This window comes from Dendrobates tinctorius, unplaced genomic scaffold, assembly GCF_039654945.1.
Source record: "Dendrobates tinctorius isolate UK_male_01 unplaced genomic scaffold, ASM3965494v1 ptg000116l, whole genome shotgun sequence".
Classification (NCBI taxonomy): Eukaryota; Metazoa; Chordata; class Amphibia; order Anura; family Dendrobatidae; genus Dendrobates; species Dendrobates tinctorius.
In genome coordinates, this window is record NW_027361784.1 from 9140594 (window position 1) to 9284772 (window position 144179).

Here is a 144179-nt window from a genome sequence, read left to right on the forward strand (position 1 = left end):
GGGCGAGAAACCATTTTGCTTTTCCAGAGCCATCTACTATAATGATGCAGCAGAGTTACTCTGGACTCCGTCTTCCTTCTTTTCAGAAGTGCACAACACTACACTGTACCACGCTTTTATGCACGCCTAAAAAGATGGACAACACCAGATGACAGGTCAGACGACGTCCACAGTGCCTCCATATGCCTTTTTATAGGGAATCTTCTACCAGAGGTTCCGTCTGAATCACGTATTTCAGAGATTTACATGGAAACCCAGGTGTAAGCGCTCAGCGCAGAGCGCAGGATAAATGGGAGCCTTACTGCGATCTTTGGGAGGCAAAATGAAAAAATCAACTGCAGGTGAATAATTGGTTGTATTTATTTCTTACACCGTTGCTAGTGTGGTATAAGTGATTAGACAACTTTATTCTTCGGGTCGGTGCGATTACAGCGATACCAGATTTATATCAGGTTTAATGTTTGGCTGCTATCACTCACTAAAAAACTATTTTTATTGTGCATCACTATATTTTGAGAGCTATAATTTTTCCACATTTCAGCAGACAGAGTCATGTGATGGCTTGTTTTTTGCATGACGAGTTCATGTTTTTATTGGTATCATTTTTCAGAGCAACAACCTTTATTTTTCCGCTGATGGAGCTGTATGACCGCTTTATTTCTTGTGGGACAAGATGACGTTTTGAGCTAAAGGGGTTAAATAGCGTGACAGTTTTTGGGGGCAGGACATTCTGGACGTGACAATACCAAATATATACTTTTTTGGGGATGGGGAGGTTTTACATAAAAATATAAATTCATGGGTACAATATATATTTTTCAAACCCTTTACATCATGTTCTGTGCATGATCTAAGGGGCTTGTCGTATCCTGGTGACTCGGATGTCATCATGACGACCTCGGGTCACCACACCGATGATCGGCCCCAGCGATGACATTACAGGGGCACCGATCAAAGGGGAGAGGGAGCCCCCTCCCTCTTCCTGACTTCAAAATGCTTAAAAACGCCAGGATGTACACAGTATGTCCAAGGTCGGGAAGTCATTTCCAACCAGGACATACTGGGTATGATCAAGGTCGTGAAGGGTTAAAGGGGTTGTCCATGATTACAAAAACTTCCTTATTCTATTTATAGCGCCACCTGTTTACAGTTTGTGCATGGTATTGCAGCTCAGCTCCATTTAAGTGAATGTTGCAGATCGGCAATGCCATACATGACTTGTAGACAAGATTTTGGAGGAAGGCAGCCATGTTTTTCTAACCTTGGGCAATCCCTTTAAGTAATAGCAGCCACTAGCATAACAGTCTAATTTCTATCAATTTCATTAAACAAGTTTATCTATGCATGTTTTAGGGTGTAAGAGAAGCATGTAAAATCAATGGAAACCAGTTAAAAAACAAGGTGATGGTACAAAATTTTTTCAGATGTTGTTGAGTCCAATACATTCCAGCCGAACAAGAACCCCTCTCGAATCACGAATTTAAAGAGGAATTCTGACAAGGTGAAATGTAGCCAGTTTATTACTCTTATTTTATTTCTGGGTATTCTCATGTTTGTTTTTGTAAATCGGCCATACGGTTCCAGAGATATGGACCTATTTATTTAGTGCTAACTTTACCGCTTAAAAAGGGGTGGAGATCACTGGATTCTCTGGGGGGGTGTCCTTAGAATACTTTGCGTAATTAAAAAGCTATAAAAATAGGCACTGGCTAAAAAGGCCCATATCTCAGAAACCATATGATTAAAAACATAATAAAACAAATGGAATATTCAGGGGAGAAGCAAGCAAAACTTTTGACCTGGTAACAGGACTTCTTTAAAGCCCATAGAGAAACTTTACCACTTTCCACTTCTTGGATTGACATAGGTCTCGCATTGTTTTTTTAAAGCTCCTTACTACACTCTTTATGGGAAGTGGGAGCCTTGCTCTTATCGTGGGGCTAGAGTCCAATACTGGTTGGTCTTCTACCATCCCTGTCTTATATGAGATAACAGTGCCTAGCCCATGATAAGAGAAGCTCTGTATGAAGTCAATCTACTCAAAGTATAATAAAGGGCATGTCACACTAAGAGATATCGCTAGCAATATCGCTATAACTAGTGACGTTATAGCGATATTGCTAGCGATATCTCTGTGTCTGATACTTACCTACGACCCGCTCCCCCGCTGGTTATCGCTGATCGCGCAAGAACGTTCAGGACTGTTTCTCGTCGTCAGCTTCCTGTGGCGCTTCCTGCTGTGACGATGAGCGACGCGTGGAGCCGGGCGGGAGGACGCAGGATCGCCTGGTGTGACAGGTAAGTAGCGATCCCCGTCCCCAGCGATGTCGCTAGTGAGATCTGCCTATGTGGCAGCTCACTAGCGACCACTTAGCGATGTACCAGCGATCCTGACCGCGTCATATCCCTGGTCGGGATTGCTGGTACATCGCTAAGTGTGACAGTACCTTTAGGGCTCAATTTTAGCTGAACTGTATTCCTACAGTAGTAGTAGATGATGTCTATCATGGTGGGGATGCATCACAAAAGCTTTGCTGCATCATCATCATCAGTTGGGACCCTTAAGTATCACAAGGCATTCCTTGCGAAATGCCATCATTTTCATTGATGAGATAAACTAAGCTTGGCCAATGGCAACCCCTTATTATTGAAGGACTGAGTAAGCCGCTTAGGCTGGGGTCACACTTGCGTGAAACTCGCACGAGTCTCGCGTCTCAATACCCGGCACTGCCACCGGCACTCGGGACCGGAGTGTGCGGCTGCATGTATTTCAATGCAGCTGAGCATTCTGGTCCCGAGTGCTGGCGGCAGTGCCGGGTATTGAGATGCGAGACTCGTGAGAGTTTCTCGCAAGTGTGACCCCGGCCTAAGGTGGGCACTCAGAATCCCAAGAAAGAGGTTATCTCAAGAATAAGCCCAAAGTACTCCCAGCATGATACCATTTTGTGCACAAGGGATAGATTTAAAAGGGTGTTCTCACCTCCAAGAACCTATCCCAATATGTAGTAGATATAATAACAATATTAGTAAAAATATCTCCAATTAGAAATGCAGTATAATTTTTCTGATTCTCTATGTCCATTTCCTCATGTGCTGGCATTGCAGGACCTTAAGTATCCAAGGTTACGACCACTAGCAACTAGCTAACTTTCACTTTATCAGTCGACGTAACCATGGATACCTAAGGTCCTGCAATGCCTGCACATGAGCAAAGCGACAAAGCAAATCAAAAAACTATAAAACAATTCTAATAGGAGGTATTTGCTAATATTATTACTATTTTAGCTTTACTAAATTAAAAGTTATATTTCATGGGTCCTTGTTTTGTAAGCTTTCTTGTCTAATATTATTATTACACCTACTCCATAGGGATAGGATATTGGAGATGGGAATACCCCTTCATGAATTCTCTTAGGGCAGAGACACACAGCCGTATTTCTCCTGTGAGAATCGCATTGTAAAACTCGTACTGGCTGTCGGCTCTCCTGACCTGAGCTTGACAGCTGCATAGTAATCCATCATGCTGTCTTGTTCAGGTCAGGAGAGGTCCAGGCCAGTCCGTTCAGTGCGATGCGATTCTCGCACGAGTTCTATGGCCGTCTGACTCTGCCCTTAGGCTGGATATACACAGCATTTTAACTTGCTTTCATTGAGTTTTCCATGTGTCTTTTTTCCCCTTTAAATCATAAATGTAGCTTTAAATTCTAAAGTAAAATCTCCATGCACAATGCTTTGGGTATTTGGTGTGTTTAGAGTCCATTTGTTACTCACCTCTCCCTGCTCCTGTCAGATGTTGTTTCCTCAACCAGCTTCTTTTCTTCTAAGCTATGAATTGCTATATCAAAACACTTATGTGATATCACTCGCTCAGGTCTGATATGCTGGCTCAGGTGGCTGGATGCCGCCTGAGTATTTTGGCATCACGGACTGCTTTTTTTTGCCATAGAATCTCGGCTTTATCAGCTCAACTCTGCCAAACCACAGTTCCCGCTCTGCACTGGAGTATGTTACAAAGTTAGCACTGCTATGTTACTGAGCTAACGCTGCCATACTTCTGTGTCAGTGCTACATTGGACTCTGCAACAAACTCAGCTTTATTGCCAAGTTACTGTGCTGCTTTGCTTGGCTAGTTCTGCCTCTGAATATCTTGTGCAACTCTGACCTGCTTAATCAATTCCTTATCGCTGAGTCTTCTCTTCCTTTTGGATTACAACTCTGCTACACCAGTTACTGTGGCCTCATTGGATCCTGTATTTCTAGTTTGCTCCTCATTTTTTCCGCCTCAAGTGCCTCTCTTGTTCCATCTGGATCTTTCTGCTGCACATCATTATCGATCAGTGCTGCATAACAACTGTTGATCTGAACCAAGGGTTTCGATCATCCACCAGGAACGCTGCTTGCTTTGGGTATTGCATTTTTCTTATAGGCTTTTCTAAAGCACTTCAAAAAGACAATAAAAGAACATGAATAAAATGTAATAAAATAAAAACAAAAAAAAGCCACCAAAAGTGAAATTCATTCATTTAAAAATCCCAAGAAAATACTATGAAGGAGGCCTAAAATTATGTGCACATTGCGTCTTTGTCGAGTGGATTCCACCCAGATTTTGCTTTAAGAAGAACAGCAAAGGCACCCCATAAAATGAAGATGTATCTGAGGACCCCAACAGTGTGTGGTCCGACAACAAATCGGTGCAGTTGTGCAACGCTTAGGTTTGCTGTCTTCGCAGGCGGTTTTGAAGTTTTACCTGTGCAAAGAGTAGGACGTACCAAAAACCCCACGGATTTGAAGACACAGCCTGACAAAACTGTGAGCGCTGCTTGTGCAGACATTTAAAGCACTTGTACCGTAATAAACAACTGATGATCGTTATAAAATGTATTTTTTATAGTTGTTTTCTACCAAAGGGAGATTATAACCTTTATTTGCTGTTAATGTCATTCATATTTAAACGTATACCCTTTAAATCATAAATCATTCTGATCGTATTCAGTCTCTCCCCATATGTCTTCCCATTTCCTGAAATAAATCATCTACACTTGTGCTCTCTAAGGCCTAGTCAAGAATCCAGGAAGTCTGAAGTCTGCAATACGCGGCATCAATAATTTGACAGATGTTCACGCATAGGTTCCTCCCGCCCCACCCACAGTTCACAGTTCACCAGCATCATGCATAGGGAAAGTGACAAACATGACTGCTCATCTACAATTTACACTATCCTAAGGGAAGACAATCTGAAACAATCTTTTTTTCGTGTCACATACCTTATCTGGAGTCTTCCCTTCAGGGGCAGGGTGACCGCTCTGGTTAACTGCACTAATTCTGGAGGGATGTATTCAGTTAAAATAAAAATAAGCACTTCTCAAAACAATTAAGGGAAAAATGCAATGACACATCGGATCTCGATGGACGAAAGATTCAAGTTGAAAACAAAAATTTTGTATTAAAGGGAATCTGTCACCCTATTTTTCGCCTATCAGCTGCCGGCACCGCCATTAGTGGCTTATCTACAGCATTCTGTATTGCTGTAGATAAGCCCCCGATGTAACCTGAAAGATAAGAAAAATGAGTTAAGGTCCCGTTTCACATAGCGACGAACCAGCGATCCCAACAACGATATGACCTGGTAAGGATCGCTGGTGAGTCGCTACATGGTCGCTAGTAAGCTGTCAAACAGGCAGATCTACTCAACGACGCAGCAACGATCCGGCGATCCGTATAACGACCTCGGCGGTCGTTGGTACCTTGTCACACAGCAGCTATTCTGAACGACTCACGCCTGTGTCCATGAGTTCTGCGTAGCCAATGAGGTCGCTCGTTGGCGTCAAACACAGCGATGCATGCTGGCCAGCGGGACTCCAACGATCAAAAAATGGCCCAGGACATAAGAGCACGATCAGCGATATCCAGCGGGGGGGCGGCGGTTGCCGCTATGTGTCACACATAGCGAGATCGCTGGTGAAATCGCTGTTGCGTCACAAAATCGGTGACATTTCAGTGATCTCGCTAGCGATCTCGTTATGTGAGATGGGACCTTTAGATTATACTCACCGGGGGCCGTCCGGTCTTGGTCTGATGGGTGTTGCGGTCAGGCGCCTCCCTTCTTCTACCGGTGACATCTTCTTCTTTGCTGCCTGTCGTGGCTCCTGCGCAGGCGCACTGCTCTGCCCTGTCGAGGGCAGAGCAGAATACTGCAGTGCGCAGGTGCCGGACCTCTCTTGGCGCCTGCGCACTGCAGGACTCTGCTCTGCCCTCAACAGGGCAGAGCAGTACGCCTGCACAGGAGCCACGACAGACAGCAAAGAAGACGTCACCGTTAGAAGATGTGAGGCGCCGGAAGGGACAGCGACAGCCATCGGACCACACCGAACCCCAGGGTGACTATAATCTTAAGGCCCCGTCACATATAGCAAGATCGTTAGCGAGATTGCTGAAATGTCACAGGTTTTGTGACGCAACAGCGACCTTGCCAGTGATCTCGCTATGTGTGACATATAGCGGCGATAGCGGCGAGAGGGCCCCCGCTGCGATGTCGCTGATCGTGCTTGAATGTGGGTCGCCCTCCCAGGGCTGTGGGGTACTCGGTACCGGGCCCGATGAGCCTGAATGGGAGATGTCACAGCAGCTGGGATCCGGCCCATGGCCCTGGGCACCCATTGTAAAAGGGGGAAATGTTCAGTGTGCTTATGATGATTAGAATGAATGAGTCGTGACGCCACCTGTGGTGTTCCGCAATGAAGATGTTAAGCTGACGCTGCAGACAGATCCTCTGGGACAGATGGTGGGGTGCAGCTGTGATGTTATAGCCCTCCACAGGCAGGGCTGTAGTCCAAGGGCAGAGTAGGTGAAGTGACACTTAGATGGTGTAGTGTCGGGCGCTGGGGATGTAGCAGTGCCGGGCAGGTTGACGCAGGAATAAGTGGAGGACACCAGGGCATGTAGTTCCAAAGCTTTACTCACAGTCTGTTGTGGCACAAAAGCCCGCATCCGTGCCGTGTCCTCCGGGTCAGGAGCTCAGCCAACTTTCAGGCAAGATGAAGTATTCCTTTCCAACACTCCGCCAACATATGTGCCTTTTCTGAACGTCTCCCTCTTAGCGCCTTTAGTGAAGTACTCACAGTACTGAGTTACACTGGAGTTCCTCCTGTCAGATGTTCCTATGAACTCTACTTGTACGGCAGACAGCTGTAGCCTGCTTCTGGGACTCCTTGCTACCAAGTCCCGGCTCACTATCGTTGCTGTTGTGCCCCCAAGTCTTGTGTGGGAATAAAGTGGTGATAACTTCTATTCCTCCGGTGTCTGTCGCAGGACCATTAGTATCCAAACAACCTCGGGGACTGGACCACGGCCTTGCGCTTAGAACTTGGGAAGGGTTCTCTAACCCTAATCCTTAGCTCTCTTCTTCTCCTCAGGTTCCATACTAATCCTTTCCTTCTTATGGAGAGTCAGGATTTCTATCGAAGTTCCTTTCCTGTGCCAGCGGACCCAGATCACTGAGGTCGGCTGCAGCACTCCCTTCATCCATCCCACTCCTGGGATCTCCTCTCACAGACTGACCTCATCAGACTCCTGTGACAAACTGACTGAATCCTAAACTCTTCCCGCTCTTTTGGTGCAAAACTAAACTCCACCTGCCTCCCAGCATGCTTCGTGTTCCAAGCAGGGATCCACCAAAGGGTGCTTTGCTACATTACTATGTTGTGTGGGATGCAGGTGTTGGAGTGTGGTCAGGCTTCTCCACCTTACCTGGATGGTCGGGTACCACACCTCAGGAGGAGGTGCAGTACCTCTGTGGCGACTGAACCCTCAGGGGCGCCACAAATGTCCTAGGCCATTTTTTGATCGCTGGTGTCCCGTTGGCCAGCATGCATCGATGTGTTTGACGCTGACGAGCGACCTTGTTGGCTACTCAGAACTCAGGGACGCAGGCGTGAGTCAGAATAGCTGCTGTGTGACAAGATCCCAACGACCGCCCAGGTCGTTATACGGATCACCGCATCGTTGCTGCGTCGTTGAGTAGATCTGCCTGTTTGACAGCTTACTAGCGACCATGTAGCGACGTACCAGCGATCCTTACCAGGTCGTATCGTTGTCGGGATCGCTGGAGTGTCGCTATGTGTAACGGTACCTTAACTCTTTTTTCTTATCTACAGCATTGCAGAATGCTGTAGATTAGGCCCTGATGGCGGTGCCTGCAGCTGATAGGCGAAAAATAGGGTGACAGATTCTCTTTAACCATCAGTAAAAACCAAAATCATCAACCAATTGAGGGATGGACTCTAAATCACCCCAAAAATCTAAGTAAGCAATGTAAAATAAAGGAGGATCCAAGTTACCTGAATTTCATCAAGGCAATATACCTAACTTTACTATAATAAGAGAAAGTTTTCGGCTCGCCAGTGTTCGTACAACCACCGCCACATATGGTTCCGGCACTTGCAAAGTAGCCCAAAAAATGTTTCTTTAGCACCATATTTTTCATTTTCACAAGGCTAACAGGAGAAAATGGACTATACAATTTGTTGTGCAATTTCTACTGAGTACACCATTACCCCATATGTGGTGAAAAACAACTAAGTGGGCACACGGCAGGGCCCAGAAAGTAAGGAGCAACATTTGACTTTTTGTAAACAAAATTGGCTGAAATAAATCACAAATGCCATGCCGTGTTTGCCGAGCCCTTGATGTGCCTAAACAGTGGAAACCTCCAAGTGACCCCATTTTGAAAGCTACACCCCTCGAGGAATTTAACTAGAGTTCTGGTGAGCATCTTAAACCCACAGGTGCTTCATGGAATTTTAAAACATTGGACCCTAAAAATTAACAATGATGTATTTTCCCCAAAAATATTTTCAGCCCCAAATTTTTCACTTTCACAAAAGGTAACAGGAAAAAAATGAACCATATAATTTGTTGTGCAATTTCTCCTGAGTACCAGTATAGTTTATATGTGGTCAGAAACGAGTGTTTGGACACACAGCAGGGATTAGTAGGGAAGGAGAGCTATTTGAATTTTGTAAAGCAAAATTGTCTGAAATAGATTGTGGATGCCATGTCGCATCTAGAGAGCCCCCAATGTTCTAAAACAGCAGAAATTCCTACAAGTGACCCTATTTTGGAAACTACACCTGTCAAAGAATTTCTCTAAGGATGTTTTGAGCATTTTAAACCCACAGGTATTTCACAGGTTTGTAAAACATTGGGCTGTGAAATTGAAAAGTTATATTCTTTTCCACTAAAAATGTTGTTTAAGCCCCAAGTTATTAATTTTTGGAAAGGCTAATAGGAAATACTGGACCACAAAATTTGTTACACAATGTCTCCTGAGTAAAGCAATGCCCCATATGTGGTTGGAAACTACTTTTGAGGTACAGTGCAAAGGTCAGAAGGGAAGGAGCACCATATCAGATTTGCCTGAATTTGGGAGCACATATTTCACTGAATTTCTTTTGGTGGGAGCCACGTCACTTTTCCAGTGCCTTTGTGCTACCAGTAATGTGGAAGCCCCCTATATTTCTGTTAGCAGATGACAGACCTGAGTGGGGACTTGTTTTTTGTGGGTTAAGTAGAAGCTTTTATTGGTGGCATTTAAGGGTACAATATATTTTGAATCAGCTCAGATTCATCCTGCGCTCTACGCTGCGCACTTATTGCGTGGTTTCCATCTAAATCTCCGTGTGACATGATTCGCATGAAACCCCCGAGGGATCCATTCACTATGAGGCAGATTTACTCTGGACTCTATCTGGCCTGTGTTTGGTGGTATTCGGCTTTTAAGAGGTGCACAAAACTGTGGCGGATCGCACTTTTATGCTCGCCTAAAAAGAACCTGCCTGATCACAGGTCCTATGGCATCCACAGTGCCTCCATCTGCCTCAATATAGGGAATCTTCCACTGGAGGTTCTGTCTGAACCACGTATTTCAGAGATAAACACGGAAACCCCAGTGTAAGCGAACGGTGTATAATGCAGGATAAATGTGAGCCGAGCATTACCGCGATCTTTGGGAGGCAGAATAAACAAATCAACAGCAGATGAAGAATTGGTTTTATTGTTCTACGCTGTTCCTCGTGTGGTATTAGTGATTAGATGACTTTATTCTTCGGGTCGGTGCGATTACAGAGATACCAGATTCATATAGGGTTTTCATGTTTTGCGGCTGTTACATATTAAAAGATTTTTTTTTTTTTTACAGAAAAGTTTTCGTATAGACATATATGAGAGCTACAATTATTCAATATTTTTGCCGACAGTCATGTGATGTCTTGTTTTTTGCTGGATGAGTTGATGTTTTTATTGTTACCAATTTTGTGCACAAATTTATTGATCGCTTTCTATCCTAATTTTTAGGAGACTAAATGAACAAAAACCAGCAACTCAAGGATTATTTTTTGTAATGCTGTGCACCATATGGTAAAATTTCTAAGGCAGCTTTATTCTTTGCATCAGTACAATTACAGCGACACCACATTTATATATTTTTTTGGGATCGTGTTTTATTGCACTTTTTTCCAAGCGTTTCAATGAAAAAACATTTCTATTTTTTTATGGCACTCACTAGAGGGGTTAACTAGTTTGATAGTTTTATAGATTGGGTCAATCTCAGTGTGGTGATACCAAATGTGTACTTTTTATGTTTTTACAAAAAAGGGAGCATTTATTTGTGTAATATTTTTTGCTCTTTATTGTTTTATAAATAATTTTTCCAATCTTAACTTTTCTTTTTTTACTTAGTCACTCTATGTGAATTTAACTTATTACTCTAATCACTGGTCTCAGGCTTTGCAATACACCAGTACCGCAATGCATGAGACCTGTGATATTAGATAGGCAGAATGCCTGTTAGACCATGCCTATGGCTAGGTCTCACAAGCCACCGTACATAGCATGCTTGGTCATGGTTTGACCTCCTGGGTGCCACGAGAACCATTGGCTCCATGTGATTTTGTCGTGGAGGAGTCGATGGGGGTAAGAAAGGGAGCCCACTCCCTCTCACAACCTTCTAAATGTCGTGATCGCTATCGATTGCAGCATCTGGAGGGTTAATCAGACAGGGGCGGGTCCGGCTGTTACCGCAGGTCGGCTACCAGAGGTGATCGTGTGTGGAAATGCTGATATCTCAGCACTTACCGTCGGTAAGACTGACTGACGAAGCAAAGTAATCAGAGAGCGGGGAACGCTGAAATGGGTCACCACCTCTCTAGCTGTGCCGGTCATGTGTCAGTTCGTATAAGGACAGCAATGCTCAGACTGACTGCAAGTCTCCCAAACCGAACTTACAGAATGTGTGTCTACTGAATAATACAGATAGACCGCTGAGAGTGCAATTGCCGATACCATTGTTGGTTTTTAGATCTTTGGTATTTAATTTCCCAGGACCAAGAAAGTGACTAAGAAGTTTCACGTCTATGGCACTGACGGAAAAAAAGCAACCACCTAAATTTCAGCAAGATATAGACACAGCGGGGGCATAAATAATTAACATACTTCTGTAGCGTGCATAGAGCTACTGGGTAGATTTACAAAAGGTCCTGAATTGCTGTGACACGATGCCCAAGACATTGAATCTCCACATTGTCTCCCTGTAGTAAGTTTTGTCCATTTTAGGATAGGATAAGATTATCTCGTGACAAGCAAGCTGCTGTTTACCGATTCACAGACGTAATAGAATGACCATCATCCATCTCCTAAGGAGAGTTTCTCAAGTTATTAAGAAATCTTGGTAATATTCTGGTACATCAGTCGTCACATTTGCCTTACACGGTGATGGAAACTGTCTAGATAAAGGCAAGGCAGGGAATGAACGTCACACCTTTGAAGTGGTTGTTGCCCAACTGAAGAATTCATAACCTGGTTGGTATGTAGTATTGGCTCAGATCAAGATTATCAAACCAACCTGAAGTGGAAATTCCTGAGAAGTGTTTTATTATTAAATATATATTGTGTGCATGAGTTATTTTTCTCCCTTCTTACCACCCATCGTAAATCTATAGGTGGGCCCTTTGCCGCTAATACATCTGCTGTTTTGGGAATCGTTTCTACAAAATTGTGGAGGGGTCTGTGGGAATATTTGCCCATTAATCCAGAAAAACGTTTGTGACGTCGGACACTGATGTAGGAAGAGAGGACTGGACTCATACAGTGGGTATGATCAGACCCCTTTACATTTTTCACTCTTTGTTTCATTGCATCCATTTGGTAAATTCCAAAAAGTTCATTTTTTGCCATTAATGTACACGCTGCACCCCATCTTGACTGAAAAAAAAAACAAATGTAGAAATTTTTGCAAATTTATTAAAAAAGAAATACTGAAATATCACATGGTCATAAGTATTCAGACCCTTTGCTCAGGCACTCATATTTAAGTCACATGCTGTCCATTTCCTTGTGATCCTCCTTTAGATGGTTCTACTCCTTTATTGGAGTCCTGCTGTGTTTAATTAAACTGATAGGACTTGATTTGTAAAGGCGCACACCTGTCTATATAAGACCTCACAGCTCACAGTGCATGTCAGACCAAATGAGAATCATGAGGTCAAAGGAATTGGCCAAGGAGCTCAGAGACAGAATTGTGGCAAGACACAGATCTGGCCAAGGTTACAAAATAATTTCTGCTGTACTCAAGGTTCCGAAGGCACTGGCGTAGCGCGGGGGGGGCGGTTCGCCCCAGGCGGCATGTGTGTGGGGGCAGCGCGGCAGCAGCAATTCCACCCTGCAGTGCAGTGCAGCGGCGGGCAGGGAGCGATGCGATCACGGCAGCTCCGCTGCCTGCAAGAGTGAATAGCAGGAGCGGTGCGGCAAGGGTCCGTCCTGCTTCCTGCCCGGAGGCCGCGCTTCCTGTTTCACACAGAGGAGCGCCGCTGAATGACGTCATCATTCAGCGGCCGCTGCTGTGTGAGGGAGGAAGCGCGGGCGATGCTGCGGACAGGTGAGAGGAGAGAGGTGGTGTCTTGTGTGTATATATGTGTGTATGTATGTCTGTGTGTGTGTATGTCTGTGTGTATGATGGAGCAGGCAATGATGGGAGTGATGGTCTAGAAGGCAATGATGGGGTGATGGAGCAGACAATGATGGGGTGATGGAGCAGGCAATGATGGGGTGATGGAGCAGGCAGTGATGGGGTGATGGAGATGGCAATGATGGGGTGATGGAGCAGACAATGATAGGGTGATGGAGCAGGCAATGATGGGGTGATGGAGCAGGCAATGATGGGGGTGATGGAGCAGGCAATGATAGGGTGATGGAGCAGGCAATGATAGGGTGATGGAGCAGGCAATGATGGGGGTGATGGAGCAGGCAATGATGGGGGTGATGGAGCAGGCAATGATGGGGGTGATGGAGCAGGCAGTGATGGGGTGATGGAGAAGGCAATGATGGGGTGATGGAGCAGACAATGATGGGGTGATGGAGCAGGCAATGATGGGGTGATGGAGCAGGCAATGATGGGGTGATGGAGCAGGCAATGATGGGGTGATGGAGCAGGCAATGATGGGGGTGATGGAGCAGGCAGTGATGGGGTGATGGAGAAGGCAATGATGGGGTGATGGAGCAGACAATGATAGGGTGATGGAGCAGGCAATGATGGGGGTGATGGAGCAGGCAATGATGGGGTGATGGAGCAGGCAATGATGGGGTGATGGAGCAGGCAATGATGGGGTGATGGAGCAGGCAATGATGGGGTGATGGAGCAGGCAATGATGGGGTGATGGAGCAGGCAGTGATGGAGCAGGCAATGATAGGGTGATGGAGCAGGCAATGATGGGGGTGATGGAGCAGGCAATGATGGGGGTGATGGAGCAGGCAATGATGGGGGTGATGGAGCAGGCAGTGATGGGGTGATGGAGCAGGCAATGATGGGGTGATGGAGCAGGCAATGATGGGGTGATGGAGCAGGCATTGATGGGGTGATGGAGCAGGCAATGATGGGGTGATGGAGCAGGCAATGAGGGGAGTGATGGAGCAGACAATGATGGGGTGATGGAGCAGGCAATTATGGGGTGATGGAGCAGACAATGATGGGGGTGATGGAGCAGGCAGTGATGGGGTGATGGAGCAGGCAATGAGGGGAGTGATGGGGGTGATGGAGCAGGCAGTGATGGGGTGATGGAGAAGGCAGTGATAGGGTGATGGAGCAGGCAATGATGGGGTGATGAAGCAGGCAATGAGGGGAGTGATGGGGGTGATGGAGCAGGCAATGATGGGGTGATGGAGCAGGCAATGAGGGGAGTGATGGGGTGATGGAGCAGGCAGTGATGGGGTGATGGAGAAGGCAGTGATAGGGTGATGGAGCAGGCAATGATGGGGGTGATGGAGCAGGCAATGATGGGGTGATGGAGCAGGCAATGATGGGGTGATGGGGGTGATGGAGCAGGCAATGATGGGGGTGATGGAGCAGACAATTATGGGAGTGATGGAGCAGGCAGTGATGGGGTGATGGAGCAGACAATGATGGGGTGATGAAGCAGGCAATGATGGGGTGATGGAGCAGGCAATGATGGGGTGATGGAGCAGGCAATGATGGGGTGATGGAGCAGGCAATGATGGGGTGATGGAGCAGGCAATGAGGGGAGTGATGGAGCAGACAATGATGGGGTGATGGAGCAGGCAATTATGGGGTGATGGAGCAGACAATGATGGGGGTAATGGAGCAGGCAGTGATGGGGTGATGGAGCAGGCAATGAGGGGAGTGATGGGGGTGATGGAGCAGGCAGTGATGGGGTGATGGAGAAGGCAGTGATAGGGTGATGGAGCAGGCAATGATGGGGTGATGAAGCAGGCAATGAGGGGAGTGATGGGGGTGATGGAGCAGGCAATGATGGGGGTGATGGAGCAGGAAATGATGGGGTGATGGAGCAGGTAATGAGGGGAGTGATGGGGGTGATGGAGCAGGCAGTGATGGGGTGATGGAGAAGGCAGTGATAGGGTGATGGAGCAGGCAATGATGGGGGTGATGGAGCAGGCAATGATGGGGTGATGGAGCAGGCAATGAGGGGAGTGATGGGGGTGATGGAGCAGGCAATGATGAGGGTGATGGAGCAGACAATTATGGGAGTGATGGAGCAGGCAGTGATGGGGTGATGGAGCAGACAATGATGGGAGTGATGGGGTGATGGAGCAGGCAATGATGGGGGTGATGGAGCAGGCAATGATGGGGGTGATGGAGCAGGCAATGATGGGGGTGATGGAGCAGGCAATGATGGGGTGATGGAGCAGGCAGTGATGGGGTGATGGAGAAGGCAGTGATGGGGTGATGGAGAAGGCAATGATGGGGGTGATGGAGCAGGCAGTGATGGGGTGATGGAGAAGGCAGTGATGGGGTGATGGAGAAGGCAATGATGGGGGTGATGGAGCAGGCAATGATGGGGTGATGGAGCAGACAATGATGGGAGTGATGGGGTGATGGAGCAGGCAATGATGGGAGTGATGGGGAGAAGGCACAGTGATGGGGTGATGGAGAAGGCAGTGATGGGGAGAAGACAATGATGGGGTGATGGTCGAGAGGGCAATGATGGGGTGGTGGGTGAGAATGCAATGATGGTGGTGGTGGAAAGGGCAATAAATGGGGGTGGTGGAGGAGGAGGAAATGATGGAGGTGGTGGAATGGGCAATGATGGGAGTGGTGGGGGAGAAAGCAAAGATAGTGGTGAAGAAGAAAATGATGGAGGTGGGGGAGAGGACAATAATGGGATGCGAGGGGAGGAGGACAATGAGGGGTGTGGGGGATTGGGATGGGAGGAAGGGGGACTTATAATGGCCTTAGGAACAGGGGGAGGTGGAGGAAGACATTATCGTTTATTATGTCTAACACAGTCCCTTAGTATATAGTGTACTCACTAATTCTGTATAACACCATCCTTAGTTACATAGTTTCCTCTTTTATTATGTATAACACCGCCCCTTATTACCTACCATCCTCTCTAGTTATATATGGTGCCGTCCCTTATTATATAGCTTCCTCTGCTGTTATGTACAGTGCTGTCTCTTACATAGTGTATTCTTGTTATTTTTGTTATTCACAGCGTCCTCTTTTATTACATGGTCCCCTCTCTTGTTAGATATAAAATGACTGCTGATCGAGGAGCCGGTGACCAGACGACCAGTCCATCAGCTCCTCCATTAGAAAGGAAGCTTTCCCATGCTCCATCAGCCATCATTGCATTATACAGCTAACAAGACAGGACGGTATGTAATAAAAAACAGGGCTCTATATAATCCAATATGTAAGGGACGGAACTGTACATAACAAGAGAAGGCACTGTGTAAGGGACAGCAATATACATAATAAAGGAGACTATGTAATATATACCTGTATGTGTGTGTGTGGCTATATAATATCAATAATCTATCTATCTATCTATCTATCTATCTATATATATACACACACACGTAGCTTTGACGCCATAAAAGGAGGGGGGCCCGGACACATTTCTTGCACAGGGACCCCAAGCTGTCAGTGTCCGCCCCCTGTCCGCCAAAATAATTTGTACTGTTTTTTTTTCTGTCACATTATTAAAAATTATTATTAAAAAAAGCCATTAGGTCTTCATCCAGCATCATCAAGCTAATACATACATATATATATATAGAGACCTGCAAGAAGTTGAAAGTCTAGAAATTTAGAAATAATAGCAGAGTTAGTAGCAGACTAAAAATTAGATCTTTGAGTGTAGTGTGGGCTCTTCGGATGCTTCCGAATTATCAACGACCAAAGGGGCGGCAAATTTTTCGACCGCCCCGGGCGCCACAAACAGTTGCTACGCCACTGTCCGAAGGGCACAGTGGCCTCCATAATCCTTAAATGGAAGAAGTTTGGGACCTCCAAAATAATTGCTAGACCTAGCCGTCCAGCCAAACTGAGCAATCATAAGAGAGCCTTGGTGAGAGAGATAAAGAAGAACCCCAAGATCACTGTGCCTGAGCTCCACTGATGCAATAGGGAGATGGGAGAAAGTTCCAAAGTCAACTATCACTGCAGCCCTCCACCAGTCGGGCCTTCTATGGCAGAGTGGCCCGAAGGAAGCCTCTCCTCAGTGCCAGACATATGAAAGCCCGCATAGAGTTTGCTAAAAAACACATGAATGACACCCAGACAGAGAAATAAGATTCTCTCTTCTGATGAGACAAAGATAGAACTTTTTATTGATAATTCTAAGCACTATTGTTGGAGAAAACCAGGCACTGCTCATTACCTGCCCAATACAATCCCAACAGTGAAACATGGTGGTGGCAGCATCAGGCTATGGGGGTGTTTTTCAGATGCAGGGACAGGACGACCAGTTGCAATTGAACGAAACATGAACGTGGCCAAGTACAGTGATATCCTGTATGAAAACCCCTTCCAGAGTGCTCTGGATCTCAGACTTGGCCAAAGGTTCACCTTCCAACAAGACAATGACCCTAAGCACACAGCTAAAATAACAAAGGCGTGGCTTTAGAACAACTCTGTGACCATTCTTGACTGGCCCAGCCAGAGCCCTGACCTAAACCCAATTGAGCATTTCTAGAGAGACTTGCAAATTGCTGTCCAACGTTCACCATCCAACCTGACGGAACTGGAGAGGATCTGCAAGGAAGAATGGCAGAGGATCCCGAAATCCATGTGTGAAAATCTTGTATCATTCCCAAGAAGACTCATGGCTGTACTAGGTCAAAAGGGTGCTTCTACTCAATACTGAGCAAAGGGTCTGAATACTTATGACCAAGTGATATTTAAGTTTTTTTTTTAAGTAACAATCTTTAATTAGACAAATTTGACAAGTCAAACAATTTATGTTCACAAGTTTTTCAAGACATGCACTAATGCAACCAGTACATCAATCCACATCATTATACATAAATGTCAAAAATCTCCCATCATTTTCTTTTTTTTTTGTCATAACAATTAAGTTTAACCTTTCAAACTTTCCAATCTTTCACTCATCACAACTTAGGAGGTGAGAGACTGAACTTGCAAAAATCTCTACATTTGTTTTTTTTCAGTCAAGATGGGGTGCAGAGTGTACATTGAGAAAAAAAATGAACTTTTTAGAGTTTACCAAATGGCTGCAATGAAATAAAGAGTGAAAAATTTAAAGGGGTCTGAATACTTTCCATAACCACTGTATGCAGCTACTGGAAACATCAATGGGATAGAGCATAACTTACCGAACTAGGAGTCTGACCGCTAGAAATCCCAGCGATCCCAAGAATGGGAATCCAAAGAGCAGCATTTAAAGGAGTTGAGGTTGAGCATGAGCACCTCAAGTTAGTCCAAAGCTGTATTCTCCAGCAGCGCCATAGAGAATGAATGCTGCAGAGGAACGGATGCTATACCTTCACTCCATTCATATGAGGCTCTTCAGAGTTCTTGGGAACACTGAAGCTCTCCACAGTCAGACACTCAAATCAAAATTGATTAGGGATAATTAACTTGGTAAAGACCCTTTAAGGTCTATTCTGGCAAAGGAGCACACAGCTTATAATCTGAAATTTGTCTCTATCATGTCATGGTATGATGCGTGCAATGACAATCATTGGGATGTGATGTCCCAAACTGAGCAAAGTTGCTGTTGTAGCTAGTGATGAGTGAATGTGTTCGGATAAAGTCTTATCCATGCAAGCTCGTGTGCTAAGCGAGTGACTTTGGCTTGCTTGACATATGTTCTGGTTATCTAACAGCAGACATGCAGTCGCAGGAACTCGAACATATTTTTCGAGCAGACCGAAGACAATCCACACACGGGCATGGCAGATAACACCTTATCTGAGCACGTTCGCTCATCACTGCTTATACTGTAGTCTCTACAGCTGACGAGAGGCTTCAGATGGCAGAAAACACCTTGATAGTTCCTACACATTAGCTAAATACATCTCAGTGCTATCCCCCAATTATAAGGAACTAGACCAGTCGGTGGGACCTACTGAATCATTTCGTTTAGAGGAAAAATCTTTCCATAATACGAAGCTGCATAAGTGTCTAAACTCCAGGTAGGTGGTCTACTGCAAGCTGATTGGGGATACACAGATAAGACAGAATGGATTGTTCTAGTCTAAAGGTACTGTCACACTAAGCGATATCGCTATAACTTGTGACGTTATAGTGATATCGCTAGCGACATCGCTGTGTCTGATACTTACCTACAACCCGCTCCCCCGCTGGTTATCGCTGATCGCGCAAGAACCTCCAGGATTGTTTCTTGTCGTCAGCTTCCTGCGGCGCTTCCTGTGGAGATGAGCGACGAGCGTGGAGCCGGGCGGGAGGACGCAGGATTGCCTAGCGTGACAGGTAAGTAGCAACCCCCGTCCCCAGCGATGTCGCTGGTGAGATCTGCCTGTGTGGCAGCTCACTAGCGACCACTTAGCGATGCACCAGCGATCCTGACCGCGTCTTATCGCTGGTCGGGATCGCTGGTACATCGCTAAGTGTGACAGTACCTTAAAAGGCGCAATTAGGCGCCCCCCTCCCCCCATAAACAAAGGCCAATTGAATAACACTGTTACGGAGGTTTTGTCCCTCGGACAATTTTGAGTGTTCCTGATAGATTTTTTTTCATGCCAATTTCAGAAATGACTTCAGAATTTTCCTATCACGTAAGGGTTTTGAGAAATGATACGAAACATTACAATATTATAATTCTAAAAGCTCATATGAACTTTTTCTGAAACAGTATACTCTGAATTTTCCACTGAAATAAATCGCTGATCTACACATATGCAAGCACTTATTATGCGAATTCCGTGCAGTGAATCATTTGGCTGATCGTGTACGGAGCATACCACATCTACTGGGCAGGGGAGGAATCAAAAGACAATACTGACATACTTAGATCATGGCTGAATGGATCACGACCTGCTATGCCGTTTGCTATCCCAATGATGTGGAGAGAGCAGAGAGATCATGTAACAGATTGCTACTTCTGCCTTACAAATGCAACAGGATATTCAGCAAAGAACAAGAAATCCATAGAATATCCTAATCTTCCTTCAGCCATAAGACCAGTGCCACACGATGAAAGTCTTCATCTTCCAAAGCCACCTAAAGTATGGACAATGGAGGACGATGAAGATGAACCAACAATGTCAGTGGAAAATGATACTGCTGCAGACCCAGACTTTGAGCCTTCTACATCTAATCCACATCTATTCTGTCAAGCTGATCTGAGTGACTTGGTGAGAGATTTGAATTAGTCAAAGAGACAAGCAGAATTATTGGGATCAAGGCTACAAGAACGGAATTTCTTATTACCAGGAACAAAAGTTTCTGTTTTTCGCAGTCGTCAAGAAGACTGTAATCAATTTTTCAACCATGTCGACAGTTTAATCTTTTGCAATGACGTCTTGTGGTTGTTTGGTGCTCTTGAATGGGAACATGACCCGAAGGAATGGCGACTGTTCATTGACTCGTCAGTTTTAAGTCTGAAGGCTGTTTTACTACACAATGGAAATATCTATCCTTCTATACCTATTGGACATGCCGTACACATGAAAGAAATGTATGAGAATATGGAGTTACTGTTGACCCACATTAATTATAGAAATTATAACTGGAACATGTGATCTAAAAGTTGTTGCCCTTCTTCTTGGACTGCAGCTTGGATATACCAAGTATTGTTTTATTTGTGAGTGGGACAGTCGTTCACGAGATATGCACTATTTCAGAAAGGACTGGCCACTCCGCGAAAACCTGGTTGCTGGACAGAAGAATGTTAAACATAATCCTCTCGTTGATCCAGCAAAGATATTTCTCCCTCCTTTGCATATTAAACTTGGGCTTATGAAGAATTTTGTCAAAGCAATGAACAAAGAATCGGAAGCCTTTTCTTACTTGCGACAAATTTCCAAGAATAAGTGATGTAAAGATTAAATAAGGCATCTTTATTGGCCCACAGATCAGAGATATAATGAATGACTGTAGCTTTGATGGTCTTTCGCAAGGTGATAAACAAGTGGCAGGGAGAGCCTTTAAAGATGTGACCTTCAACTTCCTTGGCAACAGCAGGGCACCAAACTTTGAACAACTCGTGGACAACATGCTCACAGCATATCATTTGATGAAATGCAATATGTCACTAAAAATGCATTTTCTACATTCTCGCTTGGACTTTTTACCAGCCAATCTTGGTGCTGCTAGCAATGAACACTGTGAAAGATTTCACCAAGACATTGCGCTGATGGAGAAAAGTTACCAAGGAAAGTGGAGTACGTCAATGCTGGCTGACTAATGCTGGAATTTTATTCGAGAATCATCTGACACGGATTATAAATGAAAGTAGTCTGCAAAACACTTTTGAACAATTGCTTTTGCTACTGACATTGATGCACATGTATGTAGTGTCTCAGACGACATAATGTAGACAATAAAGGTTTTTAAGGAACTACAGTTACGTGATACAGACTTTTGGAGCACATATTCATGTTAAGCATATCACAATCTATAAGATACAATAAAATTTTCTCAGGGGACAAGAACTTCCCTGAAATTTATTGCGCAGTGTAATCAGTGTGTAATGCAATTGTTCCTTCTCAATTATCGGTTCATGTAACGATGCCAGCAATCACCCGAATAACAGGAGCGACTGGGTGATAAGGCTAGTTTCACATTAGCTTCGGAGGTGCAGCGGATGCTCTCCATGAAGCTCCGCCTCCTGCCGCGCCTCCTCCAGTCAGGTACGCCAATGGGCGCATGCGGCCTGCGTACCCCATCTTTAGCATTGGGTAGGCAGGCCATGCGCAGGTAGGCTTTTGACGCAGCCTGTGTTCTTTTGACAGTGCGACGACCTGCGCCAAACGCAACGTGTTGCATTTTGGTGCGCTCACCGCACCGTCAAAAGGGACACATGCGGTGGCAAAAGCATACCTGCGCACGGCCTGCATACCCAATGCTAAAGATAGGTTACGCAAGCCCCATGCAGCGGCATGCGCTCATAGGCGGAGCTAACCGGAGGCACGGCAGGGGGCGGGGCTTGACAGCGAGCGCCCGCTGTACCTCCAAACACTAATGTGAAACTAGCCTTAACGATCTTTATGCTGGCACAATCAGCAGTGTAAATGGAAAATGTGCTGCCGACATCATGAATGCTGTATGAGGACCGAACGGCCGCATTAATTTGTGTCCGCCCCTACAAATACGCCATTTACCAAGCAGCTATTGACTTGTATATAATTGATCTGTGCTCGTTAACATCTCGAAATCTGAAAGTACCTTTACACGGGGTGATGTGTTGCCTCAAAAATTATTTAACAACTCGCAAACCATCGGATGCGATGTGAATAAATCCAGACATTTAACAAATCCAGCAGTTTACTTTTTGGCAGTGATGTGGACAGTCACTCTGCTGGTTGAGGCACCCAGCCATTGTGGGGCCCCTTCTTTATGGACAAAATATTCAAACCCTCTTATATCTAATTATATAACTCCCCTGATGAATCTCCGTTATTGGAGAGGAAATGTATAGGGAGCTAATACCCCTTCTGAGGACTGGGAGTGACACTATAGGGTCCATTAGGGGCCTGTCCCTGTAGGGGCGGGAGTAATACCTGGGCACGACAGGGAGGATAGGGAAAACTGCATACCTGTAACCCTATTAACCTCCTTTTTCATACACTGTCTTGTGCTGCTATATGGACCCGAATACCCGGCAAGGGACCTCTGAAAAATACGCCGGGGCGCTTATGTCCAGGATTAATGGTGAGACCGAACCATTTTTTTAAATGAGCACTGATACGCACAAGCACTATTATGTTTGTTTATGTGATGTCTTCGATTTTAATGGATTATTAAAGGTTATATCTTATTTTGAATGGGAATCCTCCAAGCTATTGACACTGTCTGCAATGAGGGATCAAATCACACCTCCTGGCTCTCTGTGGAGTGGAGAGGAAGCAGAAAGGCATAAGGCTGAGTTCACACGTGGCTTTTTTTTGAGTTTCCGCGGCGGTTTTAACCACGCGATTTTGCCGCCAAAAATAAGCATCCCACGCATTCCTATGGTATTCCGCAATGCTGTGCTAATGCTGCGGTTTTTACCGCGGCGGAATCGCTTTGCGGTAAAAAACGCAGCATGCTCATTAATTTTGCGAAATCGCGGCGATCCCGCACCCATAGGAATGCATTGTTCTGCTTACTTTCCGCATGTGGCTGTGCACACCATGCGAAAAGTAAGCAGAACACTTGCGGATGGTACCCACTGTCCGGAGGAGAGGAGACTGTCCTCTGGGCTTTGGGTACCATATCCCTGTAAAAAATAGAATTTAAAATAAAAAATATTGTCACCTTCCGACATCCCGCGCAGCCTTCCCGCCTATCTCCACGCTCCCAGTCCCAGTAAGCCTTTGCGAGAGATGACGTCCGTTCTCGCCGGATCGCGCGACATCATCGCGAATGACCGTGAGACGTCACGATCCAGCCAGAACAGACGTCATCGCGGTAATTGTCGCAAAGGATTACTGGGACCGGGAGCGTGGAGAGAGGCAGGAAGGCTGCGCGGGACGTCGGAAGGAGAGAATAACAATATATATATTTTTTTATTTTTTACATTTTATCTTTTACTATTGATGCTGCATAGGCGGCCTCAATAGTAAAAAGTTGGTCACACTTGTCAAACACTATGTTTGACGAGTGTGACCAACCTGTCAATCAGTTCTCCAAGCGATGCTACAGATCGCTTGGAAAACGTTAGCAATTCTGCAAGCTAATTACGCTTGCAAAATGCTAGTTTTTCCGCGGGAATTTAAAATGCGATTTTCCCGCGGAATGGAATTCCGGAATTCTTGCGGTAATTTCCGCGAGAGTTCCTCTACGTGTGAACCCAGCCTTAAAGTGAAACTGACATTTCAAGTGCAAAACTGCTAAAAATGCAGGATACAACTAATGTAACGGCAAGAAATAAGTTATTCTTCATATACACACACACACACATCAGCTGGAGAAATTTACATTGGAACCTTTGAGTTAAGCAGATGGAGGATAGAGCTTTATGATGATGCATAAATGCATAGGGAAGATTCGTTTGGTGCCGTTACCGGGTACACAGAGTGAAGATGCCATGAATTTCAGCTGTTCTGTGCTCCGTGTAGCTGGAGACGTTTCTAATGAGACCACGTCAGACTGCAGCTAATTCACTTGTGACAGTAAGTACTGGAATACCTAATACAACCACTATATATTCGTTATGGATGACACATAAAACGAATTGCTGTCTGAAGGGCATGCAAAATAAGAGAAACTTTGTATCAAAGTTTACATCATCACATTGGAGAATGGCATCCAAAATTAGGCCGCTTGCCTTAGGTATAAAGGTCCAGCAAACTTTGCAGTGAAATATTTTGCTTACTAGTTTGTTAAATGAAAAAAAATTATTAAAAAAAAGTAAGACAATTGCACATTTTTTATAATTTCAGAGGCAGCTGGGATAAACACAAAGGTGGCTGCGCATTTTATACAATCCATTTGGTGCAAGGATCCCCTGGTTGTTCTAATGAAGAGATCCCCAGCGATCAGCTGTTATCTGTGGAGGAATCCTGCAGTGCCCCCACAGGCGATACAAAGCATTACACAGTTCACAGAAACATCAGTAGGTTGTCCATGTAGTGAGTGATTGAATGTATTGGTTCTTCCAGTACAACAACTCCTTTGTGCGGCGTCTAACGGATAAGGCTACTAAGCAGTCCTGTTAGGGCCATGTGACATGAAGCACCCGGCGTGTCTCCACACAGGATTGTCACTAATATATCTGCCTTGTAAGCGACGTCCTAGACTGGCGGTGACATGCCAACATACAGAAGGGAGTGCAGACAGTGGGAGTCCAGCCGATCCATCGTGGACACATGAGAAAACTTCCAAAGGAAAGGGGAGTGCGCATGTACCACCTATGGGTAATTTGGCAGGGGGCCTACATTACAACACTGCCACTGTGTCACATCTTTGTAGGAGGGTGGTGCCTTTTATACCAGAGAGGGCAGAAAAAAAACGATGTTTGTCAGTAACAAAAGGAATATTGAAAAAATAAATGTTTTCATATCAACCAAAATAGGAAAGATGAGGACTGACTTGTGTAATAAACGAACTCTTTAAGACACTGGTAAAAGGAAACGTAGCCAATTTTATTCTAAACATACTGTAACCACCTTACACTGAGTCGGGAAAGAGTAAGACGCAATATAATATATATTACAGGATTGTGGTCAGTAGAAGCCGGAGTCCTGAGCCGCCCAGTTTGGTGCCTGAAATAGAAAAACAAAAAAGATGAAACCTTTGCTGGTAGAACATCCCCAAGCCATCTTTGACGTTATCGTGCATGTAATGACCGAACCGCCCGACCGACCGGGTGCAATGACCGAACCGACCGCCTAGGTGCAATGACCGGACCGACCGACCGCCTAGGTGCAATGACCGAACCGACCGCCTAGGTGCAATGACCGAACCGACCGACCGTCAAGGTGCAATGACCGAACCGACCGACCGCCCGCCTAGGTGCAATGACCGAACTGACCGACCTCCTGGGTGCAATGACCGAACCGACTGCCTTTCTGTAACAGGACCAGTTTTAGAATGTAGAAATCGGTCCTGTTTAGTCAGATTTATGGCTGTCCCTCAGACTTTGGCACGGAGCTGCAGTGACGGATAAGGCCCTTAATGCTACGCTCATTCTTCTTACCTCGGTTCTGGTGTTCTGGTTCATCTTCTTTTCTATATTCATGGCTAGCATCTGACTGCGGAAGGCCAGACTCTTCGTCTTCTCGATGACTTGCTGGTAGGGCGATACGGCATTGTTTCCCATTACAACATGACCCTAAAATAAAAGCAAGAGGCACATTATGCAGTGACCAGCAGTATTTATGAGCCGTCTAGGAGAACAGGCTGTTCGGGCCATATGTAAATCAAAGGACGGTGCACGGAGAGGGGCGGCTTTGCATTTCTGAATGATGCAAGGTGCGAAGCTTCACAATAAGTGGTATATGGCTGCATAAGAGAGGGAGGCATGACGCTATGGGTTTAAAATAGAACATCTGAACTACCACTATATCTAAAATAATGACTTGCCTGACAGAGAAAAAAGCTGAAAGTTAAAAGGATGATATGCCTCCTCCCCACCCTTGCCTAGGCAGGATGCGGCACGGTCAGGTTGTCCTGTGATGTAATGGGAAGTGTAGACGTGCCTCTCAAAATCAATGTCAAATGTGTACTCCCTCTATAGAGGTGAGAAATACACTAGTGAAAGTATCGCACTGTGCAAGCCTTGTCACGATCAGTGCACCTTATATTATTTCCGGCCAATATGAGATAATTTCAAGGACAGCAGAACTTAGGGTTGTCCTGATAATGGCAGATGTCCAGAGACTAATGCAGGTAAAGTGCACAGTAGACATCCCTGTATATAGGGGCTGCGTAAGGACACGTGTGTGTATACAGCAGATCTGCAGCCACCGGCTAACACCTAAGCTGCAATAGCGACTGGACATGATGTGTATTACACACCAGATGCACAAGTACATTAAACCGGTTGTCCTACTGTGATCCAAAGGAGCGAGGGTAAATGTATACTCGATGAGGGGAAACTGCTGGGACTCTCTATGTGAATGGAGTGGTGGTGCCCCGGCTTGACCTGAGCTCCATTCACTTCTACAGGCTCACACAGAACCGAGACACCCTGGTTCTTATATTCCCATATTCAACTGTATTCATGAAATTCAGGTGAACACTTTGGTGCCAGGACAAGAGCAGAGGAGCGCTCGTCAGACCCCGTTCAGACTTGCAGCGGCGTGATAAGGATCAGTGGGCTACAAAAGATTAGTCCGCAGTGTTTATACATATCTATAAGTGGTGAAACCATTTTAAACAATATTAACAAACGACAGGAGTCATTCACTGTTACTCAGCAAGGCAAAACATAAGATTGCGGTGGCTGTAGAGCATGCACTATACCACTCAGGGGTGAAAAATAACTAAGGTTTGGGGAGATTTTGTGTTACGTGTTTTAGGCCCTTCAATTCTGAGCAGATCGATGAGGACAGCACACTTTCACAGCTGCGTCTCCATCATTGGAGGAACTTTGAAATCCTCAGAGCATCCAGGTAAAATCTTACCAATTTGGAGTCTATCTTGGCATCCAGTCTGGCATTTCGAATTAAATTGACAATCCACCGCTCCGCCTCTTCCGGGCTCATATTCAGCTTATCGGCCAACATGCTGCAAATGGGAAATGCAAGGGGTCATTACAGGAGGTAAAGGTGCTCCGGTACCAGCCTAACCTTTATGACTTACAGACTGTGCATCACCTGATGGTAAAAAGCAGTCACAACGGCCGGTACAAGCAGCTCCGAGATCTCAGAAGATCTCTCATCACATCTATTACAGCCAAATGTCTAAAGTGCAACCACCAAGATCCCAGAGCAGCAGAAGGCCAGGACCTCAAAGTTATAGCTGTGTGTACTTCTATAGGACAAGCACCTCAAGGAGGGGAGATGACTGGGGCCGGGTTTGCAGCCACAGGACTCCTTTGTATATAAAAGTATTAGTATTATAGAGTGATATGTGAGGACATCTATCCAAAACCAGATCATGCCGCAGGCACTTGATGCCAAGCACACCAGCTTTGGAGGAATTATTGGGAATACTTAGCTTGCGAAAGTGAAGACTGAGAGGAGACTTAATAGCTGTCTACAAATATCTCAAACGATGTCACAGTGTAGGGGGATCATTATTCTCATTTGCACAAGGAAACACGAGAAGCAATGGGAAGAAACTGAATGGGAGGAGACACAGATTAGATATTAGAAAAAAACTTTTTGACAGTTAGAGTGATCAATGAGTGGAACAGGCTGCCACGAGAAGTGGTGAGTTCTCCTTCAATGGAAGTCTTCAAACAGAGGCTGGACAGACATCTGTCTGGGAAGGTTTAGTGAATCCTGCTTAGAGCAGGGGGTTGGACCAGATGGCCCAGGAGGTCACTTCCAACTCTACCATTCTATTATCTAAGTCAGAATGCTACTAAAGGTGCCATTGATTCATGGGGCGTACTTAATTTTTCCTCACTCTATTTCTACATTATGCAGGAAGGAATAGAGTGGTCTCCAGCGATAAAAAGCTCAGTTCCGACAATGAGGTTAAAAAAAAAAATCGTGCTTTTTGGATTTTAAGATGCACTTTCCCCCCCCCAAATTAGGGGGAAAATGAAGGTGTGTCTTATAATGTGGAAATACATTACTGGCCGCGGTGGAGCAGGGTCCCTGCTGGAGGAGGCAAGAGTGGCATGTTGCTGCAGGCTGGGATGAGAGGGTGTTTCAGATGTGCGCCGCTGCGGGTGAAAAAGGCTGCAGTGCTCTGTGCTGCGGAGGAGCCCCGCCGACATTTTGTGAAAGCCCAGAGGCCCCTGCATATCCATTACTGCGAAGCGGTGGCATCTGGGAAAATGGCCGCTGGGGATCTCGTCCCGAGATCTCAGAAAATTAGATCTCGGCACCTGAGATCTTGTTGCCGAGATCTCAACCCGAGCATGGGCCGGCCGCGGTGGCCATTTTCCTGGAGCCCCCCCGCACATCCATTACTGCGATGCGGTGGCCTCTGCGAAAATGGCCACCGGGGTGGCACATGCTCAGATTGTGAACTTGGCAATGAGATCTCGTCACGAGATCTTGCTGCAGAGATCTCAATCTAAGCATGCGCTGCCCCCGGTGTCCATTTTCCCAGAGGCCACCGCATCGCAGTAATGGATGTGCAGGGGGGCTCCGGGCTTTCACAAAATGCCGGGTGGAGCCACCCCCCCAGCAAAGTGCCACTGCTGCCTCCCCCAGCAGCGACCCTGGGACCCCGCATCACCACAGCCACCATCCCCAGTAAGCAATAAGACATAGATTGTAAGAGGCACCACCATTTTTTATTTTTTTTTTTTTAAATAAAGTTTTTTCCCTATTTTTCTACTCAAAATTTGAGGTGTGTCTTATAATCCGCAAAATGCGGTAATCCATTTAAAAATCTTGCAACCAGTGTGGGTCACTGTACAGATAGTTCACACCGATGAAACCGACGTGTTTCAGCAACAGGTCTTATATATAAAGAGCCCTTGACTCGAGAAAACAGGTGAATGAAATTAAGTGGTTAATCAGAATTTTAACCCACAGGTTACCTAGACACAGAACATATAGAAAAAGTCCCTGATCACAAAAAAAAATAAAAATAAATTAATTGAATGATACAAATTGAAAATCCCTAAAAAATAAAAAAAATAAAGATACAAATACAATACAAGGAATTATACTGTAAAATCAGATCCTGCCGTGCAATCTATAAATCCAGAACGATCCCCTATTTAGAATTTTCATTTTAAGATCCCTTCCTCTCTTAGGCTTGAATACCCTTAAATTTCAAAGCATTGATATAGCGAGAGAACAAAAGGTGCGTTTATTATAATCTGCAGGATCACATGCTTTACAAACGTATGCGTGCGCTTAAAGCCTTTATATATAAGAAAGCCAATTGTTTAAATTATTTTCTGATATTTAAAATAAAGTCACTTGTGGGGGTAAAGAGCGTGATGTCGAAGACCCACTATCCTAGCAGGGCTGTGGAGTCTGTAAGCCAAACCTGTGACTCCGACTCCTCAATTTCCCTTACACCAACTCCCACATATATTGCTTATATTCAAGTGAAAAATGTATTGTAGTACGATGTGAACATCAGACATTTAATCATTTTTTTGATACAATAATCAAGATATTTAGATAGAACAGAATATATATTTAAAAAATATTTAAAAACTGTAAAATTGTAAATATGTAATACACTATGTAATATCGATTACATATATTGTGTGTAGAGATATATATATATATATATATATATATATATATATATATATATATATATATATATATCACTGTAGTAAAACTATGTAAGAGGTAAAAATCAGTTTTCAACAAAAACATACTAAATAACATTTGTGCAGTCTATGAATTGCCTCCATCAGATCCTCCTTCATAGATGACCTCACATCTGACCTAATAATTTTAAGGCTAGAGAACAACCTCTCTACACTAACTTGGGTTGGAGGCAAAGCCGCAACCACACGGGCAACATCTCTAAATTTCCAGGTATAAATTAATTGCCTCATGCACAGTCAGTTTTGATGAACGGTTGAATTTTTCTTTTTCTTTGAGAGCAAGTGAAACATTTTGCTGAAATATGGTCAATCTGCTTGCTATAGGAGACGGAGTGAAATCTTTTTCCTTGCAGCAACGCTTTGCCTGCTCCATGTCATCCAAATACTTGTCAAAGTCAAACTCCTCATCTGATGAGGATGAAGATATGGCAGCAGTAGCACTGGCAGGACCCGAGTCCTCTTGCGCCTGGCAGTTCTCCTGTAGGCCACTCATCCTAACTTATCTCAGTCAGAGCTTCTTTTCCTTTAGTAAGCTGTTGATCATCAAGCAATATACGATGACTTGGGTCCACATAAACAGCTGCCAGAAAAATTTTATTTTCCAATAGCAGTGTCTCTCTCCATTTCATTGAAGCAGAAATGCCATCTGCGATTAAACCTCCTCTTTGGGACAGGCAAAATAGCAAGTTCTTCCACTCCCTTATGAAAATGCCAGGAGTTAAATCCTCAGCGTGTAATTTTTTAGTCACTGTAAATGGGTGATTAAGCAATTCCTTCAATTCAGCCACCTGTGTCCATTGACCTTCATTTAGGGTTACCTGAGGGTTCCTCATATCTATAAGAAACGGCTTTAGTTCAAGCAATCGCTCAATCATCAAATAAGTGCTGCCCCACCGAGTGGCTTGAACGACAATTGCCCCTTTCCCAGCACGTCTCTTCAAGATGGAATCAATGTTAGGGGTTCTGGCGGCAATAACCAATTTCCTCACTTCTACAATCAGATTTCCAGCAGGTCCCTCTTGCAGACTATAGGCTCCGTCACACACAGCGATATCGCCAGCGAGATCACTGATTTTGTAACGCCACAGCGATCTCGCCAGCGACATCGCTGTGTGTGACATGGATCAGCGACCGCCACCCCCCCCCCCCCCGGCCGAGTATTGCTGATCGTGCTCAAAAGCCCTGGGCCGTTTTTTGATAGTTGGTCTCCTGCTGGCCAGAACGCATCACCGAGCGGCTCTTAGATACCCGCTGTTTACATTGGAAACCAGCTTGCTCGCTGGTCCTGATTGCTGGAGGGGCTGTCTATGTGACAGCTCACCAGCGATCAGCTAATGATGTCCCAGCGATCCCATCCACGTCGGATCATTGGTAGGATCGCTGGGACATGGATACCTGTAACGGAGCTTTATCTCTTATTGGCAGCTGTAGCGTGTGCACAACACAGCGCATGTGATGAATATGAAAGTGTTTTGAAGCAGCTTCAACAAGATCATCTATTTCTACAGTATAATTTTGCTGTTCTTCTGTTGTAATATCTGTTTGTTCCTCAGTTGCATGAACAGCACTGTGGCCTTCCATCTCAAACATACTCAATCCTAAATTTTCTTCTAGCTGTTGTTCATTACACTCATTCATCAATTTAATTGTATTTATGTTTGAAGCATTGTCCGTTACAATAGCAAGAACCTGTTCTTGTGTGAATGTAGCCTTAGATCAGGAACAGAACAGCCATTTACAGGACATTTCATAACTTTCCCAAATTCCTATGAAAAAATATTCCGCACATTCTGCATTGAACTACTGTACCCAATTTATTATATATTTTAGGAGTCGGTCCATTTTATACCGACTCCACCTACACGACTCCGACTCCACGACTCCGACTCCACGGTCCTGTATCCTAGAATAATAATTGTATTTCTATAGCGCCAACATATTCTGCAGCACTTCACATTTTAGAGGGAACTTGTACAGACAATAAAGACATGCGCCGATGCACTATGTCCCGGAACACAGCGAAATGCTTCCGGGACATAGTGTGCTAGCACATGTGCAGTAATGATTTTCGGCTTTGCCCACAGTTGGGCAACGCATACTGCGCGTGCGCGAAGGCAAGACTGCTTTGCGCACGCACAGACTATGGAGGAGAGCAACTCTTAATTCCGGAAAAGATTGCGGACGGGGGCCGTGGATGGGGTGGAGAAAAAAAAAAAAAAAAAAAAGAAGAAACACCACCCATCGGAACGGACACAGGTCATTTGAATAGCCCGCCAACTTCTGGTGACAGATTCCCTTTAATGAAAATGTCTAGGCTGAATGTCCTCCCCTCGTAATAAGATGACATGTGCCCCTTCCCATCTACTATTTTTATCAATTATCACCTGCAAAGTCAGAGCTGTCAATCACGCTAAAGGGGTGGTATATCAAGAAGCCCAGCCCCCAATGAGAGCCAACCGAATTGCAATATCAAGGTAGGTGGGAAATCCAAAGGCCGGACATGCTGTCACTTAAGAAAATAGAACTACAGGTTCTTAAAAAGTCATCTAACAAATAGCAAAAGGTATTGATTGCAGGAGAAAACTATGAGACAGAAGTTTCATCTCGCAGTCGTGTAACCCGCCAGGCATCTCAGGGTTAACCCCCTCAAGTCATCGCTACCACCAGCCGTTTATTGCCATCCAATGTCGCATTCTGCTCCCGATTCTCCAAATTCTGTCCAGACTTGTGAGATAATAGGTCTGGAGAAGTGTTTCTTATTAAGTTAATTAGTAAGATGGTAGCGGCAGCTGGATGTCGGCTTTGATGTTCTTTGTCACGACACTTGTTCCCAAAACATCACAGGCCACCCCCCCCCTCCTCCTCCCTAAACCAACATCCATTCCATACCAGTGGGGGTCACGCTCCTGAATTCTTACAGACGCGTCATAGGACCTAAAAATACACCGGGGATACACACACAAGCGTTTCCTGACAGCTAATACAAGGGCAACTCCCGACCTTGTGCAACTGCTTAATTAGTGGTGGACACGAATATGCAAACGAGGGAGCGAGCGACCAGTCACCCAGCGAGCGACCAGTCACCGCTTTCTCCCACAATTACTGCTTCTTGCACAAACAGTGAGTAATTCCCGGCCGGAGCAGACAATGCACTCTCACGCCAGACATGTAAGCACAGAAACCATAAAGCGGCCGCACGGCCCTGACTCAGGAGCTCCAGCCTTGGATCGAGTTTCCTAAATAGACCTTTTTTTTCTCCTTGTTTCACTCTCATGAGTATGATATCATGACCAGCAGACAGAAAACACTGGAGCAAAAGCTCGGTGGTTCAAGGGTTAATAAAGGGGGGTGGAAACTAAAGGGAAAGTCGAGAGTGTGGAGAAGGATCAATGGACTCGCACAACTAATATTATCTATTCTATTTTCTTCTAATCAAATATTTAAAAAAAAAAAAAGAAAAAAAAAAAAAGGAAAACAGGACAAAGCCATGATTAAAAAAAAAAGAAAAATAAAGCCAAAAAGATGATATGAAATACAACGTTAAAGGGGTGTTCACAATTCAGAAGAACAATGACCTCTCCGGATACCGATAATTGCATTTTTCCATATATATTCTCCTGCATTGAGGTTGTTCTGTTCCTCCCTTACTCCCAATAGACACTGGGAGTTACCAGTTAATGCCGACACAATCTGGTATGGCCAAAAATGAATGGACATGGACTGTTCTGGACGCACCCTATCAAGGATAGTACCGCCTATTTGTCAATTTATGCAGAGAAAGTGGATTTCAAGCTCCTCAGTCTTGTGGGATAATCCTCCTACAGGAGCAGGGGCACGTGAGCTTCTCAGACGATGAAAAGATATCTGGGACTCAGAGAGAGGTCTAAAGTCTTCACATTCATTCTAAGAACACAAATATAGACTGGACGGCTCAGTCAGCAAAACCAACACGTTTCGCCCTTAAGGTCTTACTCAGGGTTCACGATTTGTCCACTCCCAGACATCTTTTCTCCTTTGTCAATTTAGTTGTACACTTCCAAGAGATAGAACAGAGGGACGACTGCGTGAAAAACGGTCTAATAAAATAAGAGACATCCTATCCATACATCAGGAGAGCCACTGATCCCCTTTTCTCTGCTGAAGTGTCAGAATGACCGCAGCAATGTACAGGTGTCAGGGCTCCGCTGTTACATTGCTTCACTGTTATTGGATCATTTTCACTTATTTTATGCGGTTTCTCAGAAGATTTAACTAGATGTAAAAAGTAGGAAAGGCAGAGCGATTCACCAATAAAAGGCTTAGTTCAGATAAATACTCCAGCTACATCAGGTCCGAGTTCTATTTAATCCGGTATACTATATGTATGATGAAGGGGTTGCTCCATAAAAGAAAACCCCCTTAACCCCTTCATGACCCAGCCTATTTTGACCTTAATGACCTGGCCATTTTTTGCCATTCTGACCAGTGTCCCTTTATGAGGTAATAACTCTGGAACGCTTCAACGGATCCTAGCGATTCTGAGATCGTTTTTTCGTGACATACTGGGCTTCATGTTAGTGGTAAATTTAGGTCGATAATTTTTGCGTTTATTTGTGAAAAAAACGGAAATTTGGCGAAAATTTCGCAATTTTCAAATTTTGAATTTTTATTCTGTTAAACCAGAGAGGTATGTAACACAAAATAGTTACTAAATAACATTTCCCACATGTCTACTTTACATCAGCACAATTTTGGAAACAAAATATTTTTTTGTTAGGAAGTTATAAGGGTTAAAAGTTGACAAGCGATTTCTCATTTTTACAACAAAATTTACAAGACCATTTTTTTTTAGGGACCACCTCACATTTGAAGTCACTGAGGGATCTATATGGCAGAAAATACCCAAAAGTGACAATTCTAAAAACTGCACCCCACAAGCTACTCAAAACTACATTCAAGATTATTAACCCTTCAGGTGCTTCACAGGGACTAAAGCAACGTGGAAGGAAAAAATGGACATTTTAATTTTTCCAACAAAAATTTTCTTTTAGCATCAATTTTTTCATTTTCACATGGGCAACAGGATAATATGGATCCAAAAATTTGTTGGGCAATTTCTCCTGAGTGCACCGATACCTTATATGTGGTCATAAACCACTGTTTGTGCGCACGGCAGGGCCCGGAAGGGAAGGAGCGCCATTTGACTTTTTGAATGGCAAATATGCTGGAATATTTAGCGTTTGCCATGTCGTTTTTGGAGAGCCCGTGTGCCTAAACATTGGAGCTCCCCCACAAGTGACCCCATTTTGGACACTTGACCCTCCAAGGAACTTAATTACATGCATAATGAGCAATTTGAACCCCCAGGTGCTTCACAAATTGATCCGTAAAAAATTTCCTTTTAGCCTCAGTTTTTTCATTTTCTCATGGGCAACAGGATAAAATGAACCCTAAAATTTGTTGGGCAATTTCTCCTGAGTACACAGATACCTCATGTGTGGTCATAAACCACTGTTTGGGCGCACGGCAGGGAGCGCCATTTGACTTTTTGAATGGAAAATTAGCTCCAATCGTTAGCGGACACCATGTCGTGTTTGGAGAGCCCCCGTGTGCCTAAACTTTGGAGCCCCCCACAAATGACCCCATTTTGAAAACTAGACCCCCTAAGGAGCTTATCTAGTTGTGTGGTGAGCACGTTGAACCCCCAAGCGCTTTACAGAAGTGTATAACGCAGATCCGTGAAAATAAAAAATATTTTTTTCCCCTCAAAAAGTGATTTTTAGCCCACTATTTTTTATTTTCATAAGGGTAACAGGATAAATTGGACCCCAAAAGTTGTTGTCCAGTTTGTCCTGAGTACGCAGGTACCCCATATGTCGGGGGGGCAACCACTGTTTGGGCACACGTCGGGGCTCGGAAGGGAAGTAGTGACGTTTTGAAATGTCGACTTGATGGAATGGTCTGAGGGCGTCATGTTACGTTTGCAGGGCCCCTGATGTGCCTAAACAGTTGAAACCCCCCACAAGTGACCCCATTTTGGAAACTAAACCACCCAAGGAACTAATCTAGATGTGTGGTGAGCACGTTGAACCCCCAAGTGCTTCACAGAAGTTTATAACGCAGAGCCATGAAAATAAATTATTTTTTCTCCACAAAAATTATTTTTTTAGCCCCCAATTTTTTAATTTTCCCAAGGGTAGCAGGAGAAATTGGACCCCCAAAGTTGTTTTGCAATTTTTCCTGAGTACACTGATACCCCATATGTGGGGGTAAACCACTGTTTGGGCACACGTCAGGGCTCGGAATGGAGGCAGCACTGTTCAACTTTTTGAACGCAAAATTGACTGGAATAAATGGTGGCGCCATGTCGTGTTTGGAGACCCCCTGATGTGCCTAAACAGTGGAAACCCCTCAATTCTATCTCCAACCCTAACCCCAACACACCCCTAACCCTAATACCAACCCTAATCATAACCCCAACACACCCCTAACCCTAATCCCAACTGTAACCCTAATCACAAACCTAATCCCAACCCACCCCTAACCTTAGCCCTAACCCTAGCCCTATTTCTAACCCTTATTAAAAAATAAAAATATTTTATTTGTCCCTATGGGGGGTGATTAGGGGGGCGGTGATTTAATTTTTTTTTAATTTAGATCACTGAGAGTTTCAGTGATCAAAATTTAAAAAAAAAAAAAAATCTGCCGCCGGGCGCACTGCGCATGCGCCCGCCATTTTCCAAGATGGTGGCGCCCATGGACCGGGACACCGGGGGGGATCGGAAGGTGGGGGGGAGCGGAGGGAAGGGGGGCAGATTGTGACAGCGGCGGCCGATCGGCGCCGTTAGTCGGCGGGGGGGGGGGGAGGGGAGGGGGTAACTTAGTGTCTCCAGCCATGTCCATGCTAATTCAGCATTGACCATGGCTGGATTATAATATTTCATTAAATTTCATTGATAAAATATTACTATCGCTCTGATTGGCTGTTTCACTTTCAACAGCCAATCAGAGCGATCGTAGCCACGGGGGGGGGGGGCAAGCCACCCTCCCTGTGGTGAAGCACAAAGGGTCTTGTCACTGCAGGTTGGGTGACCTTTCCGTGACCCCGGTCACCCGACCCGCAGGGCGGCTTTGAAGTCATGACACAGCATATGCGTCATGGGTCGGATTGGCACCGACTTTTATGACACATACGCTGTGTCACAGGTCGGGAAGGGGTTAATATTGGGCCAAGAGATCCTAAAAATCACAAAAAAAAAAAGTCATCGCCGCACATGAGCACTGCAGCCAATCATGGCCTAGACGAAGTTTGTGTGCACCAGTAGATTAGCGGCTGCAGCACTTATCTGAAGCCCCCCCCCCCCCCCCCCCCCCGACGGATGTTGATCACAGGGGACAGAACACTGAGTATAGAGGCCGTTCTGGGGAACAAGTGCATACACACTACCCCAGGCTCAGTGATTCCTGGAAAGATGCAGTAACGAGTAAATGACAAGCAGCTCTATAATTAAAATAACAGAGATCAGCCCAGCGCCCCTCGTCACGGGATGGAACAAGGCATCCACAGATAAGGCTGCCATTATCACGTTATGTTGGGGGGCGGATATGAGAAAGACGAAGAATTGAGAATTTAACAAACCCAATCTGCTGCTTCTCTACTACGGCCGTATATCGCCGGGAAACCTCAAAAAGACTGCAGCAAATCTGACTAATCGTGATGGTGTAATTAAAGGGCAGGACATCCAGCAGCCAGATGTGGCGTGGACACCTCCGCGATGCCCGGGACGCTCACATCTGGACGCTGGGTACACGTGAGCATTAGATGTACAGCTGATGGCCAGAGACATCAAAAATCCAACCACTGACTGATTCCTCCAACAGAACTTTCCATCACCGGGTGTGCCCTCCTCTTCTCCTCGGTGTGAAAGGATTATGGAAGAGATGGAAGTGGAATCAGCTGCTACAATGACAGAATTTGGACTTAAGTGGGTTGTTCAGTGTTCTATTTCCCGGAGCGCCGCTCTTCTCAGCCTCACACCTTTTCAGAGGAAAAAGCCGAAATCCCGATCTAAAGTTTGGAGCAACCGCACAACTGTCCGAAACGCTGCGCTTGCCCAGGTCGGGTTTACCTCTGCGGCATCGGAGCTGCGCAGAGACACTGAAGCTCGGCAGATCATTAGGTCTCACCAGATTCAGAGCAGCGCTTACAAGCGGTATAGATTAGCTTGTAATGAACCTCCATGTCTATGAGACTACCAAGCACAGACTGTGGCAGTGGCCGAAAGTCCAGGCAATGGTCTATACACTATAGAATGCTGAAAATCCCTCCATTCTTCAGAACAGAGGGATGTTTAACAAGTAACGTGCCAATAAGCCGGATTAACAACGGTATGATCAGTGGGAGTCCAACGGCATAGACACAAACAGTTCCTAAAAGTGGCGCCAGTGCCCAGTCTGCAGAGGTAACCGTGTAAGTCCATCTATTACATTATTACCACCATTATTTGTGGTTTATATCAATTTACCAGAAATGTTTTTTGGCAAAAAAAAAAAAAATAAATATTCTAAACATGGCCAATAAACCACCAATTGTTCTATCTCCCCCCTATGTTATGCAACTGAGTGCAGTTTATGGTCCTCAGTTATCAGCGGTGCCAGACAGGGACGGAGCTGTAAGGCGGCGAGATCTTACCTGATGCTTATACACTGATGAATGCGGCAGAAGGTCTCGAATATAAAAAGGCGGGCGTTTTCAATGAAATCTTCCAGACATGCCACAAGGAAGAAGTCGTTCACCAGCACCTAGGAAATAGACAGCTAAGGGTTAGCAAGAAAAAAAAACAAACAAATGGAGTGATCTGCCCGATGGATCGGCCTGGGGTAGATGGTGACTCCAGCCTGGGCAAGTGGAGAGAGATTGCAAAAAAGCAATGCTACAGTTAGCCGCATGGGCGACATGTTGTGGAATTGCAACATTCCTATGAAGCCTTATCCATGGGGCTCGGCAGCGGGCCGTCGCAGCCACCCACCCTCCTTCCACCGTGCACACATGTAATAGCTTCAGGATTAAATATTCTCAGTGGAAGCGGCGCAATCAGAAGAATCATCCATCATTATTTTCCAAGTGGAGAATGTCTTCCCCATGCTGGTGGGATGCAAGGATGACACAGAAAAACAAGATCAGCTGTGGATCAAGAAACTGCAGCATTTCAGCTTCTCTATGGGGAGTAGGGGTCGGACATGAGTTACAAGGGCACAGACCGGCTGTGACGTGAAGGCCCCTGGGGCCGATCTGCTCCCATACGTGGGTTTATGTGAAGGGTTATACAAACAACCTCCACGTTTGTGACTAAGTCCTTGCAGAGCTCCATGTTTCTAGCCTGATGACTCATGAGTCGCTGCCATTAATGAGTTTGTTACAAGTTCTCCACTTCAATAACTCCCCGGCTAATTACTAGTAGCTGTGGCCTTAGTGTTTGTGATTTACATTGCCTCGTTACACGTACAGGAGCTGAATGCTTCTTCGGCTGACATCAAAGCTACCGGGTAGAGCTGAGCAGGACACCTATGTACAAGTGCGGATCCTGCACATGTCCGCCCGGCCTGTAAATTAGGGACATATGTTTCCAATTACAGCACTGGATTCATGTGTACGGCCTCCTACACATATTGGGTCCGACAGCAGCCGCCCGTCATGTGGTGAATGGGCCAATAATGCTCGGAAACGGCTTGTATGAGAGGTTACGGAGCTCTGCTACCTGCAGAACATGGGACCAACCCTACAGGCAGTGTGGATCGCAGGCCACCGCGCTCACATGCAGGCACCACTGCTGACGCCAATACTTCATTAACATTTTTTCACCCTCTCCCCAATACAAATCCGGCTTATTAGGAAAATGTACAAACTTTCTGCTGTTTGCAATAAAGCCAGGAAACAAGAATATAAATAGCTCAAAAACTAATACAACATGTGGTTTCTCCTAAAGTCACCTCTTCATGACAAACATCTTTAGAATGCTAAAAATCTCCATGGCCCAACAGCCCAGCGCCACCAACTGTATAGTGGCCGCAGCGGGGTACTGCAGATCCACTCCGATTTATTAAAATAGGGGCGGAAGTGCAGTACCGGCCACAGCCACTATGCAGCAGCAACAGATTGCATCAGCTGTCGGTGGCCCTGGGAACAGAAGATCGTCAGGGGTGCCAGGTGTCGCAGCTCCACCGATCGGATATTGATAACCTATCCTAAAGATTGGCCATGAATATAAAAGTAATAGACAACCCCTTAAATAAGGGAATCAATATAAGAGCAGGAAACTGAACAAATAAAAAGACTCATTGACGAGGGAGTGACACTGGCGGTCACCGGCGTTTCCAGAAACGGATTTCCAGCTCACTCCAATAACTAACCTACAGACCTTCCAGTGAGTCTATGGTTTAATATCCAGTCAGTGCCGGCATACCCACTCACCCACCCATCATTTCTGTGGCCACTTACCGATTCACACTCTCTTAACTTCTTCTGAGCCCCATCAAAGTCAAAATTAACATATAAACACTCCACAAATTCAGTGATGGGGTCCTTGTAGGTATAAGATTCCTGTAAGGGTAGGAAAAAGGAAAAAAAAAAAGGGAGAGTGATAACTAAGAGCACAGGCCTCAGACAAAGGGCGGAACAGGCTCACTGCGGCACAGGCTCACTGCGGCAATGGTCGCACCGGTCTGCCACATCAGCCTGATGACATTTTACCAGCAACATCTGCAATGACTAAGTATTCCCACTAGACAGGTCATCCTCCATCTACAGCTTCCATCTACTACTGGCATAATGGTCTCACACCGAGAAGCAGGGAGCATTCAGATTAGAAGAGAAGAGCACGGTTGTCTGGAAATCTTAATTGCCCACTGCTAGCCTTTGTTTTCAGTTTGTATTTGGCAAAGGGGAGAACAGATGAACCATCAAGGTAAGCAACCAGACGAGTTCTCCCATCCCCGGGATCAGCTTGTATATCCCCATCAGTGGCCTGTACAGACAAAATGAAATGCCAGTCCAAAAGCTTACACCCCTTTATTGTCTGGCTGGTGGGGGTCCCAAGTGACTGCGCACAACATATCCAATTCTATAGATACTTTTATGCAGCTGCTCGTGCTGAGCAAACTTACTCGGAAAAAGTGTTATCTGAGCATGCTCGGGGGCTAAACGAGTGTCTTCGGCGTGCTCGAAAATATGTTTGAGTCTATGCTGCTGTTCGAAAGCCGCAACACATGCAGGGATTGTGCAACAGAGACAATCCTTGCATATGTTGCCGCTGTCGAACAACTGCGAGACATGCAGCTGCGGGTATTCAAACATTTTTCGAGCATACCGAAGACATTGTTAGCACACGAGCATGGAGGATAATATCTTATCCGGGCACATTCGCTCATTACTAGTGCTTACTTACCGCAACAAGAACTCATGATTTCAGCTCTTCAAGGGAATCTATGAGAGTCATGCTGCTGGTACCACATTATTGGCAGCCATCTAGGTGTTCTAAAGAGTTTCGGAGAAAATATACTTTGAAAAGCCAGATACTATGTATCTCTGACGATGAGTCCGAGGAGACTTCTTCCTGCTCCCGTATACTGACCGGTATCTCCCTACACAAGCACATAAGGAGAGACCGGTCAGCTTATGGTAAAGGTGCAAGTGCCGTCCTTGGACTAGTCATCTGAGAAGCATAGACCCAAGCTGATTTTTCAAAGTAAGCTTTCTCTGAAATGCTGCGGCATCTCCGAATGAAACCTTCATGGCTGCAATAACGCAGCCGGTGTCTGATCCGTGCTCCTCGTGGTTCAGCCAGCATGGATCTACTGTCCCCTTCCCATTAAACTGCTCTGGAAACGTGAAGGCCGCACTGCAAGCGGTAGTGGCCCTTACCTGCTGGATCACCTTCACCAAATCTTTCAGGACCTGCCGCCTCTTCCTTACGTCTTTGTTGGTGATGACGGCTGTGGTCAAGTATCGGAGAATGTGTGGGCACATGGTCTGGATGGCATTCAGGTATCTAAGGGAGATAAAAAGCACAAAAATAAGAAGTCTGCCATGTTATGCCGGATACAGAACGGAAGCCAACGACGTTTCATCCACTTGGCTGAATGTCACTGGAAAACTATTTGCCATTTACAGGTGGAAGCGGAGAACAAACCCTCGAAATGACGACATCTTGTCTAGAAACAGACATGTGCCCTGTTAGAAAGTAGAATCGACAATTTCACGCGCTACAACACCAAGTGTAACATTTATCCTAAAAATAAAAGCCAAATGTGACCCGATGCATTTCGGTAGCACGTGGACATCTGTAAGAGAAGGTTTTTCTTTTCTCGCTCTAAAAAGAAAAAAAAAAAAAAAAACCTGATGGCGAACAGATGTGAGGAGAAGCGGAGACTCTGAGCACGGCTCACTCTTGATCTGCAGCTGGAATCTCTGCTCAGTGCAAACTCCGTGTAAACATTACTCCTGGTCAGGTAGGACGTCATGTAAATGTCCGGAGTAATGGAATCTACAGAGGTCGGCTCTGCGGTGACAAAGACGCAGCTACAGCACAAAAAAATCTACAACGGAATGGTTATATACAGTGGCTTGCGAAAGTATTCATCCCCCCAATGCAGTTTTTTTTTTTTTTTAAGTTTTGCTACCTCACAACCTCAAATTTCAGTGTTTTGTTTTTTAGGGTTTGCATCAGTTCATGTAAAGAACATGTCTACATCTCAGAACAATTCGTTTTCTTTTTACTGTAAAGAAAACAACAAAGGACAAAATAACTGAAAAATTCTGTGTGCATAACTCCTCACCCCCTAAAGTCAGTACTTTGTAGAGCCTCCTTTGCAGCAATTACAGCTGCAAGTCTCTTTTGGATAAGTCTCTATGAGCTTTCCACATCTTGCCACTGGGATTTTTGCCCAATCCTCAAGGCAAAACTGCTCCAGCCCCTTCAGGTTAGATGTTTCTTCCAGTGAACAGAGATCTTCAAGTCTGATCACAGATTCTCAACTGGATTAAGGTCTGGGCTTTGACTCAGTCACGCCAAAACATTTACACGTTTCCCCACAAACCACTGGAGTGTTGCTTTAGCAGTATGCTTTGGGTCATTGTCTTGTTGGAAGATGAAACTCCGTCCCAGAATATCCCTGTATTTCTCAACATCCAACTTCCCCTCGACTTGGATCATTTTCCCTCTCCCTGCTGCTAAAAAACATTCCCACAACATGATGCTGTCACCACCATGTTTCACTGTGAGGATGGTGTTCTTGGGATGATGCGCTGTGTTGGTTTGGTGCCAGACATGGCATTTACCTTGGCCAAAAAGTTCAATTTTGGTCTCCCTTGACCACAGCACCTTCCTCCATACGTTTGGCGAGTCTCCCACATATCTTTTGGCAAACTCCAAACAAGACCACCTCTATGGAGTGTACGGCTTATCGTGGTCGTGTAGACAGATGTTCCAGTTTCTGCTTGGGAACTCGAGCTTCTTCAGAGTTACCTTTGCTCTCTGAGCAGCCTCTCTGATTAATGCCATGCTTGCCATGGCTGAGGGTTTGGGTGGGCAGCCCTCTGAGAGGGTTTGTTGTGGTACCATGTTCTTTCCAAGTATATATTGACAGACATGTGACACTTAGGAAGTCCACCTGTGTGCAATCTGTCACTAAGCATGTGACTTATGAAGGTGATTGCTTGCACCAGAAATTTTTAGGCGTTTCATAGCAAAAGGGGTGAATACATATGCACATGCCAATATTTAGTTATTTGATCCCATAAATTTAATTTATGTCTAAGTTTTTCTCACCTCACCAATTTAGACTATTTAGTGCTGATGCATATCACACACAAAAAAAAAAAAATTGGATTACAAAAATATGTAAAACATGCAATTTAACAAAATGGGTAAAAAGCCATCGGGGAGCGTGAAATATTTTCGCAAGCCACCGTACAAAAAAAACTTAAAAAAGAGAATCTGTCAGTAGGTTTCTGTTATGCAATACAAGAGTAGCATGATGTAAGGACAGAGACCCTGACTCCAGCGATGTGTCCCTTACTGCGCATTACTGTTTCAATAAAATCAGTGGAGATTATCACTACAGGAATAGGTGTCGCGTGCTATCTAGTCTACCGCCCTGTGTAACCCACGCCCCTACCACTGACTGGCTGCTTCCTGTATACACTGTGCATAGGCAGAAATTTATCAATCAGTGGTGGACATTCGTTTCCCTTTACAAATGGGGACATTGAGAATCTGACAGCGTTCTGATGGGGAGTTAACATTTATAAAGTACACTCCAGTGGTCGTATATGAATGCATTGCAAAATAAAATCTATAAAGGCATAGTCAGACTAAATGGGAAACCCTGAGTGGGAAGAAGCCCGTGTTATGGATGTAGGAGGACACTGCTGGGAAGGGTGTAGAGTCTTATATGCGGGTACATGCCAATTTCATCCAAGCGGTCAGTCCCCTTTTTTTTTTTTTAATAAATCCACATTCCCGATAGGGACAGATTTTACATGTAACTTTGTGGTCACATACAGCCGTCATGAAGTTATTGTGGCACTGCCCCCCACAGAGAACAGAGGGCCGCTTTCCTACACCTCTGAAGACTATGAAGTGTCCGAGAGCAAAAGAGCACGCCTCCCGCGGCAATACCAAAAACAGCCTAGGGTCAAAGGTGGCGCACCTGCGCTGCGGGAAGAGCTGTTCAAATGATGGGGTCTGAAAACCTGTAGCATAAACGCTACTAACCAGCAGAATGAGTAATGGTTTCCTAGAGCGATGCATCCGCACATGGCAGGACAGTGGCTCGAATTCAACCCGACGGCCATGCATGTGGCCGATGAGACAGACAAGATGTGGGAGCGCTGGGATGAAAGCGCAGACTTCCCACATATCAGCGCTTACCATCCTTTATAATCAGTTGCTGTTAATTACCCGTGGCCGTGGACAGGAGGATACGCCGCACATTTGTTAGTAGTTATAGGAGCAGAGCCGGCTTGTGAAACAGCAGATGCGCTTCATTTCGGCCCTTCAGACAGCTGATTTACAGCCGCTCTCCTGGAGCTGAGTAATGGAGGCATTTACTCAGGATATTCTCAGACAGACATCGTGTCCTTTAAGCAATTGAGGGTGGGATAGATGCTCGACTCTTATTTCCTAACCTGTCAGATTTGTTCAGTCATCACAGTCCTCATGAGAGGCGAGGTAAAGAATAGAGAGCGAGTGGCACACAGGGGACGAGCCAAAGGGGCATCAACGGTCTACCAAGTCACACTTTATACCGAGCACGCTCCCGTCTTCCAATATTGGTGGGCAAACTGATCAACTTTCTAATCAGTGGCAGTCTGACGTCTGGGAACTGCACCGATCGGCCCAACGGGGAACTTCTACCCCCATTAGATCGGAGCAGTCGTGAGGATGACTGACCCATAGGAAGTGTATGGAGCGGAGGTCAGGCATGTGTGCACTGTCCTCCATTCTCAGAGTGCTAAAAATGCCCCATGCTACCAATCAGCGCAAGTCACAGCTGTCGGACCCCCCCACCGGTCTGTGTGTTTTCACAGGGTTGTTGGGTTACAAGTTACTATGTGGCTTCTGCTGAAAGAGAACCATTTTCACTGTAAAAAAATATATACAGGGGTTGGGCAAAATAATGGAAACACCTAACGTTTTGGCATCATAATCTTCGAACATGTTATAAACATGCAAACCGTGACATATGGAAATGTTTTGTAGTTGATTATTTGTGATATGTGATATGTGTATGTAAATTAACTGTTTGTTTTGCAGAATTGGAAGAACATTGATGAGAACCTGATACCAATGGCACACCTCTCGGATTTTCAAAGAGGCCAAATTGTTGATGCTCGTATGGCAGGCGCTAGTGTAACAGAAAGTGCCCGAATGCTTGGCGTGTCAAGAGGTATTGTCTCCAAAGTAATGACTGCGTTTGAAAGAGAAGGAAAAACGTCCGCAGCAAAGCACAGGTCCGGCCGGAAGTCGAAGTTGACTGAGAGAGACCGTCGGACTCTAAAGCGAATTGTGAGAGAGGATTGCAAGACCACGGCTCCGAAAATCACTGCTGAGCTCAATGAACACCTACAGAACCCAGTTTCCACGAAAACTGTTAGTCGGGAGCTGCACAAATCTGGATTCCACGGAAGAGCTGCAATTCGAAAACCGCTGCTCTCAATGACAAATGTTTCCAAGCGTTTAGAGTGGTGTAGAAACCTCCAGAATTGGTCCCTCGAGCAGTGGAAACATGTGATATTCTCAGACGAATCATCATTTACTCCATTTCCGACCTCCGGCCGAGTGTACGTTTGGAGACAGCCGAAAGAAGCATTCCATCCAGACTGCCTTCTCCCAACCGTAAAACATGGCGGAGGTTCTGTGATGACCTGGGGTGCTATTTCGTGGAGATCCGCCGGCCAATGATATAACTTCATGGAAGAATTAACACCCGCGATTATTTAGGCATTTTGGGCGACCAAGTGCATCCTATGGTTCAAGCACTGTTCCCGGAGGGGAACGCCATCTTTCAGGATGATAATGCACCAATTCATACAGCTAGAATCGTTAAAGCATGACATGAGGAACATTCTAATGAAGTTGAGCTTCTCATCTGGCCCCCACAATCCCCAGACCTCAACATTATTGAGCATTTATGGTCGATTTTAGAGATTCAAGTTAGACGTCAACTTCCGCCGCCATTGTCGCTCAAAGAACTGGAGGGTGTTTTAACTGAAGAATGGGCTACAATTCCTTTGGAAACAATTCACACCTTGTATGAATCCATACCTCGGAGAATTGAGACTGTAATCGCCGCAAAAGGTGGACCTACACCATATTAACCTAACTTTTGTTGAAGTTTCAAGATGTTTCCATTATTTTGTCCAACCCCTGTATACCGTATATACTCGTGTATAAGCCGAGATTTTCAGCCCTTTTTTTGGCTGAAAGTCCCCCTCTCGGCTCGGCTTATACATGAGTCATATACTGGGGGTGTCAGATCATACTTGCCCCCTCCTGGCGCAGTCTCTGTAGTCACCCCGCTTCTCCAACGGTCTCAGGCTCCCTCCTTCAAGCGGTCACATGGTACGGCTCATTAAAGTCATGAATATGCGCATATTCATGACTTTAATGAGCCGTACCACATGACCGCTAAAGGAAGAAATAGCTGCCGGAGAACGTGGGAGAAACGGGGCTGCAGAGACCGCGTGAGGAGGGGGTAAGTATATGCAATATTCACCTGTCCCCCGGTCCACCGCTGCGGCCGCTCTGTCCTCCGCATCCTCTGGCTATGATGGTCAGAGGGCGCGATGGACCAGGGACAGGTGAATATCACCAGTGCCAGGGTCCTGAGCCAGCGGTGACACCAGCACCTGTCCCCCATAGCGCGCCGTTGTCCCCGCCTGCTCAGGACACCGTCACCTGGCCCCCAGCAACGAGAGGGTAGTATGTCATTTTTTTTTATTTGAAGCAGTATATGGGGGCAAAATCTATGGAGCATCTTATGGGGGCATAATCTATGGAGCATCTTATGGAGCAGCATATGGGGCAAATTATTCTATGGAACATCTTATAGGGCCATTATTAACCTGCAGTATATGGGGTGTATTTTGTATGGAGCATCTTATGGGGCCATTATTAACCTTTGTGCGGCATTATATGGAGTGTATTTTGTATGGAGCATTTTATGGGGCTCCTGATTCAATATGGATATTCAAAAACATTTAACCTACTGATATCGCAATTAATTTTACTGGTATCTATTTTTATTTTTTAAATTTACCAGTAGCTGATGCATTTTCCACCCTAGGCTTATACTCATGTCAATAAGTTTTCCCAGTTTTTTGTGGCAAAATTAGGTGGGGGGGGGGGGGGGGGTTGTCGGCTTATATACGGTATATATTTTTTTAAAGGTTTTTTTTCTTTTTATACACAAAATGACAAGCAGACATAACATTGGGGATTTGGGTATGGGGCACTTACTGGGGCTGGTAGAGGAACAGGTCAATTATATTGTCTCGTCCCTTAGGGTGGTTGAAGAAGACGAAAAGCGACCAATGGATGAGCCAGGTCCTGTGCTGGAGAGACTGGAGAGGAGAACTGACGGACTGGAAAAGCAAAAAAAAAAAAAAAAAAAAAGAGCAAAATATTAATTACTTTTGCATTCCTCCATAAGTAGACAGGTCATCATGGTCATCCCTGCGCTGGCCACGACACCCGCACGACACGCTAAGATCTCGACATTAAACATATTTTGGTAGTTCTGGAGGCGAGCGACTTGTAGCATACGACACCCCCAGGAGAGATGAAGCCACGTACATTGTTATCGATGGTTTCCTTCAGCCTGGTCAGGTCTTCCATAGCGGCATCCCAGTTTTGCATCAAGATTTCTGAAGCCAGCTTTCCCCAGAGGGAGCTGAGGGCATTCCTGTCCGTGGAGGGCACCTGCAAGCAGAGGAAAAGCAAAAACATAAGTGTGATCCCGAGACATCACCATCCATACCCTACAGACCTGTGGCGGATGCAGCTTCTAGAGCGTTCAATGTCTGAATATTTTATATACATACATACACACAATATACCAATGGCGCTAGTGAGCAGGGTTGATTCAGCAGCGAGTAAGGAACCCCCACACCACATGGGGTGAAAATAAACATTTTAAACAAAATGATACTCGCGCTATGAATCAATGGAGAATGAAAAAAAAATAAATTATATATATATATACATACACACACACATACATATACCTGTAGGATCAAGGCAATAAACTCATAAGCATTAGATGTTAGAGGGTACTGAGTATTGATGGATCAAACTACAAAAAGACAAAACAAAGCATAAGTTTTAAATCTGAAAATGCAAAGTCATAAAAAAAAAAAAAAAATGAAGTGTCCGGGTTAGACTCTAGTGACTAAGAGCATGGTCGGTATTGCGTGCTAATAGTTAATTAAAAACACCTACCATATAACTATACAAACATAAATAAAAACAGAAACAAACACACTGGGGGAACCATAAAGTGCTATATATGTACCTTGCACATACCCCCACTGTGACTATTACCTCTGAATAGGAGTGCAGTGGGAAACGCCAGATGGTTCACTAATGTGAACAGACTTAAACAGGGCTGTGGAGTCGGTAAACCACAGTTGCGACTCCGACTCCTGGATTTTATCAGGCTCCGACTCCTTCATAAATGGCCAATTCATAACAACAAATTTACTGTTGTAAAATATTAAACATCGTGCTTATTCAGTTTCTCACCATCATATAAGTAATCAGACCACTTAGAGCAAAAACTACATTTATTAGAATACAATTAGAATATAGCAAATAACTTTTATAAACTTTTCTAAACTGTAAGTAAATATGCAATAAACACTTTTATGCAGTTAATAAGAAATCTATAAATTTGCCCTCAGAAAAAGTATTGCCTCTGTCAGATCCTCCTTCATGGATGCCCTCAAATCTGATCTAATTATTTTGAGAGCAGAGAACAACCTCTCTACACTAACTTGTGTTGGTGGCAAAGCAGTAACCACTCGGGCAACATCTCTGACAATGTCAGGATACAGAGGAATCGCTTGTTGCACTGTTATTTTTGATGAACGGTCAAATTTCTCAATTTCTTTTAGTGCACATGAGAAATTCTGCTGAAATGTACTGGCTGTGTTCCTTCATGGGGATGACTCTTCTTCTATGCGGGAACGCTTTGCACGGTCCTTGTGATCCAAAAATTAAATTCTTCATCAGTTGATGATGAGGGTGAAGATGTGGCAGGACGACCAAATTCTTCTTGTTCCTCCTGACTGTTCTGCAACCCTTTCATCCTTACTGCTATTTCAAACAGAGCTTCTTTTCCTTTACTTAGCTGTTGATCATCTAGAAGAATCCGATGCATTGGGTCTACATAAACAGCTGCCAAAAGAATGTTAGTTTGTAATAGTAGCTCCTCTCTCCATTTCATTGATGTAGCAATGCCACTAGCAATTAACCCTCCTCTTTGGGACAGGCGAAACATCAGGTTCTTCCACTCCTTTAAGAAAATACCTGGAGTTAAGTCCTCTGCTTGTAATTTTTTAGTCACTGTAAATGGGTGCTCTAGCAATTTTTCCAGCTCAGTCATCTGATTCCACTGACTTTCATTTAGCGTCAGTTGAGGGTTAGCCATGTCTACAAGAAAGATTTTCAGTTCAACCAAGCGCTGAATCATTAAGTACTGCCCCATCGTGTGGCTTGATCAATAATTGCCCCTTTTCCAGCACGACTCTTCAAAATTGAGTCAACTTTAGGGGTTCTGGCAACAGTAGCCAATTTTCTCACCTTGCCAATCAGTGCAGCAGCATGTCCTTCTTGCAGACTGTCTCTTATAGCCAGCTGTAGCGTATGCACAACACAGCGCATGTGATGAATGAAAGAACATATTGACACAGTTTCAACAAGATCATCTAAACTATCATGTTGCTGTTCATCTGAAGCAACTTCAGTTTGCTCCTCAGTTACAATACTGTGTTCCTCTATTTCAAACATTTCTGTGTCTGTGGACCCGGAATGTTCTTCTAGCTGCTGGTCACCATCATTACTCTCATTCATTAGCTTAATAGTACTTATCATATTTGAAGCATTGTCAGTTACGACAGAAAGAACTTGCTCTTTTTTAAGTTCATAGTCTTGCAGAACCTTTTCCACCAAGACCTGGAGAAACTCACTGGTGTGATGAACTTTGGTGTCTTTTACTGCCAATGTCTTGGTAACTATTTCATTTTTGTCACAAACAAATCGGACATTGATGGCAAAATAGTTCACTCTGTGACGTGTGCAGGCATCCATTTTAAGAAACAGAAAGCGTCCCTTGAGAGTTTTTTTAAGTTCTTCCTTTTGTTTAAAAGCTTCTTCGATTACTAATTTTCTAATACTCTCTCTCTCCAGAGAAACACCAAGGGCCATTTCCCCATTCAGACACACAAAAGCTGGTCGTGAAAATAATGAAATAGGCACACTATCCTTTACAACAAGCTCTATGATCTGTTTTTTAAATGTATCTACTGTCATTGTCACAGTAACTTTGTCACTGACAAAATATCTTGCAACTGATGGCTGCAAAGTTCTCTGCTCCTTTGTTTGGCTGGAAGAGCTGGGCACTGGTTCATTGGTTTGGATGCAGTCTCTCTCATCCACTGCTTTCAGTACTTCTGGATGAAAGCGCTGTAAATGTCTCTTTAGATTAGAAGCTCTGGTAGGAGCATTTTTATCTTTGCCTGAATATGCACTCATCTTGGCTTCACAGCATTTGTTTTCGTCTGGATCATTTGTCATACACTGACAGACATAATGTTTTCTATCTTGAGTGATGGTGAAATGTTCAAATACAGCTGATTTAATGTGATGCTTCTTTGACATTCTCAGGTTTTTAATTCTGCATTCACAATCCAAATGACAATTGTTTTTCCTAAAAACAATTGTACAAAATTATTGCCAGGTCGTACAACTGATATAGTGGTCAGTAATACTGTTATTATTCCTCATGTACTCACAGTTAACTGATGCAAAGTTTGTTGAAAGGATAATACTTCTTACAGTCTTCCTCTTCTGAGTAGCAGGCAGCTGTGAGATGCTTGGAAGACGCACACCTAGTATGATCTAGTCTAGAGGAGGAGCTTTACTACTAAGAATTTGCAACACATTTTCACTTTCAGTTTCATACATTGTAAGTAGGGGGGTTGGGGCAGCATGAGGTTAACCAAGTATAAGATTAGATAAGGGCAGTGGAGAACAGTGACACACAAGAAGTAAGAAATGTCTCTATCTCCAGCAGAACTGCTTATCACTGTTGTTCATAGTTTGATAGAACATATATATATTTGAGTAACATTTATAAAATTCATATGAAAGTTCAATTATGAAATATTAATACATTTTTTTTTTAAAGCTGGTGTCGGAGTCGGTACATTTCTACCGACTCCAACCAAAACTAACTCCGACTCCACAGCCCTGCTTTTAAACAGTAGATTAACCGCTGTGAGCGGACTTTTGCTTTTGAGCGGTAGAAGCCAGCGGCATATACTTGCTAATCGTTTAGGAAGTCTCTCAATCAGTAGAAAAAAAAATAAAAAATAAAACAAAACACCGAGCTCTGTTCCGGCCGGTAACAGGCTCCAGGTGCTGGCAAACGTCCGCTAATTCTCCGATGGTGATATATCCCGCGTGATTGGCGTGAGAGCAGGGAAAAGAGCATAAAGGATTGCTCACCAAAGTAGACGCAGTCCAACGGCGGTCAGCATACCAGCCGCATTATAGATTGTAGACACCCGTGGTCAGCGTGGTGTGAATCTGGCAGGATCTGCGATGATAATCCAGATCACGAGAGGCGCGCAATCACGTAATGAGGAAGGAATCCGTGCTATTCCGAAACTAGTTGACGAAGGAGTTCTTCCGAAACGCGCGTCGGGGCGCGTTACTGTGGCAATCCGCCTCTACCACTGCTCTTCATCCACCGGGTAATATATTATGCTTTACCTAGCTTTATGCCCTTTTCATCACTGAGCGCTGGACATTTTGTTTAGTCCACCATACCATACATCTAGTCTGGTGTTGACTTAGACCTAGTTCTATACTGGCCCATGTTCATTACATAGCGCTACATGACAATTTAATCTACCACATGTGTTACCATATTAGGTTATGTACTCTATTATTAAGCGCTTTACTCATTGCACGGCTTAACATAGCATTCTCTTTGTACTGGTTCATGTTTTATATTTAGCGCTACATGGTGGTTTATTATATTATATTGGGTTTATTGCCTTTTGTGTTATAGAAGTGCCGGACAATTCACTTATTGCATATATGGTGCGCTAGAGACACATATATATATTTCTTTCACACAATCGCTTATTAGATTGTAGATTGTATTTTTTTGTCTCTGTGCTGGCCCATGTCTACTATATAGCGCTATATGGCAGTCTAATCCACCACATGGGTTTTATGTTAATATTTGAGGATTTGATACTCAGCCTTTTGTATATATGCTATGGATGGTATTTTTGCACTAGTTCATGTTTATTTTTATAGCGCTTTGTGGTAATCCAATCTATTACATTAAGCTACATACCTTGTGGTTGATTCTAACATATAGCGCTATATGTCCATTCATTCTAGGCTTCATGTCTTGTTATTGAGCGCTATATAGTTTACATACTGGTATTGCATATTTGTGAACAAATTTTGTTTACCCAACTATTTCAGCAGTTTATTACATTATATATTTCTCACATTTTTTATATTATTGTCCTTTACACATATTTAAAGCATATATATCACCACAATTGTCACATAGTGTTTCAAACTTGACATTTTTTCATTGTGCATTTTTTCACAAAAATTCTTTGTTTTTTCACTCTTTTTATTTTTATTTATTTTTATACACGTATCCTGAGATATATATATATATATATATATATATATATATATATATATATACGTATTTTTTCTGCTGTTACATTGGGGACTACTACATAATTCTGTTCCTTACTATATAAAAAACATTTTCTTTTGCAGTGGTAAAAATATTAAAGTATGTTATTACCAATATATTGAGGTGTTTTTTGTGCCACATTTTACAATTATTTTACTTGTCTTTTACATTGTTGTTGTATATTGTGGTAGAATTTATAATAATAAACATTATTCTCTTTACATATTCCTTGGATTTTCTTTATTCACATTTACACAATTATTTATTTGTGGTTCGTGTACATCACATGGTAGGTTCTTTTTTTCATTGATACCGGATGGTCTGCCATCCAATTTTAAAGGAACACATTGCTATCTTATTATAGATTTTTTTATATTTTCGATTTATATTATATATTGCTGGTGTGTTCCTTTACGTTTCTTCTCTCCTATTCAGAGGTAATAGTCACAGTGGGGGTATGTGCAAGGTACATATATAGCACTTTATGGTTCCCCCAGTGTGTTTGTTTCTGTTTTTATTTATGTTTGTATAGTAGTTATATGGTAGGTGTTTTTAATTAACTATTAGAACGCAATACCGACCATGCTCTTAGTCACTAGAGTCTAACCCGGACACTTCACATTTTTTTTTTTTGTTATGACCTTGCATTTTCAGATTTAAAACTTATGCTTTGTTTTGTCTTTTTGTAGTTTGATCCATCAATACTCAGTACCCTCTAACATCTAATGCTTATGAGTTTATTGCCTTGATCCTACAGGTAAAAATACCTGTATATATATACCTGTGTGTATATATATATATATATATATATATATATATATATATATATATATATTTTTTTTTTTTTTAATTCTCCATTGATTCATAGCGCGAGTATCATTTTATAATATTTTTTTTTTTTTTTCTCCTTTTTCAGGAGTTCTGAGATCATCGGTCTGGGCTCACACATTACATTTTGTTTAACTGCATAAAATAGTGCATACATTTACTACTCAGAAGTAGCGGCATTGCGTTTTCTTCAAAGTGCCAGTGCTGAGAAATGGGGCACAGGCAGATGAGCCAAGGAGTGCAATGGGGGCGTGTCAATCTACCACAAGTGTATAACCACGCCCCCAGTGCACTTCTATGCTCCGTTTCTCAGCACTTTACATGGGTAGTTATATGGTAGGTGTTTTTAATTAACTATTAGAACGCAATACCGACCATGCTCTTAGTCACTAGAGTCTAACCCGGACACTTCACATTTTTTTTTTTTTTTTTTGTTATGACCTTGCATTTTCAGATTTAAAACTTATGCTTTGTTTTGTCTTTTTGTAGTTTGATCCATCAATACTCAGTACCCTCTAACATCTAATGCTTATGAGTTTATTGCCTTGATCCTACAGGTAAAAATACCTGTATATATATACCTGTGTGTGTATATATATATATATATATATATATATATATATATATATATATATATATATATATATATATATATATATATATTTTTTTTTTTTTTTAATTCTCCATTGATTCATAGCGCGAGTATCATTTTATAATATTTTTTTTTTTTTTTCTCCTTTTTCAGGAGTTCTGAGATCATCGGTCTGGGCTCACACATTACATTTTGTTTAACTGCATAAAATAGTGCATACATTTACTACTCAGAAGTAGCGGCATTGCGTTTTCTTCAAAGTGCCAGTGCTGAGAAATGGGGCACAGGCAGATGAGCCAAGGAGTGCAATGGGGGCGTGTCAATCTACCACAAGTGTATAACCACGCCCCCAGTGCACTTCTATGCTCCGTTTCTCAGCACTTTACATGGGCAGGTTTGCACTCATAAGGATCATTGATCATCTATATACAGACTGGTGGCCCCTTCAGACTGGCCGATTAAAACCTGCATTGGGAAAAGACAATCGAAAACTCGAATATATATATTCCTCAATTCAGAAGTAGCAGAGCTTTGGATGCTGCGTATTTTCGCTGCCTTCTATTGAACGCCGCATGTATTCACTGAACCATACGGATTTGCTGCATTCAATACATTCTATTGATTACATTTCTGTTGTGGAGACTAGCATCTCAGCAAGAGAACTGGACATGTTGTGTCCTGAAAAATGTGCCAGAAGAAGCAGGAGGGCGAAACGCGCGTCAGGGTGCAGGGGTTCAGCAGCAGACAACGGACACTATCTTAGTCTGGACAAGGTAATTATGACTCTTACTTTTGGTTGAATTTTCTTTATCATGTTTATAGTGTTCCTATTGTAGGTGACTTTGATACATATGTAATTGACTTGAGCATCTGCCCTTATATATCGGGGAAACTTGTTTTGATTGGTCTTCCAGAGATACGGATTTAATAGCTAAGGTTCATTTGGGTGTTTGAGTATATTGCTGTTCATAGTGTATTACTGATGATACTTTTTTGAATATATATGTGAAATATGTTGAACGCACTCTTAGATTGGAAACCCAATTTTCATGGTCTGTTGTGTATTTCCCTTTGGGGTATGTTATTGATGAAACATGGATATGTAGCCATTTTTATAAATTTTCTTTTGTTAAATAAAATTACAAGATTTTAATATTGTCGTGGTTCGCTTCTTTTGGGGAAGAAAAACATTTTTTGCCCTTCAGTGTGTGTTTTGGTACTGTAAAATGCAGCTTAAAGCTTGCATTAAAAAATGCTGCAAAAACACAACGTGAGAACTTAGCCTTAATTCACACTTGCAATAGCCATTACATCTGTTATTTTGCCTGCCAACCAGATGACACAATGTATATAATAAGCAAATATATGAAAGCTTAAACTTGCTTAGTGAACTGAGATATCATTAAACCCCGCTATGATTTACGGAGACTGATGTAGGGAGTCCCTGCATTGCGGCCATTAAAAAGCAATCTTATCACAGCCGTCTGGAATCATCCAATCGTGACTCACCCATCGCTAGAAGAACATGCTAAAAAAAAAAAAAAAAATTTGAGGGATTTCCGCAAAGTTACAATAAGAAAGGAAAAAAAAAAATAAAAAATTCCGAGACGTTTCATTGCTAACTGTGTTATGAAACAGAGACCTGTATCCCCCCCCCAACCCCCAAATCAGCGGGCGCTCCCCTCCCACCACCCGCTTCGCTGGATCTTGAGAAGAGGTCTAGTTATTTTATCTAGTGGAGTTCAAGTCTTCAGAAAGCGGAGGGTAACGGCGGGGTCATAGAGCTGTAATTTATACAACTCTGAACTACACTAGGTCATTGAGAGTGTCAAATTCTAATCTCAGCGCGACCGCACAATGGGCCTTTCATGGCTTCTGTTTCTCCAGCCATCACTTTAAATGAATCTTCACCCGGCAAATGGGTCCCAGCGCAGAGAAAGTCAGAGCAGACACTGAAGCTGGGCTAGCCTCCGATTCCCAAGGGAACGCGAGTGTGTAGACTTTCCAAGCACCGCGAATATTATCTGCCGTCCATCAGATTCCTGCCAACGACAGATCATGTCTAAATATCATCTGAGCTAATCCAGGATCTCAGGGTCCTTCTGCCCTATTTTATCTAAAAAGGTAGTTAAGATGGCTGTAAAATATTGAAAAAAAAAAAAAAGTGCAGTTTGAATTGTAGGGACCTTATATTAACCCGCAAATAAGCATTTCGTTTCACCTCCCCTTCATTGTTCCAGAAGTTTTTAATTTTTTTTCTGTGCCCCTCGATTTTAAAGTTATGCCCCCCCCCCCCGGTAACAAAGGTGCAACCTTTACCCTTCTAAAAACTGGGCGTGTCCAAAAGAACTTCTCTGTGGGTGTGTGCATTTCCACATGACACTGGCCAATCAAAACAAAGCCACACCCACAGAAGTTGTGTGATACATGGCCAGTGGGGTGAAGAAAGAATTTGCATCACTATTACCAAGGGGCATAACTTTGGAACAAAGGGTCATAGAGAAAAAGCGAGTCTAGAATCAGTGGAGCAGCGGCAACTGGAGGAAGTACTCTGTATAAACTTAAAAATCCTGTGAAATGTCCTCTATGTAGCACTAGAGCCTGGTTGTGAGGGACATGGAGCCAGACACTCATCTAGAAGTCTGCTGTCACGAAAATGAGAATCTGTAGCAATAACCGGTCAGACAAGACACAGCTATAAGGTCTCTATGGAAAGCGATGCCATTAGAAATAAGATCTCACCAAGGACACTGTTATAATTGATGGCCCATCCCAAGTCTTCATCTTTGACCCCTTATTTTGCTTATGTGTCGGGAGTTGCAATATTGAGCACAGAGCAAATAATGATGGGGCTGTAGTACATTGAATAGCAATTCTTCATGTCTGATCCCTGTAGTTCCAGCGATTACCAAAAAAATGTTTGAGTCCTGTATATTTAATGCGGTACCCTAAATGATGCAAGTCATGTCTACCATCTGAAGCATGGACTGGTATTTTGGGCAACGGCCGGATGCCCGAAGACTCTCTTGCATAGAAGCTTTGCAGATCCAGGCTTGGAGTTGTATTGCCAACAGGCTCACCCGGAACGTCTAAACTTTTTATTTTAGAAGTTGGAACAGTAAGCTGGACATGCTTCATAAGTAGAGACAGACATAGATGTGGCTGTTGAGTTTAGGTTTGGAGACCCGCGGTCGGTGAGGACACAGTGGTCCGTACTCACATCATAAATGTTGGCAATGTGAAACTTGCCTGGCTAGCAGAAGATACAGCAGGTAAATCCCGCTCCTCCACCAAGTCACCTGGGTGCTGCGATGTCCCATCATACACTCCTACAGATGCCACATTGCAGTTGCATTAAATGCTGGGTTAAGTCAAATGTACTGAAAAAAAAAGAAAGCGCCTGTTCCCAGCCACGGTCACTACACCAAGTACGGAGCTGCGATGTTCAGCTCCATTACTTGCTGGTTACATCCATCCTGCGCCGAGGCTTAAAATCAACTGATGGGTCATTATTATCCCAATATTGGGACCGCGACTTAAGTTCAGTCGAGCAGATCCATGCAATGTCTGGTGCTGCACCCTTTGCTGTAAATTTGCCCACACGTCACGCATGTTGCATATGTAATACACCCCATCTGTTGATATATAAACTAACAGCTTGGCAAATAATGTTAAAATCGCGCAATTCTTCACAATGGGGCAACAGATGAGTTAGGAGCTCCGCGGACAGTTGTGTGACACGTCTGGCAGCAGTGTATACAGACCCGGACATCACAGTGACAAACTCCCATACAGGGATCATTAAAAATAGATTAAACCGGTGCAGTGGCTTCAGGCCTCAGATGTCATTACTCCTCTCCATCCCAGACTGATGGATTTGCTTTCCTGCTGCAGAAGATCCGTATTCTGCACAGCACAAAAGCCGTCTCTACATGCGGCTGACAGCTCCCAGCCCGTGCCGGTCCCAGCTCAGCCAAAGGACAGACTTAAATGTCTGCACCATTGTGTTCATTCATGTACGGTAAGAGAGACTGCACTCACCGCCTGGCATCGATAGTCTCCCTGCCCGGGAGGGATAATACAGAGCTCGCAGCAGGTGTCACACGGCGTCCATAGCACCCGCAGAACGAGGCAAAAAGAATGCGGACCCCGTGACAAATGCTCGGGACTTTCGTTCTGGAGGACCGGTCTCATAATACACAGACAACCCAAACATTGCGATGGGCATTGTAGCAAACACTCCTGTGGTGGCACTGCAGGGAAAATGAACACTTATTGCAAGGTATGCCCACTGATTACAGCCAATTGCTGGAGGACCCAGGCACTGTGTGAGCTATTGATCGATAAGGGACTTGTAAAAAGTTTCACAAAGCTTGAATATCCCTTTATAGCGCCATGTTAGTTTCACCAGACAGATGTTTAATAATGTAGTTATTTCATATTTACTTATGTTATTGAATGCAGCTACTAAAATATATCAATATGCATCCACGGTAACAGACTACAAACCTTGTGTAGTCTGATCCTGCATTAATAGGCCATTTTATCAACATGGAAGGGACCTGCAGGATCAGATTACACAGGCCGCCTTTTTAGTCTGCAGCCATGTAAACGATTAAAAATATTCTATCATAACTACCGTATTTTTCGCACAGCAAGACGCACTTTATTCCCCAAAAATATGGGAGGAAAATGGGGGGTGCGTCTTATACAGGCTTGCCGGAGGGTTGGGGCAGCAGAATTGGGGCAGGCAGAGATCTGGCGATGCTGCGGAGGTGGGCAGTTCACGCACCTGAGCAGGGTCCCTTCCTCAGGATGCCGGCAGCAGGAAATGTGTCCACGGCGAAGGTATCACCGGTTTCTCTGCAGCCATCATCCTGAAGCTGTGGGCCGCCGTAGGCTTCAGGAAAATGGCAGCTGGAGGCTGCGCGTGCGCAGATTGAAATCTCGACGGCAATTGGCTTCAGGAAAATGGCCACCAAGATCTCAATCTGCGCACACGCGGCCTCCATTTTCCTGAAGCCTCCGGCGGCCCACAGCTTCAGGAAGATGGCCGCAGGGAAACTAGTGATGCGCTCGTTGTGGACACCGGAAAGAGGCGTGGACACATTCCTGCCGCCAGTATCTTGAGGAAGGGGCCCTGCCTCACCGTCAACACCGGACCCTCAGCATCGCACCCCGGGACTGCAGCACTGTCCCACTTGTGCCGCCGCTGGCTTCCTGAGGAAGGGACCATTCCTCCTGTGACCCCGCTGTACCACCGCCAGCACTCAGGTAAGATACCTTAAATTCGGACAGTAAGACGGACCGGGGTGTGTCTTATGGTCCGGTGCGTCTTATAGTCTGAAAAATACGGTATTTGTTGAACTGATTCATTTTAGATTTGGGGAAAAAAAAAAAAAAAGTCGATTCCAAAAGTGTCCTGTGACAACTTCAAAGGCGATAGCACAACTAAAATAGAGTACAATCAGTGCGTTTGCACCTTTTTTGGTCTAGTTTTTGATTTGTGCTTTATTCTTTAAATTTCCTCTCTATTCTACATGAGTTTGCCGCCTGTTTTTGTCTTTTATTCGATTTACATTTATCATTGTGGGCAGAACTTGGGAGTTCTCGGGTGTTTTCGTCTGATCAATCAATTGCAACCTTTTTGCGCAAATGTAGTCCAGCTTCCCCAGGAATGTTTTTATTTTGTGCAAATTTTGCTAAATTTTAGTGCTCTAAAAAGTTGCAAAAAAGGTCAAACAGAAAAAAAAAATTTTTTTTATCTTGCACAGATTCATTAGCCACATGTGACTTTTTTGTGCCAAATGAAAAGTGACAAAAACAACTTTAAATGTCGAATAAGGGTCTAAATAATGGACGCGGGATTAGGCAACTATCAAAAGAATGGCGAGAAGGGTGCGCATATTGGGCTCTCATTCTGCTTTTATGGGAGCTCTGAAACGTGACGAACAAGTTGTGGGACCCGCATCTATTAGATATTCAATCCCGTGGATCTACCATAAAATGTCTAAATTTCCCAAACTAATTTCCGAAATAAAGGGGGGGGGGGTATTCTAAACACTGAATGACGTCACCTATCCACAGAATATTTGAGCACTTTTTGGTAAGTGTGGGTTCGGCCGCTGGGACCCCACCAATCTAGAGAACAGAGATCAGACACAGAGGTGCGCCGCCACTCCATTCTTTTTTGATGGCGCACTCGGCACTAGAGCGCTTAGTCTTCTCTTGAACATCTGACTTCGAAGGGTTGTACCAGAGCCCTGCTTTAGAGATTGGCAGGAGAAAGGCACTGATCACAAAGTTACCACCAACCTACCGATAGGTCAACATTTTTCAATGGTGGGAATCAACAACCAGGAGGGTCAGATTGTATACCGGTAGATCCAGCAATCCATGGTATTGGGGGCAAAAAAAAACTGATTAAAGTGACTGTCAGGCCATATTTATTGCCAAGTGTCAGATTATACCAGGTAATCCGATTACCCCCCCCCCCGGTCTGGCAGGTTGCGGGGGGCTTTTATGCATATTGTGGTGCGCTGGTTTTCCTTAAGTCGCAGGCTCATGTGAGCTCTTTGGCCCGGCTCCATGTCATTACAGTTGGCTCTGCATACTAGCCTTTCAGGAGAGGATATGCTAGAATAGTTTCAATATCTGGATTTTTACAGGGGTTACCTAAAGTTTCCATTTGCTGGGGGAATGGCACATTCAGTCACTGGCCAGCAACAATAAATTGACTGTGCGGAGCCTCGAACAAGACATTAAATCTTCATTCTCAAAATTCACTCCCAGCATTAACAAATGATATGAATAAGCAGCTCTTTTCAGGGGCTTGTAATGAAACCACGGCTCGGCTTTTATTAACCTCATTTGAGCTGTTTACATTTCCCCAGTAAATGACTCTTACTCTCCTAAATCCGTAGTAATATTCCAGCAGAGGCAGATGGAAGTGGCCGATAAGAGGAGGCCGGGCCGCCGCGGGACATTACTGACGATTACCTACAATTTGCCAGTCTGCTTTTCAGCATTTGAATTTTCTGCTGGAGATTTAGATTACAATCGCTGCCGTCGTCCCCACCTGGTCTGCACCGAGCCGCCCCCACCGACCCGGCAGCCCAGGGTCGGCCGCTGTGCATACAGGACGGTTCGGCTGCAATTTGTGGTTTGTTTTTTTTTGGTTTTTTTTTAAATTACAGCAAAATAATTGACTAATAACGAACACAAAAAAACCCATAAGATACAGCATTGCTGGATTGCTGGAAGACTTGTCTGTGGGTTATCAAGTCATCCTTTTCACGTGATAGCGCTGCCGATAACACACGTGTCGGGGATGGAACGATCATGGACGGCTGTTTGGTTCCCGTGCACTTCGTATGTGAAGAGATCGGGTTAACAGCGGATCAGCACTCGTTATGGGCACGTAGGTCCCAGTGTGTCTTTAGGACCACATTGGCTAAGACCAGGTTTCATTTAAGCTTTGCTTTGAACAGGAGAAAGTAAAGCTCCATACAAACTTCATTGAGGTGCTCCCTCTCTTTCCATAGTTGAACTCAATGGATAGATGCATTTACCCCTACAACACCTTATGTAGTAAAGACACCAGGCCCTCTCTAAGGGCTCGTTCTGACTGCAATACTCATGGTCAGTGCGCGTTACACGTGCGCAATGGACGGCACATTGCCCAATATTAACCTGTGTGCTAATTCCCTGGCGCCTGCACCGGTCTGCTCCATTTTACATACCAGAATAGTATATGCACATGAGTCATGTACACAGTTTGCGGACCGGCCTGTATTTGCCTGGCCCACTTATAATCAAGGCCGTATGAACTCCTAAATAAACCAAAGGCTTCAACATCAGGCACTAAAGAAAGCTCCCATCTGTATTATATTATAGCCACATGGCCGTAGCCCAAAGTGTGTACATCCGACATGCACCTGCATGGATGGATCAAGGTGCAAACCATTGCCGATCAACCACCAGAAAATGCAATAGCGGGTTGTATATACAATTAACAGAATAAATAATTACTAGATTAATTTGTATCAATCAACAAAAAAAAAAAAACTAAATAAAAACCACAAGACTCGTCCAATACGGCAAAATACAGTAAATGAGCAGCAGCCAATAACCACAGAAACATCTCACTGTGACTGCACATCCGCAGGGGAACGATTGGTGACGAGATCATGGGTCCTCGGTACCCCGTAGATATCAGGGCAGAGTGGAGAGGAATATGCAGCTGAGCATGGATGCCCCCTACGCTACAGCCTAAAGAGCCGTGGGTGCCCCCTACGCTACATCCTAAGGAGCCGTGGGTGACCCCTACGTTACAGTCTAAGAAGCCGTGGGTGACACCTACGCTACATCCTAAGGAGCCGTGGGTGACCCCTACGTTACAGTCTAAGAAGCCGTGGGTGACACCTACGCTACATCCTAAGGAGCCGTGGGTGACCCCTACGTTACAGTCTAAGAAGCCGTGGGTGACACCTACGCTACAGCTTAAGCAGTCGTGGGTGACACCTACACTACATCCTAAGGAGCCGTGGGTGACCCCTACGTTACAGCCTAAGCAGTCGTGGGTGACACCTACATTACATCCTCAGGTGCCGTGGTTGCCCCCTACACTACATCCTAAGGAGCTGTGGGTGACCCCTACGTTACAGCCTAAGAAGCCATGGGTGACACCTACACTACAGCCTAAGCAGTCGCGGGTGACACCTACATTACATCCTAAGGAGCCATGGGTGCCCCCTACATTATATCCTAAGGTGCTATGGGTGCTGCCAACTGCGCGCTCAGCCGTGTCCACATCTTCTATATATTATCATGTAACGATCATCAGCAACATGGCTGAGGACAAAGATCTAGTGGTCACAGAAGGTCCAGCCATTGGTCACCCACCAAATATTTAAAGGGGTTGTTTCATTTTATTAATTGGGTAAGATTACAAAGTGCTTGTAAAAACCAAGCAACTTTGCAATTAAAGTCTAAATAAAAATATCATCTCCACTCTTAAGAACAAAGAAGTTTTTACAGGTCGCAGTATTGACCAGTGGCTCAGCCATGCTGTTGGACTCTGAAACTACAGATGCTCATTGACCCACTCCCCAAGAGGGAAAAAGCCAGGAGATGACGGCCTTAGGGAATATTCTGTGAACATAAGGCATGTCAGAAAAGCGTATAATATAGATATTCCTACATTCATATACTGCACATACATTGAACCGTGAATTAAATACATGCAGACTTACCAGCACCCGGAAGAAGTACAAGTACTCCGCAGCCCCGGAGTAGTTCCCGCACTCGTACTGGAACTTGGCGTATCTGTACAGGGTGTCCAGGTACTCCTGTCTGAACTGCAAATAAGACACTAGTCACATACTGAACACAAGATACACGTATCAACATGGCCGTACTACTAGGTTTACAATATGCGGCCCCAAAATATAGAAAAGGTATATTCCTTACCCCATGTTTATCAGCAAGGTGATCAAAAAGCATCCGTCCATCCCTGAAAGGAAAATATACATGACAATTCAGTCAGGTTCAGAACCAACTATGGGATATTCCCATCTGTAACTGGGAAGGACCACCACTTTAGAATCAGTGGGGTCTGAAATTCGAGACCTGCACTGACCCTTAGAAAAGGGGAGACATGGCCCTAATTTACAGTCAGAAGAACAGGCACTCTCCTGTGAGACAGGAAATGACAGACAGCCCTGTATTAAACACCCCTAGTTTTCATCTCATGGCAGTGTGTCATTACAAACACCTCTACAGCTGCAGCTCTCCTCTCACAGAGGCATAAGCTCTGCTGTACTACCTTTCTCCCACACTTACTACCATGACATGAAAGCTGGAGGTGTTTGTAATGGCACTTAGGTCTGCTCTACTCTACACAGTAGCTGCAGAGATCAGGGCTTTCTGCCATTACATGTCTCACAGGATAAAGCCTGTTCTTCTAACCTGCTGAGGGTGTGTTCTTTTGTCCCCTCCTGGTTGTGATGGGTTATTGTCGTGTAGAGGAAAAAAGTACACGCCCAAGAGAAGCCAATTGGGCTAATCAATTCACATCTAATCATTACAAGCTAATATTTCCGCTAAGGAGAGGAGAAATAATACTAAAAAAAAAAAAAAAAATACATTTTATCCAGCTCATCATCCATTATTCCATGAGGTGGTCAGTTTATCATGCTAAAACTTGTTAAAGTTCCTTTTTAGAGGGGTTGTTCAGTGAAAACAAGTCATCTATACATGGGAAAATTGGCAGTAAGAGGGAAGAATGGAGCGGCAGTGCAGATGCTCAAGTGACGATTAATCGTTTACCTACGGGGCTGCTGAGTGATGCGCTCAACCCCATCAAGAATGAATGGAGAAGTGATAGGTCATCCAAACTACAATATTTTGGAACAAGGGTAAAAGTTCCCCATGCTGCCGATTGGTGAGGGTCTCAGAGCTCAGACTGCCACCAATCAATAAATTATCACCTAGCTTGTAGATACAGTAAGTGATAACTTGTTTTCACTGGGCAACTCCATTAATGTCTGATGTGAGCCCAGTGTTTGGACGGACAGCCCACAAACTACCGTGTTTGCTGCTGCTGATCACTGCAAGAAACACATGTCCAAGCTGCCAGCTGCAGAAATAAGGAGTCTCACAGATCCTTCTATCATTCTTATATCTATGGCATTAACCCTATGCTAACCGTCATCAGCCAAGTCCTAATAACACGACTTTATTGGACATAAATGCCCCCAGGACAGCCGGACGGCGCTCATTTGGTCACATGGTCGCCACCTAAGATCCCGAAGACCAGAGCTAGCTTGTGAATGCCTTTCGGTCTGTTCACCTGGGATTTCCCGCCATCACTAATTAACTTTAGTGCGCACTAAAAGCCTGCAATCTCATTAGCGAACTTTACAAGGTGACGTCCAGCAGCTCTTGTGGTTCCCAAGACATAGATGCCTCAGAGCAGAAAGGGATGAAGAGCATTTTATAAAACGTCGCGTCTCGCAGTTGTTATAATGCCGCTAACGTAGAAGACATAAAAATCGCCACAATTAAGACAAATGCTAGGTGACACCTAAATGTGACCACAGATAGCCTTCCAGTCCACGTAGGCAGAGAAATGGAAAAAGCACTGGTAATAGCAGAGACGTCTGTGCAGCACCTGAGGCTCTGCTAAATTCAAGTCACCGGTAACCGCTCATCTACACGGTGGGCAACAAAACGCTAAAAATCTTAAAAAGCAGCTGGAGCGCACCGACAGGTACAGCTCATTCCGGACAAATGGTGATGAAGAGTCACGTATGTTCTTTCCTGCGAAGTAAAACATTACACTTGCCTAGTGACATGCGGTCACTTCATGATCAGTGGGGTTCGTCCTTTAGGATCCCACAAACAAAGGCTGTTAACATAGTATACCCTTTACAGAGAGCCGTGCCTAGCTATGGAGGCAGCCGAACGGTGCCAGTGGAGATCCCCGCAGAGCAGAGTGGCCAGGGAAGGAAATGGAAGAGGATGCGGTGCCAAAAGCAGGGCGGTTTCCTTCCAGAAGGCGGCTTCCTACCAATCATAAAAGCTATGGCATATCCTCATCCCTGAAATAACATTGGATAGATGAAGGAAAAAGAAGGAGGAAAAAGAAGAAGAAATACTTTGACAAACTCGACCCCTGCCCAACTTCACCAAACAAGCTGTTAAGGCCCCTGTACTCACCATTGGCTCAACCTGCCGATAGCGATGGGTTTTGCTGACAGTCTAAGGCTGGGTTCACACGTAGCGGAACTCTTGCGGAAATTACCGCGAGAACTCTGGAATTGGGGGGGGGGGGGGAAATCGCATTTTAAATTCCCGCGATTTTCCCGCGGAAAAACTAGCATTTTTCAAGCGTAATTAGATTGCAGAATTGCTAGCGTTTTCCTAGCGAACTGTAGCATCGCTTGGAGAACTGATTGACAGGTTGGACACACTCGTCAAACAGTGTTTGACGAGTGTGACCAACTTTTTACTACTGAGGCCGCCTATGCGGCGTCAATAGTAAAAGATAGAATGTAAAAAAATCATAAAAAAAAAAAAAAAATATTGTTATTCTCACCTTCCGACGTCCCGCCTCGCTCCACACTCCCGATCCCAGTAATCCTTTGCAACAATTACCGCAATGACGTCCGTTCTCACGGGACTGCAACGTCTCGCGGTCATTCGCGATGGCGTCACGCGAATGACCGTGAGACTTCGCGATCACACGAGAACGGACGTCATCGCTCGCAAAGGTTTACTGGGACCGGGAGCGTGGAGAGAGGCGGGAAGGCTGCGCGGGACGTCGGAAGGTGAGAATAACAATATTTTTTATTTTAAATTCTATTTTTTCCAGGGATATGGTACCCAAAGCCCGGAGGACAGTCTCCTCTCCTCCGGACTGTGGGTACCTTCCGCAAATGGTCTGCTTACTTTTTCGCATGGTGTGCACAGCCACAAGCGGAAAATAGGCAGAACAATGCATTCCTATGGGTGCGGGATCGCCGCGATTCCACAAAATTAATGAGCATGCTGCATTTTTTACCGCGAAGCGATTCCGCCACGGTAAAAACTGCAGCATTAGCACAGCATTGCGGAATCCCATAGGAATGCATGGGATGCTTATTTTTCGCGTTTTCGAGGCAAAAACGCGTGGAAAATACTGCGGAAATACGAAAAGAACAGTACGTGTGAATGAGGCCTAACATGTATTGAGCACTTTGCCATCATCTGATCATCAGATAAGGAGGCTGGCACTTCCGATTTGAGACTAGACATAAGTCACCGCCTATAAGGAGTCTGGCAGCTGTTCTCTCAGAGAGCAAAGGAGCGCTCCTGTGTATGGGACTAGAGAGCCATCAGCCAAATGGCCATTCAGCTGACAGCATCTAATGTGTATGGGTGCTCTAATGGCTGTACTAGGACATACACAGGGGGGGGGGGTAATAACTGATAAAAAAAAAGCTTTTATTATGTAGAGACCAAGTAACTGGAGCAGAGAGGAGCAGCGCTCGCCAGGCTCCCTGCCCCACTGCACCGACAAGTGACGGAGGTGTCAAGAGAAGGATCATCACCGATCTGATATTAATGCTAGGTCATCAATACCCGATCCTGGAAAACCCTAGAGAGGAAGGAGGGTGCTCACGGTCCCCATGCCTCCAGTCGTGCGCCGCTCCAGCCCCCCCATCGCAAGCGCTCATTCTTACCCGGCGCCGCAGCCTCGCTCCTTCCTGCTCCAGCGACGCCGTCCTCCTCTGACCGGCCCGAGGCCTGTGACGTCATTGCGAGCTCTGCACATGCGCCATAGGCCGCGGCCGGCCCTCTGCCTGTGATCTTAACAGCCAGCGGTGCCCTGACCCGGTAGCACCGCCGGACCATTGGGGGCACATCTGCGGGTATATCAGGCCGCCCTCCCTTAAGGGAGGCGCCTGATCGTTGTTGTTACTGACATCCATCTAGGTCCTGTGGTTTGCCTAGCAGCTTCCACTCTCTCTCACTCCCTTCTGCTTCCTTGCAGTCCAGCATACCCGTGTCAGAACCTGCTGTCCTACTCCGGTCCCGCCTGTCTGTGTCCGCACCTGCAGTCCAGTTCCAGTCCAGCACACCCGTGTCCGAACCTGCTGTCCTACTCCGGTCCTGCCTGTCTGTGTCCGCACCTGCAGTCCAGCATACCCGTGTCCGTACCTGCTGTCCTACACCGATCCTGCCTGTCTGTCAGCACCTGCAGTCCTGTTCCAGTCCAGCCTACCCGTGTCTGTACCTGCTCTCCTACTCCGGTCCTGTCTGTGTCCATACCTGCAGTCCTGTTCCAGTCCAGCCTACCCGTGTCCGCTCCGGTCCTGCCTATCTGTGTCTGTACCTGCAGCTCTGTTCCTGTCCAGTCTACCCGTGTCTGTACCTACTGTCCTACTCCAGGCCTGCCTTCCCGTGTTAGTCCCTGCACTTCACTCCGAGCCTCCCCTCTTGGTTCCGGCTGCCGTGGCATTCGAACCCCTGGACCTGCTCCTAACGATCCCTGTATAGGGGTCGGTTCCACCTGGTTGCTTGCCCGGGGACCCTCGGTGTCACGGTCCAGAGGGTCCACTCCGGGAAGTCCGCCTTGTCTAGTGCAAAGCTAACAGAGGGTTGCAAATCAATATAAGCTAAGTTAGGGGCTTGGGTTTGATGATTTTTACATCCGAGTACATGGTGGTATTACATTAGTACATTTATAGTTTTGCCTCCAGTGTCATTTTTATTATTGCAATTTTTGTAAAGATCCAACAGAAGAAAAAGAAAAAAAAAAAAAAAAAACAGATTTCTATCCCATTCTATATCTGTGGACTACTCCTTGAAGACTACAAAGCAATTGCATCCCCCTCCCCAAACCAGCAGAGCGGGCAGGCCCCCAGCCATAGGAATAGGGCCGATTACAGGGGATGCTTCCAGCAGCTCGTCCTCCACCATTATACAACTATATCAAACGCTGGGAGAAGAGAGAACCTCTCGCTGCCATCTGTGTAAGTGGTCCGCACATTGCACAATGTCTACGACACCCCGTGTTATTAACTGCTGAACGCTGCAGGCTCTGAACCATGAAAGGCAGACAATCCCCCATAACCTTTAATAACGGCAACTACAGAAATACCAACATTTGGAGATAATTACACAGAAGGAACAATTTCCTCATCCTAGTTAAAAAGGATGAACCAGAAGCTACAAACTACTTGGGAGAGGGTTACTACAATACACTGGCAAGTGTCGGCAATGCAGGTGGAGTAGACTGGATGGCAGCGCTGCTGAGAACCCGGGCCTCAATGTCCTACAGGCTCCTGCGTCCTAAAGCCTTGGACCTGGATAACAGATCCACGCCGGATAGTCTGTACTACAGAATGCAAAGGCGCATGGAGGGAAACACTTCAGATTTGTCCTCCAGAAGCGCTGACCATCTAGGGACCAGATATGGAGATGTCCAGGAAGGCGTCTCATACAAAGCTGCCGTAATGTGCCACAGGTGTAATCCGGCTCCTCTCGCCTCCACAAGGTGACATCAATCCCACATGTATTGGCCTCCACTATTGATGAGGGAACGTGCTCAGATAAGGTGTTACCTACGCCCGGGTGATAACCGTGTGACTTCGGTGTGCTCGAATAATATGTTCCCGTCCCTGTGACTGCATGTCTCTGGCTGTTCAACAGGCGCAACACAAGCTGGGAATGTCTAACAAGCAGGCAATCCCTGTATATGTTGCGGCTGTCTAACACAAAGCTTGTTCAGCATAGAAAACAGAAAGACCAGACAATAAGTGCCCTGCGCTTCATGTGTCTTAAGTCCAGCAGCAGAGATGACAGCAGGACCTTGTACCCAACCAATCTGCTAGGGTAGCCAACATGGCATGGTAAAGGTTTCCTCTAGCACCTCTCGCGGAAGACATGGTTTTGATAGGTGCTTGCCAAGTGTCCTGGGAGGCACCTGTCCGCACAATGTCATCACCGTGATGTGGAAGCGAGAGGTGCTGGAGAACCGCTTTAAACATTTTGGCCACAAAAACTACTAACGGCAATTATGTAGCAACAGACATCTTAAATGTATTCCAACCCTACAGGATTCCTACAAACATTAACAGACGTGGGGTGCCTTCTCTGGAGCCCACACTGATTTTGAGAAGAGTAGTGTCCGGAAAAAATGCATCTTGTAGACGCCACGAATGAAAGGGAAGTCAGAATTTACGTCACAAGTCTCAATCCAGAAAGAAGTGCTCATAGACTTCTATCGAGTTGTGGCCTCCGGCTCACACCATGAAACACCGGAGTGATCCAAGCAGGTCACAAACTGACGGGAGACCGACAGCAATATAAGGGGAATACTAAATATGGGAGGACCTCCAGTGATTGGGAAGATGGTAAATTGCACCAAGATAAGGTAAAGTAAGGTCACCATTGTTTAAAGGGACTGTCAGCACTGAATGACTGCTCAACCAAGTCCTGCCGCTAGGTGCTTCATGGCGGGGCCGATCACTTAGACACACCTTTCCCATTATACCTACCCCATCTCTTATTTGATTGACAGCTCTGTCTTCATAGAGTCAGAGAAGGGTGGAGATAGATGGAAACCAAGCAGGTAGGAAGGTGTATATAAATGATTGGCCCAGTAATGAAGCAGAGCGCCTGTGCTTGGTCTGAACAGTCATCCTGTGCTGACAGTCCCTTTAATGACACTTAACCCCTTCATCCCCCAGCCTGACCAGGACAATTTTTTTCAATTCTGACCAGTATCACTTTATGAGGCAACTCTGGAATGGATCCCACTGATTCGGAGAATGCTTTTATTTTTATCCATGAGATATTGTACTGCACACTAATGGTAAACGTTCGTCAATATTTGTTGCGCTGTCTGAAAAAAAAAATCTAAAATTTGACAAGATTTTGTAGTTTTCACACTTTAAATTTGTATGTCCTGAAATATCAGATAGTTATACCATACAAAACAAACATTTCCCTCACGTCTACTTTACATCAGCACCTTTTTTTTCTCAGAATGTTAAAAAGGTTCAAAGTTGACCAGAAATTTCTCATTTTTCCAACAAAATTTACAAAACCATTTTTTAGGGAACAGATCACATTAGAAAGTGACTGAGGGGTCTATATGGCAGAAAATACCCAAAAGTGACACGATTCTAAAAACTGCACCCCTCAAGTTGCTAAAAAACACATTCAAGAAGTTTATTAGCCCTGTACGGGGGCTCACCAGAATTAAAGAAATGTGGAAGGAAGAAAGGCAATCTTGACTTTTTCCCACCAAAATATTGATTTAGCCCAAAATGTTGCATTTTCACAAGTTTTTCATAAATCAAAAGGGGTAACAGTAGAAATTGAACGATACAATTTGTTGTACAATTTCTCCTGAATATGCCGATACCCTTATGTGGTAGAAAACTACTTTTGAGGCACAGTAGAAAGCTCAAAAGGGAAGAAGTGCCATATTGGGGTTCAGATTCTGCTGCTCGGGTCTGAAGGTGCCATGTCACATTGGCAGAGCCCCTGAGGTGCCAGAATAGCAGAACACCCCCCCCCCAAGTGACCCCATTTTACAAACTACACCTCTCTAATTTATCTAGGGGTACAGTGATTATATTGACAGCACAGGTGGGTCACAGAATTGACAGTGAAGAAAAAATAATGACATTTTTACCACACAAAAAAATATTTTAGCCCCAGATTTTACATTTTCACATGGGGAAACGGGGAAAAATGTTACCAAAATTTGTCCCACAATTTCTGTTGACTGTAGAAACACCCCATACGTAGAGACTAGGGAGAGACAGGACGCTATTTGCCTCCTGGAGAGCAAATTTTCCTAGAATACTTTGTGGATGCCATATACAGAACCCCTAAGTGCTAGAAAAGCAGAATCCTCCCTCCAGTGACCCCATTTTGGAAATTATACCCCTTGAGGATTTTATCTACCGTTGTAGTGACGATTTTGACTCCATAGATGTTTTCCAAAAACATGAAGCACGGGAAGTTACTAAGTGAAAATTGCAAACTGCCTTTGTAGTGACCAGTACATTGTAGTTACCAGCTCATGTTTATGGAGACATGCACCTGTAGATTATGCAGGCTCTCGCTTCAGAAGTGCCAAACACGTGCACGCTAAACGTGGTTTAGGTACACTGTGGGGCTCAGAAGGTAAGGGGGCATTTGCATTTGAGAAGTCGCTGGATTTTTTAGTGAGGAGCCATTTCGCTTTTCCAGAGCCTTTGCACTAACAGTAACGCAGAAGCCCCCTATATTTCCGTTAGATGGCTGATCCGAATGGAAACTTGCTTTTTTTTGTGGATTGATTTGAAGTTTTTGTTGGGAACATTTTACATAACGTTTGGAATCACATTTATCCAGTGCTCTACGCTGAGAACTTATTTCTGGGTTTCCATCTAAATCTCCAAGTGACATGATTCAGATGAAACCCCTGAGGGATCCATTCACTATAACGAGGCAGCAGAGTTACTCTGGACGGTCTTGCCTCTGTTCAGTTTTGTCCTTTCCAGAGGTGCACAAAACTGTGTCCGACTGCACTATTATGCATGCTTAAAAAGACAACGTCCACAATGCTTGCATCTGCCACATTATAGGGAATGTTCCATCGGGGGCTCCGTCAATCACATATTTCACAGATTTACACAGAAACCCCCAATGTAAGTGTTCAACGTAGTGCGCAGGATAAATGTGACCAGAGCCCTACTGCGATCTTTGGGAGGCAGAATGAACAAATCAACAGCAGGTTAAGAATGGATTTAATTTTTAAGCCGTTCCTCGTGCAGTATAAGTGATTAGATGACTTTATTCTTCGGGTCGGTGAGTTTACAGCGATACCAGATTTGTATCGGGTTTTTGATGTTTGGCTGCTGTCACACACTAAAAGACGCTTTTTACATCACCATATTTTGAGAGCTATGATATTTCCATATTTCTGCTGACAAAGTCACGTAATGGCTTGTTTTTTGCGGGACAAGCTGACATTTTTATTGGTACAGTTTTCGGGCACATGACAATTTTTGATCACTTTCTATTCCAATTTTTTGGAGGCAGAATGAACAAAATCCAGCAACTGTTTCTATATCTTTTTTCTGTTTTGTTGCTTTTACACAAAAATCTATTTAATTGAAACAAAATATTTTTGCATCGCTTTATTGTGAAAGCTATAGCTTTTTTATTTTTCCACTTATGCAGCTGTATGGCGACTTCATTTTTCCGAGACAAGTGACATTTTCAGCGATACCATATTTATTTCCGTTCTGACTTTTTGATATTGTTTAATCCACCTTTTGTTCAGCGGTATGATGAAAAAGCATTGTTTACCACGTTTATTAAATTTTTTTTTTTTTTTTTTACAGTGTTTACTGAACGGGTGTTATCTAGCGTGGCAGCTTTATAGGTTTGGTCGTTCCAGATGCAGAGATACCAAATCTCTATTTTTTTTTTTACTGGTATCTTTTTGTTCTTCATTTTGTGATTTTTTTTGTTCAAATATTTTTAGAATTTTTTTACTCTTAGTCACTCTATTGGACTTTCATGGCTCTGATCGCTGGTATAATGCATTATACCCATCAACGCTGCACTGACGGAAGCCTATTAGACCTTGCTCTGAGCATGGTCCAGCAAGCTTGCTGTATCTGGCAGACCCGGAGGTCATCATGACAATATTGGGTTGCCATGGCAATGACTGTGCCCTCGCGAGGACACCGATCGGAAGGGAGAGGGAGCTCAATCCCTCGCCCAGCCTTCTAGGTGATGCAATCGATATGACAGCATTTAAGGGGTTAAAAAGCCCAAGGCGGTGCGGGCACCGCTCCTGGCAGCGACAGCCCGGTCTAGGCTTTAACTTAAGCTCAGCTCCCAGAAGCGATCGCGGGGGGTACAATCGCCATGACGTACCCACATTTCAGTGGTCGGGAGCCCCTATACTACCACTGAGTACGTCAAAGGTCATGAAACGGTTAATAAATAAATATATACCGGTGACTACCCCCATTCAACGCGTAGGAAGAGTTGGTCACTTTGCTTTATTTTAATGGCTAAATACATCAATTATTTCATTTAAAGCACATTACAACAGGTAATTACCTTGTCGACTGCATCTGCCGAGTTGTCTCCGGATCTTCGAACATCTTCACGATCGGTTCCGTCTCCGCTTGAAGCTGCTTTAGTTGTGCGACAACTGTGGTTCTTTTCTCCCTTAAGGCTACAAAGAAATAGCAATGTTAGAGGTGTCATAAGTAAGAGATCGGCCCGGAATATAACACAGGATCACCTTTAGCTCCATGAAGGCTGAGATCAAGGCCTTGTTACATGTGAATGCAGCCCTGAGAAATACTGAGCCCTTCCAACATCTGCAGCACACGTCAGAGGCATGGGTACGGGGCGGGCTCAGGAGCCAAACCCGCACTATACCTAGTAGATGTCGGCTGAGTTATACAGCCATCTGCTTTCACCTTTCCCATCATTACACCCGGCCGATATTAGCAGATTACGAGAACAGTGAGCTCTGGGGAATCCATTGTCTTCTGGCCACAGGACTGTAGTGGGGAAGAGTTGTATGGAGCAGCCGGCCTCAGATCTGCCCTGAGGCTCCATATTTAGGTCTATGGACTGGCACACATGGCCAATGCTCCATTCATTTCCTCCTCCCTTCATCCGGTTCACTACTGGCCACAAAGGGTGGACTAAGACCCCTGTCCTGCGATCAGTGTGGGTACCTGCAAAGGAATCTCCCTCAATCTTTCCGTGGATTTATGACACTGAATTGTTGACTTTCCAGGACCACACACCGCACTATACGGATATCCCACATCACATCATACACCAGTATACCTACTATGACAACCGTATAATAGACTGTGGGTATAACGACTCACCATGTGGGATCTCTTTGTCAGGATAGAGGTTTTTATAAACATCCATGGCAAAGTCCACCATGTTGGTGTCACTGAGGAGGTCCAGCTTCCCCTGCAGCAGCTCCTTCTCATTGTAAATCTGGGGAGATAAGGTCACATTAATGAAGCATCATATCTTAGATGAAAAGGATCTTGTGGTGACACCGCTCCCACAACCCACCACTGCAGAGCTAATAAGAGGAATATCACCACAAAACCACTGTTCAAACCAAGCACAGAGTCTCGGTGCACCTTTGGCATGGCCGAGCAAATCAGTCCACATTCACACCTACTGGTCGCCCATCTATGCCCTCCTTCCTCTGGCTCCTGAAATGTCAGCTGTTATTCAGGGTGGAAATAGATGCAAACCGGTAGGACGATGCACAGAACCTTATGGCCATGAGGTGCACCAAGCGCCTGTGCTTAGTTTGAACCGTCAATTTCTGCTGACAGTTCACTGAAAAGGACCAGGAGGAATGCAGGCTACTGTAACATTTACATTATCAATGTGGTCACTAAAGATGACTACTCTGCGGGTGGAAATGGAAAGATGTACCCGGATGGGCAGCGAGCAGATTTCCGGCCTCCCTGATGATGATGTTAGAGGGGGTGAGGGGGAAATGCCCGAGAAGACGACCACTACCAGTAAGGGCCAGTATTAGTGTAACATACAGCCGCCTGCTCCTGCCGACATCCCAGCCTGCTCACAGTGTGCCCTCATCTGTCAGCAGCAGGATGTGGCACCAGGGTCCACCAACCACAGGGCGGCAGGTGAGGGCATCTGTGAGAGGGGCCGGAAGTGGCATCACATGGCACTGATCCAGGGAAACTAAGATGGGGGAGCTTAACCAAAACTTATAGGGACTATCAACACATAATGACTGTTCAAACTAAGTACAGGCGCTCGGTGCATCATGGCAGGGTCAAAAATTTAAAGGGAACACGTCATGTGAAAACCATATGGTGGCTCAGTGGTTAGCACTGCGGCCTTGCAGGGCTGAGGTCCCACCAAGGACAACATCTGAAAGGAGTTTGTATGTTCTCCCCGTGTTTATGCAGGTTTCCTCCGGGTTCCCCCCACACTCCAAAGACATACTGATGGGGAATGCAGATTGTGAGCCCCAATGAGGACAGCCATGTGATGTCTAAAGTGCTGTGGAATACGATGGGTGCTACATAAGTGAGCTAAATCAACAAACCTGCAGATATGGGGTTAATCTGCAGGATAATGGGGTTCTGAACCTGCCCGGCACCAGTACTTAAGAGCCCCGCTGTCTGGAGGAAAATGTCCCGATAGCGTTCAGGTTTCGGTCACGGGGCAGTGCCAACACAGCTGACGTCACCACTCTGTGTCCAGAGAACAGCAGCTGGTACCGCACCCCGAGCCCTGACTGACAGCAGCTCCAGATACACAGAGTGGTACCGCACCCTGAATGACTGCAGCTCCAGATACACAGAGTGGTGCCGCACCCTGAATGACTGCAGCTCCAGATACACAGAGTGGTGCCGCACCCTGAATGACTGCAGCTCCAGATACACAGAGTGGTGCCGCACCCTGACGGGAGGTAGAAGGTTCATTTCCTCCTGGCAGCGGGGATCTCAGTGCAGAATGTTATTCACCTGCAGATTAACCCCATATCTCCAGGCTAATGGCATTATTTCATGTGACAGGTTCCCTTAAAATGTCACTTCCTCCTGAGGAAAGTTCAACTTGTGACAGAAAGCGGAAGTCATTGGGAATCGGTGAAAAACGTCATAATTCAGGGGGTTCTGACCACTGGGACCCCAACAGATCCACAGAATTGGGGCTCTTCTGTTTGCATGGAGCATGGGCCATTCATGAGCAACTCCTCCTCCGTGGGGATGGCGGAGATAGAGCGCCGGGTTGGGCCCGGTCTTCCGCACTCACCGAGCGCCGGGTTGGGCCCGGTCTTCCGCACTCACCGAGCGCCGGGTTGGGCCCGGTCTTCCGCACTCACCGAGCGCCGGGTTGGGCCCGGTCTTCCGCACTCACCGAGCGCCGGGTTGGGCCCGGTCTTCCGCACTCACCGAGCGCCGGGTTGGGCCCGGTCTTCCGCACTCACCGAGCGCCGGGTTGGGCCCGGTCTTCCGCACTCCCATATGGCGTGGTCACACACAGGAACGACCGTTGCTCCATACCTTCACTATGGAGAGCGCCAGCAGTCAATCTCTCGCACTATTCTGTAAGTGAGCAGGAGCCAATAAATCGAGCCGGGGAGGAGACCAGACGTCCGGGGCGGAGCGGCCTTCTGGGGGGGGATCGCTGCTGAATACTGGGGGTCTGAGACTGGAATACCGACACTTGGGAAAACCCCACATATAATGGCTGACATAGGGGGATCCACTACACACAGTGCGGCGCCCCTTTATTTACCATGACAACAGCAGGGGCCTGGCCCTGTACTGTGCCATGTGTGCACTGCTCCCAGGCCGCAGCCCCTCACACTCGCACAGCCCCTCCACGCCTGCTGCCCCCTGGTCACACACAGCGGTTACCTCTTTAACAGACAAGAACTCGAGCAGCGGGAAGACCAGATGCCGGTCCAGAAAGTGAGCGATCTTGGTGGTCAGATCGTAGTCCGCCATGATGGCTGCCGGCGTGAAGAGGAAGGCTTCAAAAGCGACCAACTTTACTCATACAGCGGAGGACAAACCACACAGCGTGCAGAAATCACTGAGAGGCGTGGTCATCTGGAGGGCGTGGCGTGCGCGGTGACGTAGTGATCGGGGAGTGAGAGACCACTCTATTCCTGTAGATCCGGTGTCCGCGATGGCGCCGCCATTTTCTTGGAGTCCAACTAGTTTTTGTAGCACTGTAACCTGAATATTGGCGCCAAAAAATGTAAAATCCCCTTTTTTATTGACACCTTGAGCTACAGTACATGTTTGTTCTGCCCCGGGAGACCAGCGGCCCTACTCCCTGACTCAGGCTTTCTATAGCCCCGTGTTATTTGCTGTTTGTTTTGGTAGAAAGAGCCTCAGTGATTATTTTTACAGGTTTTTTTATGGCCTCTGTTTTTGTTTTGGAACAGTTTTTTTTTACTTATTGCCAATAGTTCAACGTTTGCGTTTTTATAAGTAATTATTTTTGTCTCATCTTCCTTCTGGTGGGTTTTGCACACATTCAAAGATTAATTCTTGTTTTTCCCCTTGTGCATCTTTTTAGGGGTAAGGGGGTCCTTCCTGTTTCAGAAAGCCCCTGCAGCGTTTGTAAAAAAAACCCCACCCTCCTCAGGTCCGGTGCCGAATCTCTGTGCTGTTATTGCCTGCAGCAGTGACTTCATGTCGAAAGCGCTGCAGCCCATCAGTGATCTTAGCAGTTTGTGCTGGTGTCACTGATTGGCTGCAGTGTTGTCAACTTGACGTCAGCGCTGCAGGCAATAGCAGACACCATGAGCAGCCGAGGCTTAGTGCTGGACCCGGGGTGGGTGAGTGAAGGACAGTTTTTGTGTTTTTTTAATTGCAGCCTGGGAAAAGGGGTTTTCTGAGACTGGAAAACCCCTTTAAAGATGTCACACTCTTTTAAATGTTTTTCCTGTTAGGCCTCATTCACACATCTGCGTGTCGTTTTAATCCATTTTAAAAAGATTAAAACTAGTTTAGTGCAATTCCTCAATTGATCGCAGGCACAATTCTTTCTGTACATTATTCCCTCTGCATCGCACAGAGGCTCCATGTTGGAGAGAATTGAATACAGAGTTTTCATAGTATAGGTAGAAATAATTCAAGAACACTGTAATGGCTTCCTCCTGGTGGGAATAGGACTTCTCTAAACCTCCAGAACCAGTTCACACGCTGCCTTTATGTAGCCCACTCCATCTAGCTGCCTGGGGGACTTCTTCCTCCCTCCCCACCACAATGTTCGGACTTGCAGGCGGCTCTCCTGACCGAGAATAGAAATTAGTGATGATTGAACGTACTCGGATAAGCTGTTATCCACCATGCTTGGGTGATAACTGAGCGTCTTCGGCGTATTCGAAAAATATGTTCGAGTTGCCGCAGCTGCATGTCGACAGCTGCAACACATTCATGTGGTCGCCCTCCCAGGGCCGTGGGGTACTTGGTACCGGGCCGGTGTCAGCGGGATGTGTCACAGCCGCAGTGACCCGGTCCGTGGCCCTGGTTGCCCAAGTAATGGGGGAATGTAGTTAATGTAATAGTTCGTGACGCCACCTGTGGTGTTCGGCAAGTGAGATGTTAGGCCGACGCTGCATGCAGATCCGCTGGGACTGATGATATGGTGCAGCAAAGATGGTGTAGCTCTCCACAGGTGGAGCTGTAGTCCCAGGGCAGTGTAGCTGTGAGATTAGAGGAGAGGCACGAACGGTGTGGATGCTGGTACCCAGATGTAGCGGTGCTGAAGGTGTTAGCGCACAAATGAATGGAGGACACCAGGGCTTGCAGTTTCAAAGCTTTACTCACAGTTCGTGGTACACACTGGTGACTGCCTCTGTGCCGTGTCCTCTGGGACAGAAACTCAATCAACCTCCCGGGCAAGTCAGGATTCTCCTCTCCAACACTCCGCCAACATGTACCCTTCTGAACGACTCCTCTATAGCGCCTTGTGGTGTGAAGCACCCCAGTACTAACTTACCCTGGAATGCCTCTTACTAGATGTTCCCTAGAACTCTCCTTGTACGGCAGACAGCTGTAGCCTTCTTCGGTGACTCCCTTCTCCTGAGTCCTGGCTCTCTATACAATTGCTGTTGTGCCCTAAGTCTTGGATGGGAGTAGTGCAATTTCAGCCAACTACTCCACCGGTGTCTGCTGCAGAACCACAAGTGTCCATACAACCTCGGGGACCGGGCCCTGGCCTTGCGCTGAGAACCTATAGGCAGGGTTCCTCTTCCAACCCACAACTCCTCTCTGTTCTCTCTACTCCTTTGTTCCGTACTTGTCTTTCTTTACTATGGAATCTTAGGTTACAGTTCTACATCTTTCTCCTTCTCATCCCTTTCCCGTGCCAGCTGGCTCAGGTCACTGAGGCAGCTGCAGCACTCCTTCTTCTACCCCTCTTCCAGGGATCTCCTTCTTCTCGGACCCGTCCTCAGACTCTCCTGACTGACTGTCCTTCTCCCGACTGACATCCCGTCAGACTGACTTCAGACTGAACTCAGACTGATCTTTAATTCTAAACCTTCCAATCTTTTAAATGGATCTCAACTCCACCCACCTCCCAGCACATCCAGTGTTCCAAGCAGGGAACCACCAAAGGTGCTCTGCTACTCTCAAAGCACTGAGCCGCAATGTGGTTGTGCAGAACTACCCTGTAGTGTGGGGTGCGAGTGTTGGAGCGTGGAAAGGCGTTCCCAACTTACCCAGACGGTGGGGCACTACACCTTAGGAGAAGGTGCAGTACCTCTGTGGCGACTGAGCCTCAGGGGTGCCACACATGGATCGCCTGTTTGTTAGGCAATCCCTGTATGCCTTTCAGCTGTTGAACATATTATTTGGGCACATCAAAGTCACTCAATTAGCACACAAGCATGCTCAGATAGCACACGAATGCTCAAAAAACATACGATCATGCTCAGATAACACAAGTATGCTCAAATAGCAAACGAGCATGCTCAGGTAATACCTGAGCATGATCAGATAGCACACGAGCATGCTCAGATAGCAAACGAGCATGCTCAGCACAAAAGCATGCTCAGATAACACACGAGCATGCTCAGGTAACAAGCATGATCAGATAGCACACGAGCATGCTAAGATAACACGAGCATGCTCAGATAAGACGCGAGTATGCTCAGATAAGACACAAGCATGCTCAGATAAGACACGAGCATGCTCGGATAACACACGAGCATGATCAGATAAGACATGAGCAGGCTCAGATAGCACACGAGCATGATCAGATAAGACATGAGCATGCTCGGATAACACACAAGCATGATCAGATAAGACATGAGCAGGCTCAGATAGCACACGAGCTTGCTCAGATATCACTCGAGCATGATCAGATAGCACACAAGCACGTTTGCTCATCACTAATAGAAATACATGTAGCTGTCACGCTCGGGTGAGGAGAGCCACCGGCCAGTCCAAGCAATGCGGGGCAGCGTCTTTCTGCTCAGTGCATAAATTACATTTAACCATTCCGTTCTTATCTTGTGAACTGCTGTTCCCAAGACTCAAACCAACAATCTCATCTTTGGAGGGAGCAGCGTTAGCGATGAGTCACAGACAACAAGAATGTAGATAGGAGAATTGGGTGATCTTCAGCTGTATGGCAGTATGGGAACCCATAAGTTGATTATACATAGAAATACATTATATATAACAGTTGTTTTTCTAGGTACTTGTATTCTAAAGGTGAAAAAAGTCAGATTTGTTTCTTCCTTTAATACTACTAAAAATTAAGAAAATCAATTCCAAAAAAGTAATTTTTGTGAGACTCCCCAGGTCTCAAACCAACAACTTCTATCATTGCAGGTAGGAGCTAAAGCTGCCACGGATGGGAGAATTCTGTATACTTTATCTGTATTGCAGGCACTAACCCCGCAGGCAGATTTTACTGAAACATAGAGGTACATTGTCTAGCAGTGTGTTTTCATGTCTCTGCATTCTAGAGGGAGAATAAAAGATTTTTTTTCTTCCTATAAAATTGCTTAAAAAAAATAATGAAAAACACTTACTATAATGTCATTTTTACTGCACTTAGCAATAATTATCGCAAATAATCTGAACATATTTGGTGTCCCTTCAGTGCCACTGTCTGGTCCCTGGTGGGCTTTTTTTTCGCGAAGATGCCCAACGTTTTGTCTTTTCGTCCCTGCTCAACCTCACTAGGGGATTCTCAAAGGAAGGAGACAGAAAGGGGTTTTGTGTGGTGCCCTGGTCCTTGCTTGCATCCCAAGAGACATGATGACGGGAGAAAAGACTAGGACAGATGCGGCATCAGTGGGGTGCTCGCTAGCAGTTGTGATAAAACACTCTGGGATCGCCTTTGCTGGGATCAAAGGTCACGTGCGTTCAGCATGAAACTCAGGCGCAGAGCTGGGATTCGGGTATAACTGACACTGGGTCAGGTTTATTAATGGTGAAAGCAATGCATAAAGAAATAAAACATAAAACAAATCCTTGCCTGTCCGGCACTAACTAAACAATGGACAACCTAACTACCAACTGGCGGGCTTCTCCCGTCCAGCCAAACCACAGTTGCAGTGGGCACTGCTTTCACTCACGTGTGTCTCTCACACAGACAGGCTCTCTGTGTTCCCAGGCTGAGACATTCACACAACCACCTGGCATCCTTTTATATCCACCTCCCATTATTCATTAGTAAGCAGTTGCGATACTGACCAGACTAGGCCACATAGGAAAGGAATCTGGGCGAGATATACCTGCCCTCATCCACTATTCCCACATGATTCTCACATATCCCCCCCCCTCTGCTCAGACCACTCCGGTCAAGCAATGACACCCGCCAAACAGTGCACTCGGGACAGGGCATCTGCATTCCCCATCTGTACCCCTGGGCGGTGCTCCACCGTAAAAGTGTAGGCCTGCAGGGCAAGGAACCACCGGGTCACCCGGCTATTCCGTTCCTTGTTCAAGTGCATCCACTTGAGAGGGGCATGGTCAGTGATCAGCCTGAACTTTCGGCCCACCAGGTAATATTTGAGGGCCTCTAGAGCCCACTTAATGGCGAGGCACTCTTTTTCTATGACTGCATACCTTTGCTCGTGTTTATTCAGCTTCCTGCTGAGATAGAGGACTGGGTGTTCCACTCCGTCCCTCACTTGTGACAGTACGGCCCCGATACCGGTATCAGAGGCATCCGTTTGTACCACAATCTCGCTGCGGAAGTCCGGAGTCACCAGTACGGACTGAGAGCAAAGTGCCCGTTTTAGGCTATGGAAGGCTTCTTCAGCCGCTAAACTCCATTTAATCATGACAGAGTCTTTCCCTTTTGTAAGATCCGTCAGGGGGGTAGCGATGGCTGCAAAATTGGGTATGAACCGGCGATAATAGCTGGCGATCCCCAGGAAGGCTTGCACCTGCTTCTTGTTGACAGGTTGTGGCCAGTCCTGAACCGCCTGAATCTTATCAACCTGGGGTGTAACAACACCCCTCCCAATTACATACCCCAAATACCGGGCTTCTTCTAGCCCGATATGACATTTCTTGGGGTTCGCGGTTAGACCTGCCTCCCACAGGTCGTCAATCACAGCTTGTACTTTCTGGAGATGAGTCTCCCAGTCCAAGCTGTAAATGACAATGTCATCCAAATAGGCCGAAGCGTACTGCCTATGCGGCCCCAGGACTCGATCCATCAGTCTCTGGAAGGTCGCCGGTGCTCCGTGCAGTCCAAACGGCATATACACATACTGAAATAGACCTTCCGGCGTAGCAAATGCCATCTTTTCTCTGGCAGCCTCCACCAAAGGGATCTGCCAATACCCCTTTGTTAGGTCTAGGGTCGTAATATACCGGGCTTTTCCTAACCGATCTATTAACTCGTTGACCCGGGGCATAGGATAGGCATCAAACTTTGAGACCGCATTCAGTTTCCTGAAGTCATTGCAGAACCGGATTGTGCCGTCCGGTTTAGGAATTAACACAATCGGGCTGGACCAAGCACTGTGCGATTCCTCAATGACACCTAACTCTAACATCGCCTTCACTTCTCTGGAAACGGCTTCACGGCGCGCTTCCGGAATTCTGTAGGGTTTCACGTGAACAGTGACACCAGGTTCCGTTACGATGTCATGTTTCATTAGCGTAGTCTGCCTGGGTTTTTCTGAGAAAAACTTTTGGTTGTGAAGTAGAAACTGCCTGACCTCAGTCTTTTGCCGCTCCGAGAGAGTCTCTGCAACCCGTACCTCCGCTACGGTATGCGAGCAGACGGGACGGGCCAGCTCCGCTGACAAGGCAGACCGATCTTTCCAGGGTTTTATCAGATTTACCTGCCTGGTATACTTTGTAGTTTACTTCACCAACTCTTTCCTTAATCTCAAAGGGGCCCTGTCACTTTGCCAGGAACTTACTGTCCACCGTGGGGACCAGGATCAACACCCTATCTCCGGGTGCAAACGTACGGATCTTGGCGCCCCTATCATAGATTCTTTTTTGGGCTCCTTGAGCCTGCATCATGTGTTCTTTGACGATAGGCATAACAGCCGCAATACGGTCCTGCATTTGTGTGACGTGATCTATCACCGTTTTAAACGGAGTGACCTGACCCTCCCAGGTTTCTTTTGCAACGTCTAACAGTCCGCGAGGACGTCGGGCGTACAATAACTCGAAAGGCGAGAACCCCGTGGTAGACTGGGGCACTTCCCTGATGGCAAAAAGCAAATACGGAAGTAAATAGTCCCAGTTCTTCCCATCCTTGTCTATCGCCTTTCTCAGCATCTGCTTCAGAGTTTTATTGAACCGTTCGACCAACCCGTCTGTTTGAGGGTGATACACGGATGTGCGTAACGGTTCGATTTGTAACAATCGGCAGAGCTCCTTCATTACCCTGGACATAAAGGGGGTCCCCTGGTCGGTGAGTATCTGTTTTGGTATACCGACCCGACTAAACACATGCAACAGTTCCTTGGCAATCGTCTTGGTGGCCGTGTTACGCAAAGGGATGGCCTCCGGGTAACGAGTGGCATAATCCAAGATGACCAGGATATGTTGGTGTCCACGTGCAGACCGTGGAAGGGGCCCAACTAAATCCATCCCAATCCTCTCAAGCGGGACCTCAATAATAGGTAGGGCTACAGAACCGGGGCTTAGGTGCAGAGGCTTGGCAGTCAGGACAAGACTCACAATATACACGAACATCGTGATGCATGCCGGGCCAAACAAAACAGTGTAATATCCTTTCGGTGGTTTTCTGGACACCCAGGTGACCTCCCATCACATGTCCGTGGGCCAGGTCTAGCACCTGCCGCCGGTAGGGTTTTGACACGACTAATAGTTGCACCGTGTCTTCCCCCTTTTTCTCTATCTGATAGAGTAAATCATTCTCCAGAACCATGTAAGGATATGCCAGCCTAGAGCCAGGTTCTACGGGTACCCCATTTATCACTTTTACATTTGTCCTAGCCTGAGAAAGGGTAGGATCCTTTATTTGCTCGCTTTGGAAGTCATCTTTCTGAACTTCTAAATCCGGCAAACGGGGAGGTGGACGGCTGTCGGCCTCCTCCTCTTCCCCGGTCTCCTCCTTATCACCCGCCATGACTGAAAACGGGAACTGTAGGTCATTTCCAGCAGACTCTTCCCCCGAGTCTTCCGGGGAGACCTCTTCCAGGGGTTCGGGACCCACACGCGCCCTGGGAGAAGAATCATGTACATTATTACCCTGGGGTATCAACTGATTCTCCCACAATTGCCAGAAGTGGAGAAAATCCCGGCCCAGGATAACATCATGCAATAACGCCGGGACGAGTCCCACTTTATGTTGCACAGACCCATAGGAAGTAGTAATGCATATGACCGTGGTGAGATACGAACAGGTGTCTCCATGCACACACGTTACAGAAAATTTGTCTGATGGTCCAGTCGGGTCTGACACCAGACTGGCCTTCACCAGAGTCACCACACTTCCCGAGTCTAACAATGCCAGCACATTTTTTCCATCAACAGTTAAATCACACAAGTGTTTTTCCACCTCCTTTTGACCAGCATTCACACTCACTACCCGTGCAACCATAGACATGCGGTTTTTAGAGTCTGTGACGTCGCACTGCATGGGTTCAGTAGTGAGCGGACAGTTCGCAACAATGTGTCCCATCTCTTGGCAGCGGAAACACCTAACGGGCCCCTTGCTTAGACCATAGTTCGTTACTCTCGGCCTCGCAGTGCGGGCAGTCCCGTTTTCCTCCCCCACTGTCTTAGGGATTTTTCCATCTCCCCTACTCCCTGGAACAGTCTTACCGGTTCCACGTGGAGACGATGAAGAACGAGGTGGGGTAGCGTCGTCTCGGAGTCCTTCCGCCACAGAGTAACGTTCAACCAGATCCACCAGTTGATCTGCCGTCGTAGGATTTCCATGGTTTACCCACTTCCTCAGGGCTGGAGGTAGAGCTCTCAGGTACTTGTCCATGACGACTCTCTGGATTATCTCTGGCGCTGTCAGCACCTCGGGTTGTAGCCACTTCTTTGTCACGTGGATCAGGTCGAACATCTGTGACCGCGGTGGTTTATCCGGCTGATAAGTCCATTGATGCACTCTCTGTGCACGGACAGCGGTCGTCACTCCCAGCCGGGCCAAGATCTCGGCTTTCAATTTGTCAAAGTCCTGCGCAGCTTCAGGTTCCAAGTCATAATACGCCTTTTGGGCCTCACCGGAAAGAAACGGGGCAATCAGGCCGGCCCATCGTGCCTTCGGCCATTTTTCTCGCACCGCCGTCCGTTCAAACGTGGTCAGGTATGCCTCGACGTCATCTTCGGTCGTCATCTTCTGCCAGTACCGACTCACGTGAATCACTCTCGACTCGGCTTCCAGGTTAACCTCATGTAGGCTTGCCAGGCGCTGCGCCACCTGCTGGAGAAGCGAACGATCGGTAGCTGTCATGTCCACCAACTCCTTCAGCTGGGCCATCATCACCCGATTATCTTCTTGCTGGACGGCGGTGGACTGTACCAGCGCTTTCACCACGTCCTCCATGCTCATGCTTGCAACGTGATGCCCGCGTTCTCCACCACAATGTGATAAAACACTCCGGGATCGCCTTTGCTGGGGTCAAAGGCCACGTGCGTTCAGCATGAAACTCAGGCGCAGAGCTGGGATTCGGGTATAACTGACACTGGGTCAGGTTTATTAATGGTGAAAGCAATGCATAAAGAAATAAAACATAAAACCAGGGGAAGATTGTTGAGGAGATCATTTGCATATTTCGCTTTAATTATTGTATTGTTAACGTTGTTACTTATGACTGTTGTGTTTGAAACTGTTCAACTGTAAAGCGCTGCGGAATATGTTGGCGCTATATAAATAAAGATTATTATTATTATTATTATTATTTGCATATTCCCAGTGCCTTCTGGGATAAGTGAAGAGTCTCCGCGAGCTCAGCGATCACAGGGTTTTGGCTGTTGCAGCTGAAAAGAGGAAATCGGAAAACCAGGGGAAGAGTGTTGAGGAGATCATTTGCATATTCCCAGTGCCTTCTGGGATAAGTGAAGAGTCTCCGCGAGCTCAGCGATCACTGGGCTTTGGCTGTTGCAGCTGAAACGAGGAAATCGGAAAACCAGGGGCAGAGTGTTGAGGAGATCATTTGCATATTCCCAGTGCCTTCTGGGATAAGTGAAGAGTCTCCGCGAGCTCAACGATCACTGGGTTTTGGCTGTTGCAGCTGAAAAGAGGAAATCGGAAAACCAGGGGAAGAGTGTTGAGGAGATCATTTGCATATTCCCAGTGCTTTCTGGGATAAGTGAAGAGTCTCCGCGAGCTCAACGATCATTGGGTTTTGGCTGTTGCAGCTGAAAAGAGGAAATCGGAAAACCAGGGGAAGAGTGTTGAGGAGATCATTTGCATATTCCCAGTGCTTTCTGGGATAAGGGAAGAGTCTCCGCGAGCTCAACGATCACTGGGTTTTGGCTGTTGCAGCTGAAAAGAGGAAATCGGCCCCGGCCTTGCGCTTAGAACTTCTAGGCAGGGTTCTTCCTCTAACCCGTGTCCTCTGTGTTCCCTTTTACTCCTATGTTCCGTACTTGTCTTTCTCTCCTGTGGAAGCTCAGGCTTCAGTTCAATGTCTTTCTCCTTCTTTCCTTTCCCGTGCAAGCTGGCTCAGATCACTGAGGCAGCTGCAGCACTCCTTCCTCCATCCCTCTTCCGGGGATCCCCACTCCTTTCCGAGTGGCCTTCTCTCTCAGCCTCGCTCACTGACTGACTGACCGACTTCTAATCCTAAACCATCCCGCTCTTTTATGTATTCTAAACTCCACCCACCTCTCAGCACGTTTAGTGTTCCAAGCAGGGAACCACCAAAGGTGCTCTGCCTCTCTCTAGGCAAAGAGCCGCAATGTGGTTTTGCTGAACTACTTTATTGTGTGGGGTGTGAGTGTAGGAGCAAAGTCAGGAGCCCCCAACTTACCTGGATGGTGGGGCACCACACCTTAGGAGAAGGTGCAGTACCTCTGTGGCGACTCAGACTCAGGGGCGCCACATACCCCCCATTAAACACAGCACGTCTGCGGGCTGCAAGGTAAACAAAGTTGACAACACAGGAACATACAAATTTTTCCAATGCTGAATAAACATTTCTTATACTAAACTTCCCAATGTGAGAGGCACTCATTCTTGAACGTTGCAAACAATTCTTAATTACTATCTAAAATCCTAAGTCAAAGCACAATTTTCCATACAATACTTAATTCACAGTGCTATTGTCTGTTGCTCACTACCACTTCAGTATTCTTCTTCTTTCCATCTCTAGTGCACATTTTCTACTTTCATCTCTGAGCGACAACCGTGGTGCATCTACTTTTTCAATTCTTTATTCAAATCTCTTATCTCTTTATCAAAACATTCTTAATTCTATATAAAAGCCATTTACTCTCATAAGACACATCATTATCAAATACTTCACATTAAAACTTTCAACAATTCTTGTAAGTGCTGGACACCGCTCCCAGCCGGGATCTCTTGCAGTGTCCTTTGTTTGGAGTCATGCTCCAAATGAGGTAGACATTATCTTCGCAAAGTGTCCTATGTAAAACCAAGAGAGGGCACCTAAAGAGGTGCAAACTATTTACAAACACAGTTCTGGACCATTCAGCGTTCATGATCTCCTTAGTTCAATGGGAAGGCTGCCAATAAAACAGGGCAACACTGGAAAAACAAAAACTAAAACATAATAGAAAAACAAAGCACAACTGTGCAAATAGCCTCCTGGGTAACGAGAGTTAGGTGTAGGTTACTAGTGCTGGTCCCCTCCTGGGGTTCTGGAAGGTGGTGACTGGGAACTGCTACCAGATGTGATAAACGCATTAGCAGTCCTTAGGTACTCATCCTCCAGTGGGGTGAAGCTTGTGGCTTTCTTTGCTTTTGGAACACCTTGGCACATGGGGGCAGTAGGTGGTTTCTGCCTGCAGGTCTGGATGAGATCCTCCGGGATTCTCCTGATGTTCATTGCGTACCAGCCTCTCAGACCTTCGTGTCTGGTAAATGTTACGTGATATCCCGGGCTCAGGTTCCTGGCAGGGTGCCCTTTTCTCAAGTGAGGTTCCACGTCTCTCCGGTTGAAAAACAGATCGGAGATCCGGATAGGGCCATGGATAAAGCCGAACCCCCTCTCGTGATTCACGTTCAGGACGTGGCCCCAACCTGCTGCATCTCTGGGACCATAATGACCAGCACGGACCCGCTCCTTCCGGTCCAAATCTGGGCCTAGTACCGCTTGCCGGCGCTGCTCCCTCTCCCGGTGTTCAGCTGCCAGTTGCTGGATGGTAGCTTGACAACTAGGCCAGTTCTCCTCATCCTCCTGTTCCTCCCGGGACCGATCTAGGCTGGTTTGGTAACGCGGTGCCACCTCCAGGGGTTCCGGTGTTCCCCCCGGGGACTGGTATCCCGGTCCCAGACCAGATCTAGCACGACCTGGCCAGCCGCTGCGACTGTGGTACACCCCAGGGCCTTCCCAGGTGTCAAGGCATCGGACGTACCTGGAACCTCCTGGCGGTGTGGTCTCTGCTCCGGTGCCAGTGAAAGCGGGCTGGTGACAGCGAGTGGTGGCTCCGGGTCTGCGGGGGCCTCCGGTGGGACCTGCGCAGCCGCGTCAGGTCCAGGCGGGAGCTCCTCTGCTCCGGCCTCCGGGGCCTCATACAAATCTTCCTGTGGCGGCAGCAAGGGGGCTTCGGATGCTGCCGGTGGTGTGATGGCGGCGGCAGGCTCCACGGGACCTGCCTGGGGAAGCTCCGGTTCAACAGCGGCGGTTACCGCCGGTGTAGGCCCCTCCCGGGCATGCTGCCAGTTCAGCCTCCACAAGGCCTCCTGCCGCAGTTGTAAGCTGCACGTCAGCTGGGCAATTTCGTCCTCCAGCTGCTGGCGGTTCATCTCAGCTACTGGGTCGGAGCCTTCAGCCATGGCGCCAGGGATATCCACTTCCCCGCGCTCCGCAGGCCTCTCATCTCTCTCCAAGATGGCGTTCTCGCGTTCTTTTCCCTCCTCTCTCGGCCCCTTTCCCGCCACTGGCTTCTGCCCCTCCTTCTTGGGGCGGCATCTTCTTCCAGCGCCTCCATACCAAGCCAGTATACGAACCCCTCGGGAGGTGGACCTTGTTGCTGTCACATAGTAATTCAGGCAGGGGAGGCCCAAGACTGTTCGCTGTCTTTTCCTAGGACCTCCCATGTCGTCACGCCCTTCTCCACGCCAACGGCCATTTTTAAGGTTCATTTCACAGTCTATTAAATTGGGTCTTCTGCACATTCTCAAAAGTTTTAAGTCCAACAAATCCTAGGCACACAGAACCCGATGGCATCGGGTCTCGTCATCCTGTTCGTGATGCCAAGTTGGGTCGCCCTCCCAGGGCCACGGGGAACTCGGTACCGGGCCGGTATCGGTGGGACGTGTCACAGCAGCGGTGACCCGGACCGTGGCCCTGGGCGGCCAATGAATAGGGGGGTTTGTAGTGAATGGTGGAATGTAGTTAGATGAATAGTTTGTGACTCCACCTGTGGTGTTCGGCAAGGGAGGTGTTAAGCCGACGCTGCAGACAGATCCTCTGGGACAGATGGTGTGGTGCAGCAAGGATGTTATAGCCCTCCACAGGCAGGGCTGTTGTCCCAGGGCAGTGTAGATGTGGAGACACTTAGATGGTGTAGTGTTTGGCGCAGGGGATGTAGCAGTGCCAGGCGGACGGACGCAGGAAGGAATGGAGGACACCAGGGCATGTAGTTCCAAAGCTTTACTCACAGTCTGTAGTGCCCGTTTCTGTGCCATGTCCTCCAGGTCAGGGACTCAGTCAAGCTCCAGGCAAGATGGAATGCTCCCTTCCACACTCCGCCAAATTTTGTGCCTTTTCTGAATGTCTCCTCTATAGCGCCTTTAAGTGTGAAGATCTCCTAGTACTGAGTTACACTGGAGTTCCTCCTGACAGATGTTCCCAAGAACTCTACTTGCACGGCAGACAGCTGTAGCCTGCTTCGGGGACTCTCTACTCCTAAGTCCCGACTCTCTATCCGTGTTGCTGTTGTGCCCTCAAGTCTTAGATGGGAGTAGTGCATTTACAGCCCACTACTCCACCGGTGTCCGCTGCAGAACCATTAGTGTCCATACAACCTCGGGGACCGGGCCCCGGCCTTGCGCTTAGAACTTCTAGGCAGGGTTCTTCCTCTAACCCACGTCCTCTGTGTTCCCTTCTACTCCTACGTTCCGTACTTGTCTTTCTCTCCTATGGAAGTTCAGGCTTCAGTTCAATGTCTTTCTCCTTCTTTCCTTTCCCGTGCAAGCTGGCGCAGATCACTGAGGCAGCTGCAGCACTCCTTCCTCCATCCCTCTTCCGGGGATCCCCACTCCTTTCTGAGTGGCCTTCTCTCTCAGCCTCGCTCACTGACTGACTGACCGACTTCTAATCCTAAACCATCCCGCTCTTTTATGTATTCTAAACTCCACCCACCTCCCAGCACGTTTAGTGTTCCAAGCAGGGAACCACCAAAGGTGATCTGCCTCTCTCTAGGCAAAGAGCCACAATGTGGTTTTGCTGAACTACTCTATTGTGTGGGGTGCGAGTGTTGGAGTGTGGTTAGGAGCCCCCAACTTACCTGGATGGTGGGGCACCACACCTTAGGAAAAGGTGCAGTACCTCTGTGGCCACTGAGCCTCAGGGGCGCCACATAATCCCTAAACTTCACATCTTTAATTACAACTACTGCCCTGGGACAACAGCTCTGCCTGTGGAGAGCTATTCCAACTCTGCTGCATCACACCATCAGTCCCAGAGGATCTACACTGCAGCCCTGGTCACCTCTGACCATAAACCAAAGGTGACGTCACAATCACTTTACTATAAACTCTTTGTGATGTACTGTGTACAATTCATATGGCGTCTTGTGCTTGGGTGCGAGGAAGAACACAGGAGACACAGGTGTGATTAGAAAGGACTTGTATTACTTCATACAAGTAAGCCAAAAGGGTTCACACAGTTTGCAGATACAGAGGCAGGAGACACAGCAGGCCAGAGTAAACATTAAGCACAGCAGAACTTCCACAACAGGTTCATGGTCTCTCTCTGTTACTTCCCTTGCAACTGTGTATTTATCAGGCAGCAGGTTTCCAGTGTCCACAAGTGTTCAAAGGTTCCTCAGCAGGAGATGGCTGGAGTACCAAGTCCAAGACTTCCACGAACAGGTCACAGGCTAACTGCAAACTTGATTCTGAAGCACTGATTGCTCAGCTGAGGCTGCTTAAGAGGTAAGAGGGAGATAATCAGGGCGGGAACATGAAAGCTGGAAACTCCATATTAACTGAGGGCAAGATAGCTGCAGCAGGACAGAAAGCAAAATGGCCGACGGAAAAAACTGAATTTCAAAAACATGTAAAAAAAGACTGAGAACCTTACACTCTTTATTTTTCCCCTGTAAATATCCCCTTTTATTGGACGCCCAGGGCCACAGACTGGGTCACCGCCGCTGTCACACTGCCCCTTTAAGAAGTGGCCCAGTACCGAGTAATCCCCACTGCCCTGGCGGGCGCTCCACAGTTATTTGCGCCTTGCATTGACGTCTAGTGACAAGTCACTCACGTACTACTTGCGCCCAGTAACAGAAAAATCTAGACACATTTAAAAACTTAGTTTTGTAATAGCAATTTGACATCATAGGAAATAATGAAATGTGACGTTGCAATGCTACATTGCAGTGTCACTACACAGCAACTTTAGCCGAGACATGGCCAAAAATTGCCCTGTGCCACTGCCACGGAGTGTAATGAATAGCGTGCAGCAGCATTCAGTGTAATTTGCCCTTGGTAACATGGTGTCAGTAAAATATTCATTGACCCTCCCCATACCAAGTTAGGCCAAAATCTGATGTCCGTATATCACAGTCTGATAGTTTCTATAAGACTGTTGAGTTCAGGTCAGGAGACCCGCAGCCAGTCCGTATTCTAACCTATTATGACCCCCCCCAGCAGCACTAAAAACCCACTCAGACAAGACTCTAGAGGCAGGGCAGCACAACACCTCCAAGGCATAGAGGGACAGCCCATTCCAGGTATCCAGCTATGAGACCCAATTGTTGAAGGTCGAAGAGGAATTAGGAAGCATGTTGGTTTGGTCGGCCAGGTATTGCTTGACCATCTCTAAAAACGTCCCTCTTTGGCAAAAATACCCAGTCTTCAGGCCCTGGACGCTGGGATGATGTCATAAAATTGGCTCAGGCCTTTGACAGTGTACCCCTACCTCGAATGTGTGTCTCCCTGGCCTCTCCTCCTTGGTTGTATAAGGAAGCTTCCCCTCTGCCGCTAGCTTTGTCTGATGGGAATTTATTCAACATATTTTCAACAATGGACTTGTGATATAGCAACATTATAGTAGACCTCACCACCTCAGTAATGAGAGATGCAAAGTTCTCTTTATAGCTTGGGTCTAGCAGGGTGAACAACCAGTGCTCTTTTTTGGCCAAGATAAATGTAACGCGAGGATCACAGGAAAGACATTAGTACATAAAGTTGATTATATGTGCCAAGCTCCCTACATCCCATAGTCCTCTATGTAATATAATGTGCCCCATAGTCCTCCATATAGTATAATACACTCCTCAGTCCTACATATAGTATAATACACTCCCCATAGTCCTCCATATAGCATAATACACTCTTCATAGCCCTCCATATACTGAAATACACTGCTCAGTCCTCCATATAGTATAATACACTCCTCATAGTTCTCCATATAGTATAATACACCGCCATAGTCATCTATGTAGAACAATTCACTTCCCATAGTATAATGCACCCCATAGTTCTTCATATAATGTATTCCCCATAGTCCTCGATACAGTATAATGTAGCCCACATATAGTATAATGCAGCCACCCCATAGAGCATAATGCAGCCACCCCACAGAGCATAATGCAGCCCTGCCATACAATATAATGTAACCCCCCATAGAATATAATGCAGCCCTTCTCTTATAGTATAATGCAGCCACTCCACAGAATATAATGTAACACCCCTGTGACGAGCATCAGTTTACGCTGAGTCGTTTCCTCTTTGAACGAGTGGACCCTCTGGACCGTGGCACCCACCCACCTAGGGTGAGCTAACCTAGTGAGAACCACCCCCTATACAGGGAGTGTCAGGGGCAAGACCAAGGGGGTGAGCCACCACGGCAGCTGGATCAGACGGCCGGCTCAGGGAAACAAGACAAGGCGAGACGAGACGTTAGTTCAAAGAAACTTCATTTAAGGAAGGCTTCAGGGATAACATCAGGTACAAACATAACCAGAACAGGGACAACATAGCAAGGTGCGTGCAAGGGCACGCCAAGGTCCAAGCATGGTACGTGCAGATGGTAGGCGGAGGCACGATGGCATCAGACTCCGGACAGCAAGCAAAGATAAACCGGGACGTCAGGTTCTGAAGCTCTGTAGGCAATCATCAGGATCTGGACATCCGAAAGTCAGCCAGGGTTCCATGCAAGGAAACAAGACAGGGTTAACAACATGATGCGTGTCAATGGACACGCCAGGTTTGGGTTCACAGGACGGAGGCCTGCGCATGCCAAGGGGCATGCCAGGGACCGGTACAAGGACGGAGACCTGCACGTGCGAGGGCATGCCAGGGACGGGTTCAATGGCATCGGAATCCGGGGTGCTGGCATCGACTGACAGGGTCCTGGAAGCAGGCTATGGACATCAGCTCCGGACATCAGGACGCAGTCATCTAGGTCTGGACCTCTGGCAGCGGTCGGCAGGTTACGGAATCCGTCAGGCAAACTAGGGTTCAGAGCAGAGCAAAGAGAGCAAAAGACTTTGTGCAAGAGTAGCACGAAAAGGCACAGTGCGAGAACCAGCGTGCGTGCAAGGGAGCACAGACACCACAGCTGGGGGCACCGGCAGGTGGTACCGACGATGGCATAAGCAGGCGGGCTCGACTAGAGGCGGCACCGCTGCGGCCACGCAGCCGGAAACCACTATAGCACTGGACGGGGGCACGGCTGAGGCACACAGGTGAGCACAGCTAGAGGCGGCATGGCTGAGGCACACCAGGCAGGCACAGGCGACCAGGCACGTGCACGGAGACACGGAGCCACAAGGCAGGGCTAGGCAAAGGTACAAGACAGAGACGCATGTGATATCGCACGGCAAAGCCTAGTACGAAAAATGCAAGAGCGCACGAAACATCAGAGGCAAGGCATAGAGTAGTAGACAGGACCCTGTGCATGCAAAGGACATGCCAGGGGCAAAGTACAAGGCAAGGCCTGCGCGTACCGAGGGGCACGCCAGGGACAGGGCACAGAACGGAGGCCTGCACGTGTAGACAGACACGTCAGGGACAGGGACGGAGTCTAGCAGTGGAGCATAGGCCAAAGCCCAGAGCCGGGCCAAGGGAGAACCTTGGGACTAGACAGGGTACAGAGCGGAGGCCTGCATGTGCAGAGAGGCACGCCAGGGACAGGGTACAGAGACGAGGCCTGCACGTGTAAACAGACACGTCAGGGACAGGGTACAGAACGGAGCCTGCACGTGTAGGAGACACGCCAGGGACAGGGTACAGAGCGAGGCCTGCACGTGTAGGGAGACACTTCAGGGACAGGGTACAGAGAGGGGTACCTGAAGCCACAAAGCAACGCGAGACAGGAAACATGGAAAGAAACACGGAACAGAATCAGAGCAAACAAGGACTACAAGGCAAAGCAGGGCAAAGACAAAACATGGCACGAAAGACAAATACTAGACAAGGCACAAGACAAGAGACGGAATACGAGCACGGAGCGTGTGCGGAGATGCACGACAGACCAAGTGCAAGGGCACAGAATAGAGGGAGCAACCCCACAGACCAAGCAGCCATGCAGAGAAGCAACACAATTCTCAGGCCCTGAGCATAGGAAGGGGCGGTCTGATATAGGGCATAGCACCACCACTTCCGGGTCAGGACCAGGGAAGAGCTTCCAATTCAGATCCTCTAGGATCACAGAGCGCGATCACATGATCAGGGCTCCAGACCTGCAGAGACGATTGCAGAACCAGACAGTGCAGGATCCTAGGAAAGGTCACATGATCAGGGTTTCAGACATGCAGAGACGATTGCAGAACCGGACAGTGCAGGATCCTAGGAAAGGTCACATGATCAGAGTTTCAGACATGCAGAAACGATTGCAGAACCAGACAGTGCAGGATCCTAGGAAAGGTCACATGATCAAGGTTTCAGACATGCAGAGACGAATGCAGAACCAGCCTATGCTGGAACATAGGAAGGACACATGATCAGGGATTCTAGACATGACGAGATGATCACAGAAGGCAGAGCAGAAACGCAGGCATCCTGCAGCTCAACAGACATGAGGTGAGTGTGCACACTGCTCTAGGGAACATGCAGGATAGCAGACACGAGATGCGCGTGCACACCGCTCCAGGGGTTCTTGAGGCAAAACAGACAAGGCAGACATGACGGACATGACACCCCCATAGAATATAATGCAGTCCCCTCATATAGTATAATGCAGTCCCTTCTTAGAATATATGGCCACCCCCTCATAGAGTATAATGCAGCCCCTTATATAGTATAATGTAGCCCTCCTCATATAGTATAATGCAGCCCCCATAGAATATAATGTAGCCCCCTCATAGTATAATGAAGCCCCCCATAAAATATAATCTTGCCCCATAGAATATAATTCAGCCTCCCCATAGAATACAAATGTAGCCTCCTCATATAGTATAATGCAGCCCCCTCAGAGTATGATGCAATCACCCCCATAGAATATAATAAATATAATACAGCCCCCCAAAGAATATAATGTAGCCCCAAATAGAATATAATACAGCCCACCTCCCCATAGAATATAATGTAGCCCCCCATATTATATAACACAGCCTTCCCCATAGAAAATAATGTAAAATGTACCCCCCCATGGTATATAACACAGCCATGTAGTATATAGCACAGCCCCACATGGTGTATAGCACAGCCCCACATGGTATATAGCACAGCACCACATGGTATATAGCACAGTACCACATGGTATACAGCCCAGCATGGTATACAGCCCACCATGGTATACATCCCACCATAGTATACAGCCCAGCATGGTATACAGCCCAGCATGGTATACAGCCCACCATGGTATACAGTTCAGCCCAGCATGGTATACAGCCCAGCATGGTATACAGCCCACCATGGTATACAGTTCAGCCCAGCATGGTATACAGCCAAGCCCAGCATGGTTTACAGCCCACCATGGTATACAGCCCAGCATGGTATACAGCCCCCCCCGAGAGTGGCCCCACAGTCCAGTACTCACACTGATTTAAAAAAAAAACACACTCCTCACCTTCTCGTGCCCGTGCTGCTCCCGGCTCCTGTCTCCTGCACTGCCTGGTACACAGTGAGTGCGCGATGAAGTCATCGTGCACCCGCTGTGTGTCAGAGGCAGAGCGGGGAATGATGGGAGAGGAAGCGTGAGCTGACACTCTCTCCTCCATCATTGCTTTGAACTGTACCGGTGTCTTTGACACCAGTATAGTTCAATGCAACGGCGGGGGGAGTCGGCGCTGGGGGCAGGCGGCTCCCCTGGCTCACAGGGGCCCCATAGCGGCTGCGTGATGTGCCGCTAGCTGGGAGCCCATGGGGGAGCGGGAGCCCCAGGCAGCTGCCTGGTCTGCCTGTCCCTAACACCGGCCCTGCCTACACAATGTTCACGTAGTGTGCTATCAGTGAAATGTAGCGTCCCTGGCCACAAGCGCTTCCCCATGTGTCGTTCGATAAGTGGACAATCCCAGTAAATGCGTTGGTAAGGGCACGGGTGATGTTCCTGGACACGTGCTGGCACAAGGTGGGGACGACACACCAGGAGAAAAAGTGAAAGCTGGGTACTGAGTAATGGCTGCCGCCATGAATCAGCGGAAATCCTCTGTGTCAACAAGTCAAAATGGCAACATTCCCATGGCACACAGCCTAGAAATGTGTCTGTTTAGCCTTTAAGCCTGTAGGTGGGTGCGTGGCTACAAACTTTCTCTTTTGTTCCAAGGATGGGGTAGGGACAGCTGAACGCTTTGCTGGGACAAGGATTTTCAAGTGCTTGATTTTTATTGTTACTGTTATTTATTATTATAGCGTCATTTATTCCATTGTGCTTTACATGTGAAAAGGGGTATACATAACAAAAACAAGTACAACAATCTGGAACAAAACAAGTCACCGACTGGTGCAGGAGGAGAGAAAACCTTGCCCACGAGGGCTCACAATCTACATGGGACGGGTGGGGATACAGTAGGTAAGGGTAGAGCTGGTTGTGCAGCAATTTGATGGAATGAGGGTTACTGCAGGTTGTAGGCTTGTCAGATGAGGTAGGTCTTCAGGTTCCTTTTGACGGTTTCCACGGTAGGCGAGAGTCTGATATGTTGAGGTAGAACGTTTCAGAGTAGGGGGGATGCACGGGAAAAATCTTGTATGCGATTGTGGGAAGAGGAGATAAGAGAAGAGTAGAGAAGGAGATCTTGTGAGGATCGAAGGTTGAGTGCAGGAAAGTACCAGGAGACTAGGTCACAGATGTATGGAGGAGACAGGTTTTGGATTGCTTTGTTTGCCAAGTTTAGGGTGTTCAACTGCAGTCTTTGGGCAATGGGGAGCCAGAGAAGGGATTGAAAGAGAGGATAAGCCGAGGAATAGGGGGGGGGATAGGTAGATTAGTCAGACAGCGGAGTTTAGGATAGATTGGGGGGATGCGAGAGTGTTAGAGGGGAGGCCACAGAGCAGGAGGTTGCAGTAGTCGAGGCGGGAGATGATGAGGGCATGGACTAGGGTTTTTGCAGAATCTTGGTTGAGGAATATATGGATCCGGGTGATATTTTTGAGTTGAAATCGGCAGGAAGTGGAAAGGGCTTGGATGTGTGGTCTGAAGGAGAGATCAGAGTCAATCGTTACCCCGAGACGGCAAGCTTGCGGGACTGGAGAGCGTAGACAGCCATTGACTTTGATGGATAGGTCTGTTGGGGAGGTTGAGTGAGACGGTGGAAAGATGAATAATTCTGTTTTGGCCATGTTAAGTTTTAGAAATCTAGCAGAGAAGAAAGATTATATAGTGGACAAACATTGTGGAATTCTGTTTAGTAAGAGGTGATATCATGTCCAGAGAGGTAGATCTGTGTGTCTTCAGCACAGAGATGATACTAAAATCTATGGGACTCTGTGAGCTGTCCCAGGCCGATGGTGTAGATGGAGAAGAGCAGGGATCCTAGAACTGAACATTGGTGGACACCGACAGATAGGGGGCGAGGTGAGGATGTGGTGTGGGAGACGCCGAGTGTCTGGTCTGTTAGGTATGAGGAGATCCAACAGAGGGCCAAGTCTGTGATGCCAAGAGATGAGAGAATTTGACACAATATATTCTCTCTATCAAGGAGTAGTAAAGGGGCTGGAGGAGCAATCACACGAAGCATATAGTAATTGATTATAAAGTGCTAGGGCCTTGAGTATTAAATGTGAAATACCAGCAAATGCCCATAGTTCCCAATGAAAGACAGAAACTGGGGAACTATGGGTAAGAGCTAGTCATGATCATGTACATAGGATGATTTATGGTCATAACTGTACACGGTATTATACAGTCCCCTATTTTCGGGCAGATAAGTGGCTATCACTTCCTTTGCATCCCTACACATATTGTGGCATTTCTCTTTTAAGACTCGTGGCACTAGCACTTTATAATCAATTACTATAGGCTTCTTGTGATTGCTCCTCCCGTCCCCTTTACTACTCCTAGATAGAGAGACTCATGGTATTCTACCCATCTCTCACTATATTTATGACCTTGGTTTGATACATGCTTTTATCTTTCATGTGCCTTTGTATTTAATAAAGATATATATGTTTGCATCTGATTTTGGACTCCTAGTCCATGTTTCCTGTATTTAATTGAGATGAGAGAATTTGTAGTAAGTTGATGATCGTAAGGAGAGGTGCAAGGTGGGAGGCATCTGCACCAGTGTTATGGACAGGTGATTGGGAAGCACCTAGCACAGGGGAAGAGGCAGTGGTGTCACTCGATAGCACCAATCGTAGACTTAGGCATTTGGACCTCTGAGTCAGGTGCATAGATGACCTGTGCCTGATCATGCTGATGGTGGTTAGGCTCTTAGTGGTCAGGCCCCTGCTGATTTTGTCATGGCACAGGTTCAAATAACCATTGCTTTGTCTCAAAACTCTTTAAAAAAATCTCACACTGGGGAACACCTAACTCTTTGACATAAAAAATTAATGAGTGTCAGTGCTCTGCGGAACGGCTGCCTGCATTGTTACTCTGGTCACAGTAGTGCCTCTTCCTGTCTGATTCAGTACTGTAGATCCTTCCCCCTCAGTGCTGCTGACCTTGCTCTGTATGCCAAATTTCCAGGTTGGGTCGTCACCCACCACCTCATATTCCACCGCCGCACCTTGGTCCTCCTGACGTCGTGACTAAACAGCAGCCTGACTTATCGGCAACTGTGTCTCATCATCATCTTCCTCCTTAGACAAAATTCTCCATTGTCATTTTCTAGTGGCTGTGACTCTTCTAACTTTTGTGCATCACTAAACAGCATGTCCTTCTGTCCCTCTTGGAGCATGCAGGGTGAGGGGCCACAATCAAGAAATTATGTAGTAAAGTGCTTCTCGGTGTGTCCAAGTGTGGGATCGCTAGTCTTCTGCAACTCAATATGGTGGGTGGAAGTAGGATCATGGTGAGGATAAAGTGATACAGACTGTTGACTGCTGAGACTGGACCGTGTGAAAGACTTGGTGGTGCTGCCAAGCATGCTGGAAGCATTATCTGATTTCCATCTGACCACCTATTCGTACTACTCTGGCTTCAGAAGTGGTATGCTGTGCCCCCCTGCAAAGTGGGACAGGAAACTGTGTCATTGACAGGCGTGTTTCTTGTGCTCTGGCAACAGGTGTAGTCACACCTGCCCCACATCCTCGGTGTCTGTGTGCATCATCATCAGCACTTCCACTTACCAGTCCCTTACCGCATGTCTTACACATTTTCTCATTGCTATGTCCCTTGAAACCATGTTTATTTTAATATAAATAAAAATTTGGTCACCGGCTGAAGTCAAAAACTTTTTTTGGAGTTCTACAGAGCATTTTTATACTGTATGGATGAGGAATTGAATCCAGAAAAATGTTTCAAAGCTTTTTAGAAGTGTTTAATGTCACAGAAATGTACACCACACCATGAAATACTGTATAGGTGAGCAATTGAACCCAGAAAAAATTGTAAACTCTTTTTTGGAAGTGTTCAATATCACGTAAATGTACTCCACACCACAGAATACTGTATGGGTGAGTAATTGAACCCAGAAAAATAAATGCTTTTTTGTAGTGTCAGATATCTCATAAATTTACCCCACACTTGGGAATACGGTATGGCTAAGAAATTTAACACATCCACATTTTTAACCCTTTTTTTGAATGTTAGATATCACAATAATGTACCCCTGACCATGGAATGCTGTTTGAGTGAATAATTGAACCCAGAAAACATTCTTAAATGCTTTTTGGAAGTGTTTTATAACACCAAAATGTACAACAGACCACATAACACTGTATGGATAAAGAATTCAATGCAGAAAATGTTTTAAACGCTTTTTGGAAATGTTAGATATCAGATAAATGTACCCCACACCACAGATTAATGTATGGCAGAGTAATTTAATCCAGGCTGCTGATTGGCTACAGTGAACCCATGGCCGGTGTACGTGATATAAGTTATGATTCTTTTATTATATTAGAACAATTCCTGCTGTAGGACAATTATTTGAAAATCACAGAAAATCTCAATTCACATATGTAGGGAGGTTAAAACTGCCATGAGAACAAGTATCTGATGTGAAACACTTGACTACTAGCACCTTGCTAAAAGAAAGCTATAATCAGCCTCTTGTGTTAAAGTTTTTGAGTATTTTTTCAAAGTTTTTGGCAATATATGTTTCAATAGTGGTGTCCAACTTTTCTTATCTTGAAAGTCAAATACAGCTCAAAGAGAGCGTTGTGGGCCATATTCATAGCCCCAAGAGCAGTTACATCTAGCTAAAGCCTCTCACTGCCCCCACAGTAGTGAGACCTAGAGCTCTCATTGTCATTGTAATGACAGCCAAAGTTTCCACCACACAGAAATCACCCCGAGGCATATACTTACATCCAGGGGTTCCAACGTTACTCCCGTTTGATATTCTCCCATCATGCGATCCAACTACACTGTTGCATCCAGCTTCAAGTGCCTTCTCTGACAGCTAGCATCATCCTAGTTCCAGCTTACCATGCTGAATTTATCTCTCCACCTCCAAGGGTGGATTATTCACATTTGCTCCTCATTGTGAGACTGCTCACAAACATCACCATTTGGAAACCATTTCTGTTTGTTAGATCTGGTGACACCAGTCAGACACTTGTGAGCTACACGTCACAGGTCCACGAGTCACATGTGGCTCTTGAGCCACTGACTGGGGATCCCTGCCCAGCGGTGTCCATATTCCCTACTAGCCTAAAGGCCCCCATACATATTGGGCTCATGTTGGCTGAACCTATCAACAGGTTTGCCCAACAGTTTACTGTGCATGGGGACCCAGGACAACTTATTGTCGGGCATGTCTTACTTTTACTTCTGATTGCTTTGTCCTCCCAGAGATAAGCTGCTGGTAGACATGTCTGTCAGCAGTGGAAAAAGCGCTCCTGTCTATGGGAAATCCGGCTGAGATGGCTGCTGGCCGAGAGCCATCTAATGGCTATAGAGATGGAATGACCCCTTAAAAAACACATAACCATAACCAGACCAAGTTAAAAATAGGCAATCCTTTTGATGCTGTGAATACACAAGAGATCACATAAAACCATTTCATTCGGATTCCTGTACAGCACGGATTCCAGTTTCCCAAGCTTCCCGACCGGCTGTCATATTTTGTATGTGTGAGAAAACATGGAATTAATCACCTTCCCATATAAAGAATAAAAGGTGTGATCTCAGCAGGCTATCACAATTAATTTCAACACAAAATCTAATGAAACCTGAAAATATGCCTGTCATTTTTTTTTATTTTATTTTTTTTATAATTTTTAATTTTTTGTTTAAACATTGGCAAGATCACAATGAAAATCGTCACTTAAAGCGCAAAAGGCAACATTTGGAAAGCATTAGAGTCTTGTTCTGGTTAGCAGGATTGTCTCTCGCAGCCATCACGAACACCGCGCCTGATGGAACCTTACAACGATTTAATCTGATCTGTGTGGACGCAGAGATTAACCTATCACTTTTGCAAATTGCACCTCCCCTTGACTTCTCAAATTGAGTGAGTCATTCATTTTATGGATGCCTGGGAGATTAGAAACATGGGGAATGGGAAGGCAACATGGGTCCCTGCTGACAGTGCAGTTCAACAAAAGAATGACATATTTCATATGCTTTAAAAAGGAAATTAACGCCCCAGGGAACCCAAACTAGTGCTGAGTGTGGAAATATCTAACGTGAGGCATGTTCCAGAAATACGATACACAACGAAGACTTGTAAGAGCCATAACTTTATTTTTCGAAAAGGAGAAGTAACGCGTTTACAGTATCTTAAGTGGCTTAGGAATCAACCATTTATTGGCCCGCTTTACTGGCTCAGGACCAAATGAGTCCAGGGAGGAAAAATAAAAATGTATTACTACTGCAGAAAGTTCCCAACTCTGACACTTGTGTGTGATAACGAGCAAGGCAAAGTCATACAGAATACATATAGGAATTTCCTTCTAAGCTGGAGCACAAAGGTGTAGAAATCCAGCATCGCTATGAAATATGGTAATTCAACATAACGAGGACCTGACAGGTGAGGAGTTGTCAAAGAGTGTTCTTATTTTATGGAAAAGTGCATAGAGCTCATGTGATAAGTGTGAACATCCAAGAAGGATGGATCAATTTTTTTCCCTATTGTCTTCCTAGTTGCTTTCAATTTTTTCTCTTTCAAAAAATTCCTTGGAAGGTCACAATCATACTCAAGTTTATCACTTATCAACAGATCCATGAGACACGGATGCAAAAGGGAAGCCTTCTGATTTGCATCCGTGTCTCACTGATCTCCATAGACTTGAATGGCCGAGTCTTGTTTGCAAATCTGATCAAAATATAACCTGATCTGAGTCCCAAGTCTCTTTCCCTCCAATCACTGATTTTAACAAATGTGGTTCTACTCTATAGGTCCGAGTGCTGTCTGAGAAAGAATTCGGACAGCACTCAGACGTGTCACGTGAATGTAGCCTCAGTTTTATCAACGGTCTCAGCCTTGTGGCACGAAAGAAATGTCAAGACCTTCCTATACTATTCTGTTTAGGCTCAGCAAGTGAGGTGCATCCTCTAAGCCTTAGGTCCAGGTGGGCACATAGTCCCCGGTGGTTGATGCAGCAAACAGGAAGGCATGTGGGCAACGAGGACTTGGCACACACAGGAATCTCAGGAGCAGCAGGACCAATGAAGTAGAACCCAGCAGGGATTAATGAAAATATAAAAATCACATATAGTGGAGCACATCAAACAAAGGACTAGGAGTCTTAACCCCATGTGATGCAGTGACCCCTGTGACAGCTAGGGGGCGCTGTATGGCCTTCCCAGGACATGCATGCAGGCGTTTCCTTTATCGCGATGGGGAAATGATGAGTGGCAGGATTGTAAATGGCCGATATGTATCACAGGGTGGGTGGCCCTGTGATGGAAGCTGGAACGTGTATTGATCAGCAGAGGTACTGCTGAGTGTTGTGAACTCTCTTAATCTGACTTTTGTGGCAGGGCTCCCTCTGGTGGATACTGCTGGTAGTGGAGCTGGTCAACAGGATGTTAATCCAACAGCTGCAGAGAATTATTGGAGAAGTGGAGGTAGTGACTGGGAGTACATAAGCGAGCAAGTTTCCCTCAGTGGCTGCCGGTGACACTCCTGTCTGTGCATAGTGAGGATATCTGTCTCCTGCCTGATCCTGCATTTTCCAGCTAAGTGTCATTTGCTAAATCCTTTGCATCTGATTTTGCTTTTCTGTCAGGAGTCAGCTGGCTCCCTCTGGGGCTGCTGGATCCTGCCTCATATTTTTGTATCTTGTTTTTGTTTGCTCAGTCCCCTGCTGTATTAGCCTTTTGCTAGCAGCCAGTTCACACCTGAGTGCTGATATAGTGGGGGCGAGGTTGTGCTAACCTCAGTATTTTTGTGCTTCAGTCGTGTTGGAATTTTTAGGGTTTTTGCATGACTGCAGACAGTGCCTTTTCTGTCCTGTCCTATCTAGTTAGTGTGGGCCCCATCCTTTGCTCAGTCTATTTTCTGTCTGTGTCCGTGTTTAATCTTGTCTCACTGACAATATGTTTGGGGACTGTCTATTCCTTTGGGGATCTGCTCCGGGGCAGTTTAGGTTTCACCTTTCTGTCTTTAGGCTTAGTTAGTCCTCCGGCTGTGACGAAGTGTCTAGGGCATAGTAGGAATGCTTCACGGCTACTGCTAGTTGTGTTGTTAAGATCAGGGGTCTGCAATCCGCTGAGTGACTAACCTCTCTGGTGTTCAGGTGGCATAACCTTTTGCGCTTTCCTCCTCGGTGACCCATTCATAACAGCTGAGGGTTTGTTACTGTGTATTAGGGAAGCTTCCAGGTGACTTGGTGAGATGGGTGGGACCAATTACCTACAAACCCACCCAGGGGCGTGTGTCTGAACGCCCAAAGTAAAGCCTGTGTGTGTGGCTGGATGTGTTAAAAGGACCTGCAGTGAGGTCATAACCATGTGATCCAAACCTCACCTGTGGGTGTGGTTATGGACCATATAATGTGACAAGGGTGGAGAGAGTGCATGGACCTGATTGGTTCGTGTGGAAGGTCCTGGAAGGCCTAGGTGTTGGAAGGTGTGCTGCCTTCCTGAATAGCACCTGCTGTGACCTGGTGAGACCGGTGTGTTGGGAGACCCTGGGAGTAGGGTCGGATCCCTGAATAGCACCCGGTGAGGCCTGTGTGTTGGACAGTTCCAAAGTGGGGACAGATGTCCTGAATAGCACACAGACAGGCCACGTGTGTTTGCAGAGTCAGTGACGGCACTGCATTGGGGGAGCTACCATCCGTCTGTGGATCTGGACTGTCAGGTGGCCTGGTGAGCAAGGTGTTGTCCGGGACGGTGATCCCAGTTCAGCAGCTTCCCTGAGAAAGAGGACTACCAACGAGTCAGCATCTGGAGCAGGAGCTCCTGCTAGGTAACCCCAGACATGGGGATATAACTGTTGGTGCCTGTGATATTCTATGGATATTAATGAACTGTGCGGCGTGCGGTCACCCACAGTAACTGGATAGGAGGAGGTCCAGCGTGTTTAGGGACTGCAAGGAAAAGCCATATGTTGAAATGTTATGGACTATGTGTAAGCCTGTGAAGTATAACATGGCTTACGGTGCGGTTTATGATGCCATAATAAACTGCACTGGACTGTTTTAAATGAAAGTGTTCCTGTGTGCATCAATATCGCAGCCAAGTGAGTGTCCCCCAACGCACTCAGTGAGCGCTACCTTACACCCAATACACAAGTGTGTATCTTAAATAAGGTTAGGGAGATGATGTCAATGATCCACTCCGGGCACCCTGAAAAATCTGACATGGAGCACAGCAGAGGGCAGCGGCGTCAGGGGAAGGAAACAGACCCAGGGACATATGTGATAAGTATGTCACATATACGTTAGGCCTCAGTCACATGTCTATGTTTCAAGTGCGTGTTTTTCACGGTTATAACACAGACCCATTAAAGTCTATGTGGCTGTTTATGTGATTCAAAAAAATCACAGAGACATGTGATTAATCAAAACTCACCCATACAAGTCTATGGGTCCAGGAAAATCATAGACCGCACTTGGAAGGCATCTGTGTCCTGTTTGCTGTTAGCATTGCAATAGGCAGGAAAATCTTTGCAAGCAATATTTTTTTTTCTTTTTGCATACAAAAATTAAAGATACCAAAAACAGACACACAGACCAAACCCGAAACACCAAACATGAAAATTGTTTTGATTTTTTTCCACATACAAGAAAATAAAGTTTTCTGGTGGAATCAGGGCTGTGGAGTTGGAGGTAGTTTTGGAGTTAAGGCCCTCATACACATTAGATATCTGTCGGTAGAGCGCTCCTGCAACCATCAACCACTCTCCCGACTCTTCTGTTCACAGGGTCACTCATCCGGGTCCTCCTGTGGTTTCTATGAGAGAACCAGTGCCCGACTCCTCTAGTAGTGACTTATCTCCTCAGGGAGAATAAAATGATCTGCTACTGGAAATCCAACAGGTATGACCCTTCTCATCCCGGTCATCACCTGTGTGGGAGCATTGGGAGGCTCCAATACACTTTAGACTGTTGGCTGATCCAGCCGATATCAGTGGGTTCAGCTGACTTTACACTAATGTGAATGGGGTCCTTAGGGTTGGTAGAAATGTACCGGTTCTGACTCCAGTTTTTTTTTTAAAATGTTATCCTTTATTATCTTTGGTTAATTAATTTATCAGCTTTCATAAGAATTTAGATAAGCCTTGAAATATTAATAATACAACATATTTTGCGATTTATCAATATAAGGACCCTATTTATAAAAACAAACACATTAGACTCAAGTTGGCCGAACCTGTCAATATCAACGGGTTTGGCCAACAGTCTAAATGTCGGAGATGTGGGCAGACATGCCCGATCGACTTACATTTGCTACAGTAAATTTGTTATTATTAATCATTGGACATTTATTAAGTAGTCGGAGAGTGAAAAAAATAGGAGTCAGAACCTTGGCCTATTGACTCCTCAGCCCTGTCTGGAATGTCTGGAATGTTCCTGGAAACTAAGAGACCCCCTGGACTCCTAGGAGCTCCCGCTACAGAATCCTTCCGGAAATTAACAATTTACAATGCTTATTTTTTGTTCGTAGTAAAGGAGCTTAGCGGTAAGGAGAATGGGATCAACACAAAGACAGGGATTTCCTGTGCCGCATACAAGATCCATGGACCAGCTAGAGAAAGCATCCTTTATGGGGGTTTTCCCACTAAATTAATTTGCTACCTATCCACCGGATTGTTGGGACTCCACCAATCATAAAAAAGTCCCCTCTGTGAATGCAGTGTTAGTGCACATTCTTTACCCGCTCTCCATTCAGCTTTTGCTCCCTTGAAATAAATTGGTCAGTGGTCACACATGGGCAATACCGCCTCACTCACACAGGGGACGTGGGGACCACTGATCTTGATAACTGTGTTGGACCCAGTAGTTGAACCCCTGGCGATCACACATTTATCACCTATCCTGTGGACAAAGAGATAAAGGTTGATTATCGGACCATCTTTTTAGAGGCTCCAATAATTTCAATTGTACTTTTTTTATAGTAAGGCTATGTGCACACGCTGCGGTTTTTGCTGCGGTTCCCCTGTGGTTTTGGCCCTGCGGAACCGCAGCAGTTCCGCAGACATGGTACAGTACCATGTAACCCTATGGGTTTTCGAAGCCGCAGTGCTCACGCTGCAATTTTTTCCGCGCGGTTTTGCTGCGTTTTTTTTTCCACAGCATGTGAATTGTTTCTGCGGATTCCGCTGAGGTTTCACACCTTTAACATATTAAAAGTGTGAAACCGCAGGGCAAAACCGCAGGCCAAACCGCAGGAAAACCGCAGGTCACTTTACCTGCGGTTCCGCTGGAAAAAACCCGCAGGTGAAACCTCACCGTGTGCACATAGCCTAAATATCTCATTCATGCCAGTCCATTGGTGCCAAGTAGGAGGACCAACAAGTTTTGACCTTGGCATTAACATAAAGGACTCGATAACAAGACTAAGTCATTGCTCTAGATGAGGGAAAGCCGGGTTATGATCTGTGGCCTATTGATATCAATGATAAAAAAGGCCATTTGGATCTCTTGTAATATAAATACGGTAGATCCTGATGGAACTGATGCAGGAATGCCATGTAAAAAAAAATATTGCCATGTGGTCAAGGTACTTCATCCTATTCCTGTTTTATTTTGCATTTTCTGATCTGTTCATCGCTACATAGTTACATAGGTTCAACTTTTCTCCACTAATTGTACGTTTTGTCACTAAATTATCTATAACCCACAATATTATGTGTATTGAGGAAATCATCCGGCCCTTGTATAAAATCTGTTATGGTGTCGGCCATTACTACTTCCTGTGGTCGGCATCCCACAGTCTGACTGCTCTAACTGTAAAGAACCCTTTCCTATTTAGCTGTCAGAATCACATTTCTTCCACCTGTATTGAGTGCCCCCTGGTCCTTAGTACGGTCCTTGGAAGGAATAAGTCATGTGCCGTCCTGTGTACTGACCACAAGAGTTGAGCGACTTTTGGTTTTTTATGGTCGAGTTTCGTTTCATGAAACCCGACTTTTCCAAAAGTCGGGTCGAGTAAGATCGGCCGATTATAGGGAAAAGTCGGGGTCGTCCCGAAACACGAAACCCAATGTAAGTCAATGGGGAATAAAAGTCGGCAGTGAGAGGAGGACAGGAAACACACCTACAGTGCTCATTTGAATGCCAAAAGCATCAATTCTTCTTACTTAAGCTGGTCAACCTTAATTAACTTCATAATACAAGTTACGCACTGAAAAATGGGGGTTATTTGGCTAAAGTTGTGGGGGGTAGGGCTGGCTCCAGGTTTTCATGTGCCCTGGGCGAAAGAGTGCCCCTTTAACACATAATACCACAACTCATCATGCTCCGATACGGCAGAGTAATAGCGGTATAGTACAATGAAAAATACTTCACTTTTTACATCTCATGACGAGGTCCATCTATTTCTCCATACAGAATCATTGGTCCCATATAATGTTTGAAACAGTATATGATGAGCTCCACATAATGCTACAGTATATGTTGGTCCCCATGGATGAAGCTCCACTGTCTTATGGGCCCAAATAATGCTCCAAACATAATGGGCCCCATTTCTAATGCTCTAGTGTATAATGGGCCCTGTAAATGCTGCTCCAGTGTCTGATGTCCACCTTTGGAATGTTCCAGTGTATGGTGGGCCCCGTCTATCATTCTCCAGAGTATAGTGCTCCCCAAAAATTGCTGTCCCAACATTGAAAACAATCAAATAAGTCTCCTCGCTAGGGAATCCCTGTACTAGTCTGGACTCCTCGTCATCCCCATCTTCCATCTCACTGCACAGTATTTCAACCTTGCAATGCTGTGATCCTGAGCAAGCAGGGGGGGCCCACTCGTTGGCGACGGCACTGGCACAGGGCCCCTGATAGTACGGTGGTGTGTCTGATGGCGGGTGGGCCGAACCTGCACTTTCATCTGCAGCTTCCTCTTTGTCATCGTGTAAGATGGAACTGTATATGGGAAGGGTAACCTGAGTTTCATCAGGGTCAGATTCAGGGCGGGTAGCGTGCGAGGGGAATGTAGTGGTCTGGGTCAATGTACCAGCAGATTCATCGAGCAGTGGCTGGGCATCAGTGCACTTGTGTCGCCTCCAGGAGTACGGTCGCCACAGTGGCATTACCTTCCTCCTAGGGAGTGTGATGTCATGCTTGGGAGCAACGAAGGATCTCTCTAGCAGGTTAACTGATTGGGCGGCGTTATTCCCACGAGTCATGACCCTCCAAACAGCGTTCATGAAGGCAAAGTGTTTGTTTTACGTGGGCAGTATGGTTGCAAAGCTGAACCTTAAAGGAATGTCCAGAAGGGCACCACCAGGAGTGGAGCCTACGGCGTAATTTGACTCAACACGGGCAACCTCAACCATGCCAGCTACAGAACAGATGCACACATTGCAAGCTTAATTCCGTTAACGAACGAGACTCCGTCATGCCCCGCGGTCCGAGTCCGGCTTACTAGAGGGACACGTGAGGCTCTGGCACATGAGATTGGCCAATAACTGGTGTGTCATGCCCTTACATGTCCGTGGCTGCATGTGCGCTACACTGAAAAGGCCAGCGTTTGTCGCTTACAGGTGCAGATAACCCGCTGAAGAACGTTAGTGATGGGGATCACTGATTACAATTATTACTCGCGAACGATGATTTCCCAGTAAGTGCAGGTCAACCGCAGTTCCGGAATTAGGCCTAACCGTCATTCCTGAAAAAAATGAAAAACTTACGTGTGCAAACCACAGGTGCTGTAGCTTGCTTAACAGCTCGCCAGCCGTTCTCACGCCCAGTATGGGTTACACGTGATTGCACAAAGGTGAGAAAGGGTACCATATCCCCGGATAACATGTATGGATAGCGTACACATTCAAAATATATGTCTATACATCATGAGGCAGGCTCAGACGGTGTTAGGCCCAGTATGGCTTGCAAGTGATTGCACAAAGGTGAGAAAGGGTACCGTATCCCCGGATAACATGTATGGATAGCGTACACATTCAAAAGATATGTCTATACATCAGGAGGCAGGCTCAGACGGTGTAAGGCCCAATATGGCTTGCAAGTGATTGCACAAAGGTGAGAAAGGGTACCGTATCCCCGGATAACATGTATGGATAGCGTACACATTCAAAAGATATGTCTATACATCAGGAGGCAGGCTCAGACGGTGTAAGGCCCAGTATGGCTTGCAAGTGATTGCACAAAGGTGAGAAAGGGTACCGTATCCCCGGATAACATGTATGGATAGCGTACACATTCAAAAGATATGTCTATACATCAGGAGGCAGGCTCAGACGGTGTTAGGCCCAGTATGGCTTGCACGTGATTGCGCAAAGGTGAGAAAGGGTACCGTATCCCCGGATAACATGTATGGATAGTGTACACATTCAAAAGATATGTCTATACATCAGGAGGCAGGCTCAGACGGTGTAAGGCCCAGTATGGCTTGCAAGTGATTGCACAAAGGTGAGAAAGGGTACCGTATCCCCGGATAACATGTATGGATAGCGTACACATTCAAAAGATATGTCTATACATCAGGAGGCAGGCTCAGATGGTGTAAGGCCCAGTATGGCTTGCAAGTGATTGCACAAAGGTGAGAAAGGGTACCGTATCCCCGGATAACATGTATGGATAGCGTACACATTCAAAAGATATGTCTATACATCAGGAGGCAGGCTCAGACGGTGTTAAGCCCAGTATGGCTTGCACGTGATTGCACAAAGGTGAGAAAGGGTACCGTATCCCCGGATAACATGTATGGATAGCGTACACATTCAAAAGATATGTCTATACATCAGGAGGCAGGCTCAGACGGTGTAAGGCCCAGTATGGCTTGCAAGTGATTGCACAAAGGTGAGAAAGGGTACCGTATCCCCGGATAACATGTATGGATAGCGTACACATTCAAAAGATATGTCTATACATCAGGAGGCAGGCTCAGACGGTGTCAGGCACAGTATGGATTTGACGGCCCAGACTACACAGCGGAGGAGCAGGGAGAGGTAAAGATTGCAAATGCTGGGGCCCTGCCCAAGCAAGGGGGGCCCACTCGTGGGCGTCGGTACTGGCACTGGGCCCCTCATAGTACGGCGGTGTGTCTGACGGCGGGTGTGCACCACCACCGTCAGAGACACTTGATTGCACTATGAGGGACCCTGTGCCAGTGCCCGCGCCCAAGAGTCGGCCTACCCACCTGTCCAGGGCAACGGCACTCGCACGGTGTCGTGCGCTAGGTGGTGACCCCGGCCATGGGGGGGGGAGGCAGCACAGTTAGGGAGTTTTAGAAAGTGGCATATGTTGATGTTGGACATTCAGCTGATGCAAAAGGCGAAATAGGTCAAGTCCCAGGAAGAGGTGGACCAAAGCAAGCCATTTTTCTGTCACCCTATGTGTCATCAAGGGAAGGTGGGACAAAATCCTTGGAAACCCATGCATGGTTCATTTTAATGAAGGTTAGATCATCCACATTTTGGGTTGACAGACGGGTCCTTTTTTCTGTCAGGATTGATCCAGCTGCACTGAAGACTCTTTCCGATAGCACACTTGCAGCTGGGCAAGCGAGCTCCTGTAAGGCATATTGTGCCAATTCAGGCCAGGTGTCCAGTTTAGCAGCCCAATAGTCAAAGGGGAATGACCTGTGTGGGAGAACATCGATATGGGAGGAAAAGTAGTTTGTAACCATAGTTGACAACTGCTGTCTCCTGTCACTTTCCATCGATGCTGTATTACCAGTTGTGTGAGCGGTACTTGAAAAATCAGTCCACAACATTGTCATGAAACCCCTGTCTCCAACGCCACTTCTGCTGTGTGCACCATGAACACCTCTGCCAAGCTGCCCCCGGCCCGTACGGCTCGTGTGAGAACCATCACCGCTGCTGTGTGCTGGGAATGCCTCAAGCAACCGATTTACCAGAGTTGCTTGTTTATTAGCCAATATTAGGTCAAGGTTCTCCTGTGGCATGATGTTTTGTAATTTGCCTTTATAGCGTGGATCCAGGATGCTGGCCAACCAGTAGTCGTCATCGTTCATCATTTTGGCAATGCGGGGGTCCCTTTTTAGGATCCTCAAGGCATAATCTGACATGTGGGCCAATGTTCCCGGTGTCAATGATGCACTGCGAGTGCTGGTTGGAGGAGCACTTTCTGGCAAATCCACATCCCTCCAGTCACGCACAAACCCTGTACCAGACCTTGCCACGCCAACATTTTCACTTGCCCCACGAGATGCATCCTCCTCCCCTAAGTAATCATCCCCATCATCATCCTCCTCCTCCTCTTCTTCCTCCAACTTGTCCAGGAGGTCCCTGAGCAGACAATGGCTGAATGTCATCAAGGATTCCCTCCACCTCTTCCTCCTCGTCAACATTGGCTGCAGACGCCTGCTCCTTAAGGTGCGTCAAAGTTTGCATGAGCAGACGCATAAGTGGGATGCTCATGCTTAGGATGGCGTCGTCTGCGCTTACCAGCCGTGTGCATTCCTCAAAACACTGAAGGACTTTACAGAGGTCTTTCAGCTTCGACCACTGCACACCTGTCAACTCCATGTCTGCTCTCAAAGTGCCCGGCCGTGTATCCTCCCACAAATGCATTATGGCCTGCCTCTGGTCGCACAGCCGCTCCACCATGTGCAGGGTGGAGTTCCACCTTGTTGCAATGTCGATAATGAGGCGGTGGTTGGGAAGGTGGAGCAATCGCTGCAGCTTCTGCATACGAACGGAGTGTACAGGCGACCGGCGGATGTGCGCGCACAGTCTTCGCACCTTATGGAGCAGGGCTGTTAACTCCGGATAATTTTTGAGGAAGCACTGCACCACCAGGTTCAAGGTGTGAGCCAAGCAAGGTATGTGGCTGAGTTTTGAAAGGGCTATGGCTGCCACAAAATTACGGCCGTTATCACTAACTACCTTGCCTGCCTCAAGATGTACACTGCCCAGCCATGACTCCGTTTGTCGCTTCAAGTACTCGGCCAGCACCTCGGCGGTGTGTCTGTCGCCCAAACACATCATCTGCAACACAGCCTGTTGACGCTTTCCACTAGCTGCTCGATAGGGGGACACCTCGTGTGCAACAGTGGCAGCTGCAGATGGAGTGCTCGTACGACTGCGCTCTGTGGACGAGCTTTCGCTTCTGAAGGAGGAGGAGGAGGGTGGAACGCCTACAGCCAACTGTTTCCTATACCGTGGGCTAGGCAGCACTGTCCCACCACCGCTGTCCCCTGTGGACCCTGCATCCACCACATTAACCCAGTGCGCAGTGATGGACACGTAACGGCCCTGGCCATGCCGACTGGACCATGCATCAGTTGTGAGGTGCACCTTTCCACTCACTGACTGCTTGAGTGCATGGACAATGCGGTCTTTCACATGATGGTGGAGGGCTGGGATGGCTTTGCGAGAGAAGAAGTGGCGACTGGGTAGGTCATAGCGTGGTACTGCATAGGCCATGAGTTCGCGGAAAGCTGCGCTTTCCACCAACCGATAGGGCATCATCTCAAACGAGATTAGTTTGGCAATGTGGGCGTTCAAACCCAGTGTACGCGGATGAGAGACTGAGTACTTTCTTGACCTACTCATAGTGTCTGGGAGGGTGAGCTGGACTTGAGAGCTGCATATGGTGGAAGTAGCAGTGGACAGGGCGGACTGAGAGAGGGTTGATGATGGTGATGGAGTTGGTGTTCTTTCTGATGGCCTAGATTCAGTATTTCGTTGATATAACAGTGGGATTCCCTGACTGCTGTGGCCTTGCAACGACACCTCAACATTTGCTGCTGTGCTAACCGGTGGGCTTACAGTGGGGGAAACAATCTAGCGTTGCTGACTACCTTCTTTGTGATCAGTTGCACATGTGGCACTTGAGGTTTGGTGTTGTGTCCACGCTTGCAAGTGCATGCTGGTTAAATGTCTAAGCATGCAACTGGTATTCAAATTTTTCAGATTTTTCCCTCGGCTAAAGGTCTTTGCGCACTTCCTACAAATAACCTTGGCCTGATCATGAGGATTTTGTTCAAAAAAGTGCCACACTGCACTCTTCCTACTTTGGCAGACATTTTGCGGCCTAGCACGCTGTGATGTTTTGACCCTCTGGACAAGCTGTCCAGCAACTCTTTTGATTTTTGGAACCTGTCTTTGGAGTGCTCCGGGCCAGCCAGATAACAGCTGTTGCGATGTTGATGTCTGCTGTGGATGCTCCTCATCTGAGCTATTGGAAGCAGCACCCTCTTCCCCCAATGGATGCCAATCTGGGTCAACAACTGGGTCATCCATCACCTCCTCTTCTATGTCATGTGCACCTTCCTCTGTGTCACCGTGTATGGTGGTATAGTGTGCGGGAAGGGGCACCTGAGTCTCATCAGGGTCAGAATCTGGCTCTGTACACTGCGAGGACAATGTAGTGCTCTGAGTGAATGTACCAGCAGAATCATCTATCAGCGGCTGTGCATCAGTGCACTCCATGTCAGATTCATCTTGGCCTGGGTAATTCACCATTTCACTTGATAATACAGGCATGGTATGTGAAAACAGCTCCATGGAGTAATCAGTAGTATGGCCTGCGTCATCCTTCAATCTTGGTTGTGGTGAAGGACACAAGGAAAGGTGTGGTTCATGAACATGAGCCTCCAATGATGACTCAGTGTTTTTACTTTTTACAACTTCAGAAGAGGAGGCGATTGAGCTGGAGGCTATGTCAGCAATGTAAGACAAAACTTTTTCCTGATGCTCTGGCGTTAAAAGCGGTTTGCCAACTCCTAGAAAACTAAGCCTTCGAAGCCTTATGGAGCCAGACGATGACGCAGGCTCAACACCTCCTGCATTCGGTCCTATTTTGCTTTTGCCACTACCATCAGATCCACCACCAACACCATCATTACAAGCTGCCAACCCCCGCCCAATTCCACGGCCTCTTCCACCAGCCTTCCTCATTTTTGGTAGAAATGTAGACAAAATCCTACAAACTATATAGTAATGTAAAACAAGGTACAAGGTGTCTATAGGACAGGGGAGATTTAGATTTTCTGCAGACACTTGTGGACACTGGACACTTGGATTGTGTGAGGCCCACTGAATATCACAGCGCTATGTCACAGGCTCGATGGCACAGGTGTGAAAAAAGTGACTACAGAATAAGGGAGATTTTGAATTTCTGGGAGATTTTGAATTTCTGCAGACACTTGTGGACACTGGACACTTGGATTGTGTGAGGCCCACTGAATATCACAGTGCTATGTCACAGGCTCGATGGCACAGGTGTGAAAAAAGTGACTACAGGATAAGGGAGATTTTGAATTTCTGCAGACAGTTGTGGACACTGGACACTTGGATTGTGTGAGGCCCACTGAATATCACAGTGCTATGTCACAGGCTCGATGGCACAGGTGTGAAAAAAGTGACTACAGGATAAGGGAGATTTTGAATTTCTGCAGACAGTTGTGGACACTGGACACTTGGATTGTGTGAGGCCCACTGAATATCACAGTGCTATGTCACAGGCTCGATGGCACAGGTGTGAAAAAAGTGACTACAGGATAAGGGAAATTTTGAATTTCTGCAGACACTTGTGGACACTGGACACTTGGATTGTGTGAGGCCCACTGAATATCACAGCGCTATGTCACAGGCTCGATGGCACAGGTGTGAAAAAAGTGACTACAGGATAAGGGAGATTTTGAATTTCTGCAGACACTTGTGGACACTGGACACTTGGATTGTGTGAGGCCCACTGAATATCACAGTGCTATGTCACAGGCTCGATGGCACAGGTGTGAAAAAAGTGACTACAGGATAAGGGAGATTTTGAATTTCTGGGAGATTTTGAATTTCTGCAGACACTTGTGGACACTGGACACTTGGATTGTGTGAGGCCCACTGAATATCACAGCGCTATGTCACAGGCTCGATGGCACAGGTGTGAAAAAAGTGACTACAGGATAAGGGAGATTTTGAATTTCTGCAGACACTTGTGGACACTGGACACTTGGATTGTGTGAGGCCCACTGAATATCACAGCGCTATGTCACAGGCTCGATGGCACAGGTGTGAAAAAAATGACTACAGGATAAGGGAGATTTTGAATTTCTGCAGACACTTGTGGACACTGGACACTTGGATTGTGTGAGGCCCACTGAATATCACAGTGCTATGTCACAGGCTCGATGGCACAGGTGTGAAAAAAGTGACTATAAGATAAGGGAGATTTTGAATTTCTGGGAGATTTTGAATTTCTGCAGACACTTGTGGACACTGGACACTTGGATTGTGTGAGGCCCACTGAATATCACAGCGCTATGTCACAGGATCGTTGGCACAGGTGTGAAAAAAGTGACTACAGGATAAGGGAGATTTTGAATTTCTGCAGACACTTGTGGACACTGGACACTTGGATTGTGTGAGGCCCACTGAATATCACAGTGCTATGTCACAGGCTCGATGGCACAGGTGTGAAAAAAGTGACTACAGGATAAGGGAGATTTTGAATTTCTGGGAGATTTTGAATTTCTGCAGACACTTGTGGACACTGGACACTTGGATTGTGTGAGGCCCACTGAATATCACAGTGCTATGTCACAGGCTCGATGGCACAGGTGTGAAAAAAGTGACTATAGGATAAGGGAGATTTTGAATTTCTGGGAGATTTTGAATTTCTGCAGACACTTGTGGACACTGGACACTTGGATTGTGTGAGGCCCACTGAATATCACAGTGCTATGTCACAGGCTCGATGGCACAGGTGTGAAAAAAGTGACTACAGAATAAGGGAGATTTTGAATTTCTGGGAGATTTTGAATTTCTGCAGACACTTGTGGACACTGGACACTTGGATTGTGTGAGGCCCACTGAATATCACAGTGCTATGTCACAGGCTCGATGGCACAGGTGTGAAAAAAGTGACTACAGGATAAGGGAGATTTTGAATTTCTGCAGACAGTTGTGGACACTGGACACTTGGATTGTGTGAGGCCCACTGAATATCACAGTGCTATGTCACAGGCTCGATGGCACAGGTGTGAAAAAAGTGACTACAGGATAAGGGAGATTTTGAATTTCTGCAGACAGTTGTGGACACTGGACACTTGGATTGTGTGAGGCCCACTGAATATCACAGTGCTATGTCACAGGCTCGATGGCACAGGTGTGAAAAAAGTGACTACAGGATAAGGGAAATTTTGAATTTCTGCAGACACTTGTGGACACTGGACACTTGGATTGTGTGAGGCCCACTGAATATCACAGCGCTATGTCACAGGCTCGATGGCACAGGTGTGAAAAAAGTGACTACAGGATAAGGGAGATTTTGAATTTCTGCAGACACTTGTGGACACTGGACACTTGGATTGTGTGAGGCCCACTGAATATCACAGTGCTATGTCACAGGCTCGATGGCACAGGTGTGAAAAAAGTGACTACAGGATAAGGGAGATTTTGAATTTCTGGGAGATTTTGAATTTCTGCAGACACTTGTGGACACTGGACACTTGGATTGTGTGAGGCCCACTGAATATCACAGCGCTATGTCACAGGCTCGATGGCACAGGTGTGAAAAAAGTGACTACAGGATAAGGGAGATTTTGAATTTCTGCAGACACTTGTGGACACTGGACACTTGGATTGTGTGAGGCCCACTGAATATCACAGCGCTATGTCACAGGCTCGATGGCACAGGTGTGAAAAAAATGACTACAGGATAAGGGAGATTTTGAATTTCTGCAGACACTTGTGGACACTGGACACTTGGATTGTGTGAGGCCCACTGAATATCACAGTGCTATGTCACAGGCTCGATGGCACAGGTGTGAAAAAAGTGACTATAAGATAAGGGAGATTTTGAATTTCTGGGAGATTTTGAATTTCTGCAGACACTTGTGGACACTGGACACTTGGATTGTGTGAGGCCCACTGAATATCACAGCGCTATGTCACAGGATCGTTGGCACAGGTGTGAAAAAAGTGACTACAGGATAAGGGAGATTTTGAATTTCTGCAGACACTTGTGGACACTGGACACTTGGATTGTGTGAGGCCCACTGAATATCACAGTGCTATGTCACAGGCTCGATGGCACAGGTGTGAAAAAAGTGACTACAGGATAAGGGAGATTTTGAATTTCTGGGAGATTTTGAATTTCTGCAGACACTTGTGGACACTGGACACTTGGATTGTGTGAGGCCCACTGAATATCACAGTGCTATGTCACAGGCTCGATGGCACAGGTGTGAAAAAAGTGACTATAGGATAAGGGAGATTTTGAATTTCTGGGAGATTTTGAATTTCTGCAGACACTTGTGGACACTGGACACTTGGATTGTGTGAGGCCCACTGAATATCACAGTGCTATGTCACAGGCTCGATGGCACAGGTGTGAAAAAAGTGACTACAGGATAAGGGAGATTTTGAATTTCTGGGAGATTTTGAATTTCTGCAGACACTTGTGGACACTGGACACTTGGATTGTGTGAGGCCCACTGAATATCACAGCGCTATGTCACAGGCTCGATGGCACAGGTGTGAAAAAAGTGACTACAGGATAAGGGAGATTTTGAATTTCTGCAGACACTTGTGGACACTGGACACTTTTGGATTGTGTGAGGCCCAATGAATATCAGAGCGCTATGTCACAGGCTCGATGCAGCAGGTGTGAAAAAAGTGACTACAGGATAAGGGAGATTTTGAATTTCTGCAGACACTTGTGGACACTGGACACTTTTGGATTGTGTGAGGCCCACTGAATATCTGAGCGCTATGTCACAGGCTCGATGCAGCAGGTGTGAAAAAAGTGACTACAGGATAAGGGAGATTTTGAATTTCTGCAGACACTTGTGGACACTGGACACTTTTGGATTGTGTGAGGCCCACTGAATATCAGAGCGCTATGTCACAGGCTCGATGGCACAGGTGTGAAAAAAGTGAATTGTAGAATTGGGCAGAATAGGAATCTCCCTAGAGTGTAGGTCTGTAAGAACGGAATCAGTCCTCCACTTATCCTTCCACAGTGACACACAGATAGCTTTTGGGATTGCTTTTAAAAAAGCAGTTTGCAGAGCAGTGGGGAAACAGCAATGCAGCTGTCAGGAAGCCTTAGAAGGCAGCTTAACAACCAACACCGCTGATCCACCACAATATAGCCTCCCCTTGCACTGCACACACAGTGACTGGTGTGTTGCACAGGCAAAATCGCTAGCAGCAGAAGCAGTTTTTTTGTCTTCTTCCCTGCCTAACGCTCTCCCTACAGAATCAGCAACCTCTCCCTATGCTAAGATCGGCAGAAGTAAGATGGCGGTCGGCGTGCACGCCCTTTTATAACCCCTGTGATGCCCACCAAAGCAAGCCAATCACTTGCATGCTCTTCTGAAAGATGGTGGCGACCCGTGCCTATGTCATCACGTTGCCCACAGTGTCCGTGGATCCTGATTGGCTGAAAAAGAGCGCTAAACAAACTTTTGAAAAGCGACTTTGGCGCGTAAGTCGCCGACCTCGTGGCCGACCTCATCCTAGGGTCGGGTTTCGTTTCATGAAACCCGACTTTGCCAAAAGTCGGCGACTTTTGAAATTGTTCGACCCGTTTCGCTCAACTCTACTGACCACACATATATTTATACATATAAATGAGATCCCCTCTGAGGAGTCTTTTTTCTAAGCTAAACAAGCCCAACTTTTCCAACATCCCACCATATTACAGGCCTTCTATCCCTTGTGATAATTTAATTGCCCGCATTTGAACTTACTAACTTCTGAATATCCTTTTAAAATGTGGAGCCCAAAACTGGATCCCTTATTCTAGATGTGGCCTCACCAGTGATTTATAAAGGGGTAACAATACGTTGGGATCACAGGATTTTATCTCTCTTTTTATACACTCTAAAACCTTGCTTCCTTTTGCGGCTGCTGCCTGGCGTTGAGTGCTGCTGTAGCCAGACTACTCAGGTCCTTCTCCTGTTCTGTAGTCCTGAGTGTACTCCCAGTTAATGTACAGTATATGCAGCAATAGGATTACTCCGTCTGGGCGTCCCAGGTGCATTACTCTAAATTTATCTACATTAAACCTCATTTGCCAAGTGTTTGCTCAGTCAGACATCTTATTCAGATCGTTCTGCAATATTGTAATGTCAAAGTCAGATTTTAATCTCCTGTATAGTTTGATGCCGTCAGCAAAGACTGACACTTTACTCTCAATCCCATCCACTAGGTCATTAATAAAGAGGTTAAATATAATTGGTCCTATCACAGATCCCTGCGGTCCCCACTGCTCCCAGCACAGATCACCACTGCGGTCCCCACTGCTCCCAGTACAGATCCCTGTGGTCCCCACTGCTCCCAGTACAGATCCCTACGGTACCCCACTGCTCCCAGTACAGATCCCTGCGGAATCCCACTGCTCCCAGTACAGATCCCCGTGATTCCCACTGCTCCAAGTACAGACCCCTATGGTCCCCACTGCTCCTAGTACTGATCTCTTTGGTCCGCACTGCTCCCAGTAGAGATCCCTCTGATTCCCACTGCTCCCAGTACAGACCCCTGCGGTCCCCACTGCTCCCAGTAGAGATCCATCTGATTCCCACTGCTCCCAGTACAGATCCCTGTGATCCCCACTGCTCAGTACAAATCCCTGTGATCCCCACTGCTCCCAGTACAGATCCTTGTGCTCCCAGTACAGATCCCTGCAGTCCCCACTGCTCCCAGTACAGATCCCTGCAGTCCCCACTGCTGACTATATCCCATTTAGAGAACATACCATTACGACAACTCTTTGTTTCCTGTCTTTTAGCCAATTCCTTACCCATCTTCATATAGTTTCCCCAGTTCTTGCCTCTGTAGCTTCAGTATAAGGCTTGGTTCACATGTAGCGTTTTTTTTTGCGTTTTCGCGGCAATTTTAAATGCGCAATTTTGCCGCGAAAATGCAAAAAAACAGCATCCCATGCAATCCTATGGGATTCCGCAATTCTGTGCTAATAAAATACGCAGCATGCTCATTAATTTTGCGGAATAGGGCCGATTCCGCCCACATAGGAATGCATTGTTCTGCTTACTTTCCGCATGTGGCTGTGCCCACCATGCGACTAGTAAGCAGAACATTTGCGGATGGTACCCACAGTCCGGAGGAGAGGAGACTGTCCTCCCAAGCTGTGGGTACCATATCCCTGTAAAAAATAGAACTAAAATAAAAAATATTGTTATTCTCACCTTCCGGCGTCCCGTGCAGCCTTCTCGCCTCTCTCCACACTCCCGGCATCTTCAGGTCCCAGTAATCCTTTGTGAGAATGACCGCAATGGCGTCGCAGTCTCGAGGGAGCACTATGTCTCGCTGTCATTCACGATGACGTCGCAGGAGCGCGACGTCTCGTGGTCATTTGCACAAAGGATTACTGGGACCGGAAGATGCCGGGAGCGTGGAGAGATGCGGGAAGGCTGCGCGGGACGCCGGAAAGTGAGAATAACAATATTTTTTATTTTTTTTATTATTTTTTACATCCTAGCTTTTAGCATAGGCAGCATCAGTAGTAAAAAGTTGGTCACACTTGTCAAACACTATTTTTGACGAGTGTGACTAACCTGTCAATCAGTTCTCCAAGCGATGCTATAGATCGCTTGGAAAACGCTAGCATTCTGCAAGCTAATTACGCTTGCAAATCGCTAGTTTTTCCGCGGGAATATCGTGGGAATTTAAAATGCGATTTTCCCGCGGAATGGAATTCCGGAATTCTCGCGGTATCTTCCGCGGGAATTCCGCTACGTGTGAACTTAGCCTCAGGCTGTTATGTAGTACAGGATCAAATGCCTTTATGGAATCCAGATAAATCACATCAGCCGCATTACCAACATCCAGATTTGCACTTACCTCCTCATAGAAACCCAACCGGATCCAACTTCTTACCTTTCTTAAATATCCTGTGGCACCGACCCTGTTTTAAGAGAGTCTAAGACTATGAGATACAGCGGTCTGTCAATTACTGAGCTCAATTCCCTCAGTATCCATGGATGAAAGCCATCTGGGCCGGGGGATTTATCAATGATTAATTTGCTCAGATGGATTTGACGGATTATATTAATATTGTTTGGTCTCAAACCACAGTTGCATAAGCTTCCATCATTGTTCATCAGTTCCAGTTTGTTCAGCTTTTTTTTTCTACAGGATCCGTCATGTTCTTTTATTATTGAGGCCAGTGGTTGACAGCTCTGTCATCGGCTTTTCAATCAGTTTAGGTCAGTTAAAAACATACTGCAAAAAAGAAAACATAAAAAAACTCTTCTTATCATATGTGGAACTGTACATCATAGAAAAATGCAGACCTTTATAATGAAGAAAGGTTTTGAGGTTTTTTTGTTTGTTTTTACCTTTTATTTTTTGGCCTTTCCCAAACCTTTTGGTTTCTTTTTTCTCTGCATGGCACATGGCCCATATTATTTAATGTTGTAGGTCTTTTTTTAGCATATATGTTAAAAGAAAAAAGAAAAAAAAATGTATTTCTTCAGCCCCCTTTTAACTCCTCCCTTTTCCACTGTGAACATTCTTCGCTTGTTTTTTCCTTTTCTTTGTCATTTTGTCGATGTTTGTTCTTGCGAGATAAGCAGTAGTTATATTCACACCATCCCCTTGACCATACAATGGGCTAAAAAACGGCGAAATAAAACCTATTTGCGGTAAAATGATGAAAAATCCCCGCAATTCCGCTCTATTGTTTGTTGGGTTTTTTTCTTAAAGAGGACCTGTGATGCAAAAAAAATTGAGTTAAATACCTTGTAAAAATCCCTGAGCCGTGGCTTAGTCGTTTGCACTGTTGCTTTGCGGTGCTAGGATCCTGGGTGACAATATTTGCAAAAAGTTTGCATGTTCTCCCCATGTTTGCTCCGGGTCCTCCGGTTTCCTCCCACACTCCAAGGTCATCATGATTGGGAGTTTAGACTGAGAACCCCAATGGGGACAGTGATGATGATGTCAGTAAATATGATGGCGCTATGTAAGCAAGCATAACAATACATTTATTAAAATTTAAAAAAATATATAAAAAATAACTAAATAACTGTGCTGTGTCGCTCCATTGCTTAGGCTACTTTCACACTAGCGTATGGCAGGGATGCCGACTTCTTCCGTGAAGCTCCATCCACTGCCCACTGCCGCACCTCCTCCAGTCAGCTTCGCCTACATCGGCATGCTGCCTACATACCCTATCTTTAGCATTGGGTATGCAGGCCATGCCTATGTATGCGGATGCCTCCGCATGCATCGTTTTGAAGGCGTGGTGACCTGCGCCAAACGCAACGTGTTGCATTTTGTTGAGGTCGTCGCACTGTCAAAACAACGCATGCGCAGGCATCCACATACATTCGCATGGCCTGCGTACCCAATGATAAAGATAGGGTACGCAGGACACATGCTGACGTAGGCAGAGCTGAAGGAAGAGGTGTGGCGGTGGGCGGGGCTTATCAGAGGAACTACGCATCCCTCCGCAGCTCTGCCGAACGCTAGTGTGAAACTAGCCTAACTCTGACCCCCAGAAACTGCTGTATATATTTACTGGTCAAGGGTCTGACAGGGGGCTCTGTAATACTCTGATTTCATTACAGTGTCCAAATAAGCCATAGATATTCTTCTTCCCCGATACCTCTTTAATATTGTGAAATATTACATGTTTTATTGTGTAATCCTTTTCTTGTAAAAATGAAAAGAATTCAAGGAACAATGTGCTTTTCATTCTCACAAGTCGATGTTCTATGCACAAATAAAAAAAAAGCTTGGATTATTGACCTTGTGTGTTACACATCTGTTATGGGTATCCCAGGCTCTGCTTCCTTCACCTCTGTCTGCTGCCCTCTGTTGTGCTCCAAGTCGGGTTTTGCAGATTGCCCCGCGTGACTCTGTGATGTTGTCATGGTTGTGGACAAGGTTCCTTCCCTGTCCTCTCAGGGTTAATTTTGTATGGCCTCCTTTTGGTTTGGGGAGGGCTATATTTACCCGCCTTTGTCTGGGGATCCTTGTCAGTGATACATCTGTCTTGGCTGTGTGTCTGACCCCCTGGTGCGCTTGCATACTGTTTAGTCTGATTGCTTTCTCGTGTATGACCTGGTCTGTTTTCTCATTCTGTGCATTGTCTTGTGACTCTGTGCTTGTTGTCTGTTTCTGGCTCTGACCTTCGGCTTGGTACTCTAACTTCCCACCTGTCAGCCCCTTTTGTACTACACCGCTATCTCCAGCTTCCTGACCTTTTTGCTACGTCCTGACTAGAGTTGAGCGATACCGTCCGATACTTCAAAATATCGGATCGGAATGGATCGGCCGATCTTTAAAAAAAGTATCGGTATCGCCGATGCCGATACCGGAAGTCCCATTCAAGTCTATGAGACTTCCGGTATCGGAATTGGAAAAACCCTTTCCTGCCCTTGTACAGCCTCTCGGGGGTCTGTACCGGCCTTCCGGGGGTCTCTGCCGGTCTGCCGGGGGTCTGTGCCGGCCTGCCGGTGGGCTGTGCGGACTGCCCGGGGTGTGTGCACCCTGTGGGGGTCTGTACCGGCCTGCCAGGGGGCTGTGCCGGCCTGCCGGGGGGCTGTGCTGATGTCCGGGGGTCTGTGCAGGCATCGTCCGATGGGACTACAAGTCCCATCGGGCGATGCCTGCTACCATGACAGTGATTGACACATTAGCCAATGATGGGACAGTAGTAGTCCCATCATCCGGCTAATGTGTTAAATGTAAAAAAAAAAAAAAAAAAATACTACATACATACATACTACATGCTACATACATAGTACATATATACTACATATATACTACATGCATGCTACATACATGCTACATGCTACATACATACTACATACATACTACATGCATGCTACATACATGCTACATACATACTACATGCTACATACATACTACATACATACTACATATATGCATCATACATACTACATGCTACATACATACTACATACATACTACATATATACTACATGCATGCTACATACATACTGCATGCATGCTACATACATACTACATGCATGCTACATACATACTACATGCTACATACATACTACATGCTACATACATACTACATACATACTACAGAAAAGAAAAGAGCGACCAGAATGGTGACCGGTCTGCAAACCCTGTCTTATGAGGAAAGGTTGCAGGATTTGGGAATGTTTAGTTTGCAAAAGAGAAGACTGAGAGGAGACTTAATAGCTGTCTACAAATATCTAAAGGGCTGTCACATTGTAGAAGGATCAACTTTATTCTCATTTGCACAAGGAAAGACTAGAAGCAATGGGATGAAGCTGAATGGGAGGAGACACAGATTAGATATTAGAAAAAACTTTTTGACAGTTAGAGTGATCAATGAGTGGAACAGGCTGCCACGAGAAGTGGTGAGTTCTCATTCAATGGAAGTCTTCAAACAAAGGCTGGACAGACATCTAACTGGGATGATTTAGCGAATCCTGCTTTGAGCAGGGGGTTGGACCAGATGGCCCAGGAGGTCCCTTCCAACTCTACGATTCTATGATTCTATGATTCTATGATTCTACATGCATGCTACATACTACATGCTACATACATACCACATATATACTACATACATACTACATACATGCTACATACATACTACATGCATGCTACATACATACTACATGCTACATACATACCACATATATACTACATACATACTACATACATGCTACATACATACTACATGCATGTTACATACATACTACATGCTACATACATACCACATATATGCTACATACATACTACATGCATGCTACATACATACTACATGCTACATACATACCACATATATACTACATACATACTACATGCATGCTACATACATACTACATGCTACATACATACTACATATATACTACATGCATGCTACATACATACTACATGCTACATACATACTACATACATACTACATGCATGCTACATACATACTACATGCTACATACATACCACATATATACTACATGCATGCTACATACATGCTACATGCTACATACATACTACATACATACTACATGCATGCTACATACATACTACATGCTACATACATACCACATATATACTACATACATACTACATACATGCTACATACATACTACATGCATGCTACATACAATACATACATAGACATACAGTACATATAACATAGAGTAACATACTTACCAATACTTGTCACATTGTTCCCCGAAGCCATTGTCGTCTACGGAATAAATATTAACATAACAAACCACAAAAATACTCACCCATGATCCGAAGCAGTCCACGAGTGTGTCCCAGGACGATCTTGGGTAGAGAACTGCAGCATCAGCTGATGCTGCCGCTCTCTACGGGCTGCAGGAATCCAATGACGGAAGGTAGGTATCCTTCCGCACTGTATTCCTCCGCCACTTAAAAAAAAAAAAATCCCTAGTCTCACTTTATGGTAAAAGCTGCAGTTCTCTACCCAAGATCGTATGTATGTAGTATGTATGTAGCATGCATGTAGCATGTAGTATGTAGCATGCATGTAGCATGTAGTATGTATGTAGCATGCATGTAGCATGCATGTAGTATGTATGTAGTATGTATGTAGTATGTATGTAGCATGTAGTATGTATGTAGCATGCATGTAGTATATATGTAGTATGTATGTAGCATGTAGTATGTATGTAGCATGCATGTAGTATATATGTAGTATGTATGTAGCATGTAGTATGTATGTAGCATGCATGTAGTATATATGTGGTATGTATGTAGCATGTAGTATGTATGTAGCATGCATGTAGTATGTATGTAGTATGTATGTAGTATATATTTTTTTTTTTTAAAACATTTAACACATTAGCCGGATGATGGGACTACTACTGTCCCATCATTGGCTAATGTGTCAATCACTGTCATGGTAGCAGGCATCGCCCGATGGGACTTGCAGTCCCATCGGACGATGCCTGCACAGACCCCCGGACATCAGCACAGCCCCCCGGCAGGCCGGCACAGCCCCCCGGCAGGCCGGTACAGACCCCCACAGGGTGCACAGCCCCCCGGCAGGCCGGCACAGCCCCCCGGCAGGCCGGTACAGACCCCGGGCAGTCCACACAGCCCCCCGGCAGGCCGGCACAGCCCCCCGGCAGGCCGGCAGAGACCCCCGGAAGGCCCGAAATGACGGCGCATCATGATGCGCACACACCGCGCATCATGATGACGTCATTTCGGCTGTCAATCAACTTTGAACTTCCGATTCCGATGCCCATACCCGATATTGAAAAAATATCAGATGTCGGTATCGGAATTCCGATACAGCAAGTATCGGCCGATACCCGATACTTGCGGTATCGGAATGCTCAACACTAGTCCTGACCACTCTTAGCGTCTCACCCTTTGGTACTTAATCAACCTCCTGGCTTGACTGTGGCATGTTCAGACTACTCTCCGGCTTCGTCGGTCACCGTTGCTACTCAGCGTCTGGCTCCACCTCCGGCCACTCCCCCGGTGTTCACGTGTATCAGATCCTGTGCTCTGAAAGGTAAGCTCACAGTAGAGCGCCTCACACACTCTGTGTCCTTCTGTAACACATGCACAGACTCCTGCTGTAAGTCTGCCGCAGAGTTCTTGATATATGTCATTTTAATAACCCTATTTAAGGCTCATTAGGACACACACTTGTGTCTTAGGATTGAGACTCTAGTGTCCCAGCTTTGGTTTACTTTATTACCTGTTGTTACACCCACAGGTTGCGCACGTGGTTCGTGCCACAGGGCCGGGTTTACCTAGGAGGGGCGTAGCTAAGCAGCTACCTGATTGCAGCTTCTGATGGTGGAGTCAGGCTTGAACTGCAAGTAGCTGCCAGGTAGAACTCCTAAGTAGTCCCCAGTACTGCAGCTGCTGAACCCTGGTACGCAGACACGGATATGGACTCGACCAGAATGGACCACAAAGTTACAACGGGACGAGAAGCCCGGTGAAAATGGCACTTCAAACTATCTCCCTGGAACCGACTTCAACCCAGACACGGAAATAATCATCTACTAGGTTGTCCACCCCCTTTTGGTTATCCTGCCCGTGCACTCGCTGGTGGCCCACTCGACTGCTTTTTCAGCACCCAGACTTCTGCTGACACTTCATCAGTAACTTCTTCACTGATGTCTTCACTGTGTTGCTGCAGATACCATACACTTTACTCTTCTTTGCTCTGCTCAATTCTCCCACATCTGCTATGGATGGCTAGGGACTCCACTTCACACGTTGTGTGACAGCTAAACAGCTCAGGCACAGGACCATCTAAGCAGCAACAGGGGTCTACCCCCGACTCACTAATCTCTTGCAGCTCAGGCCCCAAGGCCACCTGAGCACACCAAGGGTCTACCCCCGACTGACTATAACCAGGAAATATCTCTAGCTTATTCCCCAGCTGCCACTCCTAGAATTAACCTCTCAACTTCTTACAACTAAAGCCTAATATGCAGTGTACTCAGTGCCCCTATCTAGTGGCCTTTTCTCTAACTGCACTGTCCCTAATTTATATATAATACACAGATACGTAAATACGTCACAATTATATATATATATATATATATATATATATATACATGACACATACAAATATGGCAATCATATACAGGTAACTAGTAGCAACAATATTTACAGGGCTAGGCCCTGACCCTCTTACAGCTCCATTCAGACTACTAGGTTCTGGATCCTTTGCACAATGGTTACTGACATGAAGTCTCAGACAGAGCTGATTTGGAGACTGATATGACAGACCGGATACACGGAATACTCTGAGATGTACATGTTCACACATATAGGTCTTGGATACTGAGTCAGGTGCTACTGGTGCAGCTTCAGGGTTCGGGCACTGCCACACAAGGATCAGGGACTACGGGTACAGGACTGGCCATGCAAGCACCAAGGACTCAGGTTCAGGGCACTGGCCACACAATGACCAAGGGACCTAGCAACTCACTAGTGTAACTAACACACTATTGACAGAATGTTGCTTTGGCAGCTCCCTATTGGGGAGGGTGCCTTTTTTACAGGATGCTTCCCAGCTATTGGCTGGGTGACAAGACATCCTGCAGGTGCTCAGGTTGGCCCTTTAAGAACAGGGCAGTACGAGCTCACTATGCTCGCCGCCGGAAACTCAGAGACACAGGAAGCAGAGCGCACGAGGAGGGACATGACATGCCGCTTGGCCAGAGCTGTGAGTATGTCGGTGTCCCTGCATGGAGGGAGAAGGAGAGTCATGCGGGGAGGCTGACAGTAGCGCTACACCTGTACATGTTGTGTTTTAAACTTGCATCCATCCCTGATCAGTTCTACACAATCTATATGACTCCTTCTAAGATTACAGATAGTCCAAGTCCTCAATGCTACATGTCTTCTGGGAAGCTGCACCAACACATGAGGTCCATGTGTCCACCCGACCAGGAGGTTTAGCAGATCCACCCAGCACGTGAGCCTTCCATCTAGACCCAGTCGGTAAAGGATTAATGTAGTACGGAGCTGTCACAGAAATAGTCTGTACATAATTATATATCACAAAATATTGACATAAAATATTACTGTACAGGTATTATCCATGCTTCTCGTGGAAGCTCCTTATGTCATACTACCTTGTACAGAACATGATTATAAACTAGGGCTATGGCATGGGCTATGAATACTCAAGTGGTCATCCGCCTCCTGAGCCTGCTTTGGCAAAGCAACATGTCAAAGACTAGAGAGAAACAGCAGGAAGATGAGGACACAGTGATGACACTGGATCTCACAATCTGTGAGTTTTGGCATCTTCTTGGATAGAAAAAAAATTGCCAGAAAACTGTACAAGAAAACTCACTGTGAGACACACCACGGCTCCTCGGACAGTTTAGTTCTCCATTTCAGGTTGAAATAAGATTTGTGTTAAACAGACTTGTCAAAGCAAACAATAAATTTTCATTTTATTAGGCGCTTTCTGTCCAAATAACTTTTTGCTTAGGTTCTTTTTTTGAACATCTTGCAAAGAAAATGGCTATAAATCAGGAGAACACGTACAGATCAACAGGAAAGTGCAGTGAAAGCATTCAGACACTTGCAGAAACTGAGCAGCTACATTTCGTTGTAATATTCAGGCCTTTCATGGAAACGTGTGTTGCATTAATATCTAAGCATGATTTGTCTTCGTGGGAGATAACGATTTTGCAAATAAATACATTTACAAAGTGTTACATTTATTTAGTTTCTGTTCCGATGCTTCAATCCAAATAATTTATTGTGCAATATGGCAAAAAGAAAAATAATCTTAGACTTACTATTGTAAAATCAGATATTTCGCACCCAGACCCTTATGTCATATCCAAAGGATACAACAAAATGGCTAACAGATATGGCTCCCACCTCAGGGACTCACACTTTTTTGGTGAAATTTTGCCCTTCAACCCCTAACCTGGTAGCCACCTGCATCTAGGTAGCCTACTCATCAGATGGGTCAGCAGTTAGGTTAAGGACTGACATGTCCCCTGTGCAGTCCCAGCCCGACTTATACGCCAGATTTCTCTTGACTGGCACACCAGATCTCTACAGAAGAAGTAATTTTTTAATTAGTGGACAATTATCTTGCCGTGTAAACAGGTTACCAATTACAAAATGAATGAGCAAAATGCTTGTTCATTGGGTGAAATGATCATTTTGCGCATCGGAAAATATCATCGTTCTCGGATGGACATTGTCCTATGTAAACAGGATACACAATGCCAAGAACGACGGCAGCCTACGTGCACTGAATGATTTATTACAGATCCCTTAGTACACACTGTTTATTTTGGTTTGAATGTGTAAACAGGCCTTTAAATGCTCGCCGATCGGTAAAGGTTTGCTGATCAGCAGTCACATTGTGCCATCGGTTGTTCCATGTAAACAGACCTTTACACTATGGAACTCTTCTTGTGTATCCTTTGTCCCATTAACCAATACTTTGGCACATTGGTTTATCTGGCAACTCAGTGATGCTGGTTATCCTGGACTATTGAAATAAAGCTGTAAGGTAAGGGGTATGTGCACACTGAGCTCTGCTCCAAATAAATGCATGAAAAATCACTTTCAGGCCACGATCACATGTTCAGTATTTGGTCAGTGTTTTACATCCGTATATTAAAACCAGGAGTGGGTGAAAAATGAGGAAGTGGTGATGTGTTTCTATTATACTTTTCCTCTGATTGTTCCACTCCTGGCTTTGGCTTATAAATACTGATGGAAAATACTGACCAACTACTGATAGTGTGAATGGGGCCTCAGGATTCGCTTACACTTGCATATAAATCAAGTCCAATCTGATAAAAAAAAATCAAATTGCAGTTGGACCAATGTTATTCAATAAGACAGTGCAGATATGCTATTTTTTCTCACCTGTACTTGACGGAAGGAAAAAAATTGCATTGCAGCAATCTGCGTATGAACACGTAAAATAGGCCGAGACCTGCCAATGTAAGTTTATGGGTGCAAAAAAAATGGATGGCATATGGACTGGAAGTATGGCGTCCGAATTTTGCCCATACATCTCAAAGGAACCAGGAATTTGCATCTGCCAAGTATATAAAATTCACAGCCAGAACCCTCAGCATAAATAAATAAATAGATGGATAGATAATAGATAGATAGATAGATAGATAGATAGATAGATAGAAAATAGATAGATATGAGACCCCCCTGCATAATATAAACTTGCACACTTTTGTGCCTTTCATGTGGAGTTTATTCTACTATTTTTTTGGGCTGGTTTAACCCTATAAATAAATAAATAAATGAAAAAAATGATGTACAGTCCTCCCTATTTTATGAAACCAGCAAAGGTAAAGCAGACAGCTGTGAGCTGATATTACCAGGCTGGGAAGGTCCATGATTATTGGTCCCTTCCCAGCCTAAAAAATACCAATCAACATGGTGTTTCTTTTAACCACTTCAACCTTTGAGAAGAAACAAAAGACTGATGTACGAAGCAATGTACTTTTTCCGTAGACATACATATATTCATTTTTTGTATGCGTTTTGAAACATTTTCAGGCAGTTTTTTAGGCAGAAACTGATTGGAAAAGACAAAGATGTTGTGTGCACATAGCCACAGGTCTTTGTGCACATGGAGACTTTTTGCTGAGTTTTCAGAGCAGAAACTGAGTGTAAATGCCAAGTTTTTGAAATTGAGGAGAAGCTTTACAAAGTTTCAGCTCAAAAAAATTCATTGAAAAACTTTGTGTGCACGTAGCCAAAATAAGAAGGAACGTTTCCTTAAACAGTTTCTACTTGAAAAACTCATTTTTTTTACCTCCTTAAAACAACTGTACATAGGTTAAAAGCAGATCATAATACATGAGTATTTACTGAAACTATTAAATAATAAGGATTGAAATAAGAAAAAGCAGTGAAAACTTTCTGGAGGATGCAGCCACCACTTAGTAAACCCAAAAACTTAGCTTGAACTTTCCAGACAAGTATTTTGCTGACATCAGACCAATATGGTTGTCACTCACTCAATCTGACGTTAATTAGGACAGATGGAGAGAGGGAAAAATATTCCCTTAATCAAGGCAACGAGACCCGAAAGGATTTCAATTAAGTCTTTTTTTTTCAACAGAGAAGAAAACAGCAGCAAAAGTTCTTGACAATTAAAACATATATACCCAAAGCCATATAGAACTTGATGGAAAATGGGGAAACGGCTGCCCTAATTACACCAGGGGTGGAAACGCCGGCCAATCAAAATGAAACCAAATCTCTCTCCTTTAATAAGGCTCTAAATCCATTAACAAGAATTTCTGCCAAATGTATGCAAAATGTGATCCCGGTCCCGTCTGACACGTGCATGGATTACGTTTTACTAACTTAGCCATGCCTTGGTTAAAATAACTTTAATTTTCTATTTATTTTTCCAGCAAAGCGCATTGTGGGAATTCTTCAATAAGGTAAATATTTAACATGTACAATGCGCTGCGGGAATTCTCACATTTTCACAATGACTGTAACTTTTTTGACTTGTTATAAAACAGATGGGATCCCAGAATTTTGTTCAGGTTCACCCAGGTTTCAACAAAAAAGAAAGAAAAAAAGATCCCTGTAATTCATAATGTATAGAAATAACCTTGGAGAGAAACCGGGTACATGAGGTGGCAGGCCCTGAAAGGACTGAACAAAATAGACAAACCATTCATGATCAACGTCTGGAAAGGTTCGAGTGAGAATCTTCCAGATTTGGTTTCACGGCACAAAAGCCAAAAGCGTTTATATGTAATTACAGCTATCATCCGAAATATTTCATTCAGGGGTGACTAGGCTCGCAAAGTTCATACTCATTAATAACTTTCTGGGTATCGTCGTAGATCGCAAAATTGCACGGTTGTACAAGTCTATTGTTACGTGGGTTCGAAATATTCACATTTATCTCCAACAACAGAAAAAGTATCTTCCATATCCACAGGAAATGTCAAATAGATGTGATTCCGACCTCATCTCTTTATTGCTGTGAACTTCACTGGTCTCGATCCTGCAACTCCTCCTGCCCCACTTCATGTGGATGATATGTTCTAAGTCATCCAAACAGTTTCCCCCAATCATACTTCTGTGCAGGTGCACTTCTCTCTGCCCTGCTGAGCTCAGAGCAAAGTACTGTGGTGTGTCCCCTGATGAAGGCAACAGCTGAAATGCGCGTCGAGGTGGTCGCCACTCAGGAGAGGGAGTCTTCCACCATTATATTTAGCAGTGAGTATTGCCTGCACCTATACCTTTGTTTATGCACTAGTGAAAGTGCACTTTCCAAACTCTTCTATGGGATTTCCAAAGATAGCCAAGTAAGGGTGGCCACCTCTTAATGCACAGCAGCTCAAGTTGGCCAACTCGGCTATTTCGTAACTCCCCTAAGAGTGAATGAAGACTTGCACATGAAGCCATCTCATCATGAAACAAGGCTCCATTCTCAAGATGGGGGTCCTTTTGGTTGGACCCGCATGTATAATTTTTTTATTGCAAATCTTGAGTATATCCCATAGGTGTCTGAGATTGAAATACCGTTAGGCCTCATTCAGACGGTAGATTTTCTCACGTACAATTTGATCAGATTGTGGTCCAAGTGTCATCAGTTTTTCCTCATACATGAAAAAAAAAATTCTTCACCGTCTCCTTTGACAGTCCGTGAATATCGGACACCACTGCCCGATTTTTCTTTCACGGACCCACAGACTTGCATTGCCGATTGCGATCAGATGCTCGAATCAAAATCAGATATTTCTCCCATATTTTCCGCGGACCACTCAGTCCGTGGAAAATATGTCTTGTCTTTAGCATTTTTTTCTTATTTAGTCTTTTTACTCTAGTAAAAGTATATTTTATACATGTCTTGGTCTGGAATATGGCTCTGTCTGCTCACCCTGGAATGCCTGGGACTGTTAGCTACATCTGAATCCAGATGGGGTTTATGAAGGGGACGGCCCTAATCCCAAGGACCTTCTTCCATATATATCGTCCCTTTCTAGATATTATATATTATGTGTTATGTAGCTACACTCCAATATTACAAGTTTTAAATGTTGATTATTAACTTAATGTATTTTTGCAATGCTTTTTGCTTGCTAACACTATGTAATATTTCTTGCTTGTGGCATATTTCATAATTTCTGTGCCTCTGTATGTGACCCGTTATTAATATGCTTTAAAACATGCTGGGGAATATTTAATCCAGTACCCTTTAGCATACTTGGCCCCCCCACTATGTAATCCCCTAAATTACATATTGTCTATTAATGTTGTTTATCAAAACTCTTTGCTGGCGCTATTATAATATTCTCTGCGCACGCGCGGTCTTACTGGGGAGATTTTCCCTTACATTGGGCTTCACTAATATGGCGGCGTGCATGCACACTGCACCCGAGTCTCTTGCTTCAGGCTGAAGGCCTCTTTACAGACGGCAGGCGGATGTGACGTCATGGAGGATTTCCTCCCCGCACGCCGGAGCTGAGTGCCGGACGCTGCTGCACCTGAGACCAGGGGGCAGTGGTGCCATGCGCGACATACCATTGGCCCTCAAGCGGGTGCCAGTACCGATGCACCTGCAATCCTGGGGGCGGCGGTTTTACATGCAACACATCATTGGCTCATGAGTGAGTACTAGCGCCATATAAACCAGGCAGTTGCTATGACATGACATGCACACCTCCCTTTGATAAAGCTGAACGCAAAACGCGCGTCAGGGTGTTTGTGATACCGTGAACAGGCTGATTATGGGTATGTGACGCTGCTCCTTTATTTATTTATGCATCTCTTGTTTGCACTAGCATCTTATAATGATTATTATGGACTTATTCCATTGATGCGTTGGAGCTTACGTAATTGCTGCATGATCCCATAGCCTGCATTTATTCCCTCTATCACTTTTTTGTGCACTTTACTTGGGTTAAATTCCTTTCCTATTTATATGTATTTTTGTCATTTCATGACTTTGAATATATCTGTTATGTGTACTGTAATTTGAATAAAATGTATTACTTGCTTTATACTCCTTTTGTGACTGGTGTGTTTTGGATACCTCGTATCCCTTTTTGAGCTAACTTTGGATCTACGCACTCCTGTACTTTCTATGCATTTGGGGAATCTTTTGTATGGTGAAGGTCCCTATATATATATATATATATATATATATATATATATATATATATGCGGTAATATGTTTTTGGACATTTCTGTAGTCAATACTGTGTATGGTGGAATATGTTCATTATATCTTCATATGATTATTTGACTCCTTCAAGACACATCGTTTTTATCATCTTGGGTGTGTGCACCTTGTTTTTATATGGTTATTATTTATAATATTTTGTTATCACATGATCATCAATAAATATTTACTGTGTTTATTGACTGGCTTTTATGGTCTTTTTGCTTCTTCCTTTTTTTCTGTGTTGTCTACCGACTGTCCGGTTTCTTTTACCATCACGGTCCGATTTTGTTATTTGGATTCTTTACCTGCACGGTTCAGATTCATACCTAATCTCCACATACTGTATATCTGTTTTTCGCTTGCTCCTCATCTCCTCTATATACAAAACCAGAAGCTGTTGGTGACCCAAAGGAGGCAACACACATTAGATGAGTGTTGGCCGAATCTGTCAATTTCATCAGGTTCAGCCAACCATGTGTATGGGTGTAGACCTAGGAGGTGCCATGGTATGAGTCTGCGACATAAGAAAAGACTAATGTTATAAGTGGCACATGGTAAGTTAGGAGAGGGCTGTTACAGTTTCAGTTTGGGGAATTATCCTTTTCATCCTGGTTTTTGAGGTCGTCCAACTTGGGCACACACGGCACGTTTTTGTGCCATGAGTTATCTGCTGAACACATTGTCACTAGAGAGCAAACACTTGTAATGTATTCATTGCAGGATCATTACCTTCTTGAGCCCCAATATTCTTGGCAGCATCACTTAGGGCTCCATGGAAGCCTATATAAGGTGTTAATCACTTCTGTATATAGTTTCTCTGGAAATTCATGAGATAAGCGGTTGCCGTTGCTTATATAACAAACAAAGTGACTTTGTCCTGGATTTCATAGTCACAGAGTATTGATTGGTCACAGATCTGATTCTGAAATCTCCGCATAATTCCCGTGATTAACACCAATTTCAGTTTTCCTTAATACGGTGTTATGCCAAAGAAACTTGAGCTTGTTGGACGACGTGTTCATTACGCACTTTTCTGGAATAGGAGGTTTACTAAGTGCGCAATTAGACATGGGTGAAGACAAGTTGGAGAAGAAAAAAATAATAAAAATTTTAGAAAAACATGTTTATATAGCAAAAATCATGGCATGTAAAGTGTCTTAGATCATGCCTCCGAGGCGTAGCCTGTCGCCTCCGAAATTAAATATATTCAATCTGCCAGAAACAATAAAAAACACAGGTTGTCATTTGATTTTGCGAGCTAGGAGTGGCCAGACCATTGTTCCCTTGTGATTAGCAGTACGTCTTATTACAACCGGATTTTAAAAGCAAAATCGCCAGTAACCTAAGTTTTTATTACTGTGTTATATAAGTGAACTTTCCTATACGGCTGAGCTTGCGCTGTAGCAATACATATGATATTAATTATTGGTTATCCAAGAGCATATCTCATATATATTTTTCAATGTATTGTATATACTGTAGCTTATAAGACTCAGCAGCTCTTTCCACCTGCAAATGATGTCCCCATTCGTACCCGACCCGAGCAAGTCAGCAATTCAAAACTAGTAGTTCAGTCCGGCACACACCATGTTAGTAATTTCTCCTGACTTCATATATACAAATGATATCCAGATAAAAAATTCCAATTCGTTAATGAAGAACGGTTCACAGTCATGAATAAGAACTGAATATTCGAAACGCGTTGGACTTTTTCACTATCTGAATGTTGTGTGTATATATGACCATAAATAAAGTCCAAGGGAGCATGTGCTGGACTCAATTTCTACTAGTTATTGGACAAACTTTATTTCATCGTAAAGATATGTATCACGCATCTTGTGCGCACCGGTTTCATGGTATTATGGGTCGTGGTACAGAGAGGAGCCTGTTATAGTAACTTGGCTACAGTAGGATTGATGGTGTCCTAGCACAGGAATCGGTGTAGGCCCAGGAAAATCCTAGTGTTCATGTTGGTGTGTGCATTGTGATGCCAGAACGCTTTGCTACAGCGCTGAGAAAAGCTTCTAAAATCTCCATGGTTTGGCATCAAGCGTAAATGATCTAAATGAAAGCCATGCCTATGTATTGTTTGGCTTAAGATCTGTCCAATGGTGAACTGGAAGTCAGAGAGGCTTGTTCTTCTGGGGCTATCGGTGGACTGGGGGGCCAGAGAGATTTGTTGCAATGAAGCCCGGAGGTAGTGACAAGGAACTATTGGAGAGGTTGTATAGTGGGTCACTTGGTGTGTTATAGTCAAGACATGTCATTGAGACAATACTTTGCAAAGCCTTGAAAACGTCATAGTGAATCATATCTTAGAGTAAGAAACAACATGTGGGGCTCTGGGCATGTTATCTCTGAGGGCAGCGAGGGCTGAGCGTGCTGTCAGCCTTGGGATATGTCAGTTCTCGGGATTCCACCAGGGCTGTAGCAGAGACTTGAGCCCAAAAGGGAGCAAAAATGGTTTTGAAAGGCATCAGCCCTGTGGAATCTACCACTGAGCCTTGTAGGCACGGTGTGGAACATCAGACTAGGATGGGTTGGTGACCAATGTGTACTAGAAAATTAGCTGATGTAAGGCCTGTGAGTTGACCCGGATGATTTTTTACTATTGTGTAGTGGACTGAACAGAAATAGTAAGATTGGTCAGATAAGGAAAAACTCCTAGGAATAGAGCAGGGAGTTGAAGTACATAGTGCAGCATGTTGGCTCAGTGGCTTTCCAGCGCAGGGGTACTGGGTTCAAACCTCACCCGGGACAACATCTGTGAGAACTTTGTATGTTCTCCCTGTGCTTATGTGGTTTTCTCCAAGTGCTCCAGTTTCCTTCCACACTCCAAGGACATAGTGATAAAGAATTTACTTTATCAGCCCCAATGGGGACAGTAATGGTGATTTCTGAAAAGCGCTGTGGAATATGATGGCGCTATATAAGTTAAATAATTAAATAAGTGAACCTTCTCATCTTGTTTAATGGAAAAATGTTGAGAAAAGTAAGTTATTCTGTGAGATCTCATTGTTACTGTGCAGTGTGAAGGGAACATGGTTTTGAGGACTGTGTGAAGTCAACATTGGCCGGGCCAAAGCTCACATATGACTGTTGATTTCATGACTTAGGAAAGTCTGACTGACGGCTTCACTGTAATGACCCCTCCCAAAACCCACACTTACCCCTTCTTAACTTAAATAAGACACGACTGCGTGACATTGGATGTAAAAGGCCACAGCAGCCCCGTTTATTAACACCAAACAAGCAATAACATTTTATCCATAAACGTAGAAATATTCCATAAACATAACCACCAGCAAAAGGAGGGGGGGTAAATGAAGAGTCCATTGTACATGATTGCAACACCAGCTCCACCACGTGCCCTCAGCCGCACCACACCGGCTCGAGGACACCCAGCCGAGTGTTGCAAAAAACCCATTGTACATGATTGCAACACCAGCTCCACCACGTGCCCTCAGCCGCACCACACCGGCTCGAGGACACCCAGCCGAGTGTTGCCCAACCAATGTCCTGCTGGGACCCAGCCCAGCAGGGACCCACGTTAACATGCCCCGCTGTGACCGAGCACAGCAGGGTCCCACGTTAACATGTCCCGCTGTGACCCAGCACAGCTGGGACCCACCTTAACCAAGTATACCATTGCACCACCAGGGGTAACCCGCTCCTGCACTGGGTTCACCCCCCCGCTCTTTGTGCAATCCACCGACTTCAAATACCCCCCTCCTTTTCCGCCGACTGCTGCGACAACGTCAAATCTCTTCTTCTCTTCACCATGTCGATCTCCAGAAGATCCTAAAATTAGGGCGGGAGGGCGGGACGATTCCGGACGTCTGCAAGGTAAGGAATGACCATCCCCCCATAGTTCTGCCCTATATATCCATCCCACTACTGACCACTCCCTGCCAACTCACATTGCACAATAAGCCCCATAGCTCCAACCCACACCTTCCCCACAAGCACAAAGCACTACTGACCACTCCCTGCCAACTCACATTGCACCATAAGCCCCATAGCTCCAACCCACACCTTCCCCACAAACACAAAAGCACTACACCTTACCCTTCACTAACCCTCAGGCCTAGCAGCCCTCCTTAGTCATGTGCGCCCTCCCTGTAGCCCCTTTGGGGCAGGCGTCTGGGCTTGCCTTGACTTAGGAAAGTCTGACTGACGGCTTCACTGTAATGACCCCTCCCAAAACCCACACTTACCCCTTCTTAACTTAAATAAGACACGACTGCGTGACATTGGATGTAAAAGGCCACAGCAGCCCCGTTTATTAACACCAAACAAGCAATAACATTTTATCCATAAACGTAGAAATATTCCATAAACATAACCACCAGCAAAAGGAGGGGGGGTAAATGAAGAGTCCATTGTACATGATTGCAACACCAGCTCCACCACGTGCCCTCAGCCGCACCACACCGGCTCGAGGACACCCAGCCGAGTGTTGCAAAAAACCCATTGTACATGATTGCAACACCAGCTCCACCACGTGCCCTCAGCCGCACCACACCGGCTCGAGGACACCCAGCCGAGTGTTGCCCAACCAATGTCCTGCTGGGACCCAGCCCAGCAGGGACCCACGTTAACATGCCCCGCTGTGACCGAGCACAGCAGGGTCCCACGTTAACATGTCCCGCTGTGACCCAGCACAGCTGGGACCCACCTTAACCAAGTATACCATTGCACCACCAGGGGTAACCCGCTCCTGCACTGGGTTCACCCCCCCGCTCTTTGTGCAATCCACCGACTTCAAATACCCCCCTCCTTTTCCGCCGACTGCTGCGACAACGTCAAATCTCTTCTTCTCTTCACCATGTCGATCTCCAGAAGATCCTAAAATTAGGGCGGGAGGGCGGGACGATTCCGGACGTCTGCAAGGTAAGGAATGACCATCCCCCCATAGTTCTGCCCTATATATCCATCCCACTACTGACCACTCCCTGCCAACTCACATTGCACAATAAGCCCCATAGCTCCAACCCACACCTTCCCCACAAGCACAAAGCACTACTGACCACTCCCTGCCAACTCACATTGCACCATAAGCCCCATAGCTCCAACCCACACCTTCCCCACAAACACAAAAGCACTACACCTTACCCTTCACTAACCCTCAGGCCTAGGAGCCCTCCTTAGTCATGTGCGCCCTCCCTGTAGCCCCTTTGGGGCAGGCGTCTGGGCTTGCCTTGACTTAGGAAAGTCTGACTGACGGCTTCACTGTAATGACCCCTCCCAAAACCCACACTTACCCCTTCTTAACTTAAATAAGACACGACTGCGTGACATTGGATGTAAAAGGCCACAGCAGCCCCGTTTATTAACACCAAACAAGCAATAACATTTTATCCATAAACGTAGAAATATTCCATAAACATAACCACCAGCAAAAGGAGGGGGGGTAAATGAAGAGTCCATTGTACATGATTGCAACACCAGCTCCACCACGTGCCCTCAGCCGCACCACACCGGCTCGAGGACACCCAGCCGAGTGTTGCAAAAAACCCATTGTACATGATTGCAACACCAGCTCCACCACGTGCCCTCAGCCGCACCACACCGGCTCGAGGACACCCAGCCGAGTGTTGCCCAACCAATGTCCTGCTGGGACCCAGCCCAGCAGGGATCCACGTTAACATGCCCCGCTGTGACCGAGCACAGCATGGTCCCATGTTAACATGTCCCGCTGTGACCCAGCACAGCTGGGACCCACCTTAACCAAGTATACCATTGCACCACCAGGGGTAACCCGCTCCTGCACTGGGTTCACCCCCCCGCTCTTTGTGCAATCCACCGACTTCAAATACCCCCCTCCTTTTCCGCCACCGCGAGCACGTATGACACCTTGTACGTGCGAGTACCACCACCAAAAAAAACCCAACCCGAGCCGACTCTGCGGCTCGAGTAACCAATGTTTCTGTACCAAGACCAATCGATCAAAACTGATCCCCATTAGACCTCACAATGCCAACCTACACCAAAATACCAGTACAACAAGGTCAGCCACACCCAAGACCTGCAACTAGCCAACCGCATCGTCCAATCCTATGCACCGCCTGCGCGACCAGTCCCCAACCTGAGCCGCCGCCTCTGCCTCGTTGAGACCGCAACATTGCAGGCGCCTCCGAAAATTATACTTCACCTAATAATTAATCAAAGCCAACCATTATTGCCGTGAACAAAAGAACCTACATTGGTTCCCCAAACCTCCGATAGATTCTTGAAAATGTGCCCAGTAAAACCCACTATGTAGTCATTCCAAACAGGAGCCCCTATGGACACCAACATGAGCACGGCTCCCAGGCAGAAAATTGCACTCCACCTGATAATAATCAAAGCCAACCATTATAGACGTAACAACAGAACCTACACTGGTTCCCCAACCTCCGACAGATTCTTGAAAAACATGCCCCACTATATAGTCATGAACAACAACACGAGCATGGCTCCCAGGCAGGAGCATTCAGGCCCGATGTCTCAGATCAAACTCCTTGACGCCCCAGCGACCAAGTCTCCACCACACACGTGCAGTACCAAAACGCTGTTGGTCCCGTCAACCCTGCGTGATAGCATCTATCTTAAAATATCCACCCAACTAGAAAACATAAACCAATCCACCCCGTAATCACCACGACTCAGAACGAATTAATTGTGTGCATCACCCATGCACTTCGAACCCAGAATCACAACACTATTGTTGCCACCCTCTTACCAAAAGTGAGATGTACTCCGCACCCATTCCCCGCTGAACTGCGTATTCGACACTACTCACAAAAGAAAGAAAAGCGACTCCACACCACCTGAAGTCCAGGAAAACTCA

At 45.9% G+C, this 144179-nt stretch overlaps 1 protein-coding gene across 1 annotated transcript; it reads right to left on the minus strand.

The window, feature by feature from the left end:
- Window positions 1-25059: 25059 nt before the first annotated feature.
- Window positions 25060-77923, minus strand: EIF3E (eukaryotic translation initiation factor 3 subunit E). Its single transcript, XM_073590183.1, has 13 exons — window positions 77718-77923; window positions 75183-75300; window positions 74392-74509; window positions 64240-64282; window positions 64023-64127; window positions 48191-48316; window positions 47855-47979; window positions 41755-41881; window positions 40333-40434; window positions 38527-38636; window positions 27064-27166; window positions 25635-25769; window positions 25060-25200 (listed from the first exon to the last, which is right to left on the minus strand). Exons 1-13 carry the CDS (start codon window positions 77805-77807, stop codon window positions 25162-25164), a joined length of 1341 nt encoding a protein of 446 aa, XP_073446284.1. The 5' UTR covers window positions 77808-77923; the 3' UTR covers window positions 25060-25161.
- Window positions 77924-144179: the final 66256 nt, after the last annotated feature.

Coding starts and splice junctions, on each gene's coding strand:
- EIF3E (XM_073590183.1), bottom strand. CDS start 77,807: ATGGCGGACTACGATCTGACCACCAAGATCGCTCACTTTCTGGACCGG. Junction 48,317..64,022: donor TGTACTTCTTCCGGGTGCTG/GTAAGTCTGCAT, acceptor CTCTGCTTGCAG/GTGCCCTCCACGGACAGGAA. Junction 40,435..41,754: donor TGGTGAAGGTGATCCAGCAG/GTAAGGGCCACT, acceptor CTACCCTTACAG/GAATCTTATACCTACAAGGA.